The sequence below is a fragment of the Crotalus tigris genome, unplaced genomic scaffold, assembly GCF_016545835.1.
Source record: "Crotalus tigris isolate CLP2741 ecotype Arizona unplaced genomic scaffold, ASM1654583v1 scf7180000017903.3850313, whole genome shotgun sequence".
Taxonomy (NCBI): domain Eukaryota; kingdom Metazoa; phylum Chordata; class Lepidosauria; order Squamata; family Viperidae; genus Crotalus; species Crotalus tigris.
The window spans coordinates 3,449,329-3,560,773 of NW_024096713.1; the positions used below are offsets into that span (position 1 = coordinate 3,449,329).

Consider the following 111,445-nt stretch of genomic DNA (forward strand, 5'->3'; position numbering starts at 1 on the left):
GAAAACACTGTTATGAAAGTTGGCATTTGCAAAGTCCCACATTTAAATCTAGCTGCTGTTATGGCTGTTCTCTCTTACGATGTTAGAAAATGTGACTCAAAAAAATCAGTAGATGAGGATCTAAACCCAAAGCCAAGAATAAACCTTACTATTATTACTTAACAATTACTAATGCTGAGAAATCTGCTTTCCACTCTTCCCTTTCTGTTCTGACATGTATAATGGGAAACAAGAATTCTGAGTGCTAATCAAAAATATACATAAAGATTGAGTTCGGATATAATGGTGCTTTCTCTTTATGAAAATGAGCCAGCTTTTGTCCACTGGAGTTCTGAGTTCTTCAAAAACATCTGCCATAGGTTTTAGTTAAGCAAAATTTATCATATCAAATCTAAAACTATGTCCAGACTCAATCACTGTTGGTTGCAACAAGCCAGTTTTATGGTTTGAAGTTGGAGTTTTTCAATTATCAGTATTTAAGATTAACCATTGTTTAATTCAAACACAGTGCTAATCATGGTACTGCTAAAATGGAAGTGAAAACACCTTGGTGTATTTCAATAATGTACTAAGCTTCCATACCAGTTTAATAAACATGCATACATTGCCATCTTCACCCCCTCATGTTTTTCCCTGAGCAGTGACAGAGTGAAGCGACTGAATTTTCAGTTTTCAAAACCCAGAATTTGAAAACCAAGTGGACTAAAGAAAAATGGAGTAAAGTCTATCACTTCGATATGGAATATAGAACACTGAATTTCTCTGGGGCCTATATTATGATAGAAAAGGCTACATAAAGCAACACAAGAGTTCAGAAGTATTTTTAAAACTTACAAGATGGAAAAAAAAAGTCAAACCATAAAGAGTAAGGCTACAGAGGTTTAATTAAATACTTACCATAACAATCAGATTGGAATTAAGAATCTTTTTTTCTCCTTTCGTATTCTGTCATTTCATAATTATGATGCCTGATAAGCTAAAAGATAATCATAAATACATGGAACATAAAAGATTAGCTGTCCTTATGAGTTTCTATTATTTCATTATAGAATACAACATTTAAAATACATTTATTTTATTTATAATGTTAGCATTTTCCTAAGTGCTTGAAAAAATGATAAGAATTCAAATGATAATTTTAATGTCCTTTCAAAGTCTACATTAGTTGCAAATTATTTAATCTTGCCAATTTTCAGCCTGGGGCTACGTTTATACACTATGTTAACCATAACAAGTTTGCAGTAAGCCAGAACAAAACTTATTATGCATAAACCAATAATGTCCCCAGCTAATTCACCAAATTTGTGTCTAAAATAATATTTGGAAACAATTCTAACAGTAGCTTCCTGTTTGGAAAGCTGCAGCAAGATAATTCATTTATTTCTATATTTTGAAGGAGAACTAGATCACACATTTCCAACCTATATGCATAATGCTTTTAACAGAGAGAAAGCACAGAGCTTCAGTCTTATCTAAGTTGTATGCAATATTCCCTAACATCGCAGTCGGTTTTGGCTATGGCTAGGGTGCCATAAGCACAACTAAATCCAGTTTTAAGTAAGCTTCTTCCACAGTTCTATGCAACCTAGGACATCTAATCTAGAGCCGATACACAGTACCATTTCCTGTTGATGACATTCTATCAAGTAGGAAATACATCTCATATAGCTCCTTGAAGTACGTTCATGCTCATATATAAGCGCAACTATGGAAAATGATCCATCTAAGTGGTCAATTGATCAAAACTCAGGAAAAGATGTAAAAATAATTAAAGGTTGCTTTACAAATATTAATTTCACACATATTCTTACCATAACCCATAATAGGAGTGTTGAAGAAAGACTTAGGCCAACTTTTATCCAGTTAGGATTTTTTGGATCTTCCCTTCCTATTTGGAATATTGACCGAGACAATGCTAAAATAAAGAAGTTTCAAAATACATTAGTTCTGAAATGAATGTAAAATGCCTTTAAAAAATAATTCTTCAGTCATAAATTAGGTATACATTTCTCAATTTAACCAAAAACAATTAAGTCACATTATGACTTGTTTTATTATTTGAGCCTCACATTGCGTTATTTGTGTCTCAGGTTATGTTTTTATAAGACAGACAAGATAGAAACAGGAATCAATTTTAGCTGAAGTGTCATAGTTGTGAATAAGTATGCAGTTATTGGATGAAATTAGAATTTTGTAAAAATCAATTCTTTTCATATATTGTATGGTTAGTTATATCAGAAGAAAAGTATCATCCAGTTTATTGTAAAGGACATTTAAACAGCATATTTATAATAAACAGGAAGAAGTAATGGCGTTTGAAATTTAAAATAATTTGCTTTTACACAAATCTGTACCCCATTTTTTTTACTTCCTTAAAGAAAATGATTTTTTTCTACACTCACGTTTAATCCCACGGGGAAAAATGCTTAAAGAGGTTCCAACGATAAGACCTTTTTCCCTTCCAACTAATCACTGCAGAGCACTAAATGAGGTATCTTACACAAAGTAACCCATCAGGCTTTCGATGGAAGAAAAGAGGAATGTAGCAACCGTGCAGTAAAGGGATATGCTCATCACTCTGATACAGAGATGCCACTGATGTACAAACACACTCAACCCGCTGCCCTAATTTGACCACACGGGGCACCGCAAATCGTTGTATGCACAGAGGCCTCAGCAAAATGGTCAAGAGAGAAAGGCAACTGCAGCTGAAGGTTATACATTCAGTCTAGTACGGCGCAACATTCACACATTCAGTCAACATGGGTAGGGCAATAGAACACTCAAGCAAATTGAATGTTTTCTTCTGAATAGCCAAGGTTCCGAAAAGAAAACAAGTCCCACCCGAGACCACACAACTCACTTGGAGTCACCTTGCTTGGAAACTGCAAAAACCGCTTCGCAGCCCGCAAGGTCGCCGCCATGTTATTTTTCCTCTCGAGAGAAGCGAGGAGACAAACGCACCAATCCAAGAGTAAGAGAGGCGGCTGCTAATAAGATATAAGGAAAGGATTTGGAGCGTCATCTATCGACAACTCGGCAGAACAACTCAGTCAGCTGTAATAGAAGCTCATCCCCACCGCAATGACATTCGTTTTTAATTAATGTCGGCTTTGGATGTTTGTTTGATATTATGTTCTGCTGTGTTTTTTATTTCGGGAACTAAAATATACACAACTGGTATTGTTCAAGCTTTTCTTGAAATCACTGCTGTGATAGCACTCTCCTAAATTCATCTGTTCTCCTAAATTCATCTATTCTCATAAATTAATCTGTTCTAAATTCATCTGTTAAAGTGGATTGTAGTAATCAGAATTACTGATTTTGAAGTGGTTTGTGGTAATCAGAAAATAATGTTATTCTAATCACATTGTTTTCATAATTAAAAGGTTGCACTAATTTTAAAAATTCATGTATATATATGAGAAAAACAATTGAACACCAAGCAGTATTCGTATTTTGTGTGTGTGTGTGTGTGTGTATGTGTGTGTGTGTGTGTATGAATAAATATGAAGTTTTCAAATCATAAATTTCTGAACGTATTACTGAGTACAGAACAGATATAAAATTGGACTTACATGATTTCTAATGAAATCGGAGCTGTCAGAGTTACAAGATTACAATCCTTGTCAGCATCAAGTGATTCCTCAGTTTGAAAAATGCTGATCATTTTGGAACCCATATACTGTTTCATAACTAGTAACGCTGGACTCCAATTTCAAACCTCAGAGGTTTCAGGAATGCTCTTACCCCCGGTTTTTCTAGTTTTTTTCGATTAATAATGTAAAACTGTTGTTAAGAAGTGGTAAAAAGACTCTGTAGGTATGAAGTTGATTGCATGCTTTCATATTGGAGATGAAAAGAAGCAGGAAATCTTACAATGTCAAGCTTGTTTTCCTAGCCAATTTTTAATTGGAATTTTGTGCTACAGATTCCTAAGTGACAACTATTGTCTTTTTAATTAACTAACATTCTAGATTCATAGCTATTGTGATAGTGGAGATCTGTAGCTTTAAGTGTAGAAAGACATTAAATGCCAGATATTAAAGACATGACAGGAGTCTATTTTTCCAATGTTTTTTGGGCTTCATACAGGCATCGTGTGGGCGATTGCGACGAATGGTTGTTTGCTCTGACCATCACTTATTTATAATACGGTTTGAATATTAGCTTTAAGTTGTAATACTCTCCAGGACAATTCCAGCAACCTCCATAGCTCCTATGATTTTAGTCCTTCGGTTTCCTTTTGTAAGAATGAGTCAAGCCTTATACATGTGTATAATTCTGAAATCTTGAAGGAATTCAACAGCGTTACGCGTTCACCAAGACATTTTCTCAGCCTCGGAGCTCAGTAAACGCGCAGGCGCAACACTTCCCCAAGACGCTGCGAGACCTTAAGATCTATCTTATTTCCCGACTTGCCCTGCTGCTGCCATTCAAGTCTATGGAGAAAAGACAGGAAGAAGAGGGGGAAAGGGGGTCATGACGCATGCGCGCAACTCCTGATGACCCGGCTGGGGAAGCCCACACTGGCGGCCATTTTGGCGGCGCCTCCTCTCTGTGGCCTGCTCAGTTACCACGTGAACCGGCCGCCGCCTGGGGCTTGCTGCGGAGCAGGGGTAACTGGGCACAGGCATCCCGGCGGCAAGGGAAGCCGCACAAAGTAGAAGGGGGAGTTGCCGTAGCAAACGACGGCAGTGCTGGTGGGAGCGACGCCCTGGCGTGGAGTCCCTCCTGAGAGGCGGCGGTAGAGGTGGTGATCAGACAGCGGTAGAAGGGAGCGGGTTTACCGGCCCGGTCGTAGCAAGAAGGGCGGAGGCGGCGGCGGCGGCGACAACAGTAGCAGAGACAATGCCGTCAGTGAGCCTCCCGCCGAAGGAAAATGCGCTCTTCAAGCGCATCCTGGTGAGTGAAAGAAGCCCTCATCTAAGCCTACCTACCCGCCCGGCGGAGTTTTCCATGAAAATGGGGCCCCAGGGGATGCTTAACAATCCCGGGTCAAAAACAATCTCTCCCGCTTTCGTTTGGTTTGAGCTCTGCTGACAAATGCAACTTGGACTTTTAAAGGATCTCTCGGCCATGTCAGCGTTTCTTGTTCCAGAACTGCCCGTAGAATGTGTTGGGCATGCTTTACTTCATCACGCCCCAGGGCCAGCTTAGAAGGGATTTGGTTGCTGAGAATGGCTATTTTCTGGTTTAAGTAATTGGCAAGCCTTTGGTGGGCGAAACAATAGGGAGAACAGAGCAAAAAAAAAAAAAAAAAAAGTTCAGTGAGAGGCAGGTTGTAAAAAATCTGAGTTTTGTGGTTCTTTTATTTAAAGGAGAGAATTAAAAGTCAAACCACTTTCTTACCTTTTCTTCGGTTTGATTGCTTTGAAAACAGCCTTTTAGTTATCAAAGGTTATTTCAAACATAAATCAACTGTTCTGTATGTGTTATCTTGTAGTATTGTTACATTGTGCTGATCTAAAATAAGTTGCCTAATGTGATATTAGTAAATTAAAATGATCTACAAAATTCATCAGTTTTATTTTTAAAAAATAGATGAAGTTAAATTATTTGAAATGCAACACTGTAAATCTAGCAATTAGTCAAATGGACAAATTGTTAAAGTTTGCTATTTTATCTACTTAAACTTAGATAGGTTTCTGTCTTGAACATTTGTATAATATATGCGATATTTTTCCAGAATTTTCAAATTGTTACTTAGTGGACAATGATTGTATAATGTTAAGCCAAAACAGAGATGTCACATTACACCATGTAACTCAATCCTGTGATAGATATCTAATGATCATCTATTTTTAAGAACATAAATATGTTCTTAGGAGGATGTTATACCCAAAATATTGCAGTCATTTAGAATATGACAACTATAAATTACAGAATGAGTAATTGGGTTGGACAGAAATGATGAGGCCATTAATGTCTTCTTATATCTAGTAACTCTTGTCTGGAACAATCTGTAGTAAAGGAATATTCAGAAAGAAAACCTGTATCATTCTCGAATAGGTTAAAAGTGGATATAATTACTAATATCTGCCCTATTCAACTATAGGGCAGATATTTAAGTTCAGTTGTGTAACTGGAAGATATCTAAATATGTACAGTGCCTATATTTCCTTAATGTTCAGGTTTTATATTTGTGGGATCAACAGTTTATTTGCATGAATGCTGTATAGTAGTCTCCAAGAAGATCTTTATATGATACATTATGGCAATATGAAATTGCTAAAATATTTTAGTTGCAGCCTCACATTTTACAAAAGTGGAATATTCGAATATAGAATTTAAAATGTGTACATGAATTAATGTAGGATTTTTTATGTATCCTTTTATTCTGTTTTGCCAAGTTTGTTTGGAGTAGATTACTTTGGAATGTTCATTGTGCCATTCAGGCTTTTTACATTGGGCCTTATTTATTTAGTTTTGGTAAACATAGGATTCTGTCATATGTATGATCTGTGTGCATAAATGAGTAGACAGAAGTCATCAATTACTTAGTATTATATCCCAATTGATATATTTGCCCACATAAGCCAGGATCATCAGGTTTAGAGCAAGTCATTTTAGATTATGAATGCTAGTTTGTTTGAATATAACACTAAAATATCCTTAAGTCTTTTTATTGACCAGAGAATATCTAGAGAAATTAAGTGGAATAAAATTTTGATATTCTGAGAAATCAGAATTCCTGACATATTTGAATGTAGCAATTTTGTTCAGGTGGAACCAATTCCAAACTGAATATTATCATAAGAAATACATAAATTCATAGTAAAAGTACTATAAGAGTAATTATAATATAGAAGTTGAAAGAATAGTTTTGGAACAGGCAGTTAGACTTAAGATAAGGAACTTGTTTTAGTGTTCTTTACTTGTCCCAACTTGATTTTCTATGTTTTAATGCTGTTTTGCAAATAAACAGGTATTTAAACTCTGTTTGTTAAGCATATGTAATAGATTCTTATTTTCCTGTGGAAAATGCTAAATATGTCTAATGACTTATCTGAATTTGTAGAACTTTTAACACTACTTTTTAAAATACAGAACTAAGATAGTTTTGTTCATTTTGACAACTAATCATGGTAGTGCTTTCTATGAAACCTGTATCAGTACAAAATGAATGAATGAAAGGCGTGTATCTTTACAGTTCTGTGAAGTAGAAAATGCTTTAGGTATTACATATGTGAAATAGCATACTTTAGGTACCGTATATGCCGGCGTACAAGGCGACCCGGTGTATAAGACGACCCCCGTCTTTATCGCCGAGCCACATTCCTAGAACGTCGTCTTATATGCCGGAAACTACCAGTATTTCCGGCGTATAAGACGACTTGGCGTATAAGACGACCCCCGTTTTTGGTGCCGATTTCAGCGCTCGCGGAAGTCGCCTTATACGCCGGCATATACGGTATATGTAGGAATAAGATCCATATTTTTTTCTCCACCTATTTGCATGTGTACAGGTAGTTCTTGACTTATGGCCATTCATTCAGTGACTTTTCAAAGTTACTGTAATGCTGAACTAAGGGAATTATGAGCCTTCCTCAAAGTTATAACCATTGTAGTACCCCTGCAGTCAGGTGATTACGATCTGGGACCTTGGCAACCTATCCTGGGTGCTTGACAACTGGTTGCCAAGCACCCATGATCATGTAAGCAACATTTGCAGTCTTCCCTGCAACCTTCCCCAGAAGGCCAGTGGGGAAGCCGGCAGAAAAGGTTGCAAGCCATTGCTGCCTGCCTACAAGACTCTCTGGGAGTTGGCTGGAAAAGCTCCATATTCAAATTCAAGCTTTGATATGGAGTATTTTCAGACAGCCCCTTGACTTGAGAAGATTCTCCTTCAGCACTGAGCTTTTTCATTCATCCCCAAAGATGAAAGAAAAGAGTGGCAGCTTAGATTTCTTAATGGATTTCTGCTTGGATTTCAGTGTGGAGCCTTTTTAGCCAACCCCCAGAGATAAGAGGAAGCCTTTCCACTAAGAAGGGCTGGCTGAAAACACTGGTGAAATCCAGGCATAATTTTCAGTCACAGAGGATTTTCAGCCGCAGAGTGGAAAGGTTTCAGCAGTTCTGAGGCCCTCACCCACCCTCCCTGATGTGGTTCTTTGCTTCCTTCCCCACCTGGCTGGCCTGGGGCTTGAACTGCAGCTTCCCCACTGACTTGATTTGGGAAACTCAGGAAGTTGCTTTGGCTAACAATCAAGGCATTCACTTAACACTAGCAACTGGAGTTACCTGGATTGCTGCCCTAAGCAAAGCAGTTGCACTTGATGACTGCATCTGGTAGCAACTGAAATTCTGGTTTCAATTTTGGCGTAAACTGAGAACTATCTGTTACATTTATCCACCTTCAGATATTTGAAAAGCTATTTGTGTATGTGTGCATATTCACACATGCTTATATATTCTTCAGTATGCATAATTATATTCAATCTTCACCTCATTTTCATTATACATATTGTGTATAATAAATGCATTACTTTTGAGATATATATCTTTTTGGTATAATAGATAATAAATGTTATATATTATATAACATAGAATAGAATCTGGTTAGATTTCTGATGCAGGGTTTTCTCCAACTGGATAAAAACAAAAGAATTCTAAACTGTAGAAACTCTAGCATTAAGTAAAGTTCATCAATAGGAAAGACTATAGTCCTATGTTTATTCATTTTACTTTCAATACATCTTTCAGTTTTCAAGTATGGGTAACCCTTGTTTAGGGAGTACACTTGGAACTGGCTACTCAGTCATTAAGCAAAGCAGTCACTAAGTGAAACCACAAAAGTGCTTATGATCTTACTTCAGCTTTTCCTCTACAGACCTGCAGAGGTTATAAATGGTTGCTCACAAGCTTATTTTTTCATCTGTATTATAACTGTAATGGTGACTAAACAAGATAGTTGCTAAACAAGGACTACCTGTATGAATGAAATCTCTTGTGTAGTCTTTGCTGCTCTCTAAGCTTAGTTGTTTTCTTGCAGACATTCATCATCCAACTAGGTAACATCTTCAGTGCTAGTTAGTGAGGTTTGGTTTTTATATATAGTGGCTTGCCTTGTCAGTGGCATCTGGATACTTTGTCATCTTCTCTGATTCTCTGTCTTCTGGTTTATTATACCCTGATATTGCCACATCTATTATTCACCCTTTCTTCTTTTCAACCAGAGTTATATCTGGTGTGTTATGAGACAAGACTTTATTGATTTGTATTCAGATGTCCCACGATACATTAACCTCCTCAGGTTCTATTATTATTTTTCAGCTGTATATTCCCACTAATATTTCATTACTTGCAAAGATGTGAATCATTTTGGCAACAGTGTTATGTCATTTATTGTAAGTTTATGCAATTTTCTTATATGAGTTGTGTGTATGATCTACAATATTTTTAATGTTCCAGATGTTAACCTTTGCCATGTTTACCTACTGATTCTTACCCTCAATCTTTTCTAAAAATTGACCATATAATGCTTTCCTTTGCTGGCATTCTGTTCATGTTTTTATTACATTATTATGATATTAATATTTTGTTTTAACTTTCATCAATGCTTGTTCTTGATTGTATTTTACTTAATCAGCCAACGTAAGTGTTTCTTCAGCTGTTTGACTCTATCTCCATTTCTATGGGGCAGGAATAATCTGTCAGTATCGTTACAGGAATGTAATGTATAAGTGAATAGTGGAGTCCTTCCCAAGAACCTGGGATAAGCTAATAAATAGTGTTAGAATTATTATTGCAGGATATAAGCTATTGCAAATAAAATTGCTTTTCACAGTTTGCTGATGGTAATTTAGTCACCAAAAGAGTGACAAATGGTGTCCAGATATTTTGGGATTGCACTCCAGGTGCCTATTATTGGTACTATCTTGATTTTCTTTTGCCATACTCATTCCTTTTGCTGTTTGCAGGTCTTTGTATTTGTGATTTTCTCCACTCTCTTCTATTCTGCTATCTTCAGGTACTGCATATCCACTATCCAGACATTTTGTCTTTCTTATCAACAATTGTTAAGTCTGGGGAAAGTCGTAGGTGCTCCTCATTTTGAGTTCTAAAGTTCCAGAGCACTTTACTTCTTCATTTTCTATTATTTTGTGGTCCCACCAATTGTTGCTTGCAGGCAAATAGTATTACTTGAAGATATTCCAATGCTCCATTGTCTCTACTTTGTCATGCCATTTGTGTGCGATCTTGCAGTAGCTAAGTAGGTGGTCCACTGTTTCTTCAGCTTCTTTGCTGTCACTGTGTTTGCTGTTTGTTGCTATCTTCTAAATACTGATTTTGTACACATTTGTTCTTAAGGTTTGGTCTTGTGCAGACAGAATTAGCCCCATTTATATATTATATTTTGGTCTCCTGGTATGGTTCAGTAAATCCTACCAATTATTTTGCTACCCTCTGTATCAAAAAGATAAGTGTTATTGACCTGTAATTTGGACTGGACTGAAAATGCTTGAATGAACTTAAGTTTAGTTGCTACATCAGGGAAATGGTTGTCTTTAATATTTCTTGATCATAGGAAACATAAATGGAAATGATATAGTATTGATTTGCATACATTTAACTGTTAAATAATTACATTTTGTAAAATTACTATAAAGTTAATTTTGAAACCACCATGTTCAGCTCAGAGGTATTAAATATTGTATAGTAAAACCATAACTATTTGCAATTACAATTTTGGAACTTAATAGATTTTATAATATCTCAATCCAAAGTCACATTTCCATACATTCGAAAAATTAATATGTAAATTAATATTCTGTACTTAAATAAGTATTTATCAGAATTGCTGTAATGAATGTTGGGATTTTTTTCTTGTTTTGAACATAAACTGCTTTTGACACAAAAGTGTGATGCTGCAGTTTGTGTGAAGAGTTCATTTTCCTCTTTCAGGGTGAAACTTTATGATTTTTATTTATTTTGGTTTTAATACTGGGAATTAAAAAATAAAGGTGTGCACTTGGAATGTTCAACATGTAAGTGCTCTAGAGCAATGGTGTCCAGGGTGGGATGTGCATACGATAGAGCTCTGCAACATGATCGATTGAGGTGTGAGAAGACAATATTAGAATGGCCATTTATATTTATTTTTTATCTTAAAAAATAAATAAATTGGCATATTTAATATACAAAACAAGTATTTTGGGGATAGGTACATATTGGCATCATAGTTCATTTTACAATTTATAGCATGATAAATTATACCTATGCAATATGTATATTGTATATTGGGTTGGATGTGGTCATATGACATTGCACTTTGCAGCCGCATTGCTTATTGATGGAAATTCTAGTTCCAATTTCCACTGTAACCCAAGAACTATTCTATCGTTACTTTGGTGTAATAGCAAAGGATCATTAAATAAGATCGTATAAACTTGACATTTGGAATATTCAGAAGGTGCTTTCTGGAAGATATACAAAAGAGTTAAAAAAAACTAAGCATCTAAACCAGGGGTGTCAAACTGGCGGCCCATGGGCTGGACGCGTTAAAATGAAACTGCACCCACCCCATTGCCAGCAATGGGGGAAAAGTTCCAATACATCGCACAATGTCACGTGACGTCACAAGTTTGACATGTCTGATCTAAACAATTTAAGTTGGGCTTTAAAACATATTCAGATGATGGTCTTTAGACTATGTTATCAATTATTCCCTGTTGGAATACTTTTCAGAAATACTGTTATCTTCTTATAATGCACAAATCAATGTGATTTTTAATATTTAAATATCAGTGTCTTACAGTGAAAATATCTGTAGAATAGATAAGACTCATCAAAACCCAGTAGTTTGGCTTTAGATCCCCCTTAGATCTATAGGAATATTATTGTCATACTTTTAAAAACTAAATTGATAGCATAATGCATTCAGAGAAAAGTTAGTTGATAAGAACTTAAATCATACACTTCTTCTCCGATGCATGGCAGATATTTTATAAACAGCCATCTGATTGTACCATATGGGTCTTGACTTACTTCTGAATACAGATATTAATTTATATGCTTCCATTTTTTAAAGTTGGCCCTTAATGACTTTGAAAACTAAGAGGTCCTTCTGTTAACAGAATAAAATTTGATGCATAAATAAAATAAAAATTGAAATTATATTGGGGCAAATTTATCTGTGTTCTTATTAACTTTTTTATTACCTATATAGTAAAGCAAATTTATAAACTTCATAAAGATAATCCCTCTGTGGCACTTTACTTCTTATATGGCTTGTCAGTTGTTTACCTGTTTTGTTTTTCCATCTTGAGTGTACTATATATTTAAAAATATGCTATTATTATTCCAGCTTAGCAGGATACTTTAGGGCACACCCTTCAAGAATCATTGATAGAATCATGGTGTAGTGGTGTAGTTAAAAGAATTTTGAAATCTATTAACCTAATTCAGGTTTTTGCTGTTCTGGCATTTCAAGTTCAGTGATGGGCTATATGCATTGATGGATATAAACATGGAAGAAACATAAGGAAAAATCAGTACATTATTTTTCCTCCATTGGGCATACGTAATATTAACCAAATTTATTTAAATTGTGAAGCTAATTATTCCTCAGGACTGTTAATTATTTACATAATTATCAGGAATATCTCATTTAATTTTAATAAAGTATGTTCTTGTCTGATATTTTCACTCAGTTGTACCTTTTTCATATAAACAGTTGCAGAAATCTCTTAGTGTAGAAAGAATTGATTTATGAACTTGGCAATGATTAATCTCTTCCCACCTCATTCCAAAGTTTAAACTAAAACATATATAAGCCACCCCACTACTAATTAGGTTATTCTAGATTTTCAAGAAAATAAAAGGCAGAATTTTTTAAAATAAACTAACATTTTGATTAATTTTGTTAACAAATAATTGCATTTAAAGAATTTTTATGGTTTCCAGGAAATGACACTTTTGTTCTTATTATTTATTACTGTGTTCGTGATCACTGGTTTACTGAAATTAAATTCCATATTTTCTGACATTTCTTATATTTCTGCATATTAGGAAATTTGGATTGGAAATAATAGCTAGATATGTTTAGGAACATTGATAGCTTTACATGTTTTTTATATTTGTAATATGATGAATTTATAGTGTTTGTACTTCTGTCTCCTTACAGAGGTGCTATGAACACAAACAGTACAGGAACGGTCTGAAATTTTGCAAACAAATACTTTCTAATCCAAAGTTTGCAGAACATGGGGGTAAGTTTTTCAGATTTCTGCATGATGCTTAGCGTTGTTGCTGAATTAGATTCTGAAACTGATATAATATTGCTAGTATGTTTTATCCTGAAAGTTCAGCAATCATAAACAATATTTTAATATACCTATATTATCGCTGAATTTAAACACTTAATAAAAAGAATGTAGCCATATTCACCACCACCAAAATTATGCCACCTATCAACACCTACCTAAATATAAATGACTTAGATTAATTTTAAAAGCTTCTCTGATTTTGAGAAGGACAAAAAGCAGTGGGTTACTTTTAAGTTTATAAATTCCAGACATGCAGCTGTGCTAGAGAAGATAATGTTACAAATAAAAGTATGATTTTTTTATTTTAAATAATCTTGTAGGTTTACTAACAATAACCTAGTTTTAATTCATCTTGTATTTATTTTCATTGTCAAGTCCTGCATATGGGACAAATGTCTGCTACTTTTATGTGTAGTTTCATCTTGCAAAATCAAACTATTCTAGATTTTCTGAGGAACATTTTTGATTGGGCCATGGAGAATCAATGTACTTGTTCATGCACTGATTTCCTAAAGCCAATTGATTTCAGCATTTCATTATTTACAAAGGATAAATCATTCAATAATATACTTTTTCTTCCCTGATTCACCTTTCCTTTTGGAAAAAAGAAAACTTGAAAAACAAATCACAAATAGGTTCTATGATAAGATATTTGACCCACAGGCCCTGCACATACAAATATGTTAAATTCCATTCATAATAGCAGGTCAGGTGTAAAAGAGAAAATATAATATAGATTTGTGGTATACTTTTATAAAATATGATATTTATTGTATACTCTTACTTTGATAACAATAAATTTAGTTGATCATACCTGTGATTTAATGAATATACATCATTTAAGTTAAGTGCCCTTTTTGGAATCTTAAGTAGGTCTGTTTAAAAAATAATTTATTTCAACAAGTTGAAAACATTTTCTAGAGAACAAAATTTTATTTTGGAGCTAAGGAAACAACGTTTCTTATTTCCTACTTACATATTGAATAGATATTTAACAAATAGCTTGAAATTTAGAATCTGCTGATAGTGATTTCTAAATAGAAAGTGTATTTATCATTTATATTTATATTTATGTTTTTGTTTTAGAAACCTTGGCTATGAAAGGACTGACATTAAACTGCTTAGGTAAAAAAGAGGAAGCATATGAACTGGTTCGAAGGGGGTTAAGAAATGATTTGAAGAGTCATGTCTGTATCCTTTTCAAGTTATGGATTAAATTTGTAAAAGTAAATATGCAAATATGACTGCTACCTAACTATTCTTTTTACACTGAAGAATTAAAATATTGTATTCTTGTAAAAAAGCAAAAGTGATTGTTAGGTGGAGAAGTGCTGCTACAGTGAGGGAAAAAATTATTTGATCCCCTGCAGATTTTGTATGTTTGCCCACTGACAAAGAAACGATCAGTCTATAATTGTAATGGTAGGTTTATTTTAACAGTGAGAAACAGAATAACAACAAAAAAGTTATAAATTGATTTGCATTTTAATGAATGAAATAAGTATTTGACCCCTTCACAAAACATGACTTAGTACTTGGTGGCAAAACCCTTGTTGGCAATCACAGAGGTCAGACATTTCTTGTAGTTGGCCACCAGGTTTGCACACATCCTCTTTGCAGATCCTCTCCAAGTCATTAAGGTTTCAAGGCTGAAGTTTGGCAGCTCGAACCTTTAGCTTCCACAGATTTTCTATGGGATTAAGGTCTGGAAACTGGCTAGGCCCTCCAGGATCTTAATGTGCTGCTTTTTGAGCCACTCCTTTGTTACCTTGGCCATGTGTTTTGGGTCATTATCATGCTGAAATACCCATCCACAGCCCATTTTCAATGCCCTGGCTGAGGGAAGGAGGTTCTCACCCAAGATTTGACGGTTCATGGCCCCGTCCATCATCCCTTTGATCTGGTGAAGTTGTCCTGCCCCCTTAGCAGAAATGTTTCCACCTCCATGTTTGATGGTGGGGATGATGTTATATTATAATAATGATGTGGTGGTGGTGGTGATGTTGGAAGGGACCTTAGAGGTCATCTAGTCCAACCCCCTGCTCAGGCAGGAAACCCTATACAATTTCAGACAAATGGCTGTCCAGTCTCTTAAAAACTTTTAGTGTTGGAGCACTCACAGCTTCTGGAGGCAGGTTGTTCCATTGATTAATTGTTCTAACTGTCAGAAAATTTCTCCTTAGTTCTAGGTTGCTTCTCTCTTTGGTTAGTTTCCATCCGTTGTTTCTTGTCCTGCCTTGGGAGTCATAGGCAGCATTACTCCTCCTCCAAACACAGCAAGTTGAGTTGATGCCAAAGAGCTCAATTTTGGTCTCAGCTGACCACAACACTTTCATCCAGTTCTCCTCTGAATCATTCAGAGGTTCATTGTCAAACTTCAGACGGGCTTGTACATGTGCTTTCTTGAGGAGGGGGTTCTTGCAGGTGCTGCAGGATTTCAGTCCTTCATGGCATAGTGTGTTACCAACTGTTTTCTTGGTGACTATAGTCCCAGCTGCCTTGAGATCATTGACAAGATCCTCCCATGTAGTTCTGGGCCGATTCCTCACCGTTCTCGTGATCATTGAAACTCCACAAAGTAAGATCTTGCAGGGAGCCCCAGACTGAGGGAGATTAACAGTTATTTTGTGTTTCTTCCATTTGCGAATAATCACACCAACGTCACCTTCTCACTAAACTGCTTGGCGATAGTTTTGTAGCCCATTCCAGCCTTGTGTAGGTCTACAATCTTGTCCCTGACATCCTGACAGCTCTTTGGTCTTGGCCATAGTGGAGAGTTTGGAATCTGATTGATTGCTTGCTTCTGTAGACAGGTGTCTTTTATACAGGTAACAAGCTGAGATTAAGAGCAGTCCCTTTAAGAGAGTGCTCCTAAACTCAGCTCATTACCTATATAAAAGACACCTGGGAGCCAGAAATCTTGCTGATTGATAGGGGATCAAATACTTATTTCACTAATTAAAATGCAAATCAATTTATAACTTTTTTGAAATGCATTTTCTGATTTTTTGTTGTTATTCTGTCTCTCACTGTTAAAATAAACCTACCATTAAAATTATAGACTAATCATTTCGTTGTCAGTGGGCAAAGGTATAAAATCAGCAGGGGATGAAATATTTTTCCCCCTCACTGTAGATCACAGTGAAGATGACCATAACATTATTATAAATGGGAAAGCAAGCAAGTGGAGAGATCATAATCTTAGTGCTATCTTGTTCTGGACAATTAACTTCCTTTGAATGCCCCATTTTACAACCTTTTGGCCACAGTTATTAAGTGAATCTGGCTTTCCCCATTGACTTTGTTTATCGTAAACCCCTTGGGAAGGTTGTAAATTGAAATCTTGTGACCCTGGGACATTGCTACCATTGTAAACACATGCCAGTTGCCAAGCTCCAAAAATTTTGATCGCAGGACTACTAAGGTGCTGTAGCTGTTATATATGCAAGTTCCAGCTGTAAATCACTATTTTCAGCACCATCATAACTTTGAGCAGTCATTGTCATAATTTGAGGACTACCTGTACTTTTTCCTTCAAGGGGAAAAAACCCTCAATCAATTTTTCTATTCTCGATTATATGTTATGGATATAGAGTTAGTTCGCACAGACACAGTTTAAAAGGTACAGAAAAGATGTGTTAAAAAGTAAATTCATGTGCTGGTGAATTTGAAGACCAGACATGTCTTTGGCTATATATGTTCTACAAATAGAAATATTCTCCAGCACTGGAGATGGAGAATCCACCAATGGGTTTAGATCAGTGGTTCTCAGCCTGTGGGTCGAGACCCCATTTGGGGTCGAACGACCATTTCACGGGGGTCGCCAAACAACGCAGTCCACCATTTTTTCCCCCTTTTCCTTAGCTGTGCTACTCCCTTTTATTCTATTGGCTTTTGAAACCAATAGAATAGACTCTCTTGAATAGAGTCTAATTCTGTTGGCTTTCAAAAGCCAATAGGAATTGTCCAGGCTGTCACTGCCCTGCTGAGCCCACCAAAAGTCCCATTCTGTCCCTCAGGGACAGTAGGCTTTGGTATGTCCCATTGGTGGATTCTCCATCTCCAGTGCTGGAGAAGGGGCATTGTCTTACCTGAACGCCTTTTCTCAGCATGGAGATGAAGAATCCACACCTACCCTTGTAGGTCATCTAGGCCTAGGGTTAATTAGTTTTGTGAGCCACAACGTCTTGCTGTCAGTCAATGGCTTCGCTCGCGTCAAGACTGGGATCTCTATGGTCCAGGACGGGCGTGGCAACTTTGGCTGACTTGATCTGATTGGGCAGGAATACAGTCTAAACCTATTGGTGGATTCTCCATCTCCGTGCTGAGAAAAGGCGTTCAGGTAAGACAACACCCCTTCTAAATGATGTTGAAGAAGTATCTGGTAATAATTCCTGTTTAAAATATAAGGCATCTTTCCTGAATTTTCCACAGAACATTTACCCTTCCTAAACAATTGTAGCATCCCACATATTATTGCTATTTGAGACAGCTTAGTGGCCTCTCCATTGACTTTGTGGGAAGCTAATAGTGAAGATTGCAAGTGGCGATCCCTTTGATACTGAACACCATAGGATGCTGCAAATGTTATAATTGCGAGCAAGTAGCCAATTGCTTGAATACCAACCACATGATTGTGAAAATGCTGAGATAACCGCAGTTATTAGGAACTGTCGTAAGTCTCTCAGTGCTGTTGTGTAACTTCGAACTGTCACTGAACGAGTGGTTGTTTAACTAGAACTACCTGTAATCTATAGTTAATAAATAAATAAACAGTTAATCTACTTAACTGTTTACATTTACTGGTGGCTTAAATAAATACAAATTGATATATTGATAAAATTTTATTCATAATTATATTGAAATTACATCAGTATAGTATAGTATAGTATTTTGTGGTATACTAACTTATTACTAGATAAAACTTTTTGCAATTTAAATACAGTCGCAGGATCTTTTTTAAATTGTACCCATTTAGATTGCATAGATTCAAGACAAACACAAAAATGCTGGAACCTGGATAGGTTGTTTATATCTCACTATAAGGATTATGAGAGGTTTTATTTTGTAAGAAGAAATATATAAAAATAATATGTCAGTATTTCCTATGTTCTATTGCTATCTCTATACCATTACTGTGATAATTATTGTTACAGTACACTACTACACTTCAATTGGTGTTACTATCAAAATGTTTCTACTATATTCTATATAATTGCTATTCCATTATTATTACTATAACCTATTACTCTATAATGTATTATTATTATGCTATGCTCTATACTACTACTGTTATGCATCAACATTTGCTGGTGGCTGCAGAGCTCCAAAATATGCATCTCCTCTATTGTCCTCCTGCCCCCCCCCCATAACGATTGCATCTTTATTGGCAACGTTGCTGTACTGATCAGAAGAGGGTTTAGTATCAAATGGGAGGGGAAGAAAGTAGCACAGGTGCCTGCTATTTTGCTAAGCAGATGGCTTTTCCACAGAGACATGTTTTTTTACGTTGTGTTTTGTTTTTTCTGGAAATGAGTTCAGTCACATCTGTTGTAATTTCTTCAAAATGTAAGTCCTTAACGGAGTATCCAGGCTGGCATGTCTATGGTCTTCTTCAGAGATCAGACAAGAAGTATGATGAAGCCATCAAATGTTACAGAAATGCACTGAAATGGGATAAGGACAATCTCCAAATCTTGAGGGACCTTTCATTGCTACAAATTCAAATGAGAGATCTAGAAGGTTACAGGGTGAGTGAAGAGTAAACCTCAAGAACGTTTTATAGGTTTCATAACAAATGGCTTTTCTTATTTATTTACCTACTCATCCAGCAATCATATTTACAGTCAACCATCTCACAGAATTGTGACTACATTATTTAAATAAGATGCAAGGAAATTTTTGATAGAATTCTTGTTCAGTGGGACAATGAACAAGCATCCAACATGAGATTTTATGTATAATTTAGCATCTGCATCTACTTCTCCATAAAATGAGGATATGTTCTGATTCCAGAGAGCAATATATGTAGTTCTTTTTTAACAACTGGTTGCTTAATGACCTTCAAAGTTACAATGAACTTCAAAAAAGTTACTTACTATCCATTCTCAAAGTTATAATTGCTATGCAAGCGCATACACATACACACTATGTAGTCACTGGCTCATATTTATGAATGGTTGTAGCATCCTGCAAGTGCAATTTGTGACATTTTTTGACATTTTCCAGTAGAAAAGAACAAAAAAAACCCCACTCATTGTAGGGTGTTTTTCATTCAGGTCACATGATGACCCACTTAACAGTTGCAATGACTTAAGACCAAAATTCTAAGCTCAGTTGTGATCGTAAATCAAGAAATACTTGCACAGGTAGTCCTCAGTCTATACTATTATTTCAGCAGCTGTTCAAAATTACGATGATGGTGAAAGAATTGTAGCTATTATTGGTCTTTGGAGTTTTGGCTGTCCCAGCATTCAGCAGTCACATGATTGTGATCTGGATGTTTGACAACTGGTTTACATTAACAACAGTTGCAGCACCCTTTAATCATGTGATTGGCATTTGCAACCTTCCCTTCTTCAGAAAATCAATGGGAGGCTGGCAGGAAAAGTTGCAAGTCATTGGAATAAATCTCCTCCACCACGCACCCTGCCCGTGTTCCTCTGCACTCAGCCAGCCACTCATGTACCCCATGCCTCTCTCACATCCTTTTCTGGCCCATGCCTTTTGCATATCCTCTTGTACTCCCCCCAGTCTCCCATGCACTTCCACACACTATCCCTGACCCTCCCCTGCACCCACATTTCTCCCCCCCCCCCAGCAGCAGCCACCTACCTGCCTGTTATCCACCTGGGAATTGCATTTCCTGCCAGTTTTCGCACTGACGTTGTGGGAGGCTAAGAGGAAGTTATTTCTCTTTACAACCATGGAATTCAATTAATGATGATAACCGAATTGCCATCACTAAGTGATGCAGTCACTCTTCATGACCTATTGCTTAGCAATAGGAATTCCATTCCCAATTGCCATTGAAATTAAAAAATCACCTTTAATCGTTTTAGAGACTGTATATGCCTTAATTATCTTTCACAGGCAAATGGGGATCTCATTTTATCCCCAAATCAAAGAATAGGTTTCTAGCTATAAAGTGATCCTCTTCCCAGATCTACAAAGATTTCCACATACAAAATCATACATATTCATTAGCAGTTGGATAACCCTATCCTATTACAGCAATAGATATGTAATTTTGCTTTCAAATATCTTGTACTTCTGTCACAAAAATAAAAGTACAACATGTAAGAAGGCTTCATTCTCTTCTCTTGTCTCTTTGTAATTCTAAATTTTCAGTTGACTAACTTTTGTTTTATCTCAGTCATATTCAGCTGTTTTCCACATCACAAAATGAGGATGCAAAAGGCTCTCTGCCTTGTTAAAAAAATAAATCAAAATTTTATCCACTTTCTGACATAAAATATTGAAACATAATTAGTAAAGTTAAAAGATATTTATTTTTTTACTTGATATAACTTGTTAAATAAAAGCAGTATGGATTTCTGCTAGATATTGTAGAATTCAGTACAGAAGGCTAAAATATGAATTTGGTATTTATTATTATTTTTAAACAGGAAACCAGGTATCAGTTACTTCAGCTTAGACCTGCACAGAGAGCATCATGGATTGGTTACGCTATAGCTTATCATCTGCTGGAAGACTACGAAATGGCAGCAAAGATTTTGGAGGAATTTAGGAAGACCCAGCAGGTATTACATAGGTTTATATGTAAGTCAACGAGTTGTTGATGAAAACTGTAAATTTATTATTTTATATTTACAGAAGTTTGTATATTTCCAAGTACTGTAGGCAACTTAAAATAAAATGAAAAGTTGGATATAACTTTAGGCTGTATTAATACATCTGCATATCTGCAGAAAGTGAAGGGTGATGTCAGATGCTTTTACTTTACCAGTTCCCATTCAGAAAAAAGTAGGACTGTTGGGTGGATGGGAATCAGATCAGGCACAACTCATATATATGTTCAACATAATATAGATATCCCCTGTTGGATTGAAGTTATGGGTTAATTCATTATTTGTGTTATTGAAATTAAAAATATGAATAGTATTGAAGAAGCTTCTTGGATGAGAAGTTAAACATATTCAAGGAAAAACAAAGGAAGTCCAGTTCCCTTTTGAAAAAAACACATTTGGGATATAAGTAATACTATTTATTTATTTATTTATTTATTTGCCTTTGTAGACCTCTCCTGATAAAGTAGACTATGAGTATAGTGAGTTGCTATTATATCAAAATCAAGTTCTTCGAGAAGCAGGTCTTTATAAAGAAGCTTTGGATCATCTTGGAACCTATGAAAAGCAAATCTGTGACAAGTTAGCCGTTGAGGAAACTAAAGGTAACTGGGCTATTGAAATTCTCTTGCATCTAAAACTCTTTACAAATAAAAATGTTTTTGTGGTAAGATTGATTTAAATGTCTGAGGAATGAAATCACTGCCAGTTCTCCATATAATCAGTGCTACTGATATAATTATATGTTGTTCCATGAGTAATAGAAATAATTACTCATTTGTTCTGACAAATTATTAATAGTTTGATAACTAGAAAGAATGAGGCTGGCGAGAACCTTTCTCAAATTTAAATATTATAAAGTAGTTCAAATCAGAGTAATATTTTACTAGGTAATATTACAAAAATCTTTCATCAGTATATATTCTGAAAATTGAACAGGACCTGACCCTTCAATTTGACTTACCAACCAGTCAGTTTTCTTAGTTTCCTAATCTCCATATCTCCAGTATTTGTTCTCCTTGTATTCCTAGTACATATTAACAGGAATAGGCATGTTACATGCTTTTAACATGACTTTCACTATCCTTGCCCAAAGTTGATTTCTTCCTTAATAGTTGCTATAGCTATGGAAGAATTGAATAAAACTCGTTTATTTAATAAAAAATTCTGTTCTTCAAAATGAGTTTCCTTTTTATTTGGGAGTGCACTCAGAGTTCCTCCCAAGTTGTGATTTGTAAAGTGACAGAAAAGGGAAATTGTTATAATCAATAATTATATTCAGTTTTGTCTTAGCTCTGCTCATGCCCCAACAAGTCATTTAGTTTGGTCAACAAACTAAACTTAAGTGTGGTGCTCCGACCAACAAATTGTGCTTTTTAAAAAACTTGTTGACTTGATCAAAGTTTACTAGACTATTGAGTTTCTGCACTTTTCATGAAGGTATCAGTAGAAGTTTCTGTGAATGAAGTGTTCCAGAGAATTTCAGAATATTCTGTTTTGTGTCTTATAAATTCTATTAATATATAAAAGATAGTGTTTCAGCAAGTGCGTCTATCTATTCTTTTTGCTGTTTTGTCTAAGTAATTTTTTTTCTTGGCTTGTTGCTACAGTTTAAAGCAGATAAACTGTGTATGTAAACGTGTTTTTTTTTCTTTCATAAGGAGTTACTTGGCACAAATGGAAATTAGAACATTGATTTTATTGGTAAATGTAAACAGTACCCTATCATGGTTGATTGATAACTCTGCATTTTTAACAGGAGAACTTCTGTTACAACTCTACAGGCTGGAAGAGGCAGCTGAGATTTATAGAGGATTGCAAGAAAGAAATCCTGAAAATTGGGCTTATTATAAAGGTTTGGAAAAAGCACTTAAACCAGGTAATGATAAGCTTTATGGAGGTGTAAGTAGCTCGCATTTTATATGTAAAAAATTAAGGATTAGTAAAAACAAAGAAAACATGTTAATATCTTTTCACAATTTGAAAAATTATAGAATTTGAAAAAAATATTGAGTACAAATGGATGAGGTTCATATGAATTGGATTTTGTATTTACTTGTCTCCTGGGAGTATAGTAGTGCAGATTCTTACAGATTGTTGTGATCTGGAAAAAGATATGGCTGCTTTTATGATGAAAAGTTTGTTATCATATTGATGTATTCTTGTTGCTTTTTATTGTTTATTTTACTATTCTATTATTTTACTTCTATTTTGTTTACACTCTTTTCATTTCTTCCTTTTTATTCTTGTAAGCTGCCTAGAGTAGTTCCATAGCAAGATAGGTGGCAAATAAATGTAACAAATAAATAAATTTTAAAAAAGGTGCAGTTTTATATGCTCTTCTGCATTCCAGAATGCAAAGTTTGACATAAAATTAATGTCAGCTATTTATTTCAAGGATGAATAGGCTAGTCCTTATAAACAGCAATGAAAACAAGCCTCAAACTTGCACATATTACTCTTTTACTTGTCAGGTGTTGATTTTGAATCAAGGGTCATTCTAATTGAAAAATACCTCAATAAAAACAATATCACTATTATGAATATGGCAGAAAACCTGAGATAACACTGGTAAAGGTCGCACCTTAGAGCCACCTCAAGATGACATGAGGACAAGGCCACATTCTCTATATTGTATATGGAGGTGTCTCTATAAAGCAGTTTATGGTTATTCCTGTGTAAAAGTCAGGATAAGATGTGGAGGAAGGAGAGGTGTTTAAGTCTCACGTCACCTCATCTGCTGATTAAAAGTGGAGCATTAGAAAATCATAGCCAAAGTGAATGTTGGTTGCCATCCTGGCGGATATACCCAGAATGATTGGAAGATGGTATTAAGTTTCATACTGGTCTCAGCTGAGTATGTTAATTCACCAGATGTTTAACTTATTCAGGATTTGGTTTACTGACAGAAGGCTTTCAAAGATAATTCTGCTATTTTAGTGTCTGTTTAGACAAAGAAGAAACTATATACCTATAGAAGGTTTGCCCCCCCCCCAGAATGCATAGAAGTCAAAGTATTTTGTATCCTCAAAATTAGAGGGTTTTCTGTGCCTTTCCAAAGCAGAATGCCTTGGGATGCAGATGATCTGTGTTCTCAGAACAGTTCTCTCTAGCCCAGAAACCATGGGTTCTTACCTCACGCAGTTTCATTCCTTGCAAGTAGTAAGATACCAAGAATTCCTGATAGTTTTCTCTGCTTTGATGCTGGATTGAAACACTCCATCTAAAGATATCCTTTTAAAAGTTCTAAAATGACATATTACATCATTCATTTATGGAAATAATCAGCTATCACAGTGATACAGGAAATAGATTTGACTTTGTTGGGAAGCTGGTCAAAACAAATCAGATTAAAATATTTAGGAGTATTTCCCTTCCTGTAGCTATGCCATCTTTCAGGCCCTGGGCAATAATTATTTTCTTGAATGAATCTGTTCTTACTCTGTAATGCCAGTGGAATCCAAAATGAAATAGACCAATCATAACTTGTTTGATCATGGACGAGAAAGCTAATAAGTAATTTACCTTTAGACCAAAACTATTATTGTAAAGAAATTCCATGATGTATGCTCTTCCTTCATTTCATTCATTTTACTATATGCTCATTGCATTTAATTTTGAAAAAAAGGCAAATAATTATAATGCTTATAACATTAAAGTTTGAAACTGTAATTAATGCTAATAGAATATCCACTTTTTTCTTTTTTTTATCTACATTTATTACTACTCCAAGGCACATAATAAAATATTAGGAATCTAAGCATATTATATAAATACTGTATCAAAATAACATATTGTACAAAAAATGAGAAGATGGAATAATAGATGATTTATGTGGCATTAATCTGTATTCATATCAGAAGCATCTACAAAGCTAACCAAAGGGTGCTTCTGGATTGAAAGGATTTTCTGGTGACAACACCCTTGTCCAGGAACACCCAATTGTCAGAAGTAATGCAATCTTCAAGGAGACTTCTCTCATGTCCCCCAGATTTAATAGAGGATTGAGCTAGTTCTATGTTAACATTATACTTTTAGTTTCTACAAATATCATTCACTTCTATGAATGTCAGTGTGTTCTATATATTCTTTTCTGATTTTATTACACTGCTATACTTTTGGTTTAACTTTATCATATCTTTTGGTTATTACATGTGTATGTGCCTCTGCGTGAGATTTTTAAAAAGAGAGAGAAAGCTGTTTTGACTTGTGTAACAATAGAGGAGATAGGAAACTAGGGTGATAAGTCAATGAAAGGAAGATGGCATGTCTGTGATCAATAAGAACAGTGTTTTGCTTATTAGAATATTGCTGAGATCAGATTCACAGGATCCGGCTTTTAAAATTGTGCTTAAAATTTGGCCTGAGTAATTGCTGTTTAAGAAAACATAATGATGATCATTTTTGCCAAAATGGTGGTTATAACTGAATGGCACCGAAGAATTATCACTTCAATATTTAGCCAAATTAATTCTGTTTCGATTCTATAGCTTCTGTTATATTTTAAAATCTGTGGCAGTTAATGTAAGATTTGATTGGCAGCTTATATTGGATGTGAGTCTATAACAACATGATTTTGTTATTCTAGCTAATATGTTAGAGAGGTTCAAAATCTATGAAGAAGCCTGGACTAAATATCCAAGAGGGCTCGTTCCAAGACGACTGCCATTAAACTTTTTATCGGGTAAGTTTTGTTTGGATACTTCAACCTATCTGTGAAAGAGACAGGGAGGATTATTTTGGTGTTATATCTTTTATCATTATCTTTGGTTTTAAAATGTCAGAAATGTTCTATTTAGCCTGGCATAGACATTATAAAGTACCAGACCAGCTATGCTAGCCAGGTATAGAATTGTAATTCTAATTCAGTACATCTGATTGTTGGTGTTCATCATTGGAAAAGTGTGTGGCATTTGTTTGGTTTGAAACAACATGTTTGCATCAGAATTCACACATATTTTTCTTTAGGTGACAAGTTCAAGGAATGCTTGGACAAATTTCTGAGGATGAATTTCAGCAAAGGCTGCCCGCCAGTTTTCAATACATTACGGTCACTATACAAGGATAAAGAAAAGGTTTGTCATGTATTTTAATGATTTGGACAGTTTTCTAGTACAATTTTCAATCAAATAGTATACCAACTGTAATTATTTTTGTTATAAAAATATTCATGTAATGGGCCAGTGAGTATTTCTGCATATCGGTTAAAGTTTTTCCCTTTGTAAATGTTTTCAGACATCAACTATGGGAATAAATTTCATTGGGATGAAGGTAGCTATGTATAGGCAGGAGTAGATCTTTGGAGTTCTAAAATTCGTCCTAGGCAGAAATTTCTTTTCTGTCTTTATTATTTGAGCTTCACCAGAAGATTTTAAAGAACTTGTTTACAATTTCCAGGCTTTAATAAAGAAACATATTTTATGTATTTGCATTATGAAAACCCTGAGAGATAATTGAGTTTAATTTAATCCCAACTTAGCATTTATAGGGAAGTAGAAAATGAGACCTGTATATTTTATAGAACAAAAAGTTGATTTTCTATGAAAAAAAATGTTTTTCAAAGCTGAGAGGTAGGTGGATGCTTCTCTAGAGCTGTAAACCGCCCCCCATACCATGTCAAAACTTTTCTGATAATACTACAATATCTTAAAACAAAAGGTAAGTTAATAGAGTACAAAATAATTTTCTGTTATGTATTTCTAGAAAAAAGGATGAACACCCAAAGTTACAGGTGTCAATATTAGTCTAAATGCAGGGGTTTTGAAAAACGTGAATGTAGACAAGGGAAGATAACTACTTATGAAAACAAGGCTAATTCTAATCTGCTATCTAAAAATGATATAATATGATCATCCAGTAAATAGTACCATAGTCTTCATTTAGCAACTGGGTCAGATAGTGACTTTTTTCAAATTCAGCATAATAAATGGCAGTTTATTTTCTTTTTTTATAACAAGTTTTTATTGGTTTTCCAGTTTTAAATTTAAGTATTTGGAAAGCAGTGTGGTGATTGGGCAATTAATAGTACAATAACAAAATCTTTAGTACATATCTCTGGTTACATCATCAAAAAAATCCTTCTTTATTTCCCTTAACATTTACCATACCATATTTAAGCTAATAGGTTTCTAGTTGTAACAAGTTCAGATAAAACATTCTCATATTTTTACTTATACATATCCATATCCTGTGTTTAAATTTTACCTAATTTTTAATTAGAATGTTCAAATTTAACCTTTAATATCCATAGTATTTAAATTCCGGGTAACCCAAATTTCCTTTATTTCACTCTATAAAAATTATAATATCTAAAATATGCCTATTACTTACTTAAATATATTCTTATTTTATTTCATAAGCATTTTCTATTTCTCATCCTAGTATATCACTACTTTCTAATGGAGCATCCTTCATTGTCTCAAATCCATCATTTGTGCTATCTAGGCTAAACAATGATTCAAAGCTGTTTCCTAATAGTTTTCATTTCCCTTATAAAACTAAATCCTCAATATTAGGCCAATTAATCCCTTATTTTTTATCATTTCCCAACAATAGTTAAATCTAATAATTGTATTTCCCTTCATCTCAGAATCTCCCTTAGCCCATCAGTTGAGACTTTAGGATCCTCTCTAATACTGTAAGTCAAAAGACCCCATTTTTAAAATCTAACTCTAGGTTTCTTTTTATGCCAATCAGGCTTCCATACCAATGCCTCTAGATTATCAGATAGATCTCCCTTCATTCTTGTGCATGCTATCATCTAGTTATCAATTTTCCAGAGGGATTGGCCCATTTATGGTCATCAAGTTGGCAGTTCATTTTCTGACCAATGCATACATATAGGACAACAAAAGCTTTTCAGTATGATTAAGGTCTGATCAGTTTCAGGCAGCAGTTGCCATCTGGTTCTACTCAACTAATTAAGGACCAGAGCTGAGCTTGTTAACTTGGGCTTAGCACTTTAGGTAAGCTCAGAAATGGTTTATTTAAGCAATTATTGCCTTACTAGAGGGCAAAACAGGAGGGCAAAAAGTGCAGGCACAGGACATTACAAGAGAGAACATATCTGAATGAGACTGCAGCAACTAATCATCTTCACAATATCTCTGTATCTGTCAGTCACATGTTCACTTAGCAGACATTTTGCTTAATGACTGAAATGTCGGAACCCTTTGCAGTCACGAAACAAGAGCTACCTGCAATTGTTGCCTCTGACCTGAGATAAATAGATGAATGAATGGATAAACAGACCGAAAAGATATAAACAGATTATAGGATATGGATTTTGAAGTCTATCATGGCTGTAATTTTGCTGGTGTGAGCCAGACATGGGAATGAAGGAAAAGGGGAGGAGAGCTCTTTGTGGTCTTGAAAGACAGCTGCCATGAGGCCTGTTGAACTGATGGGTATATTCAATAGAATCCTATTGATAGACTGAGGTATATAGATATACTAGAGCCAGAATAACCCAAAACTGAAGAGAGAGAAGGAAAGGAATGAAGAGTAAAAATTTGTTGCTGGAGTGGAAGGAGATGCCAGAGAAGAGCTGGAGAGTAGAATGAGGTGAACAGGGCAAGTTTCAGTTCCTGTTTGATGTAAGAAGACTGAGAGGGATGAACTCCATCCAAGATTTCAGACCATGAAGGGTGGTTGCAAGCTGCAGCTTCATACTAGGTCCTGGACAGAGCAGAGAAGGAAATTGGCTGCCAGAATAATAACTCTGGTATTGGGGGGGGGGGGGAACTGGACAAAAAAGCCTAAAAAAGGAGGAGGGAACAGAGAAAAAAGGAAGCAGGAGATGTAAAGAGGGAAAAGTTGCTGGTAGGGAACATAGGAAGTAACATTATTCGCCCTGTTGTAAATACCTTCTGTAATATAGTAAAGAAGGAGTAAAAAGTGCCCAGTCATGTGTTACTGTGTCCATTGCCAGCTTTATTTGAAACATCTCTGGTTCAAAAAGAAACCCCATCATATTGTGATGCAGATACATTACATACTTGTTTTTAGATTTCCAAAGAATAATGCATATGTTCTGCAATCCACTGAACTAAAATGTATATATATTTATATATTTACACATAGGTGACAATAATAGAGGAACTGGTAGTGGGTTATGAAACTTCTTTGAAAGGTTGCAGGCTATTTAATCCAAATGGTAAGTACTATGGCACTGTGATATTCGTATTGACAGTAATCACTTATTTCATGAAAAAAATACGCTGATTTGGATCATCAAGCAGTTTTTGCAGTTATAATATGTAATTTTGATATCTCCATTTCCATTACTTATTTCCATAAACTGCAGATATATTCAGGACCAGGATTAACTTGAACATAGGATATGTTTTAACTGGTACCTTTGTGTAAGATGATTGGGGCAAGTTTGGATTATCAATATTATTTTAGCAGTAGATGAACTAATCATTCAAATAGTCAGATCTGGTCTCCATTTTCATTTTAGTGTTATAGCTATGGCCTTGAAATGTCTTCCCAAAATTATATTAAAATAAGTTTTGATATATGCTTTTCATGAAATATAAACTCAACAGAAATATATAGCACATTGTCCATGAAATATTCTTAAAAGAGAAAATGGAATATGTCTTGTTTGGTTAACTTTATATAATCACTGCATATTAGATTACTGGTCACAAGCGTTAGTTATATAGCCTAAAATTTAAAAAAAAAAAACTATAACATTTTGTCCAAATAGATGATGGTAAAGAAGAACCTCCAACAACTTTACTCTGGGTCCAGTACTACTTGGCACAGCATTATGACAAAATTGGGCAGCCATCCATAGCTCTAGACTATATAAATGCTGCAATAGAAAGCACGCCTACCTTGATAGAACTGTTCCTTGTGAAAGCTAAAATCTATAAGGTAAATTTTCATTGTGTTGGAAATCAGCTATCTCTGTGGAACTATTGGCCAGCTGTCTACTGTTTTTTCTTTTGTTTTAAACTTTACATTTTAGAGAATTTAAATAATATTTTTGAAGAATTACAAAATTATAAAGAAAATATTTCTAAAATTATTCAGGTTACAATTTATGTATATTTGCTTGGGAATAAATTATGTTAAGCTATAGGACTTCTGACTAAATACATTTTATGCTTCCACATTTAATTTTTGAAAGAATAATTTATGGGACAACATAATATTGTCATCTGTATCTTTTTTATTCTGACATTTTTATAATATCGAAAAATGATGGGCCAAACTGCAGTTAATGTTATATATCTCACTTGTTTCTCTCCTGTCGTTTAAGCATGCTGGAAATATAAAAGAAGCTGCAAGATGGATGGATGAGGCTCAGGCACTGGACACAGCTGATAGATTTATCAACTCAAAATGTGCAAAGTATATGTTAAAAGCCAACTTGATAAAAGAAGCTGAAGAAATGTGTTCTAAATTTACAAGGGTTTGTTCAGCTCGTATTTTTTTTACTTTTATATATGGCAGTTAAAGAGTGTCAGCCATTACATAGGTCAGGGGTCCCCAACCCCCAGTCCGTGGACCGGCACCGGGCCGCAGCATGCCAGAAGCCAGTCTGCGCAAACAAGCAAAGCCCCATCCGCAGGATGCAGGCAGTACATGAAACCACGCCCCCTCCAGTCCACGGAAAATCTTCTCTCCATGGAACCGGTCCCTGGTGCCCAAAAGGTTGGGGACCTCTGACATAGGTGGTTAACATAGACAGACAGACAGACTCTCATACTAGAAATAAATATAAAAGGCAAGAGTTTTGTTTAAGTTGAGCTTAACTCTTGATGACTCCGTACGTAGCATTTTATTTTTATAAGTTTGTTTAATCCACTTTGAAAGTAATTAGTTACACATCAGTACATCTTACAATAATGTATAACATATCTTTCATGCTTTGCTTTTAAAAAGTGATTTTAATATCTCTTGTGACTTTTCCGTATGGTCCAGTATCTGGGAGAGACCAATTGTGGGGGTTCTTATATCATATGTCTATGATCTTCCCTTATGTTTTTCTAAGCTAAAGAACTCCAGATTTAATCTTTTTATTTAAGAAGTTGCTGCAGTCATTTCTGAGTTTTGGTTCCTCGAAACTTTATATATTTTTCTGTTTTCTATTCCAGTATGCAATTAAAGGATTAAAAAAAAACCTGTTAACATATTGCATTTTCACAAAGCAACATTGTTGGTTAGTTGCAGCCAGTTGTTACCTGATCAATGTATGTCTGATGTTTTTATGATGAACTTCCTCTCCTCCTAACTGCTAGTGGGAATGGAACATATAGAATTCTGAATCTTTTGCATTTGGATCTATGGGTGTATGTGGCTGCATTTCATAGCAGCATATTTTTCTTGTGCTAAGAGCTGCTCATTATAAAAAAAATCTTCAGGATAAAAAAATAACAATGCCTGACATTCCTATTTTTTTCTTTCTAGGAAGGAACATCAGCAGTGGAAAACCTGAATGAAATGCAGTGTATGTGGTTCCAGACAGAATATGCCCAAGCTTATAAAACAATGAATAAATTTGGAGAAGCACTTAAAAAATGTCATGAAATTGAGAGAGTAGGTATTTAATGACTTCACATTAATACTTCTTGTCTTATTTTTCAGGAATAAGATTTGAAACAATATTTTGGTTGTAAGGCCTTATTTGTGTTGTATGGTATATTTTTGTTTTCATTCATATTTAATAATGGGAAGTACTATTTTATTTCTTTGTAAGATCACATAATTCTGTGTTTTTCTATGTAAATTAATGGTCTGTAGGTGTGTAGAGAAAAAAATAATTTCTGTAGGCAATCTTTCTTTGTCTCACCCTTTTCTCCTCCTCTGCCTGCAGAGTAGAGATTGGAGAGAAAGAGATTTCAAGTGATTACTGTGAGTTTTTTGTGAGCATGCTGTACCTCCCAGCCCTAGGCTGCTGACACGGATCACATGGCTTTTGATGTATAGAAAAACAAACAGCTTACTCTCTTGAAATCCCTCTCCAGTTTTTCTGCTCTGCAGGAGTGGAAAGACTCAGACAAAAGAGAAATTGTCTACAACACAGGTGTCAAACTCGCCACGTCACATGACGTGTTGCGATGTATTGTGACTCTTTGCATTACCAGCAATGGGGTGGGTGCGGCTTTGGTATGATGAAACCGGCCCACAAGCCAGCAGTTTGACACCCCTGGTCTACAAAAATTGGTGCAGTTTCATTGTAGGCAAACAGCTTACTTTCTTGCAAAACTTTTGTCTCCAATTAACCTGCTCTTGGGGGGGGGGAGACAGGTCAGGCACCTATAACATGTATTTATTGTAATTACTCATGAGAGAGATACTGCAAAGATTATAGTCAAATGATTTAGCACCACTGTAACTTTGAACAGTAACTGAATGGTCAGTAGTAAGGACTACCTGTGGCCTCTCATAATTGCCATGCCAATTTTTAAAACCTGGTTTTGGCCCTCATGACTTGACTGTTGGGTTGGTAACTCTTAGGCAGAGATTTCTGCCCTGCCATGTTATCTGATATCCTTTTAAACTACAAATTTCAAGGACTGGATCTGATGCTTAATTGTTTCTGTGTTATATGCTAAATTTTGGGTACTTAATGTGCTTGTATTAGCAGTATCCATCTTTATGGTGCTAAATTCAGTTTTAAAACCTCAATAGTCATTTCCAAGTTAAGTGTGTACTATTGTGATATTGGATGCTTGCTAGATAATTACGTATTATGTTAGCATTTTGTAGAAATCACAGATGACCAGTTTGACTTCCACACATACTGTATGAGGAAAATTACACTTCGGTCATACGTAGACTTATTAAAACTAGAAGATGTACTTCGACAGCACCCATTTTATTTTAAAGCTGCAAGAATTGCAATAGAAATATACTTGAAGCTCCATGATAACCCTCTGACAGATGAAAATAAAGAACATGAAACTGATACAGGTATAAAACATATAGCCTCTTCTGCATGTATGCTACATAACTTTTTCAGATTGCTCTTCCTGCTGTTTTAAGAGGCAGAATTGTTGGGGACAATACAGGTAGTCCTTCACTTACAATGAAAATTGAGCCTAAAGTTTATGTTGCTAAATGAGATATTTAAGTGAGTTTTGCCCCATTTTACAACCTTTCTTGCCACAGTTGTTAAGTGAATCACTACAGTTGTTAAATTAGTAACATGGTTGTAAAGTGAATCTGGTTTCTCCATTGACTTTGCTTGTCAGAAGGTCACAAGAGGTAATCATGTGGCCCCGGGACACTGCAATCGTCACAAATATAAGTCAGTTGCCAAGCATTTTAATTTTGACCATGGCGATGCTTCAAAGTTCGTAAGTGTGAAAAATGGTTACTTTTTTCAGTGCCATTTCAGTAAATAAACTGTTGTCAAGTCAAGGATTATCTGTATTCTTAAAAACCTTATACTTCATTGTTTTTAAAATCAGCTACAAACTGTCAAAAACTGTATAATATAACATTTTCAAGAATTACAGTACTATATTGGTCAGCTAAAAGCAGAAATTCATAAAAGTGAATAGCACTTCAGTTGATGTGACAGCACAGAGCTTAAAAGTGGGGATTTGTAAATTTATCAAATTTCTAAGGTCTAACATTTCTAATTTCATAATGACCTGGGTGATATATAGTAATAAAACAGATTCAGAACAATATAACAAAATGTTTTAAAATGTAAAAAAAAAGCAATAAAACAAATTGGACATAAAACATTCCTATAAGAAGCTTGTTACTATCCTACCCCAAATCCTGGAGGAAGAGTCAGGTTTTTAGAGGCCTTTTAAATGAGGATAGCATAGGCATCTATAGAAATCTTTTGGGGGAGAGCTGCTGTTCATTCTCTGCAACACAGAAGGACATGTTCCTATTTTCCATCAGATTATGCTATTATTGGTTAAATAAAGCAAAGCATGGCAAGTTCATCCAGTTGTATAGAATGGGCAGGCCTTGTGCAATGAAAGGCTTTATAGGTAATAGCCACTTTGAATTGCACCTGGAAGCCAACTGATAGTATAGCTTATGAAATAGATATCTTATGTAAGCATATTATAGCATCCCCTCGACTGCTTATGCTATTGCATAGCTGCTCTTGAAAACCAATTGCAGCTTCCTGTGGTCTTCAAGAGCAGCCCCATGTAGAATATATTGCAGTAGTTCACATGTGAAGTGATCAAGGGATGACTGTCTAAAAGGCCTCGCAGGCTTGGAACAGGCCTAGATGCTATACAAGATGAATCTGAAAGTGCTATCCCAGCTACAGCTGCCACTTGCTCCTTGAGTAGGAGCTGCATGTCCAAAACAAAACCCAAATTGTGCACTAGTCTCTAACAAGGAAATAAGTCCCATTCAGGACTAAAGATGAAAAACTTGCTCAAAATATTCACAACCACTTTATTTTAAGAATAGTTAAGCTGAGTCTTCCCTCTTATTCCACAACTTCCACACACTGAGACAAGAAGTTGACATCAAGTGCCTGGCATGTGGTCAAGTTATACAACTGAGTATCATGATATCTGACCTGACTGATAACCTTGCCCACTGATGTCATGTAATGTTAAACAGGAGGTCAAGAGTTCCATGGCATTACACACACCAGAAGCCCTGGGCTCAATCTGTCAACCCTCCCTCTTCAGTAAAAACTGACTGGAATTAATCAAGAGATAGGAAGAGAACCACTATATAATACAATCACCCCCCCCCTCCAGTCCTCATAGGTAGTGAGATGAAAGGTTGTACCATCCTTGCCAGAGAGCATGAACAAGCATAAGCAAATGCTGCCACAGTACTGAAAACTGACTAAAATGATACAGATATTGTATTTCATGCAGGGCCTTAAGTATTTTTGAAAGGTTGAAGACTGAGCAAAAGTCTCTGCAGGCTATTAAGTTCTATAATGACTCCTAGTAAAGGAGTGTATTTTTGCTTCCTTCAACATAAGCAGAACTGTTCTTCTTTCAAAGAGGTCAACACCAGAGGGCAACAATGTAAGTGCTTTGGAGAAGATCAAATTAGGGAGTTGGTTATATATTTAGAAGTCAATTGTGAGCTTGAAAGATTTGAACTAGAAAACTTAAATAGATGCTTAATTTGAAAAAGAAATAAAAAATGGATTTTCTTGATACACAACCAAGTGTGTTTCTCTATGAAGCAAATATGTCTGATAAAGAGTTAAAGAAGCTACGCAATAAACAAAGGAGAGCTCAGAAAAAAGCTCAACTGGAAGAAGAAAAAAAGAATGCTGAAAAAGAGAAGCAGCAACGAAACCAGAAAAAGAAAAAAGATGATGATGATGAAGAAATTGGAGGGCCGAAGGAAGAGCTTATTCCTGATAAATTGGCAAAGGTACAAAATTATAGTATATTAAATGACCATGCATTTCTATAGAGCCCTATTTAAATCTCATGTTAAAAACTAATTATGGATTATTCATCGATGTCTGTTAAATATGAAATTGTGTCATTGCCATGATTTACATCAGCAGTCCCCGGTCATCAGACCAGTACTGGTCTATGTCCTTTGGGAACTGCCGCTCGCCACCATTGCTGGTCTGCGGAGCCAGAAAGATTGGGGACCTCTGATTTACATCATATATATAATGGCTTCATTGTGCAAATATCATGAGGCAAATGCTGTAAATCACTATAGAAATTTGTTTTGTTATATCCATATCTGCTAAACTAAAGTTTCATTATTAAAAATATTACTTTGCAATATATATCATTTTAAGAATGACTATTCAATAAACTTTTGAATGGCCACTCAGCTAGAGTTAATAATTCCAGTATACATCTTGATACATGCTTTTGCAACAAGGCATATCAGAGCTCTTGTAGAATCTGATATAGTTTTCTAGTATTAAAGAGATATTTAACAAATTAGGTCATTAACTGAAGAGTAGCAGTTCTGAATATTCATATAAAAATGTTTGGCCAATATAAGGATAGGCCATAAAGTTTGTCCTTCACTAATTTTTATATTGAGGTTAAAATAAGGGACTGTGTGGGACCTAAAAAAAAAGGTATACTTCTAATAGCATGCTATATTTAACAGAAGCTACTGAGTTAGATTGTTAGAAGATTAGAAAGGTAAGGACTTGGTAGGAACTGATTTTTAATTTTTATTTTTGAAAGAGAATTTATTGAAAAGCAATAGAAATCTAAACAGGATTAATTTCACTTTTCTACCTCTTTCAGATTGTTAAAATAGTCTCTTCTGTTTTTTATTAATGGCCTCACTGTGAACAGGCACGATGGATGTTAATTTTCTGGAATACTCAAGCAGCTAATGCTTTCCCAACCAAACTCTGGTTCTCTCCTGGAGATGAACATAGTATTATAACATATGTGATTTGCTTATTTTTTATAAAATTATTTTTATTTGTTTTTTATAAAATAAGCTAAATTCTTACAGCTATATCATTTACTGCACAGATAAACACTAAAGTTTGTACTATATATGGACAATGCTGATAATGTATGAGAGAAAATAGTATATATTATAAATTTTATCATCTATTATTTATGTATTACTGTTACTATATACATCAGGTAAAACAATGCATAAAACATAATGTATTGTATCATGGTTTTACTGAACATCTTGAGCTGACATCCATTATCTACCGGAAAAAAAGTGATAAAGCCCCAAGATAATTGGTTCCATTAGGAGTGAAAGTATCCAGAGAATAAATCTTTCTCTCCACCACAACATAAGAATTAAGCAGCATCTTACAATGATGAAAGTTTGTAAACTCTTTAAAACAATTGTGCAGTATTATAACTTGTGATGTGAACTTCATCTGAGTTGTTAATAGTTAAGATTCTGATTAAACAAGCGAAATACTGTATTAACTACATTTAATAACATCGATGGCCTTTATTAGAAAATGTACGTGGAATTTTAAATATGATAACTGGTGTCACTTCCTTTAGCACAATTACTTCAACCAACTATTTTCAGTACCTGTTAATTAATCCTGCTCATCTTTCTAAAGGTGTTTGGGTCATGAACTGCTTCAAGCTATTGCTCCTTTGAGATCTCTTGCCCAATTTTAGTTGGATGAAGGTCATTTGGCTATTCTAAAATGTCAGATTTCTGTCTCTTTGGCCATTATGCTGTAAATTCATGTATGTGTTGTTAGAAACAAGGCACCTTTGTTAAATTTTGGCTTGCAGATGGATACACTAAAATTATCCAGTAGAATTTGCCAGTATAATACAGAATTTGAACTGTCCAGATCCTGAGATTCCCACTGCTATGCTTCGCTCCTGGAATAATATCCCTTTGTTAAAATGCTTTTTTTTTTTTCATTTTCCACAAACATAATGTTTCTCATTAATGTTCAAAAGTTCACTCTCATCTCATCTGTCCACAGAAAATAATTCCTCTAGTCTGCTAGATCAAGGTGATCTTTAGTTAAAGATGAAGTTATATTTTCTCAATTATCTGCCTGATAGAGGTTTAAGTCTTTGATACTGGTTTTGTAGTCCTTAGAGGAATAAAAGTATGTATTGAGGTCTACAGATATATTTTGATCAGGGCGTCATTTGTTTCCATAGTCATGTATTCTGAAAAGGAAACTGATGGTGGCAACCAACTTTTTTTTTTAAAAGGGAGAGCCTCTTAAATTTACACCTGATCTCAGCTTACTTGTTGGAGTATTTGACACAACTGATACTCCTAAAGGAGGCAATTATCTTGAGACTATCATTTTTTTTCCAGTAGATAATGGATGTTGGCTCAAGATATTCAGTAAAACCATGATACAGTACGTTGTGTTTTATGCATTGTTTTACCTGATGTATTTAGTAATAGGATATTAAACTCTGGTCACATTGTAAGTCACTGTACTGTAGGACCAAAGATAGTTCTAACAGATTTACAAATTTTCCCTTATCATACTACTTTTTCCCAACAGTAATGAAAGACAGTTATCACTTAAAAGGAAGAAGGGGTAGATTTGAAGTGCAACTAGGTCTATTTCTTCAACTTGGTGACATTAGGTATTAAGAGGCTCTTTCTTTTCTTTTGGCATATATTTAATAGAATAATTCATCTCCATAAGTATTTTGATCTCCTTGATTTTTTAAAAAAATTTGAAAGATTTTTCTTCCCAATTTTAGGTTGAAGCACCTTTGGAGGAAGCAATTAAGTTTTTAACTCCGTTGAAGAATTTGGTGAAGAACAAAATAGAAACCCATCTTTTTGCCTTTGAAATTTACTTCAGGAAAGGTAAATGAAAATTACTATAGCCTAGGAATGAGCAGTGATATATTTTCAAGTGTAAAGTCATTTTTCTAAAGAGAAACATGCAGAATTTGGAAAGAACATGAATCTATCAATTTTCTTTACTCCGTACTTTTTTGTTTACCTTGAATTATTCATATATAAATGTGCATGTGTACAGTGGTCAAATCTTTCCCAACTATTTAAAAATTACATTCAGTTTGAAAATATGATAATTGAATAAAATCTGTATTATTATTTAAGCATTACTTTATGTACATTAGTCACTACAGCTTAAGCAGGAGTCAGCAATTTTCACAAATAAAAATAAAATCAAATAGGAAAATTAATCAAAGTCTGACTAGCCAAATTAAAACACCTAAAATCCTGTAACATTTGATGGACTCTTTAAGATTTTGATAATATTAAAAACATTTAATATTAATATTTTTAATTTTAAGCTGTGTTTTATTGATTCAGTCTGAGATGCCCGCTGAGCTATTTGAATAAAGATTTCCTTAACTTTGCCTTGGTTAAAACTATGCCATATGCAGTTCAATGCTAACAGTAAGAGTGTACCTGTCAGTTAAGTACATTTTGGCAATATGCCATACCTATGAAGTCCAGTTTTGCCATATGCAGGTTCTCCTTATTCTGTGCCAGCTGTAAGTTGTTCACATTTCACCAGCTATGATATATATGATCTGTACTATACTGACAATGAAGTCAGGATGTATATGTTTATTCTAATTCTAATTTCAAATTGTATTTATACTTGTAAAGCATAATTGGGTGTTCTGATTATGGAAATTATTTTGTAATTTTGTCTTAAACAGAAAAATTTCTTCTTATGCTACAGTCTGTGAAGAGAGCGTTTGCTATTGATCCTAATCATCCATGGCTTCATGAGTGTAAGATACATCTCTTCAGCAGTGGTATGAAGCTATCTTATGTTATCTAGTAGTCAAACTTCTAGAAGAGATGTAATTAGCTTTTGCTAATAAAGGAAATTAATGATTTATTCAGATACATATTATTTCTTTTTATTTATTATTGAGTTATTTAAAATGACAATAGGATTTGCATAGTATGATAAAATGTACTTTAGGCTATTAAAAATGTATATATAACTTAATGTAACAAGCTCATTTAAACATTTGTTATTGCTATGTATATTTCTAATGCCTCTTTTACTCAGTTTATCCTTTGAAATAAAGAATTATGTGGCATTTTTTAAAAAAAAATAGTTTCTATATCTGCAAATCCATTTTTTATAAATTCAGGTAAGCAGTACTCAACAGTTTACTGAACTAAAATATTTGATGAAATACAGGAATATTAATGGAAAAAACAATTGGCCTGAGCTTAGGTTGTTGTGAAGGTAGATTGTTGGAAGCACTTTTTACTATGCCTTTTGAGTTCTCAATTTAAAAGATGTTAACTATTCCCAAATGTTTGTCGAAGTTCATTTTTATATCTTGTATTTCTTTGCTCAATTATGTATCAATATTTTTATCCCTCACTAAATATACAGTACTCCCCAGCACTTTTCATGTCTGAAAATCTATCATAATCCCTTTGAAATTTATATTCAGCAACAAATGTTGTCTCCTGTTTAAGATACTGTATCTTGAGTTGCAAGCAAACATAACATTCAGGCGAGTAAATTCTTTTCAGAATAAACAATATTGGGCTAGCTAAATGAATGATATGCCTCATTATAGTCTAGTTTTACACTGATATCATTATAATTTTCAACATAAAGCCAGCCAACTTAATATCTTGTATTCTTTTATGAAAATGTAGAATTATTGGGCACAATGGAATAATCTGGATTACAGGAGAAACAGCATAACATAATAAATCTTAAAATATTAAAGCCTAATAGATTTTTCTGAAAGTAATTGTATGTTCTTAATACTGTAGTTTCTGAAAGTAAAGATCTACAAGAAACGGTCAGGACAGTGTTGAATCAAGAAATGAACCGACTTTTTGGGGCAACTAATCCAAAGAACATCAATGAAACTTTCCTTAAACAGCACTATAATTCTCTACCACATAGATTGTCTGGTATGTACTTTACTCTATATTTAAATTGGCTTTAGGATTTTTAGAATGATTTGCTGTCAACTATTGGCTACCTTTAATCATTGTTCTTCCTAGTATTTGTCCAATGTGGTTGCTTATTTTTGTACTGTGCTCATCTAGTTCTGACAGCAGTGCTATCACTGCATAATTTGATGAGGGGTATTGCTTATCAGAAAGTTTGCTGCAGAGCCTGACACTAATTTGGGCCTGAAAAGGAGTGGCTGGCCCAGGGTCAGCTGGCTTCCATGCCTGAGGGAGAATTAAAAGGAGTGGGTTTCTCCATTCCTAGTCCAGTAGCTTTGGGTACTTTTAAACAATATTATAATCATATTCTAATATTCATAATTTATTATTATTATAATAAAACATATACCATATGATTATCAATTTTGCATACTTTGGTAAGTATTTCTTTTGGGTGCAAATGAAGAATCACATGTTTGAATGCTGTCTCAAATTTAAACATGTTCTCTGCAAAGAAGTTACCCAGTGTTTAGTTCACATATCTGTTCTTAGTATTAGAATTGAAATGTATTGATTCTTTGAAATCCTAAAAGATATATAGCCTAATAACTTGATTCAAAAACAGCAAAATTAAAGAACAGTTTTTAGAAATAGCCTGTCAAATGCTACAGCTTCGTAGGTTTAGCAGAGAGTATTCTGAAATCAGAAATGTGAAATTACAGTTGAAGTATTAAAATAATATTTCTGTTGAATCATTTCTGATCAACTTTCCCCATAGATAACTTTCCAAAGTGACTGTAAGAGAAAGTATAACTTTCCAAAGAGGCTATAAGAAACCTCAGAATGAAGTTCAGAGTAACAAAATTTGTGGCATGTTTGCAATTAGTGAAGATTAAAAATAACCATTACCAAAGAAATAGTGAGCAGCTATGCTTTGTTCTCCCAGCTATAAAGCGCTAATAATTTGGGAATTGTTTCAGTCAGGTTATAAATGATACTAATTTCTGTGTCAATTTACATTTCTGATAAAGTACAAGAGATTTTTTTAAGTAGAGGCTTACATTGGCTTATAAGATGATTTAAATTTACCACACGAGAGACTCTTACTGCTAGGATAACTTTATTTTCACCAAAGCAAAGAACTATTTTTGTATCTTTGCAAAAATTGGATTTTCCATGTGCATTGAACCCTTTTCCAGATTTTGAGATAAGATAGTAGTAATAGTCAACATAGAAAGTCATGTATATACAAAGGGATGAGACATTGCTAAGTTGCTATGCTTGCTACGCTGTAAAGCACTTCCAACTGTCCAATGTGTTGCACATGCAACCTACCCTCAGTCATGTGACTGCAATGTGAGTGCTTGGCAACCTGTTCACCCTTATGACAAGTTGCTCCATTTGCAATCACCATTTGCAAACTTCTCTGCCAGCCTCCCCAAAGTCAGTGAGGGAAACCAGCAGGGGTTACAAGCTGCTGATGCCTGCCAAGAGGATTTCCTCTTACCTCTGAAAGAACTCCCCGCTGATCCATATCTGCTTGAGTCTCCGTAGCTAAAATCTAAGCAGGCACGGAGCTTAAAATCCTTCACTCCCTGCCTCTGGAGAGCTCTCTGTTGGTGGTGGTGGGGAACGGGGAGGGAGAGATCGGCTCAGGTTCCACACAGGTCTGGATCCTGGCTACTAAAATTTAAGCTCTAAATCCCTTTATCAGAGATAAGGAGTCTGTGCATTCCTGGACCCTGGCTGCTCAAATCCAAATATAGGTAGTCCTCGACTTATGACCACAATTGAGCCCCTTTAAGACATTTGTTAAATTAGGTTTTGCCCCATTTTACAACCTTTCTTGCCCCAATTGTTAAGTGAATCACTGCACTTGTTAAATTAAGTGGTTATGTGGTGGTTAAGTAAATCTGGCTTCCCCATTGACTTTGCTTGTCAGAAGGTGATCACATGACCCTGAACTATTGCAACTGTCATAAATATGAGTCAGTTGCCAAGCATCTGAATTTTGATCACATGACTATGGGGAAACTGTAATGGCTGTATGTGTGAAAAATGGGTGCAAGTCCCTTTTTCAGTGATGTTGTAACTTCAAATGGTCACTAAATGAGCTGTCATAAGTCAAAGACTACCTGTAGCATGGGTCTTTTAAAATTTTTCTCTCCCCACCTTTGCGAAGCTCTTCACAGAAGCAAGGAAAGAAGGCTGTGTGCATGCTTGGCCCTCCGCAGCCGAAATCCAAACATGCACAGATCCAGAGAGCCCCACAGAGGCAGGGAGAGAAGGACTTTAAATTTTATGTCCACCTGGATTTCAGCAGCCACAACAGGGAGTGCTGGGATTGCGGTTGTTGAATGAAGTGATGAGATGGGTGTCTCATATTATAACCACTTTGCTGCAGGACCAAGACTCTGGTCACAATTGTGGTCATTAAAGAAAGACTACCTATATTGCCCTCTTCTTTGGCTGTAAGAGGCCATAAAATGCATTAGGCATTTAATAAAATATTATAAATTTGTTTTAATTTTTTATTGATTTATTTATTCAATTTATATAGACGCCTAACTCAAACAAGCAAATCTGGGCAGCGAACAGTCATAAAACAATTAAAAATAGTAATAGTATAGTACAAAATATATATGACAGCCAAGAAAAAAAATAGTCTTTTATGTGTTTATTGTAAACTGTTCGAGAGAATTCAGTATCCAAGAATAATATAACAGATATATTCTGATTTGTAATCTACAGAATGATATGTGCATTATATGGAAAGTTGAGTATTGGGTTTTAACCCAAAGTATTTTCACTAAAGTTTGGTTCATTGGATATTTCTACTGGCAAAAGGGAGAGCCAGTCCTAATCCATTTTTCCTTAATACCGCAGCACCTACACTCTAAAGCTCTAGAAGGTTGCAGGATCTCCTGGAAAAACATGGAGGTCGTAATTGAACAAACATTCTGCCTCAGCTCTAACAATGGGAGCTGCAATGAATTAAAGTCCTTCTATTCCCAGAAAAGGACATTGTTATCTATACCTAGGCCTTTATAAATAGAGGTGAAAGAAAAAATCAGTCAGCACTTCTTTTCTTGTATATGATCAGGATTTGTAATTATCTAAATGTGTCTGTGGACAAGTATTTTTATTTCTGCTTTTAGCTGCCAAAATGGTATACTATTTGGATTCTACAAGCCAGAAAAGAGCTGTGGAACTGGCAACTTCACTTGATGAATCTCTAGCAAACCGAAATCTTCAGGTAAATTTGATATATTGTCTTCCTATCAGGCAGCCTTTTCAAATTTCAAACAAAATAGCCCATGGAACTACTAACATTTAGCAATTTTCTAAGGAGCAAAATGTTTAAGCCTTACATATAACAATATGCACAAACATCTTAACAGAATTAGCAGTTATCTCAATTGTTGAAATGCAGGATCTTTTAAAACACGTATTTTTTTCTTTTAGACATGCATGGAGGTATTGGAAGCATTGAATGATGGTAGCCTAGGAGACTGTAAAGAAGCAGTTGAAATGTACAGAGCTAATTGTCATAAGCTTTTCCCATATGCTTTGGCTTTTATGCCTCCTGGATATGAAGAAGATATGAAGATCACAGTTAATGGAGACATATCTGCAGAAACTGAAGAACTGGCCAATGAAATATGAACTTTAAAAGGAGTGGAATGATTTTGGACTGTATCTGGTGTATAATATTTTTGTCACGCACCTGCTGAATTGTTCTAACTTACAGAGAATGGAAGGAGAAAAAAAGTTGCCTTCAAAGTTTTACTTTTTTTATCCTGCTGACGAAGTATATAATATAAAGTAATGTATGGCTGGAAATAGATGGCTCAATTAAAGAAAATTAAAGAAAAGCTAAGCACTGCTAAAATTGAAAAGTATCCCTTATCTACATACCCAGGTTTTTAAACTAATTTATATGGAATCTGAAGGCTTAACACCCCATTGGAGCAGGTGTGTGGCATAAATATTACTTTAAATTTGTCTTGTTGAGATAAGTATCTCAGACAGCAAAAATGCTGTTTTAGCACTGGATCCTTTTCACTGAGCACAAAAAGTTGTTGGGGCTTTAGCATCTGACTGATTTTGATACAGAGAAGATTCTACCCTTTGAAAGTATGCAATGTGAATCACTATTTGCAAACAAACCGACAACACATATTTAATGTTGTTGTAGAGACTGGGACTTAAAATATGAAGCAAAATAACGAAACATAAGGTGTTCAGTAAGCTTGTTGTGTCTCCGAAATTCACTGCACGTGATCAGTTTGGTGTTCTTGCACCACAGTTTTTAAATGAAGGAACTGGTTAGAATATATTTTTTTTAATTCAGTTTTGAAAAAAAAAATTGATGTTTAGGAGATGAGAATGACAACATTGTTGGCTAATTTTTTTAAAAAAACTGTAATGCAAGAACAAATGAATTATGCACTGTGATGTGGCACCAACTCATTAGAAAGACAGCATGTAGTTTTCACGTACAGTGAAAATATAAATGATATTCATTCAACTATGGATTGAAATTTTTAAGAGACGAACTCCTGACTCTGAATTTGACTGATTGAGAGACTAATTGTTTAAAACCTCAGCAGGCCTTGTTCACGTTATGCAGGAAAAAAAAGTGCTGCAGTTTAGATACCTCTGAAACTTTTCCACAGTGTCACAGGTTTGTAATACTTGAAGCCCTACATTTCTAAGAATATATTTCTTGCTCAGTTATTTCAGGCAAGCCCATGACTTTGTAACTTTTAAGGGGCCCATGATTTTTTTTCAATAACAGACCAGCTTCTTATCCCTGCAGTTACAGATGTAATTTCCTTTGTCAAACATAAGGTACCAAATATAATGCAATAAAATGTTTTGAAAAAGAGTTGTGTGACTATAGAATTTGAAAACTGCTGTCAGGAGATGTAGTGCAAGTTCAACATAACATACTACCATAAAAGTTTTATATTAGTGTTGGTGAAATCCCACAATGCATAATGCGACAGTGTTTGGAGACACTACCCCCCCCCTTGCTCTCCTTCAATAAAGCTAACCATAATGACTGCCATTGTGAACAGTAATTTGCAACTTGGCAATCATGGGTGCTCAAATTAGTAAATACCTCTGTGAAATATATCCCCACAAAGATAATGCTAATTTATATGAATTAACAAAGTTGCAATCAGAAATCTAAATTACAGTGTAGGAAATGTTAAAAACAAATGCAAGTATGAAAAATCAAGCAGCTAACACTTTGTGATTTTCATTGTTGTACATCTCTTTAGAGATATCATTACTCTTTCTGTGATAAGAACAATTTAAAAGATAAGTATTGACTGATCATTCATCGTCTAGAACCTTCATCTTTTGATATATGTGCATCTAAGAAAATTGTGTGGACCCTGTGGTTAATTTCTCCCTCATTTTCATGGGCCCAGTATATCTGACAAAATCTTTTCTGTGATTAGCCAAAAGATACTGTATTAACTATATTAATACAAAATGAGAGTCAAAGGGTAAAGCCTCTCAGTTCAAAAATCTTAGTAATTTTATTATTATGATTGGTTGATTATACACATTTGTTATTTACTGTTAATGCACAGTAACAAATACTGCCTGTAGCCATGAAACTACACTGCATTCTGCATTTTTTAGCTAAAAACCATACTGACAAACGATACGTTTTTACATGAGGGTTAATTTGAACCCTTTTTCTTCCTCCAATAATAGTTGATAATTTAAAATGATCAGATATCTCAAATTCTGTAGCAACTCTTTCCAAGCTGTCATTTCATTTATACTTACAATAAAGGGTATATTATAGCCCAGGCTTTTTATAGCCTACAATTTCATCAAGAACAGACAAATTTCCAGTAAGTTTAAAACAAATTTAATGTCTTAATTTTGTAAAAAGAAAAAAGGTCCCCAAGGATTCATAACAATTTTTATAAAACTATAGAAACTACAGAGTTACAAAAATATGCTGTTTCCTCCCATTTTGCAGAAATACTGAATATTTACAATATTGTTATTTGAAATGAAGATTAGATTTCCCAAAGTAATTTAAAACGAGATAATCATAATTATTTAATATTCCTGGGAAGCAGAGATAGAATTAAATTCAAGGTTATCTCATCAGATAAATAAGAAAAATTCCATTCTTGATAATGCTTGTATATTTAATCACCTTCATAGAGAAATTAAACCCTAGTTTAAAGTTAACTTTTTTCATATGCGACTGATATGAATGTATGTATATAAAGTGTAGTCGTGGAATGGTCTGGTGCTCAAATATAAAATCCTTTTCTAAGTTTTAGGTTCTTGCACTACAACTCTGATAAATACAAATATTGTCATTGTGGCTATGTGCAAATCATAATGAATAGATTAAGACTTTGGATTGTTACACTTCTAAGATTTGAATAATGAAAAAGCTGCCTGTGCATTCAGGTGGTAGTACCTATCCACTCTTACCATTGGATGGGTCATTTAAGCTGGATCAAAGTTGGTCACTATACCAATAAAAACCATCAGGAAATCCCTGTGAATTATGGTAAATTTGGTATTCAGAGGAGTAACCCAAAAGGAAATGGCAAAGGATTATGTTGTTGCCAAGAAACAAGTCGCCAGGAATTAAGCTTAATTTAAAGGAAATCCGTTTTTACTTAAAGATTTACTATTTTATGTTAAAATTACATATAATTGGAAGAAGGCGTCTTGTTTTTGCTCTTTCTGCAATGAAACAAACGAGGAAAAATGCAAGGACTAATTAATCATTATAGGAGCTGATTGCTGTCCTTGGTGACAAACTGCCAGAACTGTTCTATGCTCCATCACTGTTCTAGTGTTGGTGTGCAATAGGCTTTATATCACATGCTAAATACTTTTCGCAGTTACTAGTTTATGGATTAATACTGTGATGATGATATCTGTCAAAAAAAAAACTAAGGCAATACAAGCCGACAACTAATATCCGAGGCTAGATGTAACCACTATGAAGCACTCCCTACTAAAAAGGCAGTTCCTCTGCAAGATCACCTAATCCCAGCCCCCAAATACTATTAAAGTCTCCCTCCAAATTTATTTCCTTACATCCATTTCTTGCTTCTCCAAATTTAGGCATTGCTCGAATTCAACAGTAGGCGCTTACTAATATTGCTCTAAAGCAGTGTTTCTCAACCTTGACCATTTTAAGGCATGTGGACTTCAACTCCCAGAATTCCACAGCCAGCAATGCTGGCTGTGGAATTCTGGGAGTTGAAGTCCACATGCCTTAAAATGGTCAAGGTTGAGAAACACTGCTCTAAAGCAAGAGTCTTGAATCCCAGGGCGGGAGCCCAGAACTGGGCCATGGCCCGTTTGGAACAGGGCGGCGAAAACGGCGGACGGGCACGCTTCTGCGCGCAGCTCTATTTATGCGAGTGACTGGCACGCGCGCCACCCGCTGCTCACACAGAACCATTTCCTCTCTCCCCCCCCCCGCAAAGCCGGAAAGGTTGGGGATCCCTGCTCTACAGCCCCGGATGGGAGAAAAGGAGCTAAATCTCCCCACGTCCTCCCCCTCTCGCGGTATCTTAAGGCTCGTCGTGGCCGTTTTTCCTATAAGGGGGAAGAAAGGGGCGCCTCTAGTGCCTGGAGCGTCGCGGCTCGTCCCGCCTGGCCCTCGTCGTCCCGCCTCTGGGTGGCTGTGTGAATGCCGGTGGCGGTAATCGCGTCGGGCTGAGAAAAGCTTTCAGCCACGGGCCGAGTTTCTCTGGCCGCCCGCTTTCCCGCTCTGGTGGGCGAGGCTGAGGGCCTCGCAGAGGGAGTCGGAGGAAGACGCAACATCCGATGGCGGCCGACGTGGAGGCGTCGCTGGAGCTGAGTCTGTCGGGCAGTTACGCGGGCCCCGGATCCTGGCCGCCCGCACGCTCCCGCATTTTCAAGATCATCGTGATCGGGGACTCCAACGTGGGGAAAACGTGCCTCACCTACCGCTTCTGCGCGGGGCGCTTCCCCGAGCGCACGGAAGCGACTATCGGGGTAGACTTCCGCGAGCGAGCCGTCGACATCGACGACGAGAGAATCAAGGTGAGCAAAGGCTGCGGCCACTTCCGGTTCTCTCCTTTCTGCCTCGCCGTCGGCTGGGTTCGCTAGGGCGGATAAAACTTGGGGCGGGAAAAGTTCCGGTGGGCCGGGAAACCCTCCTCAGCTTGGCTCGCGGAACGAAGACCGTAAAGCTTGAGCTGGGAGCCGGCGATCCTGCTGATAACCCTCATGCTGCTACGGTGTGTGAGGATGGCACAGATTTATGACACGTGATAGAAGAGTAAAGGCAATTGGTTCTACTTGTGTCTCGCCCTTTTCCTTGACTTATGTTGTGATTTTTTTCAACAGAGACAAAACGATAAATTCTGTATTAGTTGGGAAGTGAAGATTGCCTAATGCAGTCGTTTTCGGCCTTTTTTCACCGATAGTGGCTTAAACGTGGGGCCCCTGTTCCATTGCCTACCACTGTATTTGCCCCAAGAATGCACAGCAACAATGGGTTGAATTACTGGATAAAGGGGAATTTATAAGGACCTACAATCTTTAGAAAATTGTTCCTTGTCAAAAGACAACTTTTACGAATTCTATCAAAGGTATTAATAGATCAGCAATTTCCAATTTTTAAAATTTACTATTATGTATTATTTATTTTTATTTAATTTATATAGTTGCCCATCTCACATGCATGACCCTAAGTGGCTCATAAAATTTATATAATCTAACAACAATGGCCTTGTCAATTCCTGGTTAGATCACTGCAATGTGCTCTAATGGAGCTACCTTGAAAAGCAAAACTCTAGCCTGTCCAAAATACAGCAGATTATTTGTTGGCAGGAAGAAGTTGCAATTCTAATGTAAACCCAGCACTGCAGGCTCTGCATTGGCTATAGGTAGACTTCTGGGTACAATTCAGAATGTTAATTTAATCTGGTTTTGTATCCTGGTAGTTGCAGGAACACTTACTTCAATTAGGATATAATTGAAGTAAGTGTTCCTGCAACTACCAGGATACAAAACCAGATTAAATTAACATTCTGAATTGTACCCAGAAGTACAATTGAATCCTACCCATTCAATGTCCCAAAGGTGCTTTTTTTTACAAGGCAACTGGACTTTCTTGTTTTTCTTTGAAGATGTTTCACTTCTCATTCAAGAAGCTTCTTCAGCTCTGGCTGGATGGTGGGGAATGGCAGGATTTATACTCCTTGCAGACAGCCATTCCCCATCATCCAGTCAGCGTTGAAGAAGCTTCTTGAATGAGAAACGAAACGTCTTCAAAGAAAAACAAGAAAGTCCAGTTGTCTCGTGAAGAAAGCACCTTTGGGATATCCATGACCTGGATGACTGAGAATCTCCATAGACATTTACTCATTCAATGTGTCTGCCTTAAGTTGGGATACTGAAGTTTCCTTTGTCACAGATGCTCTGGACAGCCCCTTTCCAAAATTCCAGACAATTCCATCATTCCCAACCTTTAGAAAAATATTAAAAACATAAAACATTAATGTTAATTATATTGAAAATATGTTTTTATTTAGACAGGTACTGTAAATATGCTATCATCAGTTGTCCATTTGAAGTTTGCATTGATTGATTGATGTATATATGTATGTATTATGGTCTTTCTCTTATTCCTGTTTGTCCATTTCTCACCTCTAGATCCAGCTGTGGGATACAGCAGGACAGGAACGTTTTAGGAAGAGTATGGTGCAGCATTATTACAGGAATGTACACGCAGTTGTGTTTGTATATGATATGACAAATATTGCTAGCTTTCACAGTTTACCACTGTGGATTGAAGAGTGCAAGCAACACTTGCTCACCAATGATATACCCCGGATTTTGGTTGGAAACAAATGTGATCTGAGGAATGCGATTCAGGTGCCTACAGATGTGGCTCAGAAATTTGCTGACACTTATGGTATGCCACTATTTGAAACTTCTGCCAAAAACCCAAATGACAATGACCATGTGGAAGCCATATTCATGACATTGGCTCATAAGCTAAAGAGCCACAAGCCACTCATGCTTAGTCAGTTACCAGATAATACAGTTCACTTGAAACCAGCATCAAAACCTACAATGACATGTTGGTGTTAATTTGCAGTATATTTGCATTCAGCATTGTATTATTCTCTTTGCCAGAGCTTTAAGAATGCAATGTTTTGATTTAATAAGAATTAACTTCTGCTAGGCACTTTATTCAGTTGTTTCATATGTAGAAGTTTAGTATGTGCACTTGGTAAGCTGCAGCATCTAAATCAGGGGTGTCAAACTGCTGGCCCGCGGGCCGGACACGTCATCCAAAAGCCGCGCCCACCCCATTGCCGGCACTGGCAAAACCATCCCGATGCGTTGCGCAACATCACATGACATCACAAGTTTGACATGTCTGATCTAAATGAATGACAAAGTTTAGGGAACTGTTTTTGTTTTTAGGGATTTTTTTAATCTGTACAAATAGATTGTTTTACAGAAAAAATGGTCTCTTCATTTTTAGAGCTTTTCTCCAATACAGTGTGGATATTTAAAAATGTATTAAGTCAGATCTCTGCCTTTATTGTTTAGCTTAAGAATACTATCTTTCTATGGAGGCCCAAAAATCAGTTTAACATTATAATCCTAATTATTTGGTACATAGTTTTATGAAAATACAATGGAAGAAAGGTTCAATATGAATAAAGTATTAGAAATCTTTCCCCTTCATTTCTTTCCATTTAAAATTTTAAGTTCATTAATTTTAGAAATAAATTATGTATACAGTGATTTTTTTTCTATTTTAATTTCTGCTTGTATTGAATGTTTCGAACTTTTTCTGTTTTGTATATATACAGGAACAAGTGATGGTTATTCCCACTATAGTGTTCCTTATAATTGTTACATTTTTCAAGATAAGAGGAAAAGAATGTGAATCACCTGCATATTATTGGAAATAATACTGAAAATTGTAGCTTATTTTCTTGTAAGATGGTTACATTACTCTAGAGGTACAGCTAGTACCGTGTTTCCCCAAAAGTAAGATCCAGTCTTACTTTCTTTTGAGCTCTGAAATAAGCACTAGGCTTACTTTTGGGTAGGGCTTTTACTGGTACCAGCAGGCCGCAAACGCACGGGACAGGGCTTGTGCATGGGGTGGAGATGCAACACAGCAGCAAGACTTGGTAGAGGACCAAGTACCAGGGAGGGCAGGGCGCATCCCCTTCCTGTGCCAGTCCAGCCCCTGCAGCCCCAGGGTGGCCACGCTGGGCATCAGCGGGAAGGGTGCCAAGGTGGGGGTGGCCAGGCCAATGTTCCTTCGGCTGAAGCAGTGAGGTCTTTGCCCCGGGAAGGCCGCCTTCCTGTCCAGGCCAGACCCACCTGAGAGGTGAATGAGGAGGCGGCAGCCCAGGACCAAAGTGGCAGGTGGAGCACCGGAGGCTCGGGGAGGGCTCTTGCCTCCTGCTTTGCAGCTCCATTGCAGTTCTCTGCTGCTGCAGAGCTGGAGAGCTTGCCATACCACCACCCAGATGTCCTCGCTTGCCTCAGGAATTTCATGTCTTTATTTACCTGACTTCCAGTCCTGTCCCATTTCTCTTTCATACTTCTCTGCTGCCGTGTGCAGGAAAACAAAAGTTTGGGGAGGGGTCAATCAACAAATTCCAACCAATTTCCCCCCCCCCAAAAAAATTGCCCCACCCAACTTTTTCTGTTTTTTTCCCTAGGGCTTTGCATCTCCAGTTAGGGTTCGGGAGGGAGTGGGGGTTAGGGTTACCATAACCACAGGAGGCCTGGCTACGGCCTCGCATGGGTCAGATGGGGGGATCCGCCAAGCCTCATGACATTGCCGCGTTGGGTGAGATGCGGCAAATGACTGCAGCTGGCCGAAACTGGCTGCGGAACAAGCCAGGTGGCAGTAAGGGACCGGTATACCGTTGGTTAGCAGGGCACATATATTAATAGACTGTATATTACAAGCTTTTTGCAGTATTACTAGTAGTAGACATGTTGTGTGCATCCTCCTAATAAGCCAAAATATGAGCTTGATTTGAAGATGAAAAATGGAAGATAGACTTCCAAATTAAAAGATTTAACATTGCAGAATTCATAGCATATTTAATGAATCATAAACAAGTGCTAGCCAAAATTGTCTGTTTCCTTCCATTTATTTTAAAATAGTTGAATCAGCAACATCATACAAAGATACCAATGCTTATATCATTTAACAATTAAAATATGGAAGGGACAGCATAAAATGGGGAAAGAAGAAATCTATTTATGTAAAATTAATGTTCAGAAATTGCTGAAAGGGCTCTTTAAAACTTTGTTATTGTTTTAAGAGGCTTCAGTGATTTTGCACATAAACGCTCCTCCTGGGAAAGACTGAAAAGATGAGCAGGCATCTGATGATCATTGCATAAGTTGCACGACTTTAAATTCTTCTCTTTTGGCAGGCAGAGATCATGGTGCATACTTTCAGCTCACTGCTCAAGCAGACCTTTAGATTTTTATATAAATCACAAGTAGATAATCAGCAACTTTCTGTTAAAGTAGCCATTGTATAAGTTTTTATTGGTTAGCTAGATTTATTTCTGTTTATTTTTGTACAGTCATAAAACAATTCTAGGAAAAAGACATTCTCTTTTGGATGAAATCCAACAATGCCCAGACAGTTTCTTGTCTGGTTACAGCTGTTCCTAGACATTCAGTAGGCTTGAGATATGTTGAGCAGGACACATTGGGCAAATGAAAGGTCCAACTCATCTCAGTGACTTTACTAGACACTGTAGGAATATACAATTGGATTTCATTGTTTATTGATGCCTTATGAACACACTGTACTTGACTTTTGGGAAAAACAAAAACCCATTTATATATCATTTTGCATTTGTACTTTTCTTTAATTCAAAAGGAAAACCAAAGCAGCTAATAATTGGAATAGTGCTTATTATCTGAACTGTTAGCAAGTACGGCATTAAAAATTTGGCCCAAGGAGAAGAGCTATCCTTTTAACATTAGTAAAATGTGAATTGTGAATTGTGTAGAGATTTATTCCTATCTATTCAATATATTTAATGGATATTATATTTAAACTTAATGTTCCAATTGTCCTGTGTGTTCAATTTTGGGTTAGATTAATGTTTTGGGAGCACAAGCCATGAGACTATAGGATTTTAATGAAAGAAAATGGTATCTGTTATTTATTAACGCTTAGAAGAACAATGGCCTAATTATCATTAACTTGTAATGTCTGTTCCTCAAAAATGAAAATTCTTAAAAGTGTTTATCTTTTGTACTCATTATTAGGGCAGCTACAAAAGTTAAATATAGTAATACTATTAGGTAATTGTCAAATTATATGTATTCTATTGCAAGTTAATATACTGTTGTATAAGATTGTAACATTTCAGATTAGAAAGTATGTTGATTGCACAAGTAGAATAAAATACAGAGAATGCAGTACATTTGCATGGTTGGCCAAATGTGTAAATGGATTGTGTTCAAAAATTTTAGATTCCCCTCCCCCAAGTCATTTGTGTACTATTTATTTGCATAGCAAATATGGAAGGCTTTTTATGCTTGAAATAAGGGATTTTTGTAATAATCACTTTAAGCCTTAATTATAATTTTGATTTACATACTGTCCAGGAATAATCTTTTTTAAGAGCTTTAATGAAATGTTCTTAAAATATTTTTCAAATGAGATTACACTTTAGAGAATTTACCCGCTTACTTCATATGCATAATCCATGTTTTAAAAAAGTGTAGAAGTTTCACTAATGATGTAAGACAGGGGTGTCAAACTCGCTGCATCACATGACGTGTTGCGACGGATCATGACTTTTTCCCCCTTGCTGGAGCTGAGGTGGATGTGGCTTCTACATGACGCATCCGGCCTGTGGGCCGGCAGTTTAAGATGTAAGAGCTTCATTACCTCTTAGTAAAAACCTTTGAAATTCTTACTTTGAACTAATATAAATAACAGTATCATAATATTGATAAAGTTCAACTTTATAACATTGTTTCACCACAATTTATTTTTATAGGATTACCATACAGATACTGTTTTGAATGCAAAGTGCTTTTTAGGTTTTTTTTTCTCTAACATAATTTGCTTTACTTTCCTCTTTAAATGAAGGATCACCTGTCAAACTAGTACAGCATTTTAAATCAATAAATGCTACCAAATAAAATTCCTTTTCTGTAGTCTGTTTTCACTATGTTTGATTTCAAATAAGCAGTTTGTCACTCTACTAGTGAATATTAGAGATTAAAATTCGAATAATATTTTTTTCTTGAAACTTCCATCCTTGAAATAACTATATATTTTTGAGGACTTTGTATTGAGCTTGCAACAAAATTTAGCTGTTTGAAAAAAATTGGAACTGGTTTGCTTTTTTTTTTTTTTTTAACATCTCTGGCATTCCATGTTTGGACCAGGCCTATGCAACTTGGAGATGGGGAATGGCTACATGATAAATTGCAAAAACCCATATGCTGCAAAGAAATAACTGGCACACCAAACAACTATCCAATCAACTATGTGGTGGCTTACACAGCACATGCTGTGGAGTGGTATGGCACTGAAGTTGGTGGCATGATTAAAGTTTGGAGGCACTTGGCAGCACCTCATTTCATTTTGGTTGAATTTTCAGCATACATGTTAAAATAACTGAAGATTATGTTGCTTTGTATGTTAATGAGTTGCCATCTTATGTTGCTGAACATGTATGTTCTGCTGTCTCAAGCTCTGTGCACATGTCTGCGTACATATGTATAGTATGTAACATTTTGTTGCCTCGTGTAAGCTTTTCAGATAACATTTGCTGTGCTGATTGTCGAGCAAGGGATTTCATTTATTTTTTCCACAATTGTTTACTCTGTGCAGTAATGTTAACAATGCTTCATAAACTATAACAACAGAAAAAGTCTTCATAGTGAAGAGTAATTTGTATTGGCTGGCATGGGTTTTTCTTGTTCTTTCTGAGGACTTGATTTCCTGCTTTTGTGACAGAGGTCAGTGCCTGTTTTAACTTCAAAGGAGGCACTAATGAAAAGAATTGGAGAGTAGTCACTTTGATTTCTGTATCTTAGCTAAGTGCCTCAAGAAGCAATTAAAAACATCTCACTGCTGCGAACCATAGAAAGTTCTATCTCATGAGGATTTTTAAAAAACTACTCCAAAATGTTTTAAAGATCTTTGGATGGCTTGTTTTTATACACATTGGCTGGCTGGTAGCAGTCAGCATGGACTGCTGCTTCACCTGCTCTTGTGCTGCTAGAATGATAAGCAAGGGTCTAATATTCAGTTCCTCTGGTCAGTTGCAATGAGAGCCTGGCCCTCTTCCCTTACTATAGTCTTAAAACATAACAATTTTAAAGGTCCTCACTCCCCTGAGAAGAGATATTCCAGAAAAGCTAGGGGAGGCAGGCAGTATCTCTTGAATAGGATTGGTTTGCTATATGTCAGATCTTGGATGGACTACCTTCAAGGAGACCCATAGACAGAGTCTTATACTTTCAACTCAAGGACACCTATTTCACAACAGTTGTTTATATGTCCTTATCAGTGAATAAATGTTACCACTTTGAAAAGAACTGCTGGGCATGGGAGACTATTCAGAATACACGTGTTCAAACAGTTGGCCATGAGCAAATATCAAAGATTGTATTTCATCTGTCAGGTCTGTTGAGAGGCTAGAACTAAACCAATCAGTTTGCTCCAGCTGCTCCTCCCCGTTGGACAATTTCTCTGTATTTTATCTCATCACTTTATATTGCAAAATTATACAATCATTTGGGGATCATGGATTTGTTTACCAAGAAAATTCATTTGTTTCTTGCAAGGGGATCTACATTCTGGAGATTGCACAGCTTGTTCTAGACCACATGTTTTTATATAGTAGTCAGAAAATCTTGGCTTGTGACTCTGAATTTACATCCAAGTTTTGGAAACACTGTTTCTACTGGGAATTTATATTCATTTTTCTTCATCTGAAATCTAATGGGTAATTGGAGAAGATAAATTATTTGAACATTATTTTGCTATGTCTTACTTGCAGGACAAACACAAGTTACAGAATTATAGTAGTACTTAAGCCTGGTCCCTGAAGTCACAGCCATTGCGGTGCCCCTGTGGTCACATGATCAAAATTCAGTCACTTGGTAGCCCACCAGCATTTATAACAGCAGAGGTGCTTCAACTCTCTCCAGCCTGTTGAACTCCTCCCACTGGCTCTCCCCCTCCCCCCCATCTCTACCCTTTTGGCCACCCTGCACAGAAGCCTTCTTCAGCAGTGGTGGCAGCCCTGGGGTTGAAGTAGATGTCTGGGGACAGCAATAGGTGAATGAGACTGAAGACGCCTACCTTCTGCTTCCGCTCCAGTGCCATTAGTGCTGCCATTGCCACCAAAAAGTGTCACTGTGCTCAGGGCATCCAAAAGGACAAAGATGGAGGGGGAGAGAGAGAGGTGTGTGGGAATTCCAGAGGAGGGCAGTCCCTTATCAAGACTCAGGACTGGGAATAATCAAGCCAAGAATGGCTTGGATCCGGGCTGGTCCTTGCCTAACAAACCCTGAAAATCATTTCATGGCACTGGGGACAGTATTGCTATCACTAAGCAATGTGGTCATGTGCGGTTTCACGTTAAATAATTTGGTCCCAGTTACCATCTTAACCCAAGGACCAGCGGTAAACCAAATGGCTGCCTCTTGCAAAATTTGCCTCTAACAAGCCCTGAATTTCCATCTGAAATTCCCACAAAAGCCCCATTCGCAGGAATTGTCTCCAGCATTGCCAGACAATGACCTCCAGAACAGAGATTCTTTGCTTCCTGAGACATTGGGAACAGGCAACAAGAGGGGAGGGAACACTTTTCAACTCCATCTAGTTCAGTGTTTCCCAACCTAGGCATCTGAGATTTACAGATTTTAGCAATCAAATTGTGAAATAATATAATTTTCCTTACCAATGTTGTTAAATGGAAAGCTTTTTGTAGCTTTCTCTGCTGAAAAAGAAATGAAGTTGTCACAGAATCTGCTTTCTGATTATGCAGCCAATTTTCAGCATAGAAAAGAAATCTATCTGGGAGGGCATCTTCATAGTATTTCTAACTCAAGAAATTTAAATACAATTTTTATTCATTTTTGTAATAAAATTTTGTACATAAGTAAATTGATGCATATATTTGAAGGTGTACATGTAGACAGATGGATAAACAATGTTAATGCCTTTATTTTCAGCATCTGTTCAAGAGTATTTTTCAATTTCTTTAATAATTACATGCATTTAATGCCTCTTTAAAAATTATTAAGGGTCTCTTGTATGACATCCTTCTGGAATATGTTTCTAAGTCAGCCTGATGTATGAAGGAGGGTCACTTATTTCATAATCTGTTTCTTTATTTAGTTGTGAAAGTTTTACTGGAGAATTAAAAATTCTGTCCGCTTGATCTATAATGGAAGAATATAATAAACCTGTCACATGTAGAAAAGGCAAACATTCCTTCCATTTTTAATATAATTTACCACTGAAATTCTAAAAAGAAGAAGACCGTACATACCACATGAAAGGCAAACTAATTCTGTAGCCTGTAACTGGTCTTCATTATTTTTTAGATGCTCCTAAGAATTAGAATGTGAAAATATTAAAACAGGCTTGCATGTGGATCAAACTGAAATCAGAATTTAGCCATAAACTTAGGATTTTATTATATTGCACATCACTTAATAAAAAGTGGTTGAACTGTATACCATAATAAAATTAAGATTCAAAATAAAATAGCAGCATAGGAATCATTTACAAGCTCTTGCTAATCTTTAAAGATATTAAACATGGTGCCTAATAAAATTATACAAAGACAAGAAATGTTCATGCTAGCACCTGAGTTTTGAATTGTAACAAAGAATCTATTTAGAAGGTTTTCAGGGCAATATTTTATTTGTTCAGGAATTTTAAATATATGTATTTGGTTATGCCCATTGTACTATTGTATACAATCCTAAAATTAAATAATGATATTGCATACATTTAAATAAATAGAAGCCAATTTTATCTATTGGAATAGACCTAGTTCTGCCAACTCACTTGAGGACTGCAGAAAAGCATGCAACCGTGGGGCTGGATAGCATCTTGAAGGATCTCCCCCACCTTTTGAACTTATTTATTCCAATGCCCCTTATTGAAATAGAATATTTATATGGGTTTTCTGTTTAACTCTCTGAAATGGGTGATTTCCAAATCTGATATATGAACAAATAAATATAATATCATATATCACATCATACTTAATTACTTTACAGATAGCATACTGACAAATTCAAAAGAGTATTTTTGAAAACCATTCACATAAATAACTTGGTAGCAAGCTGTGCAAAAGAATTCCTTCCAGAAGAGGAATGTGTAATGAAACAATAAGGAATATTGTTTGAATCGTGTACAAAGCTTCTATTTACAGGAAACTGCAATATATCCCATAAAAGGGCACCCTTGGAATTGAATTAGGCCTTTTTAATCAATAAACCTTAACGTCAGAATTGTTATTTTTTTCTAAATTTAAGTAACACATGAAAATGTATCTAGCACACACAGAGGAAAAATAAATCTCTTTTTATATATGTATTATCTATTGTTTGGAAAGGTCGCAATAATTTATAGAGGATATAAGCTTTCTCCATCTAGGGCAGACATGTCAAATTCGTGATGTCACATAACATCGCACAACATATCAGAACTTTTTCACCATTGCCGGCAATGGGATGGGCATGGTTTCCCAATGACGTGTCCGGCCTGCGGGCCGGCAGTTAGACACCCCTGATCTAGGGACTGATTGAAAACTACAGTTGTTTAATTTGAATGATGCTACAATGTGATGCATTCATGACTGAACACAGCCTCCTTAATGATGTTGCTACTTACAAGTCCAGTGATACTGTCATAGCACGAACAACATGGAAGACTTCGGCAGCTGACATACACAATCACCAGCACAATAAATATACTAAAAATTGATGAAATCATCATTGTGATGTTAGCTCCTTGAACCAGTTTACCCAGCACAACTACCTGCAGCTCAAAATACAGAAAATTCACATGCATGTTTTATCAAAAAAAAAAACAAAACAACACCACAAGTACTGTAGATAGATTTCTCACCACTCTGGAGAAGATTTAGGAATGCATGGGAGAGGAGGAATCTCCTCTTTTCACACTGATGCTATGAAAGCTATAGAATGATTGAAATGGATATATCCAAAATTCTTAGATGCTTTTTTTTCTAATACTGTATAGTAAAGGCATTACAGGTTTTCAAGTAAGGAATGGAATGTTTGAGTTGCATTCCAGTTATAAGTCATGTTACTTGTTAAGCGGGACACCTATTGACCACATCTGATTTTACAATCTGTTTTATAGTGCTTAAATGAACACTACTGTCATTAACCAAACATATTGTCCACAATGGGCATGTTTTTTGCTGGAAACTGGAACTGAACTCTGATTTCAGCAAAAATGTATATTGCTTCATGTAACCTCAGGATGCTGCAAACTGTTGTAAACGTGGACCAGTTACTGTGTGCCAAAATGTGATCACATGACTGTGGGAGAAGTGACTGGCCATCAGAATTTCAAATTCAGGTCATAAGTAGTCCTGAGAAAGTCCATCGTAACTTTTAATTGTCATAAAGTGACTGGGCATAAGTCAAAGGTAAGCTGTACATCAATGAATTGCTTTTGGTTGTGCTCCATGTGCCTGAATTCTCAGAATTCACATCTATCCTGCAAACTTTACATTTAATTCTGTCTAGATCCCTCTTGATGCATGAGGTAATTAGATGCAGCTTTTTTCTTATGCAATTAATAGTAGCAAGTGGAGAAAATCATGTTATAACTACAAGTAGTCCTCAACTATGACTTTAATTAAGTCCTGAATTACAGTCATAAGTCACGCTGGTCATTATATAGGTCATCATGTGACCACACCTGATTTTATGATCTTTTTTGTGGTGATCATTAAGCAAATCCATTGTCCATTAGAAATCAGAAATATATATCACTTTCCAGCAAAAAGTGTTGTAAAACAGTCATTTGACCACAGGATCTGCAAGCAACCATAAATGCACTCAGATGACTGGGGCAGCATCAGTCAGAACTTAAAATCTGGGTCATAAGTAGCCCTGGGAAAGTCCATTGTAACTTTGAACAGTCATTAAGTGACTAGTCATAAATTAAAAGAGTGCCTGTACTCTATACCAGGGGTCCTCAACCTTGGCAACTTTAAGCTTTGCTGGCTGAGGAATTCTGGGAGTTGAAGTCCACAAGTCTTAAAGTTGCCAAGGTTGAGGAGCCCTACTCTATACCACTTGGTAGCATAACATAATGCTAATATTTGGATTTGCATTGTAAACCTCAAGAGTCCAAACTACTGCTTTCCAAATAGGCTGGATTTCATTGTTTATCATGCACCAGCTGTGCATTATAGGACCTGTAGTTCAAATAATCTAAAGGACATACTGAACATAAAATATGCTACTTACGATAGCTGAATGGTAAGAGGTCCACTCCTCATATTTTTCACCATACTCTAATGTCATAGAGGCATAAAGTATTACAATTGAAGTGGTGAAACAGGAAAATACTGAAGTGATTATCGTGGCATTCACCTGTATAAGGAATATAGAAAACCTAAGATTTCATTTAATTTATTTATTTTCCTCAAGGAAGGCAAAATGTAGGTCTTCACACTGTAACTGAATATCTCAATACGAATCAATGTATTTGATTCTATGTGAAAGTGCACAAAGGAAACAAATCTAAAGTTGTTTAAGGAATGTTAACCACTAAACCACTTACAAAAAATAAATGTTAAATGGCTTTTCATCCAGTCCTAGGGGGAGGGAGAGGGAGACCCTTTGCTTCATTGTGTGTGGCATTTTTTATCTTTGTCTTTTACATTTTATTGATTTGATTGTAATATCTTTGACTGTTGTGAGCCACCCAGAATCGTTAAGAATTGGGTAGCATACAAGTTTAATAAATTATTATTATTATTATTACTAAATTATAACAAATTCATTGTGTTTTGAAATCTGCTCTTAAACAATAACAAAACAACAACACTAGGAACTCACCAGAATGGGATTCTTCCTCTGAGATGAATTTAAGGCCATAATTCCAGGAATGCTCATAAACTAAAACACAGAAAGCATAGGGACAGGATAAGAGACATAGCAAAAACAAAATGTAAAATTGTATTATGGTTAAATTTAATACACACAAAAGTAAATCTTTAATTACCCAAAAATATAGTCAGCCAGAGACATACTTTATGAGCTATTATATAGTGATGAAAAGTCCTAATTTTTTTACTTAGCTCCTCAAATGTTCTTTTTCACCCATGGAGCCTATCAACAAAGGCAACTACAGATAATTTTCATATTTAGAATTATTATAGAATTAGCCCTCTTGGCTGATTGGAGTAGGTAATCCCATGGATAGAGGTCCCAGCATCTTGCGGCCCTTGTTTGGACACAGAAGTTAAGAGGGGTCATGTCTGGTTATTGACTAAACCAGTAGATCAGCAAAATGATGTGGAGATAGTATACTTCGTTTTCAGAAAGGCATTTGATAAAGTAGACTACAACCTACTCCTTGGTAAGCTAGAAAAGGTGGAATAGACAACATCAGCACCAGATGGATCTGAAGCTGGCTGGCAAACCGTAAATGAGTAGTCCTCAATGGCATTACATCCACATGGAGAGAAGTAAGCAGCGAGATACCATAAGATTCCGTCTTAGGCCCAGTATTCTTCAATATCTTCATAAATTATTTAGATGACGGAATTGAAGGGGAACTCATCAAATTTGCAGATGACACCAAACTGGCAGGAGTAGCCAACACCCCAGAAGACAAACTCAGGATCCAAAAAGATCTTGACAAACTTGAACAATGGGCCCTATCGAACAAAATGAGTTTCAATGTGGAGAAAAGCAAAGTTTTACATTTAGGCAGGAAAAATCAAAGGTACAAATACAGATTGGGTGAGACCTGGCTTAAAAACAGTAACTGTGAGAGGGACCTTGGAGTCCTAGACCTAGTGGACAATCATTTGACTATGAGCCAGCAGTGTGCAGCAGCAGCCAAAAAAGCTAATACAGTCATGGGTTGTATAAACAGAGGCATAGAATCAAGATCACACGAAGTATTAGTACCGCTTTATAAAACCCTAGTAAGACCACACCTGGAATACTGCAGCCAATTTTGATCACCATGTCACAAAAAAGATGTTGAGAGTTAGGAAAAAATTCAGAGAAGAGCAACTAAGATGATTAAAGGCCTGGAGACTAAAACATATGAAGAATGGCTGCAGGACTTGGGTTTGGCTAGTCTAAAGAAAAGAAGAAATAGGGGAGACATAATAGCAGTATTCTGGTATTTGAGGGGCTGCCACCAAGAAGAGGAGGTCACATTATTCACCAAAGCACCAGAAAGCAAGACAAGAAACAATGGTTGGAAACTGATCAAAGATAGAAGCAACCTGGAATTAAAGAGAAATTTCCTGACAGTGAGGACAATTAACCAGTGGAACAGCTTGCCTCCTGAAATCATGGGTGCTCTATCACTGGAGATTTTTAAGAAGAGGCTAGATAGTCACTTGACTGAGATGGTATAGATCCTGCTGTTTGAGCAGGGGGCTGGACTAGAAGACCTGCAAGGTCCCTTCCAGCTCTATTCTATTCTTAGTAATCTGGTTGGATGGGACTACTTCAAGATAGATTAGAAATTGAGGGGGGGGGAGTCTATGGAAGAAGCTAACAAAAAAAATCATTTCCATATTGTCGCCAAGAAAACTTCATGGCCATGTAAATGAATAGAAGTCAAAGCTTGATTCAAAGAAACTTTAGCTTTATATATAGGATACTATTGTTAAAAATCAGATACTATGATGAATTGCAGTAAACTTTATTAATCTCCTGTCCTAATTTTAAGCTGCTCTTTGACATTTAAGGAGCTGGGGTAAATGATAAGCTAAATGGAGTCAGGGAAATACCTTAAGATCACAAACTAGGACAGAGGGAGATAGTAAACTCAAACACAAATACCCACAAATCAATTCTGATTCAGGATAAATGCTATTCAATTGAATCAAATTCTCTTTGCTGACACCAAGAAATAACACTATTTTCTAATGCCCATTCAGAGCTCACTTTTCATATAGGACCCAGAAATCAAAACTAGGAAGTTATTTAAATGAGCAATTCCAACAGCTGACATGTGGCAGACACCACACTCTACAATAGCTGCCAGAGTTTTGCTAATAAGGGACAGTTTGGATAGTTTTAAAACAGGGGTCTTCAAACTTGGCCCTTTTATGACTTGTGGACTTCAATTCCCAGAATTCCTCAGCCAGCGTGAATAGGTTCATGGAGGATCAGATTGTCATTAGCTACTATTTTTTTATTGCTGTTTACTCCCTCCTGCATCATAAGCAAAATGTTATAATTGTTGGAAAGCAGTAGTGGAAGGGATCATTCACAGTCCTGTGCAAGCTCCCCAGATGCATTCAAAGGGCCATTCTGTGACACAAAATTCAGGATTAGATGGCCTTAGAACTGGATTCAGTAGAGCTTTTCACACACGTTCTTTTCTTTAATCAATTACTTATAAAGGCACATATTAGATGTGAATTCAGTAATCCAGGCAACAAGGTTATTGAGGAGAAATGTTGGTATAAGCCAGTGGTTCTCAACCTGTGGGTCGGGACCCCATTTGGGGTCGAACGACCATTTCATGGGGGTCGCCAAACAACGCAGTCCACCATTTTTCCCCCCTTTTCCTTAGCTGTACTACTCCCTTTTATTCTATTGGCTTTTGAAAGCCAATAGAATAGACTCTCTTGAATAGAGTCTAATTCTATTGGCTTTCAAAAACCAATAGGAATTGTCCAGGCTGTCTCTGCCCTGCTGAGCCCACCAAAAGTCCCATTCTGCAAAGGGTGCTGCACCAGTTGAGTAGTCCTCGACTTACGACCGGTTGGGGGTCATGGCATTAAAAAGGTTGAGAACCTCTGGTATAAGCAGTGCTTTTTTTTGTAAAAAAAAAAAAAAAGTGCTGGAACTCACACATGTCATACAACCTGCCTTGCCTACCCTACAAGGTTCCATCCCAAAAAGGTGCCGGAACTATGTTCTGGTCATTCTATAACAAAAAAAAGCCCTGGGTATAAGCATCCAGTATTGAGAAACATCAGAAATCTCAGAATCCCACTTGGCAAGATCTGTATTATATATATAAAAAAATCTCTACAAATCAACAAGCACATTTTGGAGCCTGCCACTCTAAAGCAAGTGGAAAATTTTTGACTGAATCTTTCTTCTTTATACTCATCACCATGAAATGCTATATACTTAGTTATACTTCTTACTATCAAATCTAGGTCTTATTTGCTTGAATGTGAAGTAAGAAACAGCAACTTCCCTGGAAATAACAATATATTCTTTTTTTTTATTAAAAAAGTTTTTATTTTCCATTTATTCATACAAAATACAATTAAATTCCTAACCATTGGTACCGCCTGCCCATTCCCCCCAGGCTGCGTCCACCCTCTCTAATCCTTCCCCACTTCCCTCCTCTTTCTCTCCTCTCCTCCTACTCTCTTCCCCTCCCCTTCTCCTCTAACCATCCTACTTCCTCCCTACTCCTTCCTCCCCTCTCATCCCTCTCACACATATGAGGGGAAATGCCCAAGCGTTTACCATGTCTATATTATCATTACTCACCCATCCACTCACCCTCCCCCCTCCCCCCTCCCCCCTGGCTTCCCAGAGCAGAATAAAGGGTTATTATTAAGAAAGTTAACAATAATAAAAAAGAAAAAAGAAAAAAAGAAAAGAGAAAAAAAAATCATACTTAACCTTTAACTCCCCTTAAATTAAGTCATATAAACAAATCTCTACAACAGTTACTATAAAATTTACTCATAAAATAAATGAAACTTTATAGTCCCATATTTTTTCTGAATATAATCTATCCATCTTCTCCATACAATAATATATCTTTCTTGTGTATGATCCTTCAAATAAGCAGAAATTTTTGCCATTTCTGCAAAGTTAGAAACTTTAAATATCCATTCTTCTAAACTCAAAGGACTCATAACAATACATTCTTAAAAAATTCTGGAAAGAAGGATAGAAAATGTAGCTTACCACTCCAGCCCAAATGGGTATCTTAGATTTACTCAATGCTGATTCCTTTCTGACAACACCATCTATTAATCCGCTGATGACACAAACTGTGGCACAAGCTATCTGAAATAGCCCTAATATCAACATGATTCTCTGGTTAAAGATGAAATATCTGTAGCGATCCATTCCACTGTATACAAATACACACATATATTCAAGTCAAAAGAAGCACAGAGATTATTGAAAATAAGGCAGCCCCATAATAGGTCCTGAATGGAATATGCTTGCAAAAAATGTCTATTAACATTTTGTTCAAACTTTAAGTGACACACTGATATTTTTAAAGTGAACAACCTGAATTACCTTATACAAAAGCAAAACAAAAATTAAGCAATTTTGTCAAATTTCTTTGCATTTTATTGTACATGATTCTATTCTTCACATATTTTTCTTTAACAATAAGGTGACCAACTTTTTTACAACAAAAAGGAGGACACGAATAAATTTAAGAAAAAAATATCGTAAATAAAAGAAACATTGTATTTATTGCAACAATAATACAGAATACACTATAATATGATAAATGCATAATAAAAAACATTTGTAACAATAACATTTTATATTGTAATTATGCTTACATGCCTATTAATTATTTAAATGAGTACTTTTCCATTGAATGAATATTTTTGTCAATGTATCATCTTCTAACAATATATTGGAAATATCTGAACAAGAAATATCCTTCATATTGAATTTTATGGCAAGTGCTGCAGCTAGAGTATCAATATTCAATCTCGATTTCTCACTTGTCCAAAAATCTACACGGCTGGACTGCACGGGGGTGGGCGGCGGAGGCAGGTGTTGTGAGCCAGGCGCTCCAGGATGGCCATGTAGATGCGCAGGGTGAGATGGTGGCAGTGCAGGTCAGCACTGCGTAGACCACCAGCTGGCGCAGCCCATGGAAGGTCAACTGCCCGCCGCGCCCCCGCCCACAGCCGCCCCGCCAGCACTGCTGCCCTGCCATGGAGAGCCGGCCCTACAGCTCGCAAAGCACCAGCCGCGCCAGCTCCGGCCCTGCAGCCTCTCCCCAGCACCACCGCCCCCCCTGCCCATCCCCGTACAACCGGCCCCGCGGCTTGCAAAGCACCAGCCGCGCCGGCTCTGGCCCTGCAGCCGCCCCCCAGCTGCTGGGGCAGCACCACCATCCACCCTGCGCATCCCGGTAGAGCCGGCCCCACGGCTTGCAAAGCACCAGCCGCGCCGGCTCCGGCCCTGCAGCCGCCCCCCAGCACCACCACCCCCCAGCACCACCGCCCCCCCTGCCCATCCCCGTAGAGCCGGCCCCGTGGCTTGCAAAGCACCAGCTGCGCCAGCTCTGGTCCTGCAGCCACCCCCCCCCAGCCGCCCCCCAGCACCACCGCCTACCCTGTGTATCCCCGCGTAGAACTGAACAGGGAAGATCAAGTGAAACTTACCGCTCCAGTCTCCTCCAGCTATCTTTGGAACTAAGAAGTAGGAGATTGTGTAGTTGGGTAGCAGTGAGGGGTGCAAGTTCCTGCAACTTGCACGTGCAAAGTTTGCCGCCCGGGTGTTTTGGCGCGCTCAGCAGCAATTCCTATTGGCTTTCGAAAGCCAATAGGGGGAGTAGATGCAAAAGTTGAAAAAAAATAAAAAAAGGTCCCGGAACGCCTTCTGAGCGTTCTATGAGGAAACAAAAGCCCTGCAGATTAGTCGTCAAAAAGAGGACATTTAGGAGGACATTTTCGAGAGAGGACAGAACTCACAAAAGGAGGACTGTCCTGCCAAAAGGAGGACGGTATATGGAAAAGGAGGACATTTAGGAGGACACTTTTCAAGGGAGGACAGAACTCAAAAAAGGAGGACTGTCCTTCCAAAAGGAGGACGGTTGGTCACCTTATTAACAAAATGTTTGCAATTATTATCAATTCACATGGTTTGAAATGGGCTGAAATTGTCTTCTCACTTCCTTTTAAAAAGCTAGGCTTCTGATTTTTTTTTATTACAGGTTGTTGTCACTGAACAACAGTAATTGGGGCCAGAATTTCCATCACTAAACAATGCAATCACAAAGTGCAATATCATGTGATTGTATTACTTGGTGGTGGCAGTTCTGGAAGTTAACATTGCTATTGTTAAATGAAGACCATGGGTCATTAAACAAGGGCCTCATGTGACCATAATTTGAGACTTTCTTTCAGTTTCCAATGAGCAAATCAGTGGAGAAGCCAGCAGGAAGTTGCAAGCTCTGGTTATCGCAAACCTTTTCTTACTGGTAGGCAGTTTGCAAGCAGGCCAGCAGGCTGGTGAGTCTACAGAATGCAAGCATGCAGGGGGCAGATGCTGCAGTGTGATACAGAATGAATGCAGTTGACCACTGAAGGGGTACTACACCCCAGCACTTTCCCAGGCTGAGCATCCTGGATCTACATTTTCACAGTCCATATCTCATCAGCACTCTATTGTGTTCTAGATCAGGACTTTTCAACCGGTAGTATGCGTACCACCTGTGGTACTTTGGCACATGGTAGGTAGTATGCAACCATCCTAGAGAAGTGTAACAGGGGAGGGGAATGAGCTGAAGCAACCCAAGCCTAAGGGAGAGGCAGCTGGAGCTGCAGTACTGTCGGGGCTTGGCAGAAACCTCAGGAGTGCCGGCAGGGCTCCAATTGATTGGCTCCAGCTGATTGGTGCTTCTGGAAGCAGTGCGGAGCTGGAGGTGAACTGAAGAAAAAGGGGGCAGAGGAGACGATATAAAAAGAGGTGGTTTTGGCAGGAAAGGGGGGAAAGACAATAGGGAAAGAGAAGGGGACGGAGAAGAAGCTGTGGAAGGAGAGCTCTGCAGGCACAGAGGAAACAGGGACAGGGAAGAAGCAGCAGCAGCTATTGCTGGACGAAAAGGTCCCCTGGTTTGTTTTCTCCAGCCAGGAGAATGCAATCAGCGCTGATGAAATGAAAAGCCGGGAGACAAGCATGTCAGAAAGGAGGTGGGTTTATTTTGGAAGCCAGTGTGTTCCTGATCAGCTGGCAGCTTGAATGGATTACCATAAAGATTTTTATATAGTTTTTACAGCGTTTTGTAATTCAGAGGCTCGATTGTGTGCTTTGGTTATTGGAATGTTTTAGTCTGTTTCACAAAGGCTAGCAATGAATCCAAAATGTTGGCTTCCATAGGTTTAATTCCTTTAAACAAATGTAATTCGTTTTACCCCCTTATCTTGAGCCTGTCTATAGCTTTTAGCAAGTTTTCTTTGTAGGTAAACAGGCTTAATTTAAGGTTATTGCATTTTGCAAATAGTAGGATACAGTGGGGAGGAAAAAGGGGGAAAAAGTGAGGGGGAGAAAGGAAAAAGAACATACTTCCTCTGTTGCAGTAGAAGGAAGCATTAACATTGAACATCAACTTTTTACTTTTCTATAATATTATAAACTAGACCAGTGGTTCTCAACCTGTGGGTCGGGACCCCATTTGGGGTCGAACGACCATTTCACGGGGGTCGCCAAACAAGGCTGTCCGCTATTTTTTTCCCCTTTTCTTTGGCTACGCCCCTGGCACCCGGTGATGTATAAGTGGTTGGGGGTCACCACAACATGGGGAATTGTATTATGGGGTTGCGGCATTAGAAAGGTTGAGAACCACTGAACTAGACATTTCAATAACACCAAATGAATCTAATCAGTAAAACCCAAAATCCCCCTCCTTTCTTTTAGTCATCAAGTTTTTGACAGCTTGCTAAGCACTGATGGTACTCAAATATTGTCATGTCTTAAAAGTGGTACAATCTATGAAAAGGTTGAAAAGCCCTGTCCTAAACTGTCACACTTATGGGAAACCAAGGAAATCAATTCCATATAGCCCAGAGATTCCTTATCAATGAGATAGGCAGCATATACATTTAATTAGTTAATTATGAATAGGATTGCACCAAACCATGTTGCATCATCAATGGAATATTATCATTATCATAAATTTATGCCCACCGAGCATTCAACAATTTCTCATTACTTGGGTAAGTGGTGACCTACAACCATGATTGAAACCAAGTAACCATATACAGGAAAGAAAAGTGGCTGTGGCCCAAAATATCAGGAATTACAGGTTCTGTAAAGGGCATTAGTAACGGGAGATTATGGATCCAATACAGCAATGAATACAGCTTTTCTGGTCTAAAAGTCAAATGTAACTGGAATTCTTTTATTTCTCATGTTCAGCTTCATTCCATAAAAGAGAAACTCTGTGAAATCCAGCCCTGCTAAAAAGAATTGAACGAGCTGTTGAGGTATTGCACGTTATTTCAGCTCATGTCACTGTTTTATTAATGTTATGACACTGACAGGTTTCTTGGACTGCAGACAGTCCTCGACTTACACCCATAATTGAGATCAGAATTTCCATTGCCAACTAGAGCAATTATTGTGTTGTGCCCAATTTTATGGCCTTTTTTTATCATGGTTGTTAAGTCAACCCAGTTTCCCCCATTGACTTTGTTTGTTATGGAATGGCAATCCTGTAAACCCAGGATACTGCATCTGTTGTAAATGCACATTGGTTACCAAACATCCAAATTTTGATCACATGACTGTGGGGATGCTGCACCGGTCATAAGTGCAAAGACTGGTTATAAGTCCCTTTTTTTCCAGTGCTTTTGTAATTTTAAACAGTTGCTAAACAAATGGTTGTAAGTTAAGGAATACCCGTACTATAAACTGAAGACACAGAGCTGTAGGAAGCAATGCTTTGGACAAAGCCAGTATCATGGAAGCAAGGACTAAAATTCAAATGTTTAAGTGGTACTGGTAATGCTGTGAGTCAACAATAGTGAAATATCTCAAAGTAGTCAGATACTTCTTCTCCTGTCGGCCCTGAATCATTTTCTGAAAGAATTTGGGAAGGTTAAAATAACCAGTAATCAGAAGCTCTGCAGAAGATCCAACAAAAGCATGCGAGACAGAAAGGCAAAAGATTTTAAAGCTGGAAAAGCAGAGAAAGATACTTTCCATCTCTCAAGCACATATTTGCTTTGTTATAGACAATATTCAATACTGAGTTCACCTTCGGACGCTCTTCTTTCTTCCACTGTGCCAACAAAGAAAAGGAGCCATTACAGGAAGTTGGGGAAAAACAGGCACAAAGCCTTTGCACCTCCTGCCAGAGCAAATGAGAAACTCAGCTAAACCCTATGGGTGGGAGCAAGGTGTGTGTGCTCAGCATTGCCTTACCTCAGCTAGGTTTAAGCTCCTTACTCAAAAAAAGCTTGAGAAGTTCACCCGCCTGGGCCAGCAGCTACAGTCTGGTGGGAATGACTTGGTCATCCAGGGACTGTCTCTGGCTGCTAAGCCCCACTCTTTGCTTCCTGCAATCAGAATAAAATCTTGCTCCACCCACATAATGCATTTACCTGCCCTTCCCTTTTGCAGGTAGTACTTTTTCTTGTGGCCTTTCCTTCCATCTCTGAATTTAACCCATTGCATACAATAAAAAATGCATTTCCTTTAGAGGTTTGGAGTTTAATCTGTTAAGAAGTATTTAGTAACTCTGCATTCTCCCAGTATACAGCTATTTAACTAGACAAAACAATTGCTGAGTGAAGAGCTACCAGGACTTCCCATAAAGAATTTATTCCCATATTTTGCATGTGAAGAAGAGACATAGTCTTCCTGATTCTTGTGCCATCTGGGTAACCTGATGTACAACTCCCAATATCCTAAGCAGCTTAACTATTGTAGTGATAAAGGTTAATGCATTCTGTGCTCTAAAACTTATTTTATGACACAAGACTCCCCAACTCTGATGTAAAGTAACACGTGGGGAAACGGTTTATCACATCTTAATATTTCAGCTCTACATTTTAAATGACGCAGCAAGAAATACTTTTTTCTCACTTGGCGCAAATTGCTTGTACTGCAATGTTTCCCATCAGAGTTCAAATGTAGAATCTTGCCCTGAGGCAACATCTGTGCCGGAGATTGGCCTTTGGAAATGTACTGTTCCGTGTAAACATAACAAGCAGGGAGAAAAAGGTGCAGAAATACAAATGAGAGGTAATTTGCACGTCATCCTCTATTTTGTAAAGATGAATACGTGTATGTGTTCTTCCACAATAGAGAGGGAAATAATTGTTTAGAAAGTTGTTATGGGAGTTCTAAAGCCCTGAAGATTGAAACTGGCAGTGTGAGCTCTCCTTTGAATCAAGAGTAGAGAAAATACAGGTAATCCACAACTTACAACCACAATTGATTCCAAACGTTCTGTTGCTAACATTTGTTAAGTGAGTTTTGCCCCATTTTATAACCTTTCTTACCCTAGTTGTTAAATGAATCACTGCAGTTGTTCAGCTAGTAACTCAGTTGTTAAGTGAATCTGACTTCCCCGTTGACTTCGCTTATGAGAAGGTTGCAAAAGGGGATGACATGACCCAGGACACTATGACTGTCATAAATATGAGTCAGTTGCCAAGCATCTGAATTTTGATCTCATAACCCTAGGGCTGCTGCAGTGGTCATAAGTGTAAAGAAAGGGGCATGAATCACTTTGTTCAGTGTTGTTGTAACTTTGAACAATCACTAAACTAATTGTGGTAAGTCAAGGACTACTTGTATATCTGCGTTTTGAAAAAGAAACTTGGAGACTGATAGCAGCAGGAGCCACTTTCTGGAAATGGCTATAAATGGAGGAAGGTCTATCCTCAACTACTCTGTGCAGGGTGCAATGTGGTTATTCTTTGAGAATGTACAAATATTGGTATAGAACCATGATGAAGTTAAAGCTAAAGTCTTAACCATGGTCTGTGGCCACAAAATGTTGTTGGCTTACTAGCTTTAGTTTCCCATAGCATATAAACTGGAAACAGACGTAAGAGATGGATGTCAGTACAATTTGGGGGGGGGAGGGAAAGTAGCACCTTTGCTTCTGCAGTTTGCTTTCCATTACCTCCTGAATGTATGCAAGATATTCTTTTCAAAAATTGGGGGGCCAGGAGAGTTCTTGGCCTCCCTAACCACTTGCTCCATATAGTGGTTCCAATCATATTAAGTTCACCTGCATCTGAAGATCCTTTCTATCAAAAAAGATAAAAGATTATAAAGCTGCTCCCTGAGTAGTATGTCACACACCCTGGGAATCAAGGAGAGAAGCAACCTAGAACTAAGGAGAAACTTCCTGACAGAACAATTAACCAGTGGAACAACCTGCCTCCAGAAGTGGTGAACGCTCTAATACTGGAAGTTTTTAAGAAGAAACTGGACAGCCATTTGTCTGAAATGGTATAGGGTTTCCTGCCTGAGCAGGGGGTTGGACTAGATGACCTCCAAGGTCCCTTCCAACTTTATTATTATTATTATTGTTTGGGATGATCTGATGATTCCTGCTCTGGGCAGGGGGATAACCTTTCCAACCCTATGATTTGAAGAATTCATGATGAGTAAATTTCTAACTCTGTGCAAGTGTCAGCTGTGCTAAGATTCACTATATGTAGGTATTGAGGGGGGGATTTTGCTGAACTTGTGCTGTCTCTAATATCATTTGATAGAGTTTATGATTAAGATTGATTTTAACAACAGTTTTGTTGATTGTTTGGAGATTCCAGAGATAGAACTCTATGCAGGCAGAGATTAGATAATTAAGTTGTTGTTGTTGTTGTGAAGTCATGTCTGACCCATCGCGACCCCATGGACAATGTTCCTCCAGGCCTTCCTATCCTCTACCATCTTCTGGAGTCTATTTAAGCTCACGCCTACTGCTTCAGTGACTCCATCCAGCCACCTCATTCTCTGTCGTCCCCTTCTTCTATTGCCTTCAATCTTTCCCAAAAAGGGCTGGATTTGGATCCTATAAGCACTCTTCATCTCACTAAATTATGAGAGCAATGATATTTCAGCTGTCTGTTGTTTATGCTGTATCCCTACGTCCGCTGCTTAGACTGTATGTTTGCAGACAAATGCTCATATTATCCATCACCAATAAACACTCCATGATTTCCCTCCTAAAGAAATGAAACCAAAGCAGCAAACATGTAGTGCTCATGGAAGTTTGAAGTTCTCATTATTTGGAGAAAACAGAACTTAATGGTCAGTTGACATATTTGTTATATCAGCCAGATTTGGGTGACAGAAATGTATTTTAATTTATAAACTTTGCAATATTTAGCATCTATCTAATTATCACTTTTTCCACTATGGAATTAACCAAATTTTGTTTCTAACCTTGTAAAGCTAGGCTTAAACAGTTTGTTTGAAGATAGAAAGAAAAGCATCTGGTTGTCTATCATAATAAATCTCATAAATTAAATTCCATTAAAAAGACATGTTTTAATGTTGAAAGGAAAACCTAAGAGATTAGACAAAGAAGGGTCATGATAAATTGATATTGGAATTATATTGCACTATAATCATATACATTCACCATAGCATGAATGCATTTGAGTCTACTTTTTCAGCATCATAGTTAACTTATCACCTATTTCCCCGCTATGTAGGTCAAGATAAATATTTTCATAGAGATAATCATCTTATATTGTAACTGCACTAAATTAATAATTATTCTTGGGTTGGTCCAGAAATTGAAGATTTTCTGTATGTATTCTTGAATTATTTTACTCAAAATAATGTTTAATAACACACAACTAAATTTTAAAATAATGATAAAGGGCAGAAAACTAATACAAAATAATACAATAAGATACTGTTGGAATATTCATGAACAGGAAGAGTCATGTGGTAACTCAGTCAGCCAATGTGAAGAAAGTGCTACTGAGCCTGTGCAAAAAAGAGTATTGAGTTAGGAGCTGGATTTCCAGTCTCAAGGTTTATCTCTGGTCTGTCTCTGTAAGAAGTCTTCATTAAGCTATGTTGCTGTAAAGAAGAATGGTATTGTAAATATTTTTATATAAAGTTATTTAAATCAGCTAAATGCAGTCAACTGTGAGAGCTTCTGATTTTCACCAATAGAGAAATTAAAATTCTCTAACAGATACATATTGAAATGGAGATTAAAACACCATGAAAAATCTGCTCTTTTTTTGCTTTCCATCAATGTCCAAGTTTGGCCAGATGTAAACCAAGTTATCAATTTAACACTTACTATCATAGATAATGTAAGAAATGGGGAAAAATTGTGTCACAACAATTCATATAATACTTTATTTTCACAATGCAGAATAAAGCAATTTTCCCTCAGAGACATTTTTCTATTTCTTTCACAATGTGTTCAGTGTATAGTAAACAAAGTCTATAAATAAAGTACAATTATTTTTTCTTTTACCCAGAGTTTTAGAAATCATAAGTAATACCTATGGATGTCATTAAGGCTCTTCACCTTAATAAAGTAGTTGTTTTAGGTCACTGAGTAATATTTAATATATTATTGAAAGTTTTGTAAATACACAGACCTAACCCAACACAAAATAAGTCTCATCTGAGGACCAAAGACGTCATTCCACTAGGCCAGGGGTAGGCAACCTTGGCTCTTTTATGACTCGTCCACGAGTCATAAAAGAGCCAAGGTTGCCTACCCCTGCACTAGGCTAAGGAGATTTTTTTTCTAATTCAAGGAAGTAGATTTCTGCAAGAAGCTTACATGAGTTACAGTAGGGAAGTTCCACAGAAAGTTCAAAGACAGAAAAAAAGCAGTAGAGAAAATACAAATTTTAAAAAAATCTAATCAGGTTTTTGAGGAGTCTTTGGTGCTCTCTGAGTTCGGTTGTTTTCTTGCAGACATTTCATTACCCAAACTACGTAACTTTATTTTTGGTGAGCTGATGTGCACTGATGATATTACCTAGTTTGGGTAATGAAACATCTTCAAGAAAACAACAAAGCTCAGAGATCACCAAGGAGCCCTCATTTCAGCCCCAAGCTACAAATATTCTCCTTTATCAGTCAGATTTTTAATTGAAACATATGCCCATTTTATTAACTATTATTAAATATTCAATTAAAATATGGAGTCCCTCTGAATTGATGAGACTTCCCTGTGACAATTATGTAAAGCAGGAGTTTGTTTCTGGATGAAAGATAAGTATTTCAATATTGAATATGCAAGTGTTCTGGATATAATTGTATAGTTTGAAACTTTAAAAAATGATAGTTCCCCCATTAAAACTGAATAAAGATAGGGTACTTTTACTTCAATAGATGCAAATTTTATGCAAATAAGCTCACAATGCATCAGCTTTACCATCTGTTAGCTTCTTTATTTTTGATACTTAGTACCTAGGATTTCTAGTTAGCATCACTAGATAAGATGGGCATTTTGAACAAATGAAAATGGCTACACGTTTGGGGAAATTCAACTGCAAATAACTTCTGTTGAACTCAGTAGTAGTAGTAGATAGAAGAGCATACACTAAATAATTTTGATCACTATAAATCACTGCAGGGACTATGTGAATTAGAATGTAATGAACATGTTGAAATCTAAATTAGAATATAATGTACAATGGCAAATATCTAAAATAAAAAAGTGAAACCATTTTAATGTATTCCAAAAGTGTTAACCACAAAGTGTTTTAAAAATGACAAATCCATTTCACTACCATCCTTTGTAGTTTTAAAGGTTCACAGCATACAGTAATTGTGATTGCTTGTCAGGATTGGGTTTGATTCTGCACCCCTTGCAAGCACACAGCATAAGCGGTATATAAGTCTCATAAATAAATAAAAAAATAAATAAAGCATGACAAAAGAATGTCTACATGTTATCATTCATGAAGGTAGTGATCCCATGAATCAATTTTCAAATACTTCTCAATTCATGGATAGTTATTTGCCAACAATCCCCAATAATTGCTGTCTTGTGCCAATTTTAAATCGTCTATGGATGGCAAATGTTGGGCATGCACTTTCTGGGTTAATTGCTTGGCTTCATTAGTACTATAAGATTGCTTTTAGGATATGAAACAATGTTATGGAACAATAAAGAAGTCTTTGCTGCGGACTGAACTCTGTGGATATCAAGGTGATGTTATCAATGTCCATTTAAAATGTCCATTATTCCCTTGACATAGAAATCAAATGCAGTTTTGTAAAAAAAAGTTAGTAAAACTTCCCTTCAGATAAACATATAAAGGACTGAATTCTTAATAATAAACTCTAAATTTAGCATTCTTGAATTGCATCTGGAAACACACTGACAACTAACACAGCTCACGAAGCAATGGTGTTATATGTGTCCAATATCTGATACCATTTACCACTTGTGCAGCTGCATGCTCCACCAGTTGAAGTTTCCAAGTGCTCTTCAAAGGCAGTCCCATGTAGAGTAATCAGATAAGAGGAGGTCACAAAAGCATGAATGACTGTCAACACCCAAAGTGTGCAAAGGGCCTACTAGTCAGAGCTGCCACAGGCAGGAGCCAAGGGTCCAAGAAGCATGAGTATGCACTGAGTCTCTTTAGGACAATGCCACTTCATCGATGTAATGGTATATGGGACAAAGGAAGAGATGCAGCTTAAATCAAATAACAAATCTATTTCTACTGCCAACCCAAATCTTATGGCCCATATTTCTCTCTGCGCTTAAATACAGGTGTTACAGATTTTCCCTTGGTAAATAAAATGTTTAGGAACATTTTTCTTTACATTTTTACATGACCAGTTTCTATATGTATTCTACTCTATGGAGTATCCTAGATTTAAATCCTTATGAAATTGCAATATGTAGGTTCTAGCTTTGTTACTTACAGTAAAATAGTAGTTTATTATTGTAATGCTAATTTATAATCTGAACAATAGTTCAAAATTGATACATAAATTACATAAACTATTTTGGCAATAAAATGGCTCTTTTTAAACTGAAAATTAAAATGTGCATGGTATAAAGACTGTAATTAGGAACTACAGTATTACATATTTAAAAGAGTGAAATAAGCAAATCAGTTTCATCAACAGAATCACCAGTCTGTTGATAAGGATCATATTCAAAGTCCTTTTTCTGCATAAGAAACTAGCAATGCAACCCTCCACATTTGAAGAAGGTCCCACTGGGTTCAGTGGTATTTATTTTAAAATAAATAAACACATTGCAAATAGACATTTCTACTTGTATAATACAGAGCAAATATTCTGCAAGTATATATTGCACATATTTAAAAATCTGTTTAGGAAATGCCAGTAACTGGCTATCAGACCCCTGAAAGTTTACTATTTTTGTCACAATATTATTAAATGTTAGTTAGAATTAGTAAAATGTGCTTTCATGATACCCATAAAACTATTTGACAATCGTAAGTATAATTCGCTTGCTAGTAAAAAATTTGAGTTTTCCATTTAACTCTCTGAATTACTCGGCAGTTTTTTTTCAAAAAAAGGTTTGCAATGTCAGATTTCTCTAACTACTTTCCTAGCTCTACAGAAATCTGTCTTTGATGAGTATTGGTAGCTCCCAGGATTCTGCAAGTTACCAATTAAAGGCAAGAAAAAGACAGATAAATTTAGCAAACAAGGAATTTCTTGGTATATCCTTGATTAATTTGTTCTATACAAACTGACATTATGCTCTCCAGTGTAAGAAACCAAAAACAAGCAGTAGAAAAAGCTCATATGCACAAGTAGAATTCACTCAAATGTGATCATCATGATTAAAATTATAGCAGCTCTGGTCTTTCAGGCACATTTATTTTATCCTCAGAACCTTAAAAAACTGATACGTAACAATTAATTTAAACTTTTGTGCTGACTTTAAGAAGATAATGTAAAGAGAGGACTGTTGTGCACCAAAACAGAAAAGGCCCTAAAGCAGTATTCTGAAATTATACTGCTTTTCTAGAATACTAAACTTAGCACAATTCTATTATCATCACAATATGGCAAATACAAAATGTAGTTGCACAGAATCAAGGAAACCAAGGTACAGATAAAAACTTGGTTTTAAAAATGCTCTCTTTCTATATTTTGACAGTTGCTGATGCAGACTACAGTAATTGCCAAAACAAAAAAAAAAGCCACACTTCCTTGGGTAGCATATTAAATAATTCATTTAGCACTATTAGCTAAAATGTAAAGATTATTTTAAAGGAGTGGCTAAAACATATTCGTCTGCAAGGAACAAAAACAAAAAAGGCTCCCCCTCTTTCTAATAGAGGGGAAAGTATTGAAGAATCACAGCATGATCAACCCACTGGCTCTCCCGATTCCAGCATCAAAGATAGTGCATAGATTCAATGTACTGAACAGGGAAACTGCTTGCATTTCATTTTTTCAGGGAAGCTTGGAAGGCTCTTAGTTCTGCCAGATACCACTCTGGTGCTTCTGGCCCATTTTGTCCAGTGGAACTGTCATCATAGCCATAAGCCACTGTTAGTTCTTCATCCTTCTCCACTGCTTGAATTGTGCGAATACATTTAATCAGTCCAAAGCGAGGGTGAACAAACCTAGAAAATAAACAGGCATACAGATTCAGTAAAACAAAGTGAAAAATGCAAGTTATTAATTTCTACATGTGAAACAATAATCACTATGGTATTACATTTACTTTAAGATCTTTTATTCTTACCCACAGGAAATAGTACTAAATCTTATTGTGGGAAAAATAGGAGGAAGGCATGCTGGATATGTTCACCACTTCAAGTTATGTGTAAAAATAATAAAGGAAGGATGCAAATAAGTAACTAAATACAATAAAAATACTTATTCTAGCATAGATTTTTGGGTTTTATTTAAAACAAGATTTCTATGGCTAATTACACCTTGTTTTTAAAAGTCTACCCCATTCCAATGGAAACTTTTATTCAAGAGCTGCAAAAGTTGCAAACTCCTCCAGATACAAGTAACTCAGTTCTCTGGAACCCAATCAAGTGCAATTAACTTATTTGAGTTTAGCATAAATCTCTTCGTGTGTTGTGCTATATAACAACACATTTGCAATGCTAGAATACCCATAATATTTTTTGAGATATCAACCATATAAAAATAATAATGACGTTACACATAGGGGGCCAGGATTAATGCTTGTTTCATTTAAAGGTGTCTATTCTATCAAGCTGGCACTTTTTTTCCAGAAATGTTTTCCTTATTTCCATTTTTAACTAAGGCAATTTGTCATATATATGATTTAGTGTTTGTCCTTACACGTACACATGCACACACATACAGTCACAAAATCAGTGCATTACTGTGTATAATTGTAATAGTTCAAGTCACAAGCAGAAGTTAAATACTTACGAGTCATAAACAGAATTTGGAGTGAATGAATGGTTTGCCTTGTGCCCCAAAGAGGCACAGTATTTGGTTACATGGCTGTAAGGTTCCGGTACATCTATGACTGTTTCATCATCAAGGGATATTGTATTTCCATTCAAAGACCAGTCCCTGCTGTCCACCTGGCATTGAAAACAATACTGCTATGACAAATATTTATTTTTATCAAGTTCAAAATTCACATGCATTTTTTTTTTTTTTGAGTTAGAAAGAACCAGATATATAAACTGTTTGGCAAATGTGCCATATAAGGTAAGAGCTAAGAGAGAGGAAAGGATATTCCACTCCAATATAACTATTCAAGAAAAGTTTTATACTTGCAACCCTGGGTACACATTTTTCACATTTCTCCTTCATTAATTTTACACAAAAGCTGACTTTCTGCATGCGCGCATGTGTGCACGCGCGCTCTCAACTCAGTGTTGACTCAATCTATCTCTTTCTCTCTCAAAAAACACTCTAGCGTAAATTTTTCGTCACTAGAGAACATACAAATTTACTCTTAGTATTTAACAAAATTATATTACAAAATGAAGAAGGATATGGCATTTATTATTGCCAAGGATAAATGCAGTACAGGTAGTCCTCGACTTACAACAGTTCCTTTAGTGACTGTTTGAAGTTAAAATGGCACTGAAAAAAGTGACCTAGGACCATTTTTCACATGTATGAGCAGGGTATCATCCCCATGGTTACATGATTTATGTTTGGATGCTTGACAACTGACTCACATTTATGACGGTTGTAGTGTTATGGGGTGATGTGATCATCTTTTGTAACCTTCTGACAAACAAAGTCAGAGGGGAAACCAGATTCACTTAACAACTGCAGTGATTCAGTTAAGAAATGTGACAAGAAAAGTCATAAAACGGGGCTAAACTCGCTTAACAAATGTCTTATTTAACACCATAAATTTTGGGCTCAGTTGTAGTTGTAAGTCAAAGATACCTGTATAGCTACTAGGAGATCTTTATACATCTGAAATAACAGATGTGAATTAGCACAACAGTTATTAATACAAACAGCATAAACCTACACTCCATCTTTCTATTTAATGAAACATTGCTACCATGAAAATACTACTGAAATATTAATAAGCAATGTGGAAATTGTTTCAGAAGCAGTGAAAAGATTTCTTTGTATTTTACCTCTTGATGTGTAATTCGTATGCCATTGTAAAAAGATAAAACTGTGCCAGCTTCAGCAGCTATTTTAGTAAATAAACCTTCTCCAGCATTGGAAATAAGAGACGCATCAACATAGACCCTAAATTAAAGCAATGAATAAAAATAGTATCTGATCTACAACTTCATACATGTGCATTAAGGTTTCTAGGACAGATCTTATTAGAGCGTACATGAGAATCTAGAAGCGAAGCTCATATTGCTAAGTGTTAAGTTTGGAATATGTCAAAAGAAACAAATAGTTTAAAGTCTTTTAAGGGAAAAGGCTAGGCATTCGTATTATGTTTTAGAAAGATTAAAATTACACATTTCATATTATCTTAAATTCTGAATATCTGTGGATAATTAAAAATGAGTCCCAATATACAATTTATTTCAAAAAATAAATTGTAAATAACCTTTTTTATGTTATTCACAATTGCAATCCTTTGAAATCAGCCTTGGAATTAGTCCTGTTTAATATACAACACATATTTCTGAGTATAATCATATGAATTTATGCTGTAAGGGAACTCTGTGGGGGTAATCAGAAAAACAAATGATAATTATGACTGTAAGATCAAAGTTCCACCCATTTTAATATGTGTTGCATACATGTAAAAAGAGACCAGGCTTGATTGTGTGTTCATGACTGCCATCCTGATTTTAATTCACCTGTGTATGTGTGTGTGTATATGCATACACACACACAAAGACAATATACTCAAAGCAGTAGACAGACTGGAGCCAAAACCAGCTTGTGGAACAACAGACTAGACCAGAGATTCCCAGTTTCTCAGTTTATAACATTCTGAGTATCTTGGTAATTTTTTCATGGTGCTCCTATGCAAAACTGTGAACTACTTCCAGCTAGGAGTTTATGATCCCGTAGCACTATTGTGAATTCACTGGGGTAGCCTTGTGTGGCTCAATGCACAGTTTGAAAAGGATATGACTAGACTAATATCAAATGTGGTAATCTCATTGTTGTCATAAAGGATTAAAATTTGGGCTTGGAAATGAAGTAAATGGACAGTATAGTTGTGTGTAATCTAGTGAAATATTATTTGTAACTATTTGCACGGAAAGACAAAACTATAACAAAACATTCTACCTCTCTGATTCATAACAGTCAGGAAGAAGTGGACTTGTAGAAATGCAGGATGAAGTAGATTTATCAAAACTGTAAACTGGGCCTATAATAAATCAGTACAGAAAATAATATGTAAAATAAAAATGTACCCAGTGTGTTAAGCAAATTTAATATTTTAAAAAACACCGCTATTTTACGATCAATTAATACAGAATTTTGTACATACATTTCGATTTTCTTCCCAACTTTAAGTAGTTCTATAGGAGTTTAGCTTCACCCCAAAATAATGCTTCTTGACTAATTGCAAATCAGTTCTGAATGAGGTCTATTTGCATATGCTAGGTATACAAATGGATCACTTTTTAAGTGTGCTTTAATCTTAAATAGTATTTTTGCATGCCTCTTAAAAACTTAAAAATTACACATTATACAAACGGCTAAAAATATTAAGTGTCTAAAATTGATTAGGAAATATTTTCCTTGGTAACCCAATTCTAAAAATGGATCTGTTCCTGAATGCCATCACTTTAGAGAGTTGCAATATACCTACTGTCAAAGTATACAGTAAATCATAATCTAAATTTTGTTCCAAAGGAGTAAGCAGCAGCCACCATATTACATCTAATTCTTTTCAAAAAACAAATTATGTTTCTTCATGTTTTTATTTATTAAATATATATGCCACCATCTCACTATTTTAGCCTGTTATATAACTGGCTCCTTGAAAAAAAAACATCAAATAGCTTTGGATGAGGCATAAACAATGGGTACTATCTAACAAAATGAAATTCAGTGGTGAAAAAAGTAAGGTTCTACATTTAGGCAAGAAAAACCAAATGCACAGGTATAGTATATAGGTGATACCTTGCTCAATAGTAGCAACTGTGAGAGGGATCTGGGAGTCCTAGTGGACAATCATTTAAATGTGAGCTGGCAGTGTGCTGCAGCTGCCAAAAAAGCTAACACAGTGCTAGGCTGCATTAACAGAGGGATAGAATCAAGATCACATGAAGTGTTAATACCACTCTACAATGCCTTGGTAAGGCCACACTTGGAATACTGCATCCAGTTTCGGTCACCATGATGTAAAAAAGATGTTGAGACTCTAGAAAGAGTACAGAGAAGAGCAACAAAGATGATGAGGGGACTGGAGGCTAAAGCATATAAACAATGGCTGCTGGAATTGAGTATGTCTAGTTCAGTGTTTCTCAACCTTGACGGCTTGAAGATGAGTGGACTTCAACTCCCAGAATTCTTCAACCAGCCATGCTGGCTGGGGAATTCTGGGAGTTGAAGTCCACCCATCTTCAAACCGTCAAGTTGAGAAACACTGGTCTAGTTTAATGAAGAGAAGGACGAGGGGGGACATGATAGCAGTGTTCCAGTTTCTCAGGGGCTGCCACAAAGAAGAGGGAATCAAGCTATTCTCCAAAGCACCTGAAGGCAAGACAAGAAGCAATGGATGGAAACTAACCAAAGAGAGAAGCAACCTAGAACTAAGGAGAAATTTTCTGACAGTTAGAACAATTAAACAACCTGCCTCCAGAAGCTGTGAATGCTCCAACACTGGAAATTTTTAAGAAAAGACTGGACGGCCATTTGTCTGAAATGCTATAGCAGTGGTGGCGAACCTATGGCACAGGTGCCAGAGGCGGCACTCAGAGCCCTCTCTGTGGGCATACGTTCCATTGCCCCAGTCCTAGGCCTTCAGCTGGGTTTTATAAAACCTTTTCGCTTTAGGCCTCCACTGCCATGTGCAAAAAAAAAAAAAAAAAAGGTTCAATCAATCAGTCAATTTCAACTTCTCTTCTTGCAAAGTTGGAATTGATTGAACTTTTTAGTCCCACCCAGTCTGCCGTTACCACCACAGCCACGCCCAGCCAATGGGCACGCCCAGCCAATGGGCCACACCCAGCCAATGGGCCACACCCACCCGACATCCAACGATGCATAAGTGGTTTTGGGTTGCAGTTTGGGCACTCGGTCTCTAAAAGGTTCGCCATTACTGTGCCATAGAGTTTCCTGCCTGAGCAGGGGGTTGGACTAGATGACCTCCAAAGTCCCTTCCAACGTTATTATTATTATTATAAACTGACTTAAAGTAACCCCTTGATAGTAGCAATATTCACTGCCTCTAAAAGCACAAGATTTTTCTCTTTTTTTCCATTATTTTTTGCTCTGTTGCTTCCAGCTACTATGCACTAGACAGACAGAATTAGAGCAAAGGAGTTTATAATTTGTAATTCAACAACAGTACTCTCAGAAAGGGCTCAAGAAAGGGCTGCTAGATAGGAAGTCGACACAGTGCTTGGTAGGCCTCAGAAAATAGACAAAGTTTAGAAGAGCAACTGGAAATTAAAAAGGGGTGACAAATACTGTTGTATTTCTTGACCTGAAATGAGACTATAGATTACAATATTTATATTTATTTTGTCTGCTGTCCATGTAAAATTAAATTCATCCACTTGACTGAAAAAAGAAACACAGAGGAACAGTAATTATATATGGTTCTAAGAATCTTTTTTTTCCTTTGTATATTCAGCTGTTGTAAATGGAGATCTGTATTCAAAATATAAAAAGCCAACCTAACTATTAACATCAAATATAGGTTCACATTGCTACATTATTTGGTAAAACACATAGAATTAGCTATTGGAAGAATTTGGCCCTAAAGGCAATATATATTGTAAATACAGTACTTTAATAAAGTAGTCAAATCTTTAAGAGGTCCTAGACATTCACACATTATGAGATATAATATAGTACATTAGTGACAACTTACTGCCTGGCACAATATCAAATTGTAGTTTTTCTTCCTCTGCCAGTATAACCTTTGCCAGTCTTGCTTCTATCATTTCACCATCTATGAAGTGTCCATAATATGCCGTCTTTCCATCAGGGTACACATAGGCCAGCTTTTCTCCAGTCATCTCTCCTTCTTCATTAACTTCTCCAGCCAGAAACCCACCATCCTGAAAACGAACAGCAAAAGCATTTCCAAAAATTAAGGGAAAATGTTGTGTGCTATTTTTTTTTAATTTAATTAAGATTATTATTAACCAAAATCTTTAGTCTCAATATTGAGATGAGGGGTTCTCAAACTTTTTCAACCAAAAGTTAAAAAGTTAAATTAAATTCCCAGTACCCTGATGGAAAGGCAAAACTCTGGGGTTAGACAACTGACTTTGTTTGACTGATTTTTTAAAAATTGTCCTCTCACAGAATCTTAGACTTCCAGGGAACAAAGTGTGAAAAATTCTGATCTGGACAATAAAAGTGCCAGTTAGAACTTTATTCTTTCATTTCCTATTATTTCATTTACTCTGACTTTTGCACCTCTCCACTCACTATTTCAGTCCTATTAATGTTAAATGCTGGGTCTGTAAAGATGAAGGTATTTATTTAAAAGCATACTGTATACATTTAAAATTTAAACGGTAGAATCTAAGGAAAAAGAAAGCCCTCTCACAAGGTATTCACAAACTGTCTACCTGTAATGGAAAATTATTTGAGTGACAGGTTCCATTTACAAAATAAATTACAAAATAATCATTTTTACTGTGTTCTGCTTCCAAACCAACAGCTCAACCCTAACACATTCTAACAAAGCTAAGTCACCACTGAGTTTGGAAAATACGCTGTATCCAAATTTCAGGGAGATTATGACTGAAAGGGTGGGTTAAAATACAAAGGACTATATTTTTGCTCTCATTGGATTTCATATGTTGTCAATTAGAACAGATCTAACTCTATGACTAGCCTTTATTAGCAATTTTGTCATTTGAATGCAATGTAACTCAGCTCTTCCCTTTTCCCAGTTTTTCTCTATCTTTCTTTATTCTCTATTTTGAGCTCAATATATCTTAACCAACAGAACAATTCTGCTGGTGGGTTTATTTGGGTTTTCAAAAGAAAGTTTTGATAGCTCGTAATTTTAAAATCTTTCAATAAAGTATTAAAAAATAGTTCTGTCAACTTTCAGAAGACAGAAAGTTCTTTCCATAGGCAAAAATGTTATGTGCTTCATCCTGTGCTTCTCAGCTAGCATAACTTGGAGAAAGGATTATCATGCTGCATTTGAGTTCATTAATTTTGCCAAACATGAGGAGCCGAGGTGGCGCAGCAGTTAGAGTGCAGTACTGCAGGCCACTTTAGCTGACTGTGTTCAGCATGTCAGCGGTTCAAATCTCACCGGCTCAAGGTTGACTCAGCCTTCCATCCTTCCGGGGTAGGTAAAATGAGGACCCAGATTGTTGGGGGCAATGTAAATATACATTGCTTACTGGTGTACACCGCTTAGAGAGTGCTTGCACTTAAAGCGGTATATAAGTCTCATAAATAAATAAATAAACATTCATTCAGCTTTTTCCAAGTTGGCAATCTTCAGATATCATGCAACTGCTATTCCCGTGTTGACAAGTAAATTGAAGAACTATAGTTCTCACTAGATTTAAAGCAGGCATGTCAAACTCACGATGTCATGTGACATTATGCGACATATCATGACTTTTCCCCCATTGCCAACATTGGCGTGGGTGATGTTTTGCCATGATGCATCTGGCCCGTGGGCCGGCAGTTTGACATGCCGACAGTTTGACATGCCTGCTTTTCTGCATTTAAACTTTGTATTGCTATGAACAACTGTATTCAACTATGCTCATTTATTTTTCTTAATTTTTTGATCTTCTTTCTTGTTTTATTTATATACTTATAGTATACATGTATACTTGTACAATTTATATTATGCTGTAAACTTCCATTAGTCAGTCCAGATTTGGCAATACTGTATACAACTGCAATAAAATAAGATATTCATTTGCATTCTTCATAGTGGAGAATATTGCATATAAAATACTTTAGTAATATGGTTCTTTGCTAGTTATGGCTGCAAAGCAAGATATATTTTTTCTTACTTTCCTAGGGACAATTCAGAACTGAGTGCAAAGGGCTATTATTCAGTCTTCTTCCATAGCTTAACATTGCCTTCAAATCTATTTTGAGAGAAGACAGGAAAAGTATGCTATCTATAGGAATCCAATAGCATGCTTTGTTCTTCAAGTTACATAACTGAGAACATTTTGTTACCAGTGGAGGGAATAGAGCCATTCATTCATTCATGAAAACAACAGCAATTCTGCTGTAATTATTCTATATCAAAATTGATTAAGATTGTCTCAAAAGTATTTATTAAAACCTTTATCCAAGCCACACCAGATAGTTCATGCATTTGTTCATGTGCACAAAATTGACACATGGCAACAAACAGTTTATGTTGTGTTACTTGCAACACAACCTGGAGCCACTCTATAAAGTGGCTAAGGTGGAACTTTTCTGCATTTAAACTTTGTATTGCTATGAACAACTGTATTCAACTATGCTCATTTATTTTTCTTATTTTTTGATCTTCTTTCTTGTTTTATTTATATACTTATAGTATACATGTATACTTGTACAATTTATATTATGCTGTAAACTTCCATTAGTCAGTCCAGATTTGGCAATACTGTACACAACTGCAATAAAATAAGATATTCATTTGCATCCAAACTGTAACAAGCTATCTCCATTTAGCTGTGAAGAAGTGAACAAAATAACTAAAACAGCACTGTATTGCTGTGTAACAATTTCTGCCACTTTTGTAATGCATTTTACATCACATATATGTACTAAAGAGATGAAGCCTGCACTGTGTTGATGTGAAGCTCTCCCTTGAACCCTGCAGATTCCTTGGTATAACTGTTAATGTTACATGCTGAAATATATGAGAAAATAATCCAACTTACTGAATAGTAAATCCAACCAAATCCATGCCGAATATTATCTTTGTATTGCCCTTTGAAGACCAATCGTCCATCAGCATCATATTCCTGAGCTGGCCCATTCAGTTCACCATCAATGTAAGTCCCATGAAGTGTGCCTCCATCCTCATAGGTGTATATTCCCTGGCCTTGCAGACTATCATCAACATAAAAGCCTTCTAGAGTGCTAGCAAAGAAAAAAAGGATAGTGTAGAAATGATTGTTATTTTATCACTTTTACAGAGAAAAAAATTAAGACCCTTCCTAATTTGTTTAAGATCTGTTTACTAAATGTGTCCTCCTTTTAAACAGAAGTTCTTCATATTTGCTTTAAAGACCTTGCTGTTTGTACTTGAGATGGGTAATAAAGTGAGTGATCTCAAGAAAGATGGACTACTTAGTGCTTGTACCACAGTTCTGCGATATTACTCCTTTAGAGTTTTTTTTTTTCTTTCTTCTTTGGCTTCCTTTCAGTATAATTTGAAAACCTGTCCTATCGGACAGACTATTCCTGTCCAACATTTTTTTATGATCAATTTATTTCTGTTTTTTTTTGTGATGTAAATCACAGCTTTAGTTTATTTAAAGAAGGTTTTTAAAAACCTGCCTTGTTTTTTTGATAAACTTTATATAGTGAAGAGTGATACTTTGTAATATGTCTTATACATTGTAACCTTATGATATAGCTATTGCTCTTTTCCATTTAAAGAAATAGTCAATTATTGCAAAGTTGTGGCAAAGAGGAAAGTGACTGAGTTCTAGTTCCATTTTCACACTTTGGGTTAAGGAGCTTAAAGAGACAATGATATTTGTGGCTTCAAATTGTATACACACTATAAAGGCATCGAAATGACTTCACAGAAAAGAACATGAACTAAAGAACTTAGAGAAGATCAAGAACATGTCTACTATTTATAACTTATTTTTGGTAAGAACTTAATTATTTTTGTTCCATATAATATAGAACAGAAGTCAAAGAATGCAGGACCAATCATAAGTTCTACAGCACAAGTAATTTGTTACTTCACTTTATCAATGATTATCCCACCATTATAAAGTATTATCCTATAATTTTTTAAAAGAACATTAATATTTAAAATAAATAAATAAATAACAGTATAAAGCCAATGGAGCTTGTAACATGTCATTGTAACTTGATTGTATTTTTTTAAAAATAAACCCAGCAAATAAATAGTCAGGTAGTTCTTGATTCAAGACCACAATTTGGACCAGAATTTTCAATGTTAAGCAAAGCAATTGTTAAGTGAGTTATGCCCAATTTTATGCCCAATTTTTTATGATTGTTAAGTGAATCACTGCAGTTAAGTGAATCACAGGATCATTAAGCAAATTTGGCTTCACTCATTGACTTCGCTTGTTGGAAGCTGGTCGGACAGGTTGCAAATGGGATGATGCAACCCTCATAAATATATACCAATCGCCTTGAATGTCATCATCTGACCATCCAGATGTTGCAATGGTTGTAAGTACCTGTTGTACTTTGTACAGATTTTTCAGCGCTGTTGTAATGTTGAACAGTCACTAAATGAATGGTTGTAAGTCAAGGACTATCTATAACATCCTAAATCATACTGTTGATTTATTTATTTCATAGATCAACATGTTTTATGTTTCCAAACACTGTGGTTTAGAAATCATAGGTACTAGTTCAATATGTTATGCCTACCCACTAATTTTGGTACATCATATATTTGTGTCTAAAACACTATGGCTAAATATGAATTCAGAATCCAGTAAAAGAACTCATAAACACTGTGATGTCTACCTTCCATCAAAGAAGAAGAATTTTCCATGACCATTCTTTTCTCCATGCACAAAGTTCCCTTCAAATCTGTCTGTGGAAGAATATGTGACTATACAAAACCCATGGGGCATATCGTCATCATCAAGTGTTCCTAAAAAATAACAATAAAAAACTATTTTGAAAACCAGTGGGACTCACACAAGCAATCTGTTCTTACAAGAAACAGCATTGGACATGATTTTATCCAGCCCAACTAACTCAAATTCCTCTAGCACATTGCCCTTATACTACTTGAGTATTTATAAATTCAGTAGAAATATAGTATTTATCCACTTAAATTATTATTTAAGACACTGATAAATACATCTCTGTCCTGTTTCAGAATCTGATATAAGTTCTGAGCGAAGAATGAAATAATAGCATAAGGGCCAAATGACCAGCATTCTGCAAAATTGGTATTATGGGAGAGATTGCATTCTATTAAGGAAATCTATGCATGTAGAAATGTAGCTATCAGACAAGTGCTACTGACCTAGTTCATTGATGTAAAATGACTCTTATGCCAAGCAAATGAAATAACTCAGACACACTCCCAATAAACCATGGGTGATATATTTGAAAACTTCGTTATTTTATATCTGCATGTTCCCAACAAGTCTGTATCCCATGAATAAACCTGCACATTTTTGATATATGAAGTAGACAAGTGAAAACATTTTGAAGCATGACACAGTGAGATAAATAAATATGACCAAACCAGATGAGTCAACACAATTCAGAGTTTATTTCATTATATCCCAAATTTATACAGGACATCATTTTGACAGCAGGAATGTTGCAGCAAATTTAATGCATACTGTACCAAATTTGTATGGAGTCATAGGTTTTATTTTATTCCATTCTCTACAGATCTAGACATACAAGGACAGATTTTGATTTGTACGTAGATCTATTTTATCATAAAATTCAATGGAGAAATGCCAATATCTTGTTATCAGGAGCAAGTCTGACATACTGACCTTTTCAGACAGTCAATTCAGCCCCAATACTGGATATTACTAAATGAAGAGCAATGTTCTACTCATATATGAAAGTTCCCATCTTAACAAAAGTATCCTACATGAAATAAAATTTATCCAGTTTTCTGAAAATATTTATGATAATCCAAAGAGCTTCAGGATTGAAAAGTCTACAACAAAAACATTTTATGAGTCTTGTTTTAATAAAGCCATAAACTTGTTTTCTTAGTCAAACAGACAACTCATTAAAGAACAATTGATTTTTATGATACAGACTTTTAGAATCTGTCATGCTAATATCTTGAGCACTTCATTTCTAAAAATAATACAAAATAAAATTAGGCCATTGGATTCAAAACTGTCCTGAAGCATCATTTTTCTTAATCTTTATACTTAAGATTTGCTGTATTGCAGAATCTAAAGGGAAAAGGCAATATAACTCCATTCTGTACATTATCAAAAAAGCTTTTATGATTTAAGAGTACAGAGTTTCTCCTCCTAGCCTTTAATTTTGGAGATTTAATTTTATATTAAATAAATCTGCTTCCAGGGTGCCTGATAAAGGCTGCTACTTCTGTGCTGACATGTTAGGACACGGCATCTATGTTCCCTTTACTACAAGCGTATAATCTTGCAGAATATGCTCTCTCCACATCCAGTCATGTAACAATCTCATCTTGTAAGACATACTTTATGCACATCAAGTACTTGTGCTGGACATGCCCAGACACATAACATACCTCCTCCTGAAGGAAGTACATGCCTGAAGTCATTGGAAGGGTCTCTGCTCAGTTGCAGACTATAAATAAATATTCTGCACATAGGTGTTTTCATTTTTATTATCATTTTATCCAAAAAGGCTGAAAATAGGGCTTGCTCACTAAATTTATTTCTTCATTGCTTGCTGGAGGATTGTAAAAATATATGTATGGATTTCAAAAAACAGGCTATGGCTTTAACAATTCTTTTTTCTTCCATTTAAGGTGTGGATTTAAAAAAATCCTGGAAACTTAAAAAAAACTGTTTGGGCCATATTTAGGCTAATTATTAACTTTAAGGTTGGCAATTCCTGATGGAATTAAAAAATGCATCAATACTAGTAGGTTTATGATTTCATAACATATGGATTTGACGTGACGTTATTTATTAAAACTGCTGATAACTGCATTATATGTTACCATATACTTACTAATTATAGTATACTTATAGCACTTATAATTACTTACCTAATATAAGCTAGAGTGTGTTCATAGATGATTGAATACAGTAAACAGTGATGTGTCCTAATGAATCATAGTGAGAATCAAAGTTTAGATCAAGTTTTCAGTTACACAGAATTAGTAAAATATTTCTTCTAGCGATGTCTAGTTTGTTTTTTTCTCTTCAATTTATGTGCCATTTTTTTACAGATTACACACAGATGAACCTAACTGATTTTAAAGTGTAGTCCCACATTAGAATATTGTACTCAATTAGATTTAACTTTTCCTTGCCTTGAAGGAAAAAATGTTTAGTACTATTGTGGATCTAAGTTAGGGGTGTCAAACTGGTGGCCTCTGGGCCGGATGCATCACACGCAGGCCACACCCACCCCAGCTCCGCAAAGGCAAAAACCCATCACAATATGTCACATGACATGATCCAGTTTGATACCCGTAATCTAAGTCAACACATAAAAAAATCCAGTCCACAATGATGCTCACAAACCCTTAAATTGTATGCAGCTAGGAATAGAATTCCATATTTAATGAATTTACTTAAAATACATTTCATGTTTTAAATATAGTCACTATAAATATTAAGTCCGCAATTAAACATAATTTATATTAGTTCAAAAAGCAGAACCTGCCATTGACAATACAATTATTGTTTCCAAATTATATGGTTCCAGGATTGTAATGTAGTTATTATTCTACAGATCAGAATTAATCAATTTGACATGTGCCACTTCTAAAAATCTTGCTAGAAACTTCCAGTAGTAACAAATTCCAGTACCTTAGGAATTTTTTTAAGACCAAATCTTCACTTTAACATCTCCAAATACTATACATTTTAATATTTTTCATCAGAAATATACATTCACATTAAAAATTGCTGGAGAAAAGTTTGTGGGGCGTGGAGTTCAATGCTGTATCTCCAAACAACAATAATGCAGGAAATTAAAGCAGTTCAGTAGATTTGCAGTTTTAGTCACATTTTAGCCACAAGAATTTTCCAATTTATTCAAGCAATAACGAAATGTTATTTGGAGAAGTAATTATGAGAAGTTTTTCTCACAGACTTCATGGTCCCTGAAAACATTTTTGACAATACGATTATTCTGAACCTCTTAAGGGCAGTGCAGAGAGAAACTAAGGCACAAAGGTGCAAACAATATGTTTTTAAAACCCGTCGGAGAGTCTAAGACCTTTTTGGTCTCTTAACTGCCGAATTTATTAATCTGGAGCGGAAAGTGCCAGATGGTAGCGGAACTTCCAGCGAGCAGATTTCAGGCTAACTCTGCGAAGCACGCCTTAAGCGCACGGAAACATTTCTACACTCCCATCCACGCCAGGCTTCTGCCCGGGAAAACAAAGACAAAAGCTTGCAGTAACTCTGGAGCGCGATCGTCCCTGCGGACGGAAGCAGCGATCCCTTTGAGGTTTATTGAAGAGGAGAAGGTTGTTCTTCACCCCCAAGCGACTTTTCCCCGAAGTGTAGTCCAGGCTGTGCCACGCGCCCCAAATCAACTTTTAGATACCGACTCCCACAAGAAGGAAAACTTTCGGTGTGCTTTTTTGCCCGTCAAAGCGCACCCCAACGGGGGACCCCGCTCCCTCCCGGAAAGCTACAAGGCGTAAAGAACAGGCCCCAACGCTTACTCCCGCAATTCCCAGCGGAGGAGAAGCTCTTCCATTTTCGCCACGTGGAGATGCGCAGAGCTTTGGGGCCAGAAAAACTCTCAGGCTGTCCCCGCCTCGGGCTGCGAACTTCCCCCAACCCGGCGCCCGCGAGCGATTCGCCTAACTCCTCCCTCCCTGGCTTATGCCCTGGCGACGCATTTACCCTCGACGGTCTCTTCCAGCGTCTCCTCGTCACTATCCATAGCTCAGCCCGCCGAGCGCAAATTAGTCCGCCTGCTCGGCCGCAGCGCCTTGCTTTGGGTAGGTGTGCCCTGGAGCCAGTCACGCTTCCGCCTCGTCCAGCCTGAGGAGACCCGCCCGGTTCACCCGCTCTCCCCTCGAAGCTCGCTTTGCCCGAGGGCCTGGGCCACTCGCACGCTGGCTTCTCCGCGCTTTGTTATAGAGCAGCTGATCCGCTGACATCACCCTGGGATGGGGCTCTTCCCTGACTGACAGCTCCTCGCGCAGCCCCGAAAGCGGAAGCTCCCTACCGAGGTCGTGGCTGCCCTTGAGTCCCAACGCCGCCCCGCCGGGCAACGTTGCTTTCCCGGTGCCGGTGCGCTTGTCAGGGCCTATTTCGGGGGCGAGGACAACTCTGATCTCTGGTCCACTGCTTGTACGCCTTGTGGACTTCCATGAACCGCATAGATATGACGAATAACTCCCTGGCTCCCAATGCAATAAATAAATAAGTGAACCCCATTCTCTTTGTGTGCGTGTGTGTACGTGCGCGTGTGTGTACGTGCGCGTGTGTGTGTGTGTGTGCTGCGAGCTGGGAAACTAAGGTTTACCGATATAATCTCTGATATTACCCCCCCACCTTCCAAACCCTTCTCTTCTGTAAGGACATTTAACAATGCTGGTGAAGTTTAAATGCAAGTTAGGTAGGATTTTTTTTATACTTGCAGCAGGTGTCCTGGCTATTAATTTGTACATAAATATGTAAATAGTAATCTAAGAACTTTGATGGTAAGCCTTAAAATTCAATTTTAGCAGAGAGAAAAATAAACTGTTGTACAATCATTGTACTATAAAATTTGTTAGGAAATAACACTATAAGAGTGCCAACATATGTATTTAATGTCTTTACTAATTTCTAAAATCATGTATTCCTAAAAACAGAATGAAATCTAAAATTCAACATGTTTACCCATAATTTATTTAATTATCCATTGGTCTTGATTCATATGACAAACCGAACTATAAATTAAGTACACTGGACAGATTTACATATGATAGTACAGTGGTGGCGAACCTATGGCACGCGTGCCAGAGGCGGCACTCAGAACCCTCTCTGTGGGCACGCGTGCCATGCCCCGGAGATGGCAACCGTCCCTCTTCAACCAGCCGCCCGCTAACTCGCTGAGGTCCCACGTGGCTGGATGCATCCCGGCACGGCTGGTCCACTGCATCGCCTCCTCAGCTGTTGGCCAGCCATCCATGTCAGAGGCGGCTTCTTTGAACTGCTGGTGGCAGACTGCAGAGCCCCAAAGTGCACCGGTTGAGGGGACAGCAGGCTGTGGCTGCTGACGGACACCGTCGGCCCCTATGTGCTCGCTGGCCTGTATGTGCGGGGGCTGATGGTGTCAGGTAGCAGCCTCCCCTTACCTTGCCCCATGGCAATGGCACCCCCGCCCTGCCGTGCCTCAGCCCGCAGGATGAGCCTCCTGCCTATCGCCCACCTACCAGAGACCCCCTGGATTTTCCCAAAACTTGCCCACCCCGTACACGCTTCACTGTCACAAGCAAGATTGAGATGACCATGCCCACCTTGGCCACACCCAACCATTCTGCCATGACCACCACAGCCACGCCCACCTAGTGGGCCACGCCCACCTGGCACCTGGCGATAAGTGGGTTTTGGGTTGCAGTTTGGGCACTCGGTCTCTAAAAGGTTCACCATCACTATGATAGTAGCTTAAATTCTTTTGGCTAATATGCAGTACAGAGTTTTGTGGAAACCCAATATTGGCTTCCTTCATTTGTCTAAAATGTGTAAATCCAGTGTACTATGATTTAATATGCTGTGATCAAGCAAACCATGACTTGTTATAATAAAATTTGATACCACTAACACAACTGAAAAACAGTGCTAAAAATCTTAAGACTGAATCTGCTGCACAGGGACAAAACAGAGAAAAGACTCTAGTTGATCTCTATAACCAGCAGAATCAATTATGTGACAAGTAAGTTAAGAACTGCAAGTACAGTAAAAACTCAGTGTGACTCTTATTAGTCGTGATTGTCCACATTTCCTTTGGACAGAAGTAGCCCAAAGGAAGAAGTTACATGTACATTAAAGTTAAGATTAAATTAATTAATTAATGTCATTTGTGTAGTGACCTCATTTTGGTATTATGGTAACCTTTCTGAAAGCCCTAAGTTTGAATTTACTCAAAGGAGAGATTTAATAATATTTATTCTCCCTCTCTTACACACACACACTTAAGACAGCTCTAGATGCTTTTATGCAAGAATTTGTTGTTGTTGTTGTTGTTAATTGCGAAGTCGTGTCCGACCCATCACGACCCCATGGACAACGTTCCTCCAGGTCTTCCTGTCCTCTACCATCTTCTGGAGTCCATTTAAGTTCACACCTACTGCTTCAGTGACTCCATCTAGCCATCTCATTCTCTGTCGTCCCCTTCTTCTATTGCCCTCAATCTTTCCCAGCACCTTCTCCAGTGAGTCCTTCCTTCTCATTAGGTGGCCAAAGAATTTGTATTAAAGTACAAAAACATCAACCTGACAACAAAGGTATGCCTTGTTAAGGCTATGGTTTTCCCAATTGCAATGTATGATAAGTGCACCATCAGAAAGACTGAATAAATTAAAATGGTGTCTTTGAATAATGGTGCTGGAAAAAAAATCTAGAGACACAATGAATCACAAGAATAGAAAAAATTCAATAGTAGACAAAGTAAAACCAGACTGCTCATTGGAAGAATTAATTTTTGACACATAATGTGAAGGTAAAAATAATAGAAAAAGATCCGTGGAAATTGCAAAGACAGGTGACAGAAACCAAGATTGGATCTGGTCTTTGAGGAAACAAATCAATCAATTTTGTTCTGAAGATTTCCCCGAAGCTTGATGTTTTTCTTGTTCCAGTTTATTATCTACATGAGGTTGCTAAATGCATTAAGGCAGGGATCCTCAATCCCTGGTTCGTGGACCAGTACCGGGCCACGACATGCCAGCAACCGGTCTGCACAAACAAGCAAAGCCCCATCCGTGGGATGCAGGCAGCACACAAAACCACGCACTCTCCTTTCTCCACGGAACTGGTCCCTGATGCCCAAAAGGTTGGGGACCTCTGAATAAATTAGGGGATTCCTCTGCCAGCATCAGCCCTTTAAGGTAGGTAAGGTTAAAAAACAGAAGCAGAAGAGATGTTGTTTATTGTTGCAGGGTAGAATAACAGAATCTTGAAAGCCTGTCATCTCTGTCTGCCCCGTTGTCTATCAAACAATCAAGGTGGTGTTATTTGATCTTTCTAACACTTTCCTCTTTCTCAAATCTAGTAATCTTTTCTAAAAGCACACACACAAACAATGGTTCAGTCATTCCTGCACCATTCCCAAGGCCAAGGGTATATTTCTTCACAGTCAGCATGGCATCATCAACATGCCAGTTGCATATCCCCATCCTGACCAATCAAGTGATCCTGTCAAGGCTTTTCTGGTGAATGGAACTTGTTAGGCTTCAGATGGATAAGAACAGTCCTGGGCTCAAGCCAACCAAGTCCAAGTACTGTGGATTCAAAGGCTTTCCATTTCCAGGGGTTTTCCAACTTTTCTTACTGAGGGGGTTGCAAAATTCATGTTTTATTTAACACTAACAAGGGCATCTGGTAATTGGTAAGTATGACTCATCCACATACTGACTCATTTATTAAATGTTCCTGGAAAGGTTAGCTGCAATGGCTGTTTATGAAAATTATGTCATTTCTAGAAGAGTAACCCTAACCTCTGGTTGGAGAACTAATAAACTTACAATATTACACTAACACATGTTTTGGTCAGCTCCTTCTTGAAAGTGGCTAACAAATGCTGATAATTACCTTAAGTGGCTGATAATTACTTAAAATTTTTCTTGGTTGATGCTCTGGACCTAACACTTGTACTTTAGAGTAAAGAAAACAGAACTGCTGGATGCTGTACCTTGACTGGCTGCGAAGTACAGAACATTTCAGCAGGTACAGTTTACATAATAATCCACATATGTTAAACGTTTCTTCTTTTATATAACCATTAAAAGTATATAAGTATGTTGTACTTCATCATTTTGATGAAAACAATAATTTGGATAGAAATATAGGGCATGGGGGGGATTATTGATGCCAAGATTATCCAGAGCTTATTCTTGTGAACAAAACCCATATAAAAATGTGAGGCAGGTTACTATAAATATGATTAAATGACATGCTAATTCATTAAAAACAAATTTTACTTTTGCTCCATAACCTGGTCAATCAGCAGTTTGCCAGGCCTTTCTTACTGCCTGATATTAAGTCATATTTGTGTGGCTTGGCTAGGTGAAACTGTCCATTTCCTCACATTATCTAATTGCTTTCTTCTCCTCTTTGTAGGCCACTACCACTAGAACCTCAGTGACTATTAAGGTTGCCATTCTGCAATTTGCAAAGCAGAATATTTTCTTTCTAAAACAGAGAGTTGTCCTTGTTCTGGAAACACGAATTATCATTTTCAAAGAAAAGGAGATGTGGTAAAGGTAGTAGTGGTTGCAGCGCTGGCACTGTCACCTACTGCCTCATTGTTTAATTATATTAATAGCTGTATAATCATACACTTATAAATTTCCTTTCAAATGCCACATACAGATAGTCATTGACTTACAATAATTTGTTTAGTGACTATTCAAAGTTACAATGGCACTGAAAAAACCGACTTATGAATGTTTTTCACACTTACGACCATTGCACCATCCCTAGGGTCATGTGATCAAAATCCAGATGCTTGGCAACTGACTCATACTTGTGACAGTTGCACTGTCCTAGTGATCAGTTTTTGCAAACTTCTGACGAGAAGTCAATGGGGAAGCCAGATTCATTTAACAACTGTGCTCCTAACTTAACTACAGCAATTCACTTAACAACTATGACAAGGCAAAACTCACTTAAAAATGTATCTCATCGACAGAAATTTTGGACCCAATTGTGGTTGTAAGTCAAGGATTACCTGTAGTGCTATTGGCAAATTAAACAAGACAGTACAAACAGTGGGTTTAGATTGTGGCTACAGCTCTTTGTCTTAACCTAACCTTATCTGTGATTTGTATTTCAAGGGTACCCCAAGTAGAGCTACCAAAATTCAGCTGCAAGGATCAGGACAACCCGTAAATAACAGAAAAGAGATACAGAACACTCCATGCTTCCATTAATGGCATACCTGAAGCACCACATCCCCTAAAGCCGTGGTGGCGAACCTGTGGCACGCATGCAGACCCCTCTCTGTGGGCAGACGCATCATCGCCCCAGTCCTAGGCCTTCAGCTGGGTTTTATAAAACCTTTTCGCTTTAGGCCTCCGCTGCCGTGTGCAAAAAAAAAAAAAAGGTTCAATCAATCAATTTAAACTTCTCACGGGAAAAAAAAAAGATCTCACAAAGTTGGAATTGGTTGATTGAACATTTTAGTCCCACCCAGTCTGCCGTTATTCCGAAGCCATGCCCACCCAATGGGCCACACCCACCCGGCACCTGATGATACATAAGTGGGTTATGGGTTGCAGTTTGGGCACTTGGTCTCTAAAAGGTTCGCCATCACTGCCCTAAAGCCTGGCTAGCCCTAGTATGTTTGACCCTGATATTCCTTAAAAACAGGGCTCTTTCTGGGTGTGAAGGTCAGGAGGTCAATGAGCCTGTGAGATGGATGTTATTAATGGCTGTTGTTGTCCTTGGCAACCACTATATGTATATGTAATTTTACTGTTCTTAATTCTTATAGAATTTTTAATATTGTTAGCTGCCCAGTGTCACTGTTGTGAGATGAGCGGTCAGATAAATGGAATGAATGAATGAATGAATGAATGAATGAATGAATGAATGAATGAATGAATATCTGTAGAGGATTGGACTAGAAGTCCTCCAAGGTCCCTTCCAGTTCTATTGTGATTCTGATTCTTATTTGCAGTCAGTATCTGATAGCTTTAACTATCAACTCTTCAACTCTTGTATGTGAATTTACAGTTTACTCAAGAGACCATGATTCAGTATTACATTCAATATTATATGTTGACCTAGTTATAGGTAATCTCAAACTTACTCTACACATCAAATCCACAAAGCAATAGAGGTAATTTTGTGTAATAAATCTCTAAGAAAAAGAAAAGTAGCTACTAATAGAGATACTAAGTCAAACAATGGCATTGCATGTGATTTGTAGACCAAACAAAGTGTGGGATTAATTGCACAAAAATGTCCATGGGCATCTCCCACAAGGGCCCCAGAGATAACAAACGGACCAGCTCTAGACACAGGATGCATACATCAGCCTTTTGGACAGACTCTGATAAGAACACCTGCTGTAGCCTTGCATCTGGAAAGTGTCTGTTATTTGATATATTGTAACCACCCCTATATACGTCTTTTGATTACGCTGTATGATGTAAAAACCTTAGTAACAATAAAAGAGGGTGCTGGAGTCAGCTCTGGGCTCTCATCCCGAGATACCTGCGTGCGTGTCTCATTCTCCATGGGAGACCACCTCATCTGGTGACTCCGATGTGATCCACTGAAGGATACGTCCCTGCCGACCCTTTACTTATCGCCTGGAATAGGCTTGGTGCACCCGACGAAGTTGCTGGCAACTGACTCCTCTTCGTAAGTATGGGGGGTGGAATGTCTCATGCTCAAAAGCAGCATGTGGAAGAGCTGAGGCTACTTGGCAGGAAAAAATATCTTACTGATCAGGAACAGAAATTAACCCGTCACCTTTTTAAATCTGAGGCTGTTAAATTGCTTGCTTACGTATGGGCTAACTGCTCATCCTATCCGGAGCCTGGATCTTTAAAAGTAGATACATGGAGGAAAATTGGTACTGTTCTCCATCAGTCTCCGAGAGCCCCCCCAGAGATTTTGTGCCTTTGGAAAATTGCCTATACTCTGATTCAAACCTATGCTGAACCGCCTCATCAGCCTTTATTAGATCCTCCACCGTATAAAAATCCGTCTGTTATGTTGGCCACTCCCTTACCCGCTGGAGCAGGTTTTAACCCTTCTCCCCCTGCAAATTCTATGGATCCTGATAAACAGCAAATAGCCTCTTCTGTTCCTGCCACGTTGCCGTCTCTCTCCCGGCCAGGAATCATCCATGGTGCTTTTCAAAAGGCTTTAAACAATGGTGATTTAAGCGTTTCTGAACTATCCGAGACAGAGTTGTTCCCTGTTACTTACCAACAGACTGCAACAGGCTTAGTAGTTAATTGGGAAGCACTTCCCCTGGCTATGATCAGAGAATTGAAAAAGGCTACAAAAGATTATGGCATAACCAGTCCCTATACTAGAGGACTAATACATTCAATTGCTAGTACATATCGAATGTTGCCTCAAGATTGGAAAGATCTGTTCCGCATGCTTCTTAACGGAACACAATAATCACCCAGGTTCACAATGGACAGCAGAACAACTCTTTGGAGAAGGCAATTTTACTACCCTTAATGCTCAAGCTCAAAATTTTACTCCCTTTGCATTTCCTATCATTAATGCTTATGTTCTTTCTGCCATGGCTCGTGTTGATGAGTCTGGCACCCCGATTCAATCTTTTTCTGCCATTCACCAAACTGCAACTGAATCCTATGCAGACTTTGTGAATCGCCTGCAAGTTGCCATTGAGCATCAAATTTCAAACAGAGATGCAGCAAATGAAATCCTCATAAAATTGGCTTATGAATATGCAAATGCAGACTGCCAGTCCATTCTTAAACCAATTGTTTCCAGTCCCACGGCCACTCTGGCAGACTTTCTTAAAGCCTGTCGCATTGTGGGAACCAATGCTTTTCAAATGGACACTCTTGCAGCTGCAATCCAAAAGGGGAATCAACCCCAAGGCACTTGCTTCAATTGTACTCTTCAGATGTATGGCAACTTTCTCTTGCTGACTGGGCAGGATCTGTTTCCTGTCATATTCCCTCTGACCCTCGCTTCCAACTCCTTAATAATGTTTCAATTTCTCTGCATTCTCCCATTTCCTCCTCTCCCATTCCTAACGCTGTCACCCTGTATGTTGATGGCAGCAAGACTTATGGTTCATGTGTATGGAAGGAGGGTGAACAATGGCACACAAAAATTACTCCTCCTCAAACTTCTGCTCAGCGTGCTGAACTTGCTGCTACAATATTGGCCTTACAAACTTTTTCTTCTGAACCTTTTAATCTTATTTTAGATAGTCTTTATGTATATAAAGTTCTCACCTCTTTATCTGATTCATATGTGTCACCCTCACTGGATGACTCTCTCCTCAGTCTATTTCTCACACTTCAATCCCTTCTTCATTCCCGCTCTACTTGTTTTTTTCCTGCTCATATTAGAAGTCACCAACCTTTCCCTGGTATTATCTCCGAAGGCAATGCCAAGGCGGATGCTGCCGCTTCGGCCGCCTCCACTCACCAGGATGTTTCTGTCCTTGTTTTATCTCCCATAACTCCATGGGACAGCCATTCATATTTTCATCAAAATAAGAAGGCTTTAATGAAACATTTTTTTTAACAGCTACAGAGGCTGCGGCTATCATACAACAATGTCCCACCTGCAGCCTCCAAGCACACTCTGTTCCTCAAGGGGTCAACCCAAGAGGGACGCAGAGCTGTCAACTTTGGCAAATGGATGTTACGCAATATTTGCCATTTGCCCCTTGGAAATATTTGCATGTTTCCATTGACACCTATTCAGGTTTTATTATGGCCACCCCTCAAAGGGGTGAGTCTGCTAAACATGTTATTAATCATTGTATTCGTACTTTTTCTACCCTGGGCAATCCAAAAGAAATTAAGACTGATAACTCTCCTGCTTATACCAGCACCTCCTTTGCGCAGTTTTGCTCTCGCTGGTCTATTGTTCATAAATTTGGCATTCCATATAACTCCACTGGTCAAGCGATCGTGGAACGAGCCAATCAGACCGTAAAAAGGGCTCTAGACATGCATGCAAAAAAGAAAGGGGAAAATACCCCCGGCTTGCCTGGGATACAAAACACTCTTAATCTTGTACTTTTTACCTTAAACTTTTTGAATGTTTCTGGCACCCCTGGCTCAACTGCCGCAAGCAGGCATTTTTCTGCTTCTCCCACAGATTCTTCACGCCCCCAGGTATACTATCGATGTTTGCCTGATCCCACCTGGAAAGGGCCTGCCTCCCTCATTACTTGGGGTCGAGGCTATGCTGCAATAGACGACCATGGCGAGATCATTTGGACTCCAGCTCGTTGTGTTCGTCCTTATATGGCTCAACGTACACCACCTCAGCCAGGCATATGAGGATCAGGGACTGTGGGCTTTTAATGCTTTTGTACGGGATGCCAGGCGCACTGCTCTTACACTTAACATCACGAACTGTTGGATTTGCATGCAAATTCCTGGTGACAGTCGTGGTGGCCTTATTTTCCATGCCATCCCGTTCAATGAAACAGGATGGAAGCAGCTGTGGAGCATAACTACAGAGACATTGAATATGACATATGCTGTGGGTGCTCGTATAATGGAACCTGCCAGATTTTGTTTTTATAGCACAGGACTATTCCGTACTGCCATTTATTTGGGAACTTATAGTAATTGTCAACAAGTTATTATATGGAATTCAGCAAAGAAATGCAAATCCATCAAAAGCAACCTTACTAAGGTAAATGACACTTATCGAAGCAATCAATGGACAAACATCAGTACCTACATGGCTTGCCTTGACATGGAATCCATAATAACATTTGCTAATGAGTCTCACCAGGGTTATTATGAGTTATCCGATATGTGGCTACTATGTGGCCGTAGAGCCTATCATCAGGTGCCTAAGGATTGGAAAGGCACCTGTACACTGGGCCTTTTGACTCCTGCTGTATATGCCTTGCCTCATCTCCCTGATGGACGCCTGCGGAACAAACGTGATACTGGTTCCTCAGATCCACCCCTAACATTGGGTGGTAGTTTAGAGACTCAAATCAGCAGAGGGATTCTACCCAATCTAGGAGTTGCCATGAACTATAGAGACCTTCATTTGCTTAACAATTGGACTGTTCATATGTTTAATGAAACAATCAACAGCATTAAAATGATTAATCAAGAAATGGGGGAAATAAGGGAAGTAGTTTTGCAAAATCGGTATGCTTTAGATATTATTTTAGCAGCAAAAGGCGGTGTATGTGCTTTAATTCATTCTCATTGTTGTATGTATATACATGATTTTCAACCTAATATTTCTGCTACAGCTAGGAAAATGGAATCTTTGCTCCAAAATAATCCCTTACGCAGTGATGGATCAGGCACCGTGGATATTTGGGGTGCCCTTTGGTCCTGGCTACCGGATGGATCCTGGCTACGATCTTTGATTTCTATTATAGTAACCATTTTGATATTATTTGTATTGCTATGTTGTTGCATTCAATGTATTCCCTCCCTCCTGCAAATGTGCAAAAATGTTACGCCCTCCACTAGGAAGGACGCCTTAATCAGTGAATCAAGATCCCTTCTGGAACTGGAAGTGAGTAACATTGAAAAAACAGAAAAGCAGGAGATGTGGGATTAATTGCACAAAAATGTCCATGGGCATCTCCCACAAGGGCCCCAGAGATAACAAACGGACTGGCTCTAGACACAGGATGCATACATCAGCCTTTTGGACAGACTCTGATAAGAACACCTGCTGTAGCCTTGCATCTGGAAAGTGTCTGTTATTTGATATATTGTAACCACCCCCATATACGTCTTTTGATTACGCTGTGTGATGTAAAAACCTTAGTAACAATAAAAGAGGGTGCTGGAGTCAGCTCTGGGCTCTCATCCCGAGATACCTGTGTGCGTGTCTCATTCTCCATGGGAGACCACCTCAACAAAGTATTTACAAATTCTGAAGTTTTACCCAGGCTGCAAAGTTTAAAAAAAAAATTAAAAAATGTTTTCCCGTAACCTGCCAATCTCTTAATAAAAATGAAATGTCTTTTAAACATCTATTAAAAATGTGTGAAAAAAAATGAAAATCACCTACTGGATTACTGAGAGAAAAAATAAATTCTATAAATATTGTTTGTTAATTAACTATGAACTTTGCATGAACACTATACTATTTTTAGATTACAGAATTATAGGAAATTGAAATTATGATTATCATTATGATTTATGAAATTATTTACTTATGAAGCTTATTAAAGTCTTGCAGGAATTTACGATAGAAAAGAGGAACTCCCCGAAGTTGCTAATAGGCCTGACATTGTTACCTTATTTGCCATCCATCATGTGGCATCCTTTCAGAGACAGAATAGTTGCTTGCTAGAACCTGGAAAACTGTGTGCAACGTCTCCACCTGCTGGCATCTCCAATTAAAAAACAATTGTACTGAGCTTTTATCATGATGATTCCTTGAAAAGATCTTACCTAAGAGATACACTGAATATAATTTACTTCAGGTAAGATGTTATTTATGGGAGAAACATAAATATTGTATCACTGATAAATGCCTGTTGTTGCATATATAAACTCTATGCTAATACAAAACTGTGAGTTAGATACAAATCTGCTGGACAACTCTGCAATCATAAATGCCAAGGGGATGAAACAAGGATTCATCTTGGCCCCATTTTCGCTTACTTGTACAAAAAAGTGTTTATTAAGCATTTATAAAATATAGATCTACACCAGTGGTTCTCAACCTGTGGGTCGGGACCCTATCTGGGGTCAAACGACCATTTCACTGGGGTCGCCAAACAACGCAGTCCGCCATTTTTCCCCCCTTTTCCTTAGCTGTGCTACTCCCTTTTATTCTATTGGCTTTTGAAAGCCAATAGAATAGACTCTCTTGAATAGAGTCTAATTCTATTGGCTTTCAAAAGCCAATAGGAATTGTCCAGGCTGTCTCTGCCCTGCTGAGCCCACCAAAAGTCCCATTCTGCAAATGGTGCTGCACCAGTTGAGTAGTCCTCGACTTACGACTGGTTGGGGGTCGTGACATTAAAAAGGTTGAGAACCACTGATCTACACACTCTGAAATTAATGGGCAACTAACTTCCTGTTCTACTTTATGCAGTTTATGATACCATTTGGTCACTAAGGCAGTTTGGTTTTATGAGGGTCTTAAGGATTTAACAAATAGTAGTTTATCAGCCATCAAACAGGGAAAGTCATAGTATTTTCCAATATCACCAAGTCTTATAAACAGTCTATAGACAATCAGACCACTGAATAAGTTAATTGGTTGAAATACATAAATGTTGCTTCTTCAGTTTGCTAGAAGGAAAACAGTTCAAGTTAATTCTGCCTCTTCTGTATCCCTAAGAGTGCAATAGCAATTATAATGTTTTATTGGAAACAGGAAAGGAATTTTATCTCTGTTGCTACTAAATTATTTGTTAAAAAGCTAGCCTCACAATTTTTATACGGGGCACATATGTGTAGGAAACAATTCTACACTTAAAAAACTTGAGGAAATGAGGATTGGGTGCTACAGAGTCTGTGCAACTGTGGGGAAAAAGGAAAGACTGGAAGGCAGGCTCCCTCACCAAGGGGGAGTTGTCCCAGCCTTGAAGTATCTCATTTTTTAAAACAGATGTTTTTTGTGTTGAGACTATAGACACAAGAGTGTGAAGGTCACTACTTCAACTGCCCACAGATAAGATGCCAGACAAGATGAAAAGAGGGATACAGTACATTGCTAGGGTGGTGCCAAGCTTGAGAAATTCCAGTTCTTTGGTCATCATTTCATAATTAGAACATTAGAATTGGAAGAGTCCTTGGAGGTCTTCTAGTCCAACCCCCTGCTTAAGCAGTAGAACCTATACCATTTCAGACAGGTGGCTGTTCAGTCTTTCTTAAAAACCTCCAGGGATGGAACACCCAGAACTTCTGAAGGCAAGCTGCACTTCACATGATCTTGATTCCATTCTTCTGTTAACGCATCCTAGGATTGTAGTATCTGTTTTGCCTGCTGCCACACACTGTTAGCTCATATTTAAATGATTGCCCACTAGAACTCCAAAATCCCTCTCACGGTTACCGGTACTGCTATTGAGCCAGGTTTCATCTATCTGCACTTTTGGTTTTTCTTTCCCATATGTAAGACCTTACTTTTTTCAACATTGAATTTCATTTTGTTGGATGGGGCCCAGTGTTAAAGTCTGTCAAGATCCATTTGCATCTTGAGCCTATCTTCTAGGTGCTGTCTATTCCTGTCAGTTTAGTGTTGTCAGTAAATTTGATGAGTTCCCTTTTTATTCCCTCATCTAAATCATTTAGGAAGATATTGAATAGTACTGGGCCTAAAATGGAATCTTGGGGTACCCCACTGCTTACTTCCCTCCATGTAGATATAGTTCCATTAAGGGTTACATGCTGAGTGTGGTTTGTCAGTCAGTTTTGCTTCAGTAACATTAACATTTTTTAATTGTTCTGAGCAAAATACAGAAATAAATACCAGATTCGCTGAAAAACTCTAGATTTAAAATAAATGTTTGGAGAAGGATTCACATTTTGATACAGAAAATCCTTAAAGTAAAATCCTTAAACATGAAATCAGAAATTTTTCTTTTGGGTTTAGTGGAAAAAGACTTGTAAAAAAATTCAGAACTTTGATCCTGACGGCAGCAAGACTACTGTATGCACAAAAATGGAAGGACATTTCGATTCCCACTATGGACAAATGGCTACAGAAACTGATGGAGTTGGCAGAGATGACAAAATTGGCTGTTTTGATTAAAGGAAAGAATATAATTACCTTTGTTTCTACATGGAGACCGCTTATGGACTTTGTGCTTGAGGTGGAAAGAACGAAACTTTGATTTTGGTTTTCACTGATTAGATTGATTTGTTGTTACTGAGATGGCTAGTTTTTACTGTTGTGAAAAAGTAAAAAGTCAAAGCTCCACGTTAATGCCTTATTCTACTGCAACAGGGGAAATCGGAAGTCAATCTCTTTTTTTCTTTTCCTCCCTTTCTCTTCCTTTCTTCTCCCTTTTTCCTCCCTATGTGTCCTACTATTTGCTTTGTATTTTGTATTTTACTTTAAATCTTAATAAAAAGTTAAAAATGTTTTTAATTTATATAAAATAGCATTTATCATTTTGTTAATAATATATTTTATAATAAATCGCATAAATTGCAAAGGAAACAAGATGTTGACAGAAAAAGATAGTAGTTGAAATTCAGAGGAAAAAAAAATCCAAGAATAGTACAACTTACCAATATCTAGCTTCACATATATACCCACCACTTTTTAAAAATGCTCATTTGTGTTTTTTCTCTTCCAAGGAGTATGTTTGGTATAATCTAAAAAAAATTGACAAAACATAGAATACAGGAAAATAAATGTTAAGGATGTCATGTAGCTACTTCATGAAAAAAACTGAGTGAATAAAGTATTGAGTAACTCACAATTGAGAAAACACTCCAACTCTTTAGCGCAAGCTAAAGCTGAAATTCAGACCATCATACAAGAAGATAAATTTTGCTGAGATCAATAGAATTTACTTAATTTTAAAATAAAATGTTCTAAAATGTTAAAAATAAACATGCATAAGGTCGGGCTATTCACTGCACAGAGTGAAAGATTATATCTCTGTAAATCCCATTAAGAATCCAGTGGATATACAGGTAGTCCTTACGACCATTCAGTCAGAGACCATTCCAAGTTATGACAGTACTGAATGGATGGTGGTTTTCACCAGTCCTCAGAGTTCTGGCTGACCATTACATGATCATGAGCCAAGTGCTGGTCTCAGTTTACATGAGTATCCCAAGGATATTATCTAGGTTTCTTTGAAAATCATTATTTATTTATTTATTTGATTTTTAGAACTTTCTGACTCTGAGAAGCACCAGGCAATTACCTTGGATTTTTGTTATTGTCATTCTTCTTTCACATGAAAAAATAATTGCAAAACACAGTATCACATTAAGGCTCACAACAGCAAAATAATATTTTAATAATATTTTCATTACCCAAACTGGGTAACATCATTAATGCTAGTGAGGAGTAGAGAATAACACTGTTATACATCAAGAACATCTCAGAAATCACCAACAGACTACTACAACTACGTGGAATCAGGCAACTAAAGCCCTCCAACTAAAGCCCTCCAAATCATCCTAAGACTAAGTAAACTCAGCAGCCCCAGAAGAAAAAAACAGAAGTCATCTACAATCTATACTGTAGTGACTATAATAGTCACTATGTTGGGCAAACAGGCAGAAAGCTGGCAAAATGCATCCATGAACACCAACTAGCAGTCAGAAGACATGATGAGACCCCTTTAATTGACACCATAGTGTCAATTGGAAACAGTGGACATCCTAGACCAAATCAAGTCCAAAAATGTTAGGGAATTTCTAGAAGCCTGGCACTCTGACAAATTAGCCATCAATACACACATAGACATAAACAATATATACACACTGTGCAAAAGAGACAACCAACAAGCCAAAAAGGGGGCAAAACATGTCCCCACCAGTAATTAGCATCCAGATGAGCATAGATTAACTTCAAGATTAATACTGGATCAACTATCAAATAAACAATAGGAATCAAGGAACTGCCAAACAAGCAAACAGTAAACAGCCCAATCAAAGAATGTCTAAGACCACTCAAGAAACACTGGCAGGGCAAGCCATTAGAATATAAATTGAGAGCAAATCACACTCCTTATTAGCACTGATGATGTTACCTAGTTGGGTAATAAAACATCTGCAAGAAAACAACCAAACTCAGAGAATACTAAGGACCCCACATTTCAACTCTGAGCTAGAAATAATTTCCTTTATTGTTAAGCCCAATGGAAACTTATTCTCTAGGCCAGACATGTCAAACTCGCGAGGTCACGTGACATTGCGCCATGTATCGGAACTTTTTCCCCATTGCCAGCAATGGGGTGGGCACAGTTTCGTTGTGATGCGTCCGGCTCGTGGGCCGGCAATTTGACACCCCTGCTCTAGGCCATTTCAAAATATGAGATTTCTTATTCTAGCAGACAAAAGACGATCATTGTATAAAAAAGCATAATTCCTTGAAAAACTAGCTTGGATGGAATTTCTTTTCTACTCCTCCACCCGCTTCCCAGGTATCCTGTACTTCCCAACCTCTTGTTAATAATTAATAAACTAAGCAGAGCTTCTGCTCTGCAGTTGTTTCCTAGCTGGGTCTGCTTACCTCAGCAAGGCTTTGCAACAGGCAAATGACTCATCAGAGAAGTGAAAAATGGTTGCCAGGCAACCCAGCAGCCTGGATGAGAGGCTTGCTCCATGTCATAAAGCTGACATGTTTGACAGGTCTCTAGATTTTAAACATGCAATAATTTTATAAGGCAGCCGAGACTGGAAGGGTAAGTATTATTCACAGTGAAGGAAACGTTGGCAGGCAATGATATCACACAAGAGAAAATTTTGTAGAGAGAGTGTAGACTTACTAGATAACTGACAAAAATAAGAAAGAAGAGAGGAGACACAAAGCTAAAGAAAAGAAAATATAGATGAAATGAAAAAAGCTATAAAAACTAATAATAATTTAACAAATTAGTGTAATGTCTTTTTTCTTAGAAATAAGTATCACAGACATTAAAATCCACACACAAAATAAATAATCAGGCTGAAAGTCTTGCCTTGTCTTTCCCCTGTTAGCATCATTACATCACTTTGCTGATGAATTTTTTTTTATAAATCAACATAATACAGTATGTGTGTTCTCACTAATCATAAAAAAATGGTGTGCCCTTGCTATTTTGTGTTTTGTTGTGCAATTAGAATGTGTGGTTAGACGAAATCTTTAAAAAAAAAGATTCTTAAGATGCTTTAAATTTAAGTAGTTGAAATTACCATTTACATAATTATAAGTGTAGTCTGAGGCAGAACTAATGGAAGTGATACACAAAGAATCCTATCCTAGTGGCTGCTTCAGTGAACTGTGTAATGAGTGATTCAACTGAAGAAGTTGCTTTATGGAGAAACATACTATATTAACAGACTCTGTAAGTGGGACAGTTAGCGTTGTGTGTCCTATAGTTTTCTCCAATTTAAAGGCTGTAATCCTATTCAGTCTTAATTTGAGAAAAAGCCCTGTTCAATTAAGAGGGATTTACGTCTGAGGACACATGCATACATTTGCTACAGAAAAAAGGTGATAAGGAAAAAGCAGGTTAAAAGCTATTCACATATCTTTAGAAGGGGAAAAAGACATCCTTAGAATCACAAAAGGCATCTTACAGGTCAGTGAGTTCATCTCTTGCTCAATGCAGGAATCCATTAAACAATTCCTGAAAGTGCCCATCCCAACTTTTCCTAATATTCAGCCAGAACCTTGTTTCTATTAATTTAAATAAATTGGTTAATTCCTACTCTCATCTTTGACAGGAAACAGGTTCATTTTCTTTTGTATGTTACAGCCTTTTAGACAGTTGGAGGCTGCTATCATAACTGATTTTGGTTTTTTCTTTGCAAATTGAACATGCTCATCTCCTTCAACCATCCATTCCCATAGATTACCAAACTAGTTTACTAGATCCACTAAAGAAAGAAGACAGCAAAGAAATAACAGGCAACAGGGAGAAAGCAAGAACTGCTTAACTCATACTTTGCATCAGTCTTCACATAAAAAGAAACTTTAGCCCAACATACCCCCCCCCAAAAAACCCACTGCAAAAAACAAACTAGAAACAAAAATTAAAATAAGCAAGAAAATGGTAAGAGAACACATATCCGACCTTGACAAATATAAATCACTGGGACCAACAGATTACATCCCAGAGTTCTAAAGGAACTGGCAGATATTA

General features: G+C 36.9%; 4 protein-coding genes across 13 annotated transcripts; 2 read left to right on the forward strand and 2 right to left on the reverse strand.

Moving 5' to 3' along the window:
• Positions 1–4,521: 4,521 nt before the first annotated feature.
• On the forward strand, positions 4,522–45,245 carry NAA15 (N-alpha-acetyltransferase 15, NatA auxiliary subunit). The gene is made up of 20 exons (XM_039344403.1): positions 4,522–4,905; positions 13,130–13,214; positions 14,358–14,462; positions 18,864–19,021; positions 20,900–21,034; positions 21,531–21,684; positions 22,839–22,958; positions 25,668–25,763; positions 26,048–26,154; positions 29,162–29,234; positions 29,793–29,962; positions 30,351–30,503; positions 31,502–31,630; positions 32,794–33,007; positions 35,226–35,419; positions 38,200–38,308; positions 39,139–39,237; positions 40,229–40,372; positions 43,513–43,610; positions 43,820–45,245. The coding sequence occupies exons 1-20, from the start codon at positions 4,852–4,854 to the stop codon at positions 44,018–44,020; spliced, it is 2,598 nt and encodes an 865-aa protein (XP_039200337.1). The 5' UTR covers positions 4,522–4,851; the 3' UTR covers positions 44,021–45,245.
• Positions 45,246–47,629: 2,384 nt separating this feature from the next.
• On the forward strand, positions 47,630–54,571 carry RAB33B (RAB33B, member RAS oncogene family). Its single transcript, XM_039344410.1, has 2 exons — positions 47,630–48,430; positions 50,048–54,571. The coding sequence occupies exons 1-2, from the start codon at positions 48,191–48,193 to the stop codon at positions 50,486–50,488; spliced, it is 681 nt and encodes a 226-aa protein (XP_039200344.1). The 5' UTR covers positions 47,630–48,190; the 3' UTR covers positions 50,489–54,571.
• A 188-nt stretch (positions 54,572–54,759) lies between these two features.
• On the reverse strand, positions 54,760–70,881 carry LOC120308389. Of its 6 annotated transcripts, none has more exons than XM_039344407.1 (7): positions 70,784–70,881; positions 65,567–65,735; positions 61,493–61,552; positions 60,899–61,024; positions 59,283–59,429; positions 57,928–57,988; positions 54,760–57,817 (listed from the first exon to the last, which is right to left on the reverse strand). In XM_039344407.1, the coding sequence occupies exons 2-7, from the start codon at positions 65,729–65,731 to the stop codon at positions 57,714–57,716; spliced, it is 663 nt and encodes a 220-aa protein (XP_039200341.1). In that variant the 5' UTR covers positions 65,732–65,735; positions 70,784–70,881; the 3' UTR covers positions 54,760–57,713. The 6 variants fall into 6 exon arrangements, 5 of the variants coding, with proteins under 5 accessions (XP_039200341.1, XP_039200340.1, XP_039200339.1 ...); XM_039344406.1 differs by lacking the exon at positions 70,784–70,881 and adding an exon at positions 67,021–67,074; XM_039344405.1 differs by lacking the exon at positions 70,784–70,881 and having other exon boundaries at positions 65,567–66,102.
• A 3,795-nt stretch (positions 70,882–74,676) lies between these two features.
• Positions 74,677–94,148, reverse strand: SETD7 (SET domain containing 7, histone lysine methyltransferase). 5 transcript variants are annotated; one of them, XM_039344414.1, is made up of 10 exons: positions 93,640–93,941; positions 91,821–91,877; positions 90,108–90,251; positions 89,597–89,726; positions 87,796–87,997; positions 84,795–84,984; positions 82,034–82,115; positions 80,905–81,022; positions 79,721–79,878; positions 74,677–78,930 (listed from the first exon to the last, which is right to left on the reverse strand). In XM_039344414.1, the coding sequence occupies exons 4-10, from the start codon at positions 89,704–89,706 to the stop codon at positions 78,750–78,752; spliced, it is 1,041 nt and encodes a 346-aa protein (XP_039200348.1). In that variant the 5' UTR covers positions 89,707–89,726; positions 90,108–90,251; positions 91,821–91,877; positions 93,640–93,941; the 3' UTR covers positions 74,677–78,749. The 5 variants fall into 5 exon arrangements, with proteins under 5 accessions (XP_039200348.1, XP_039200350.1, XP_039200346.1 ...); XM_039344416.1 differs by lacking the exons at positions 90,108–90,251; positions 93,640–93,941 and adding an exon at positions 93,968–94,148; XM_039344412.1 differs by lacking the exon at positions 90,108–90,251.
• Positions 94,149–111,445: the final 17,297 nt, after the last annotated feature.

Coding starts and splice junctions, on each gene's coding strand:
- NAA15 (XM_039344403.1), top strand. CDS start 4,852: ATGCCGTCAGTGAGCCTCCCGCCGAAGGAAAATGCGCTCTTCAAGCGC. Junction 39,238..40,228: donor GATACATCTCTTCAGCAGTG/GTATGAAGCTAT, acceptor TTAATACTGTAG/TTTCTGAAAGTAAAGATCTA. Junction 40,373..43,512: donor TCTACCACATAGATTGTCTG/GTATGTACTTTA, acceptor TTCTGCTTTTAG/CTGCCAAAATGGTATACTAT.
- RAB33B (XM_039344410.1), top strand. CDS start 48,191: ATGGCGGCCGACGTGGAGGCGTCGCTGGAGCTGAGTCTGTCGGGCAGT. Junction 48,431..50,047: donor TCGACGACGAGAGAATCAAG/GTGAGCAAAGGC, acceptor TCTCACCTCTAG/ATCCAGCTGTGGGATACAGC.
- LOC120308389 (XM_039344405.1), bottom strand. CDS start 65,755: ATGTGTGTATTTGTATACAGTGGAATGGATCGCTACAGATATTTCATC. Junction 57,989..59,282: donor ATGACAGTATCACTGGACTT/GTAAGTAGCAAC, acceptor TCTAATTCTTAG/GAGCATCTAAAAAATAATGA. Junction 57,818..57,927: donor ATTAGTTTGCCTTTCATGTG/GTATGTACGGTC, acceptor CTTCCATTATAG/ATCAAGCGGACAGAATTTTT.
- SETD7 (XM_039344411.1), bottom strand. CDS start 93,679: ATGGATAGTGACGAGGAGACGCTGGAAGAGACCGTCGAGG. Junction 82,116..84,794: donor ATTTGATATTGTGCCAGGCA/GTAAGTTGTCAC, acceptor GATTTATTATAG/GCCCAGTTTACAGTTTTGAT. Junction 81,023..82,033: donor GACTGTTATGAATCAGAGAG/GTAGAATGTTTT, acceptor GCTTTAATTTAG/GGTCTATGTTGATGCGTCTC.